Genomic DNA, 116,771 nt, shown 5'->3' on the forward strand with positions numbered 1-116,771 from the left:
ACAGAAGTTAAACTAACTGGTCTGTAGTTTCCTGGGTTGTTTTTATTTCCCTTTTTATAAATGGGCACTATATTTGCCCTTTTCCAGTCTTCTGGAATCTCTCCTGTCTCCCATGATTTTCCAAAGATAATAGCTAGAGGCTCAGATACCGCCTCTATTAGCTCCTTGAGTATTCTAGGATGCAGTTCATCAGGCCCTGGTGACTTGCAGGCATCTAACTTTTCTAAGTGATTTTTAACTTGTTTTTTTTTATTTTATCTGCTAAACCTACACCCTTCTCATTAGCATTCACTCTGTTAGGCATTCCTTCAGACTTCTCAGTGAAGACCGAAACAAAGAAGTCCTTAAGCATCTCTGCCATTTTCAAGTTTCCTGTTACTGTTTCTCCCTCTTCACTAAGCAGTGGGCCTACCCTGTCTTTGGTCTTCCTCTTGCTTCTAATGTATTGATAAAAAGTCGTCTTGTTTCCCTTTATTCCTGTAGCTAGTTTGAGCTCATTTTGTGCCTTTGCCTTTCTAATCTTGCCCCTGCATTCCTGTTTGCCTATATTCATCCTTTGTAATCTGTCCTAGTTTCCATTTTTTATATGACTCCTTTTTATTTTTTAGATCATGCAAGATCTCGTGGTTAAGCCAAGGTGGTTTTTTGCCACATTTTCTATCTTTCCTAACCAGTGGAATAGCTTGCTTTTGGGCCCTTAATAGTGTCCCTTTGAAAAACTGCCAACTCTCCTCAGTTGTTTTTCCTCTCAGTCTTGATTCCCATGGGACCTTACCTATCAGCTCTCTGAGCTTACCAAAATCCGCCTTCCTGAAATCCATTGTCTCTATTTTGCTGTTCTCCCTTCTACCCTTCCTTAGAATTTCAAACTCTATGATTTCATGATCACTTTCACCCAAGCTGCCTTCTACTTTCAAATTCTTAACGAGTTCCTCCTTATTTGTTAAAATCAAGTCTAGAACAGCTTCCCCCTTAGTAGCTTTTTCAACCTTCTGAAATAAAAAGTTGTCTGCAATGCAGTCCAAGAATTTGTTGGATAGTCTGTGCCCCGCTGTGTTATTTTCCCAACATATATCCGGATAGTTGAAGTCCCCCATCACCACCAAATCTTGGGCTTTGGATGATTTTGTTAGTTGTTTAAAAAATGCCTCATCCACCTCTTCCACCTGGTTAGGTGGCCTGTAGTAGACTCCTAGCATGACATCACCCTTGTTTTTTACCCCTTTTAGCCTAACCCAGAGACTCTCAACACTTCCGTCTCCTATGTCCATCTCTACCTCAGTCCAAGTGTGTACATTTTTAATATATAAGGCAACACCTCCTCCCTTTTTCCCCTGTCTATCCTTCCTGAGCAAGCTGTACCCATCCATACCAACATTCCAATCATGTGTATTATCCCACCAAGTTTCAGTGATGCCAACAATGTCATAGTTGTATTTATTTATTAGCACTTCCAGTTCTTCCTGCTTATTACCCATACTTCTTGCATTTGTATATAGGCATCTAAGATACTGGTTTGATCTTTCCTCCCAGTTTTGTCCTGACCCTCCTTTCTCTCTGCCAATATAGCCTTCACTCCCTCTCGTTTCTGACCCATCTCCCAGGTCTCCATGTTCCCCACTTACCTGTGGGCTTTGCTCACTTGTCCCTGTCGAACCTAGTTTAAAGCCCTCCTCACTAGGTTAGCCAGTCTGTGTCCAAATAGGGTCTTTCCCCTCCTCGAAAGGTGAACACCATCTCTGCCTATCAGTCCTTCCTCGAATAGCATCCCGTGGTCTAGGAAGCCAAAGCCCTCCTGGCGACACCATCTTCGCAGCCAGGCATTCACCTCCATGATGCATTTGTCTCTGCCTGGGCCCCGACCTTTGACAAGAAGAATCGAAGAGAATACCACCTGCGCTCCAAACTCCTTCACCCGTACTCCCAGAGCCCTGTAGTCACTCTTGATCCGCTTAGTGTCACACCGTGCAGTATCATTTGTGCCCACCTGGATGAGTAGCATGGGGTAGTAGTCAGAGGGCTGGATAATCCTCGACAATTCCTCTGTAACATTTCAGATACGGGCTCCCGGCAGGCAGCATACCTCCCGAGATGAAATGTCAGGGCGACAGATGGGCGCCTCCATCCCCCTCAGCAGAGAGTCTCCGACCACCACTACCCTACGTAAGTTGCCGCAGTTCTTTATAAATGAAGTTACTACTGTATCATTTTGATTTTAGCAAACACCAAATATAACTGCTGTTATCTCCCGGGTCATAATGTGTTGCAGTATATAGTATATATAAGGGGCAAAGGGCCTGACTACTGCCATGCTAGCCAAACATGTTTATGGGATCAGAGTTTGCTGGATGCTACCACAACGTCTGGAATCTAGCAAGGACTCCAGTAGATACAGTAGTTCTCTGTGCCTGCTTCTCCCTCATCCATCCCGTCTAACACATGTGCACAACACAGGGCAGAATCTTAGGACACGGCTACACTAGAGAGTTTACAACAGCACAGCTGCACTGCTGTAAGCTCTGTAATGTAGCTGCTCTAAGCCAACAGGAGAGAGCTCTCCCATCAGTTTAACTACTCCAGTCCCCGCGAACGACAGAAGCTATGTCGGCCGGAGAAGCTCTCTCACCAACATAATGCTGCCACACCAGCGCTGAGGTCGGTATAACTTATGTGATTTATTCACCCCCCTGAGCGACATAAGTTATGTCGACATAACCTGTAGTGTAACACAGCCTTAGCCCTGGTCTACACTGGGTGGGGGGATCGATCTAAGTTACGCAATTTCAGCTACGTGAATAACGTAGCTGAAGTCGACGTACTTAGATCAAATTACCGTGGTGCCTTCACCGCAGTGAGTCAACTGCTACCGCTCCCCCGTCAACTCTGCTTGGGCCTCTTGCTGAGCTGGAGTACAGGAGTCGACGGGAGAGCGCTCAGGGGTCAATTTATCACGTCTAGACTAGATGCAATAAATTGATCCCCGCTGCATCGATCGCTGCTTGCCTATCCGGCGGGTAGTGAAGACATACCCTTAGCCTACCTGTCTTAGCTGTTCCAACACAGGCATCAATAAATGCCAAGCTACAATTCCATACTAAGTCACTAGGTGGCAATGACTGAGAGTTGTAGGGAAATTAAAACAGGGAAGAAGGAGTGAGTGCAGTAGAAAAGTCTGAAATGGCTTCATTACAATAAAGAACTGCTGACGTAGCCCATTGCCATCTGTCTCTCTTTTGCTAGCCAAGTGGTTGGAAAGCACAGCTTAGACCAACAGGCAAACTGTAGGATGATTGTCTAGTGTGGTTTTCCTTTCAAAGGCAAGTTGTGATTGTTTTTTAAGACTAACTCTTTTAAGTTTCCCTTTCAGTGCCACTGTTCAGTGACCAGGAGAACTTGCCAAAAGTTGTGATTCAGGGACAGGAGCATTTATGCAGCAAGGGAAGAAGAAAAGCAAGAGGAGAGATGAAATAGAAGGAGTGAGAGGATGAGAAGAGAGGTGTCGTAGGCAGGATTGGGGGCGATTGCATAAAAAGTGATCCAAGATCCAGTTCTCCCCATAGAATTTTTCCTAGTCCAACACGCTTCCAGCCCTCAGTTTTTCCATGTATTTTACTATATCAGGAAACAATCAAACCACAGTAGGCAATTCCTCCAATCTCATGTCTAGAATATGTGAAAAGCATTAGGTAGTAGGTTAGTACTGCTTTTTAAAAAGCTATAACTCATTACAATAGTTGTACTATCCTGTGCTTGAATTTAATATGTTATTGGAACAGATGGTTGGGTTCTAGTTTAAACCAATAAGCCAATCAAAATAAATGAGTTTGCCAGTGATTCTTTACTATAATTGGGGCCACTACACTTCCAAGGCCTTTCTTGGCCATTTTCTGTAGCTTTTTGACTGATTCTATGGCACTGTTTATTTTTACAGTTGACCAAGTCATGCTTGGCCCCTTAAAGAACAGATAGGCGGCACTATCCCTGTCCCCAGAGAACTTTCAGTCTAATTTTAGACATGACATAATGCATGAGGGTAGTAAATGAACAAAATAGGGAAAGGGGTGACAAAGTGGGGCTTAAAAAACATGGGCAATCTGGGATGTGCTGGTACACGCATTCTGCTAAACGTGTGTGTGTAATAGTTGAGATTTTCAAAGCTGAATTGGCCACATAACTGTCACTGTGTTAATGGGAGCTGTATGGCTAAATCCCCTAGTGAGCTGTAGAAATATCTAATTCTACGTGGGTTGTGAATTAACTCACGTTGTAGGTTCGTGGATTCATAGACTATAAGGCCAGAAAGGACCATTGTGATCATCTAGTGTGTCCTCCTGAATAGGTCTGCATTAATTCCTGTTTGAACGCAAACACATATTTTAGAAAAATATCCCATCTTGATTTAAAGATTTCCAGCAATGGGAAAGCCACCACAACCCTTGGTAAATTGTTCCAATGGTTAATTTCTCTCTCTCAAAACTTCACACCTTTGTCTCACTTCAACTTCCTGACATTGGATCTTGTTATATCTTTGCTAGATTGAAGAGCCATTTATTATAAAATTTATTTCCCTCAGGTAGGTGTTATAGACCGTGATCAAGTCACTCCTTACCCGCCTCTTGGTTACGCTAAACAGACTCAGCTGCTTGAGTCCTTCACTGTAAGGCAGTGATTTTTCCAATCTTTTATTCATTCCCGTAGCTCTCTGTGAATCCTCTCCAGTTATCAACATCCTTCTTGAATAGTGGACCCCAGAACTGGCCACAGTATTCAAGTAGTGGTTGCACCAGTGCCAAATACAGAGGTAAAATACCTCCCTACTCCTATTCCGTATTCCTCTTATTATACATCCAAAGATCACATTAGCCCTTTTGGCCACAGTATCACAGTGGGAGCTCATGTTCAGCTGATTACTCACCCCGACAGCCCCTCTCCCCCAGTCCTTTTCAGTTTCTGCTTCCCAGGGCAGACTCCCCCATCCTGTAAGTATGGTGTCATGGTCCGGTCAGGGTTTGGGGGTGCAGTCCAAATTGGTGATGGGTTGTACCACTGCCTGCCCTGTAACCCTGGGTGTCTCACAATGCTTTGCTGCTGTAGCTCCCAACATGGGCTTCTCACAACCAGCCTACCAGCACGCAGGTCACACCCGGCGCATCTGTGTAAAGCTGCAGCCCTAGCCCAGCAGCTGTGTCTCCAGCAGCCTGCTTGCAACAAACCAGTCACACTTTGGCTTTAGCCTTGGTTACAACCAGCAACTTGACCACAACACACACCCAGTCCCAAATTTCCTCCAAACCATGTGCCCTGAAGTGTCCAGCCCTCTCCTGGACAACTCGGAGACATACTAAGGTTTGTTGCTCCTGTAAAGAGACAAAACTGCATCACAGCTTAATTGGGGGTAAATATACCCTTCCCTTTAAACACACCACAGAGTTGGTTTATGGTAAAAATGAAATAAATGTATTAACCAAATATACATAGGTTTAAAGTATAAGGAGCGAAGATAGAAAGTTACAAGTAAAACAAAACAAAATATACTTAGTCTAAAACAATCTAGCATGATGCAGGCCTTGTTCAAGATGGTTTCTCTTACCAGTCATTCTCCCCAGTCCTGGCTGACTTTCCCTTACTCAGGACCTTCCACAGAAGTACAAGGTCCTGGCCTCCATTTTCGTCATAGGTTAAAGATCTTTGCCTAAGCAGGTTTCTCACCAATATTCAACCCTGCTTGGTTGAAGGACCCATCTTTCTCAGTTTGCAACAGCTCTGGCCTCCTGTGTCTGTCTAATGATGGATGCCAAAGATGGCTTCAGTCCTTGCTTGTATTTCCCAAATTTCGGTGACTTTGCTTCAGGAGGCAGGAAGTCCTCCTGGTGTGCTCAGCTTGCTGTGTCCACCAGGAAGCTGGGCTCATGCAGTTCTTCCCTTCCTGTGGGCTTCCCATCCCCCTGTATGTAAATGGAGCTTCCATTGGTTTGATTCCACCATGCTTAATTCACATAAGAGACAGGTAAATAGCTGTCCCCACTCCTCCTGTCCAGGTAGGAACTGGTCCTTCCTTTGTTTGGCCCCATGCTTTAAAATGTAATATCAATGAGTATTCATAATTCCTCCTCTCGTGTTCATACATTTCACAGTGATAGTAATCACCAGTATGTCACTAGCTTTGAAGAAAGACCTCATTCCATAAGTTTTGAATACAATGTTACTGTGTTATAAATCAGCTGATTCAGTTGCTTATAACTTGAACTTCAGCCCCGTCTTTAGAGACCAGTCAACCTTTGAAATGGCTTCTTCTGTAAAGTAAAACCCAGACTAAGCTTCTCTCTCCTGCTGGGTGTAGACTCTGTGCTGTCTTCAGGGCCATCCCTAGGGGGTGCAAGGCACGGGACATAGGCACCCAATTTCTAATCTGCCAGGGGGTGCTGCCAGCCCCAACCCCACTCCACCCCTTCCCCCAAGGCCCCACCCCTACCCCACCTCTTCCCTGGCCAGTTCCGCCTCCTGCCTCGAGTGCTCTGCACCCTGGCCCCTCTCCCCTCCCCACCTCCTGATGCCACTAAACATCTGAGCTGTGGTAGGCAGTGAGAGGGAGGCGCTGATCAGTGGGGCCCACTGGCAGGCAGGAAGCACTGTGGGGAGGAGAGGGGGAGGTTCTCATAGGGGGGCTTCTCCCCCCTCCACGTGCCACTCACCTCCCCATTTGCCTCCTCACCCTGCTCGCTCACCTGCCTCCCACCTCACTCCCTGCTCGTGGGGCCCCACAAAGTGGGGGGCCTGGGATGGTAGTCCCAATTCACCATACCCAAGGGATGGCTCTGGCTGTCTTCTCCCCCACTTGTTAGTGTGACATTTGCCTCCACTCCCTTGTTAGCTTGATGTCTGTTTACAGCTTGTATGTAAATAGAGGTAAACACACATTCCTTTGTTTAGGATAGACCCTGTTTCACAATTCCCCTGACATACCCGGTTTACACACACTTTAGTTCATAACCTTAATACCCATTATGTATATACACAGGGCCGGCTCCAGGCAGCAGTCAACCAAGCACATGCTTGGGGTGGCCAATCTTGGGGTGGCAGGGGACGGCGCGGCATTCCGCGAGGGGGAGGGGGCGCTCCAGCGGTGCGGCGCTCGGCAGGGGGGGCAGCGCGGGGCGCGGCGCTTGGGGGGTGGGGGGGTTCCAGCGGCGCGGCGCTCGGCGGGGCGGCGCTTTTTTTTGCTGCTTGGGGTAGCAAAAAAGTTAGAGCTGGACCTGTACATACATCACACACAAATATTAATAATCAGCGAGTTATTTATTTTCAAATGATACATACAAGGCATATTTTGTTCAAAGATTATTACAGTAGTGTATAGGGTGTGACTACAGTGTCACATGGTCTGCTGTCTTTGTTACTAAATGTATAACTTTACAGTTGGCCATATTGTTTGCTTGCACCCAGTTTACCAAGCAATCCAGATTGTTCTGTGTCAGTGACTTGTCCTCTTCATTATTTACCACTCCCCCTAATCTTTGGGTCATATGCAAACTTTATCAGTGATGATTTTATATTTTCTTCCAAATCATTGATAAAAATGTAAAATAGTGTAGGGTCAAGAACCCTGCTAGAAATACCACCACCCCCAAGAGTGATTGCTTGTTTGCAATTACATTTTGATACCTGTCAGCCAGTTTTTAATCCATTCAATGGGTGCCATGTTGATTTTGTATCCATCTAGTTTCTTAATCAAAATGTTGGGCAGTACTAAGACAGATGTCTTAATACAGAAGTCTATTTTGGCAATATATTACTTTTATCAACCAAATGTGTAATCTAATTTTAAAAAATCAAGTTAGTTTGACAGGATCTGTTTCCATAAATCCATGTTTACTGTGAAACACTAAGAGCAAATGTAAGAAGGAAGCGCATGGTGGCTTAGTGATTACAGGTCTTCCATGGGATAGCCAGGAAGAAGGCATGGAGGTGACAGTAGGAGAAGGAATAAAATAGGGTGTCAAGGCTAGCATTACTGGGAGAGTGAAGGGAGGGAGTACTGAAGGAGACAAGGTCAGAGATGTGGGAATCCCAGATATAGTGAAGCCAGAAACAATTATACAGCCATAAAATTATGGATTGCCACAGGCCCTGAATATAATAATTACTGGTCGTTCTTTGTGATACTGAAATGCTTTAGAATGAATTAGAACTCCAGAAAGTGTTTCTTTTACTAATAAACAGTTCATAATAGCAGAATTCTATCTACAGGAGCCAAGGTACTAAGCACCCAAACTCCACTTGGGCCTGATCCCTATAAGGTTTTAGAGCCAGGTCTTAGCCCTTCTACAGGCAAAACTCAGAGAGGGTGAGGCTGGGTAGGCCAGTGGACCTGGATGTGTTCAATTCCTGGCTCCATTACAGCCTTCCAGAGAGACGTTGGGTGAGTTACTTACTCTCCGTGCCCCAGCTGTAAAACAGCAATAGTAATCTTTCCTTTTTCCCACCCTTTGTCTTGTCTATTAAAACTGTAAAGGCTTTGGGGCTGGGCTTTGTTGTGTTTCTACAATTCCTAATATAATGGGGCCCCAATCTCTGCTTGGGTCTCTCTGTACTACTGTAATACAAAGAATGAGAGGTTTTGCCTGAGTGAGGTCTGCAGGATTTGCCCATATACAATGCCCATTAAATGAGCACATCGCCCATGGATAGTGCTATGGGATGTGTGTGTCTCTAAATTTATTAAATAGATCAATTTGATAGAATACTTCCAATTTTCCATTGAACCTGATCATTGTGCACATAAGCCTGCTTTAATACACACACATTTACTGGTCTGTGTTGGTTCAAATATTTATTTTAGAAGCAGAGCTTTTTTAATATATTCTATTCTTTGGGCCCAAAATTCCTATTGATTTCAATAGGGGAGTGATAAGAACCCCGTATGTCTGCATTCGCTGACTGCCAGCATCATATTGCTGTTGGTCTGGTACAACCTGGGAGCAGGAGGAGGCTACGGAGCAAGGGCACATGAGAGCGGCACAAAAGATTGCTGAATAAAACCCTGTAACAAACAAAAAAATAACCGAGTGGGAAGACTGTACAGCATAAGGATTTGAAATGAATTTTAGCCAACATATACTGTGTGCGTCGCATTACAATTAAAAAAACACACATACAGCTGAGTGGAAAGCCCACTAATTATTTTATATACTGCGCCAGAATTGTGTGTGGCCCTTTATGAACAAATAACATTAATGCTTCCTGCCCTGAGAAACTTACAACGCCGAAAGATGTATGATAAAAGGAAAAGGCGTTATTTAATAAGTCTGATGTGCAGCATTGCCTACAGTGCCTGTTTTTGCACTGTAGCCTGTTTAAACAAATTCCTAACAGGAGAAAAAATATTAAACATACTTGATCGTGTTCATTTAAATTGGAGTGGGGCAAAGATATCGTGGAAAGCATTTGTCTGTATTTTAATAGGTTCCTTTAAGCCTCCTTTACAAGGATGACTTAAGTGATCTCGTTGTCATGTCATTATCACATTTTGAAGTTAAACAGCTACATGATCTATGAACTCTCATCGCACACTTAATTACTCCTGCGTTTTTCCCCTGTTCTTGAAATACATTATATTTCTTTGGCAGTCCGCCGGGAGCAATGACTGCTTTTGTGACAGCGACATTGCCAGTGGTGTAAAAATCTATGCATCTGTCAGGTTTCCCCATGTGAAACATAATTGCTTAATTTCCATTTGAAAGTACATCCCTGACATTAGAACAACGTAGACGCACCAAGGATAACAATGATTTCCTGACACCTACAATGGGGCATAATGTGGTAATAAATATGTGTGCAAAATGAATGCTCTGTGCACAGAGGGAGCAGGTCTGAATTTACAGCTGCAGATGAAGTGTTCCTCAGGAAAAAAAAATAATAAAAAGAACGAAACCAACAGATTAGCATCAATGTGAGTCTATGTCAGCCAGATGGCTTGCTGTGGAAAAAGAGCTTCCCTGCTTTATTCCAGTAACCCTGCCTAACAGGCTGAATGTCTGAGATGAGAGGGGGAAAATGAGCTCATTCAGCTGGTTTTTTTGTTTTGTTTTTTTGCCTATGTACAGCTTAAGCTGAAGCGAAGGAGGCAGCTTGAAACGAATACAGAAGTTGTACCTGAACAATGATGTGTCAGACTATATTTATAATTCAGTGGCAAGGGCCAGGAGAACTCAAAGTCAGGCATTCGAACATTCAGACAGCATAACATAAAAGCAGTGACAGTAAAGGTGGTGAAAACTCCTGTGCTACTCCTGAAAGTGCTAAGCCAACATTGTGCTGCAGGATTTAATGTTGTAGTCCAAACCTTGGGGAGATTGGAGTGTTTAGAAATCTATATTACTAGAGGGGAAGATATTGAGGAAATTTGTGTCCAAAAATAAGCCCATGTTTTCAAAACTGGTTGCCAAATGTTAGGCTTCTAAATTCATAGCGGCAAAGAATGTTGGTCTTGTAATTACAGTCTTGCCTGAGATTCAGGTAGTCTGAGTTCAATGGCTGACCTCCACAGACATCCTGTATGCATTTGGGCAAGCCACTGAACACCTATCTGCCTCAAATCCTCACCTATAAATAACACTGATCTACAATTTTTGAGAAGTCGTCTGCTTCAGAGATAAAATGGGCTATTTATTATGTATTTTGATGTGCTGAATTCAAATATGACAATTAAAACAACTGATTGGCTACTGTTTCTAAGATATTTAAGTTTTTACATTTTATGTCTATGTATATTGTGTAGCTAGTAGAGTTTTAATCATAAATTGTAAACCTAGGTCTTTTCATGTGTTTATGGTTGCTTTACATGATAATATTTCACCTCTCCTGTTTATGTAACACTTTAAAAATCAGCAAAAGGGTTATATAAATAAAATTTATTATGAAACAAAAGGCAAAAAACTATTATGTACATAGTTTAGTCCTATTCAATGTCTACTCGGCACTTCTTGGCTTGTCTCTTGTATTCATTAAATGGAGCATCTCTTGTCACTGTCCAGCAATAGTCTGCAAGCATTGATGGGCTCCATTTGCCCTGATAGCGTTTCTCCATTGTTGCAATGTCCTGGTGAAATGGCTCGCCATTCTCGTCGCTCACTGCTCCGCAGTTCAGTGGAAAAAAATCTAGATAAGAGTGCAAAAAATGTATCTTTAGTGACATGTTGCAACCATGCCTTGTATGCCTTGAAGAGGTTTTCCACCAACAACCTGTAGTTGTCTGCCTTGTTGTTTCCGAGAAAATTTATTGCCACTAACTGGAAGGCTTTCCATGCCGTCTTTTCCTTGCCACGCAGTGCATGGTCAAATGCATCATCTGGAAGACGTTCACGAATCTGAGGAGCAACAAAGACACCTTCCTTTATCTTAGCTTCACTTAAGCTTGGAAATTTTCCACGGAGGTACTTGAAAGCTGCTTGTGTTTTGTCAATGGCCTTGACAAAGTTCTTCATCAGACCCAGCTTGATGTGTAAGGGTGGTAACAAAATCTTCCTTGATTCAACAAGTGGTGGATGCTGAACACTTTTCCTTCCAGGCTCCAATGACTGTCGGAGTGGCCAATCTTTCTTGATGTAGTGGGAATCTCTTGCACAACTATCCCATTCGCAGAGAAAACAGCAGTACTTTGTGTATCCAGTCTGCAGACCAAGCAAGAGAGCAGCAACCTTCAAATCGCCACAAAGCTGCCACTGATGTTGGTCATAGTTTATGCACCTCAAAAGTTGTTTCATGTTGTCATAGGTTTCCTTCATATGGACTGCATGACCAACTGGAATTGATGGCAAAACATTGCCATTATGGAGTAAAACAGCTTTAAGTCTTGTCTTCGATGAATCAATGAACAGTCTCCACTCATCTGGATCGTGACCGATGGTGAGGGCTGCCATCACACCATCGATGTTGTTGCAGGCTACAAGATCACCTTCCATGAAGAAGAATGGGACAAGATCCTTTGGACGGTCACGGAACATGGAAACCCTAACATCACCTGCCAGGAGATTCCACTGCTGTAGTCTGGAGCCCAACAGCTCTGCCTTACTCTTGGGTAGTTCCAAATCCCTGACAAGGTCATTCAGTTCACCTTGTGTTATGAGGTGTGGTTCAGAGGAGGAGGATGGGAGAAAATGTGGGTCCTGTGACATTGATGGTTCAGGACCAGAAGTTTCATCCTCTTCCTCTTCCTCGTCTGACTCAAGTGAGAATGATTCTGGTGCATCAGGAACCGGCAGTCCTTCTCCGTGGGGTACTGGGCGTATAGCTGATGGAATGTTTGGATAATGCACAGTCCACGTTTTCTTCTTTGACACACCTTTCCCAACTGGAGGCACCATGCAGAAGTATCAATTGCTGGTATGATTTGTTGGCTCTCTCCATATCATTGGCACTGCAAAAGGCATAGATTTCCTTTTCCTCTTCAACCACTGGCGAAGATTTGTTGCACAAGTGTTGCAGCATATGTGTGGGGCCCTCCTCTTGTCCTGATCTCCAATTTTGCAGCCAAAATAAAGGGGATAGGCTTTCTTAACCATAGTGGTTATACTGCGCTTTTGTGATGCAAAAGTCACTTCACCACAAACATAGCAGAAGTTATCTGCACTGTTCACACAAGTACGAGGCATCTCTGCTCACTTTGGCTAAACAGAAATGTGTCCCTTTGCAAAATCAAACACTGACCAATAAGAGAGCTGTATGATTTCTAGAGCTGATATAGGGCAATTTGTTCAGCAGAGTGATGTAAGCTTCGTTATGATTGCATCATCCATGACTTCTAGGAATAACATGATGCAATTCATATCATGTCTGACACAATACCAGCTTCAGATTGTATCATTCATTGTTTTGCCTAAAAAGCAAGTACTGTCCAAACTCAGTTATAGATTTATTCATAGATCCAGTCAAAGACGTATTTTAGTCATTTCTGGTTTAAATTGAGATCCCTTCCCTTTATAACTCACTTATCCTCCGCCATTCCCAAGTCAAGGGTCGTATATACTGACCCAATAGCATATCTTGAAAATTAGAGCCAATCAACAATTTTAAGCATCATTTTCGTTCTCAGTGACCCAGAATTAGTAAAGTTTGACTACATTTATTTCAGAAGCATTTTGGCTGTAGAGCAGTGTAATAATTTCTTCCCACCTTTCTCGATCTTGTCTATTTAGACCATATGCTCTTCGGAGCAGGGACAGACTCTTACTGTATCTTTGTATAGCACCTAGAACAATGGGGCCTTGGGCTCTGTTGGCGCCATAACGTGCTACTGTCATACAAATAATAACTTATTGACAAGTTAATAAAATTAGCCTGATTTCAAAGGTGCTTGTTGCCTGCTCCCATTGATTGCAGAGAGATCTGAGGGACAGTTTATAATGAGGTGAGTAAAGGTATGCACCCATTTTTTAAAAGCATGGTCATAGTGTCCAGCTCTCTAAAGAGAGGTGAGAACAGAATACTGTATTTACAGGAACACCTTGCTAGTCAAGTATCATTTCAATACATTTCTGATAAGGCAGTTACTTAACCAAACAGCTGCTTTGGCCAATGTGCTTTGCATAACAGGGATGAAGGCCTAGAATTTCTGGATTCCAGTGGGAACGAAGCACACCTTGGGAGCTGTGGCGAGCACTCTCCTGAAGAAAGGCTGCAGAAGTAATCAGAGTGACTGCTACACACACTCTGGCTGTTAGATACACTGAGTAGGAGAGAGTCTTTTTGTTCTCAGTAAGAGAGTGGGTCAAGGCCTCTATCTAGGATAGAGCTTGGTGCAGTTGGCAAGAGTTGGGTGGTTGTTTATTCTGCACCCAATGAGGATTCCTTGGAGCATGAAGGGGCAGATGAGGACCCCTAGTTGCTTGGATGTTTACCTTAGATTTGGTTTTATGTAGATGCTAATGTTAAATGTGCTTAGAGTATCCACCCCTTCATTCTCTGCCTGTCTTTGGCAGTGAGTGAATGTCTGTCATATGAATGTCTACAAAAAATTACCGTTTTAATGACCTGTTTGCTTCAATTAAGGCTGAGCTATTATCTTTCCAAAGGGGAGAGGGAGGAGCAGATCAGCAGGACGTGTGAGCAGAGCATTTAAGGGGCCAGCTGAAATGCCATGTGTGTGGATTTGGAAAGGCTGTGTGATGAATCTGTGACATGGCAATATTTCAGTCATCACATTTCTGACTTTGGTTCATGCATCATTTGCTATGAAAGTTTTGAGATTTTAATCAGTGTTTGAAGAGTAAATTGATATAGTCTAATCATTTTGAATCTCTGGCAAACTACCAAAGTGTATTATGTTAAGTGTATGTTATGTATTATACAAGCTGCTTGCTGAAAATTAATTGAGTATTCCCGTGCTAGATAATGTTTCTACGTTCCCTGGAGCTCATCCCTTTGCATGTGAGTGTTTTCCCAAATGCAATGCAGATGTCAGAGAAAAGGTGAATCTATAACATATGTAAAAGACTGGCTTTGTCACACACAATATAGTATCAAGCTTTCTATCCCTGTTTACTGGTTTGTGTGGTTGTTGATTTGTCTACATAATGCGTAATAGAAAAACTGCTGGACACAAAATGAAATGTATCTTCAAAAGCAGCAAAGTAAAGGCAAGCCTGTGCCACAAGACTATTAAATAAAATCCCAGATGTGTTCGCATTCCCTCCTATGAATTATATGGCTTGGCATGTGGATTACACCATATAAATGACAGATTTAAGTCCTCAGTCAATATAGTAGGACATTTGCTATTGTATGGTGTCTTAAAGAGCCAGTTGATTACCTATGTAATGTTCATCTTCCCTCTTCTGCCTGAAGTGCACTTGAGACAACTCTCTGGTCAAATGTGTAGAAACATGTTCATTCTCAAGCCTAAGCATAGAGGGAGAAAGTCATTCATTTCCCATGAAGAGAGAACAATTCATGTAATTTGTGTCATTTCCCCCTTTGATTAAAAATATGAGAGGCTTTTACTGACTTGGGAGAGGGGGTCAGTTCATCCCTCTTGACCCCAGATAAGGTGAAGCCCAAAGATGACTGTGGGTAGAAATGGGATTTGAAAGGCCCTTGTCCCTTCACAAAAGGGCCATGACAATGTTCAATGGATTTAGTATGCTCACTGGCTTAGAGGATTTGATATACAGTAACTCCTCACTTAACGTTGTAGTTATGTTCCTGAAAAATGCGACTTTAAGCAAAACGATGTTAAGCGAATCCAATTTCCCCATAAAAATTAATGTAAATGGGGGGGGGTGTTAGGTTCCAGGGAATTTTTTTTCACCAGACAAAAGACTATATATAAAAATTTCACCAGACAAGTGAAAACTTGTATATAATGGAAGTATGTGTGTATATATACACACACACACACACACAGTGTAAGTTTTAAACAATACTGTACACAGCAATGATGATTGTGAAGCTTGGTTGAGGTGGTGAAGTCAGAGGGTGGGATATTTTCCAGGGAATGCCTTACTGCTAAATGAACTAGCAAGGGTTAACTCGTTATTAATGTAGCCTCACACTCTACAATGCAGCATGGGGAGACAGCATGGCAGACAGAAACACACACCCTGTGTGTGTGAGAGAGAGATGCGCATTTCCCCTTTAAGTACGCTGACCCCACTCTTAAGTACACTGCCTTGTTAAGTTAATCAGCAAGCTGAGGTGCAGCTGCTGCCAGGAAGCTCCCTCCATCCTGAGCCGTGTTGTGTGTCCCCCCTGCTCTATGGAGGTGGGGTAAGTGGGGAGCAGGAGGGAGGGGGACACCCTGACATTAGCCCCCTTCTCCCCCCCACACAGCAAGCAGGAGGCTTGGGGAGCAGCTCCAAGGCAGAGGGCAGGCGCAGCACATGGCAGTTGGGGGAGGGACAGCTGAACTGCCGGCAAGTGGTAGCCTGCTGGGTGACTGCAGCACAGGGAACTTAGGGAAGCGGGGAGCTGATAGGGGGGCTGCCGGTCCACCCTGGTTCAAGCCCCACCAGCTAGCTGCAACGGGCTGCTCTTCCTGCAAGCAGTAGACAAAGCAGGCGGCTGCCAAATGATGTTATAAGGGAGCATTGCACAACTTTAAACGAGCATGTTCCCTAATTGATCAGCAACGTAACAATGAAACAAGGTTAACCGGGACGACTTTAAGTGCGGAGTTACTGTAATAAGAAAAGGGATTCTTTACAGTGCAGCTTTCATCCCAGCTCTTTTATATGTGGCAGCAGTAATATGTTGCAAGACAACTTCTAATCATTTGACACTTTTCATTAGTATGTTGAGTATAAACAATAGAAAATTTAAATACTCTTGAGCTTCCCTGCCAATGCGGGTCTTCAAGCCCCCTCATCTAGGGCAATGGTTCCCAAACTTTTCACGGTCAAGCCTCCCCTTACCCTGTTTGTGCCCCGCCACCTGGAGCCGGGCTGGGAATGGGGCCAGGGCTCAGGTGTGGGGGCATGGACGGAGGTAAGGGGCTGAGGCTGGGGCCACAGCTGGGGTGGGCCTGGGGCCAGGAAGGGACCTGCGGCTAGGGGCTGAGGCTGGGGGCAGGGCTGGGAGCAGAAGCCACGGGTGAGCCGCAGTGGGGGAGACCAAAGCTGGGGACGGGGTTTGGTCCAGGGGTGGGGGTGGGCCGGGGCAGAGCGGGGCTGGGTGGCACTCCCTCCCTACACCTGTGGAGGCTGGCCCGGGACCTTTTGGGGGACCTCTGCTCTAGGGGTAAGAAGGTAGTTCAATCTGTGTGCCCATCAAATGTTTGTACTCTCTGGTGGTGGTATTGGGACCTGGAATGAGACTGCCAACTCCTTTCACCTGGGCCATAGTACAGCCTTTAGAACTTAACTGGAATCACTTATCTAGTGGTGAATGCTTGTGTTTCATGAACATTTCCCAGAGCCAGAACTGGGGGAAGGGAGCTTAGAGACAAGGGGGACTTCCATTTTAGACTGACATGCCAGAATAGGGAATTCTGGGAGCTCGGAGACCCAGCTCTCCCACTCACTTATTTACTGTGTGGCCTTAGGTGAATCATTTCACCTTTCTACCCCTGTTTCCCCTTATGTTAATTAGAGATAATTATCTGCGTTGGGAGATCTCACCATGAAAGATGCTGTATTATGTCACTGTGCAACCAACTCACCACAGGCTGTTCATGGGGACAGAACCTGGGAACACCAGCAGCAAAAGCACAAGCAACCAATGCTCAGCTAAAGGGGTTAACTCTGTTAGCCCACAATAGCAATCTCAGGCTCTTACCTCATGAACTTACCATGTTATCATCAAGTGGGGATAGAACCCATGATCCTCAGTCCCTGTTATTTGAGCTAAGGGGGTGGGGGAAGCCTATAGAAGTAGGTAGCAACTTTTTAGTTGCTATATATATGCCACCCACTAGAGGGAGACATGAGCACAGCTACTTAGCCAGCACCTTACATGCACCAATTATTACTGGGTCTCAGAATCACTGAGCTTCAGTTTTAATGTAATTTCAGTGCTGGAACCCAAGAAGTCTGGGTCAGTATTACCTCTCTGCCTTCAGGATAATGCAAAGGATTTGATTTGTGTAAGTATTCAGGTAGGTTATAAATTCTGTCAAATTATGTGGTACTTGTTAATAGCACAAAATACTATTTTACTATATTAGCTACTCAGTCTTATTGACAAGCTAAGCAACTGGAGCTCTGTCTTCATTTAAGGTGCAGTTGCTGTGTCCTAGCTAATATCACATTTGTATATTAAGAGCCAAGTGGAGAGGACACATACAGTATTAGATTACTTTTTAATAAGGAACAAAAGCTCATCTGTTTCCCTTGAAAGCAAAAGCACTGAATTTACCTTTCTTATTACAGTATTGGATTGCTTAACATCAGGAATGAAACTTTATTATCTTTCATTACAGTGCTTGATAACAAATGTTCTGAATTTTATTGTTCCTTGTTTTCCTTTTATTACAACAAAACACAAAAGCTAGAATGTGCATTGCCGTCGCTAAAGTGCTGTGTCCTCGTTTGATCTGAAAGCTGCTGTTCCACATCACCCTTTGTACGCTCTCCATTACACAGCCTGGCTTCAGCCTCTGACAGAACAAGTGAGAACAAAAAGAGGTGTGAAAAAAAAAATAAATGAAATCGCCAAGGAGTCCCCCGCTGTGAACAGAGCCAGCTTTTTAGCCATCCCAGGAGGAAACACTGACAAAATTGCTGATGCCCTTTCTTAGACGCTGGCTTTGTCCCATGGGAGCAGATATTCTCATAGGCAAAGCTGATGCATTCAGTTCTGCTTTATCTGACAGAGCGGCTATTTTGTTTCTAAACGTCTATTGTCACTTGACATGTATCGAGTTCTGTACTTCTGTGTAACAAAAGCAACAACAAGAGCTAAAACCTCTAAGTGAAAGTGTGCTAGAAACCTGCTCAACTAACTGGTGGAGAGATGGGGAAAAGACAAGAGAAATGGAATATACCCGGAGTCAGAGAATGAGCATGAGGTGGCTAGCAGGAGAGCACAGGATAAAAGGGAGCTGGAGGAGGGTAAAGTCCCTAAGACATGCATTGTACCACTCAACACCCACCCTTCCAGTGGTTTAAAAGCAGTGATTCTGGCCTAGAAAGTTATGTTCTAGGATCATGGTGGCTGCTAGTCAATCAGTCTATCCTAAGGTTTTATACTGCAGACTGCCATCATAACATGGGAGCACCTTCCACATAACTCTAATAATAGCAGTGGAGTCCTTAGTAGAGGCCTTCATGGCTCAGAAAGAGAATTGGAGGGTTGAAGTGAGGAGAAAACAGATTCATAGAGCTCCATCGGGGAGGAAGAATTCTCTTGCTTTTCAAAGTGAGGATGCTGAAATGCAAATGGCTATGAAGGTAGTGGCTGCAAGATAAATTTGTATGGCATCACTAAAAGCTGTACTGCTGATTAGTTACATTCCCTGTAACGTGACAGCGGAAGGCTCTGTCTGCACAAAGTACAGTAACGTGACTGCTTTCACAGCTGGACTAGCATCATCAGGGTACAAATAAAGCTGTAGATAAAACTGATTATAACAGTGTTTGGCCAGGCATAGTGTATGAGGCCAAATCAGGTTCTTGAAGCTGCTTTAACTTGGGTTGAGATTGGAATAGAACATGCTTTAACACAGTTCAATACTGCTCAAACCCTGTGATGATCTGGGTTAGGTACAATAATAGTGTTTAATCCTTGCATAAGCTGTAAATCCTGATTGTTTGCCTTGTGTAGGCCAGTCAATGACCCAACTACATTTATGCCTGGATTTTGAAAGGCCTTGTTTACAACAGTGATTTGCCCAGGGTACAACACTGGTGAACAGCCACTGTGCAGGTACAAACCCTAGTGTAGACAAGCAAAGCCCTGTGAGCTACAAGCTGCACTGGTGCAATTTACTTCAGTTGCAAGCAGGGGTAAGTCCCTAGGGGTTTTCAATGGTGTAGCCGCCTCAATGTAAAAGGCTGAAATCCCCAGTGTGGACATGGTCTAAGTCACTAATCACCATGGTGAGCAGAGGAGACATGACAGCAGACTGTTCTGGATCATCTTTCCCTCTCCTTATGTGAAATAAAGTAGTAGAAGTATTTTGAAATAAATCCTTGATGTACTCACCATATGCAAGGCTGCTGCTGGTGAGCAGCTGCTGGCTGTCAGCGTGCTTCATAACAGCAATAGTCTTGCTGGCTAGATTTCCCAGATCATCTGCCTCTACAAGAAGGGGGAGGAAAGAGACCACACATGTGACAATGTGCACTGTCTATATTAGGCATTTATAGGAAGAGAAACTTTGAAACAAAGGCCTGAAAGTGCGACGAGGAGAAGGGAAGACTTTCTGGGCTACATTTTTGAAAACTGGAAACTTACCTGCACTCACAAGAACAGTATGTGCAACGGTCTGTCTGCATTTGTGTGTGCAGTTACCACAGTGACATGTGCAAATCAGGCACTCAAGTGAGTATGTTCCTTAACTTCCCTCCATTTTCTATGCTTTGACCCTAACTATATCCCCAGATGTCAAGTATCAGAGGGGTAGCCGTGTTAGTCTGAATCTGTAAAAAGCAACAGAGGGTCCTGTGGCACCTTTGAGACTAACAGAAGTACTGGGAGCATAAGCTTTCGTGGGTAAGAACCTCACTTCTTCACTTGCATCTGAAGAAGTGAGGTTCTTACCCACGAAAGCTTATGCTCCCAGTACTTCTGTTAGTCTCAAAGGTGCCACAGGACCCTCTGGTGCTATATCCCCAGAATGCATAGCATGTGTAGCCTCTGTTGTTTACCATGTTCTGACTAATGATTGCACACATCTAGGAGGACGCCATAAATCTGTGATGGTTTTCAAGTTCCTGAAGTTCAAAACAATTAGCTCTTGCCAGAAACAGTCTATCTTTTCACCTAGTTAGATGTGAAGTGAGATCACATTGATTCACTTTTTGGTCACTGACATTCCCCATCTGTCAATATTTCACTAGCTAAATAAGACAGAGGCCTAAAGCTGCATCAGGTGATATGTGAGCAAATGAATGTGCAAAGAGTTTTGCATCTGGACCAAAGTAGGGTGCCTACTTTCATAGTATCTTCATTGTGTTTTGTTTTTCATGGTTTCCGCAGCACAGAAACAACTATTCAACTGCTGGGCTTTGCAAAGACAAACAGACAAGCTTATTTTGCAGCTAACTCCACTCCCTTTGATGGTTGAGCTGTGTTAGTCATGGACTCTCTTTGGCTCCCACTTGCAGGAGCCAGGGCAGCGGACGGTAGAATGGGAACAATGCATGGCTCTGTTGAGAAATGTCCTCTGCTCAAACGAACGCTGCAGTGTGAGACATGGGACTGCTCCCGTTCTATGTCCCAGGCTGGAGCGTTTGCTCAGGAAAAGGGACTCTTCCCAAGAGGCAGTGGTGCCATTTTGGTGATAATTGGGGAGAGGAGATGGCAATTTGAATCTACTGCATAAGTCATGTTTCAAAACATTTTTGGGTCCTTTTTATTTGTCTGTTTGCTCCCTCCCCTGTCCCCAATCCTCTGCTGTAGCTTCAGACTCTGTAATCCCTGTTCCTCTCTTTGCCTTGTCTCTATGCTCCCCATTTCCCTTTCACACCCTCCCCTTCCTTCGTTCTCTTGTTCCTCTGCACCTATTAACTCTCCCCTCTGCCCTCACACTACACCCTTCTATATTCACTTAAAAAACCCCAAGAACTTGTAACATTTGCCAGTCATCACCTTAATCACTCTGCTTATAGGTTACACCTTTATCCCCAAGTCTGTTGTCTGTCTTGTCTATTTAGGTTGCAAACTCTTCAGGGCAGGGACTGTGTTTCCATTTATAACTTCTCAGTCTTCTAGAGCTAAGGCCTAGATCTAGGTCCATCTCTAACCTCTAGGTATTTTTGCCATCTGTAACTTCTCTATTTCTATTATTATTCTTTGCTGCTTGTTTCATGATGAAATTAACTCTTTGGTCCCGTCACTATTATAGAATCTAAACGTTATTTTTTAAAAGTCACCCTATTATCTCACTTCCAAGTGGCAAGAACCTGAAATCTGAAGTCCTCATTAGCAGCCACACACACACGGAAAAAAAAAAAAAAAGATACTTGGCCATAATGATGTAAATGATTGAATTTTTTTAGGGTTTTTTAATGGGCTTCTAATGAATAAAATTTGGATTATTTGTTTCTTAGTTGAATTGAGCAGGTTATAATATAATTTTCAAGACTATAAAGACAACGTCCATTACATTTGGTTACAAATAATTGTATTTTAGTCATATATATATTGTCAGTTTAAAGTTACTCCCTAGAAAATGTAGTTTGTGCTGACCTTAGGCCTGATTGTCAGAGATATTAAGCACCAAAACTGTCATTTAAATCAGTGGAACTGCAAGTACCCAGCACCTCTGAAAATCAGGCCCTCTGGGATTAAATGATGGTTTGAGATGCTGTATTAAACGTTAGTTTGAGGGAATAGATTTCAAACCTAAGGCAAGGATATAAGTATGCGATGTAGGTGTAATGTAGGAGGCAAAGGTGTTCTCTATGAAGTATGAGCTTTATGTTAATAAAGAGAGAAATATCATTTTGCATCCTATATATGGATTAAGACGTTTCTCTTAGCTCACCCTTCTGATCCGTGTGACTGGAGTGCTGCTTTTCTGCTCTCCCCATGATTTCATTCTCAGTTGCATATAGATTCTGCCTCAGAATATAGGTGGTCATTTTTCCTTTGCCTTTCACCTCAATTTCTCCCCTTTCAACTATTTCGAAGCCTTGATTTTGTAGAGCTCTGCACAATGGAAGATATGGGACAACCATTAGGACAAAGAAGTCTAGGTTGGGATTTGGAGCGAGAAGGATGAAGGATAAATTTTGCAGAGCAATATTTGTAGGGTTGGATGAATTTTTTTAGCGTTGTTTTTGTAAACAGAACAACACTATCAAAGGAAAAGTTTATTTTTCTAATTAGGGTTGGTCTAGAGGCTAAGCTTCTGACCTGCAATCACTTTTGCACATGCTTAGCTTTACACAGGTGACTAGTCTCATTGACGTCACAATGAGCAGATATTTATCATGTGAACAGCCTCTCTTATATTTTGTACTTTCCCCTGGCCTTTACACAGGAGCATCAAGCTTAGACACCTGTCCTGCAAATACTTACGCACATACTTAACTTTATACACATGAGTATTCACAATGAGAGCCTAACTTAGAAGCTCTTCTGTAAAGGCTGTTTATGCTGGGAAAGTACAGAACAGAAGAGGCACTGTTTAAATGTTACGTGGTTGTTCAAACATACTCAAGACATTTCTCCAAACAGGAAGGTACTCAAGCCCCAATCCTGCAATGTGTAGTGCCTGGGCAGCCTGCTGCATCCCAGAAAACCTCACTGAATTTAATGGGTAGAACCCCACCTGACTTCCGCCCAGGGGCAGCAGCCTGTCCAGCCACTGCATGTCACAGGATTGGGACCTAACCAACCTGTCTTCAGTTGCATCTTTGGCCATGGTGGGCAAAGTTCCCTGTTAACATAATGTGCAGTTAAACACAGAAAAGTGACCCTGTGAAAATAATGTGAGGTTCCATATTTGTGGCTCGAAATCAACTGTGCTCACTTCACAAGTAAATATTTTTACTCAATGCAAGTCCTGCAAACTCAGCCTCTGCCCTTCTGGCTCATGCATCATCACCAGTAATAAAGATTTGGCAGCTGAAATGTAACAAACCTGTTGATGATGCATGAGTCAGAAAGGAATCCAGCTCCCTCTACCAAAACTGTTTAGCTCTCCAGTGCTAAAAGGAATAGAATATATTTGGTCAATAAAGTTAGCAAGTAAGCGCCTGAAGATGTACTTTATACAGAGCAGTTCTGTTTAGTTAAGACAGTGTCATTTGTATAAAGTTACATTTCAGATTATAACTGTTCTTTACAGTAATTATTGACAGGGTGGAATGTTTTGAGTCTTTACAATTTAGAATGTTCATCATGAGAGTTTCCAAAGTTCCATATTTAATTAGAAGCCACACGTGAATTTGTATCAGGAATGCAGAATTAAACATCCCCTAGTTGTTTAGCTTATTTAATAGCATCTCTCCTGTGTTACATTAAAACAAGCAAATATCTTCATCCCACAAATTGCCTGTTGTTGGTTTCTGGCAGGAAAATCTTGGATTGAATGCATAAAGATACTGATGGGCATTTGAGTAATGCGAGTGGATTGGGACTTCAGGTATTTATTTGATTGTGAACCTCTTTGGGTTTCATGCATAGAAGAGAGTAGACTGGTTTATGATTATGGCCATAACATCACATTTATGTTGACTGTCAATCCAATCCTTCAGCTCTTACTCAGGCAAAGCTGTCATTAAATACCACAGGAATTTTGCTGGGGATAGCAATGCAATGTAAGACTATTTATTTATTATTTTTGGGCAGGAAGTGTTGCCATGTTAAGAAACTATTTTTGTAAGTTACTTACTGCTCTGAGAGGCAGCATGGCTGAAAAGAAGCTCCTAGTTGGGGACTGCACCTTCTTCACCCTGTCATTGCAGAGCTGTGACTGTATGCCATTGTAGCGAAGTGAGACTCACCAGCACAGCGCCTCCTGCTGGTCATCTGGGAATTAGCTCTTTTTCAGGACATGGAGCACCTTCTGCAGGCCGCTGTCTTGCCTGCTGCTGGCCCCATGTCCCTTCCAGACCCCAGTGCCCTTTACCTCAGGGTTCTGCCCCAGCAGTACCCCCACTCTCTGGGTCTCCCCTCCCAGGGGAACCCCCAACCCTCTATCCCCACATTGCCTCAGTGGCTACTGCCAGTCATCATCTAGCCCCCCACTCACTGGGGCAGACTGCAGTCTGTAAACTATTCATCACTGGCAAGGGGGGTTTGGACCTGCTGCCTTTGCCTAACCCCAGGCTACACCTCTGTAGCCGCAGTACCTCTAGGCCTTGCACAAGGTCTGCAGCCTGGGGAGTTAACAGGCTGGAGCTCCCCCACTCTTCTTGCCTTTTCCCAGCACTACTCAGGATCCTTCTCTCCCAGACAGCCTGGTCCTTCTCTCTCTACATCTAGAGAAAGACTGACTTAGCACCTGGCTCACAACCCTTTTATAGGGCAGGCTGTGGCCTGATTGGGGCGTGGCCCCAGCTGTGGCTGCTTTCCCAATCAGCCTAGCCTTCTCTCTCCAGAGCAGGGTAACTGTCCTGCTACAGCCATCAAACCTTGTATGTGCAAAGTGCTTGTAAATAGGCACTTTGTGTGGGTGTTGCTTGAGCAACGGGTACCGTTGCGTCATAGTTTAGGGACTCAGATTTAAACTGTATCCCTCAGTGAATTGTTTTGAGATTATTAGTAAGTGTGAAAATGAAACTTTATCATGTGTGTTTCCAGATTGAAAAGTACTGTGAGCTAAATGGAGTTGTTGCTCTGTGCCTACATTGGCTCTCATCCAAGAGAGAAACTGTTTGTGTTATTAATGCTATAAACAGAAGAGAAGGAGGAAAAGAATTCTGGATTGTTTTGGGTCTCATTATTTAACCTTTTGACACTACCTGAATGCTGTTGGGCTGAGATGGATTTTGTTAGGAAGTCCATGACTTTCCATCCGAGAAGCTGTGTTGACAGTGTCTCCAAACAAGCAATACCTGGGCATCTTCTCACCAACCACTCCAGCCAAAACTGGTCCTGTGTGGATCCCAACTCTGATCTGTCAGTATAAACCCAACATGATATTTTGAAAATCATATTGGCTCTTCATTGATGTCAGCAGCCCATCCCCATCCACCTCCCCATTGTATAGTACTGAGCGGTCTCTTCCCCTGTTCTGGGAACTAAATAGCGGTGCTAGAAAGACCATCAAAGACAACATATGTAGTATAGTTTGGAAACTCTGCTTTTAAGGTATAGCAAGTCTAAAAAATTGTCTTACAGGTTTCCAGAAAAAGGAGCTGATATTACAATTCAGCAAACAATGAAATGGAAGGAGGACTGGCTGCATCTTCTGGCGTTCTCTGTATATCACGCTTCTATTTCTGGCACTGCCAGACTGGGTGGATAGCGGGGCAAGTTCCATTCAGGCGTACAGTGGGCACAACTCCCATTGATCTTAGTGGGAAATTGGCACCTGTTCACACCAGGACTGAACTTTATTTTGCATCTTACTAGGTAAAGCCTGAACCTGCCATGTAGCAATTAAACTGGTACAACTCCCATCAGTATCATCATATTGATAATATACCCAAAGGGATTTAACCATTGACCAATGTAAAAGGTGTTGCTCAGGGATCGGCGACCTTTGGCATGCGGGCTGTCAGGGAAATCCGCTGGCAGGCCAGGATGGTTTGTTTACCTGCAGAGTCCGTAGGTTCGGCTGATCGCAGCTCCCACTGGCCACGGTTCACCGCTACAGGCCAATGGGGGCTGTGGGAAGTGGTGGGGGCTGAGGGATGTGCTGGCCGCCGCTTCCCGCAGCCTGCAACGGCGAACCGCAGCCAGTGGGAGCCGTGATCAGCCAAACCTGCAGACGCTGCAAGTAAACAAACCGTCCCGGCCCACCAGCGGATTTCCCTGACGGGCCACGTGCCAAAAGTTGCCGATCCCTGGTGTTGCTTTTTCCCAGCATTTGTGGTCCGTAAGACTTGAAACAAGAAAACAAACCAGAGCAATCTTGCACCAGAGAACAGATGCACACAGCTCAACTAGGGTGAAATTCATCTCATGCAAAGGGCTAAATTTCACCTAAGGACAGTAGCCTATTGCCTAATGGAAGTTGCATCAATGTCTCAGAATAAACCTTACCTCTATGCATACGACATACATCATTCAATCTACCCACACTTAGCTTTGTCCTCTGTAAGCTGGCTGTTATCTCACTGCTTTGCTGTAAATTATTGTCAAAGAAAATACTAATAAAAATTGGTTATAGAAAAGCCCTGCACTGTTCTTTCTACAGCCCTATTCCCTCCTCTGGATTAGGCAGTGGTCCTTTCTGGTAATAGTTCACACTGCATTTGTATAGTTGTGCAGTAATGATTTGTAAAATGGCTTATACTTTCTCAGCTAACAGGAAAAAAAGCCACCGCCCTGCTCTGTGTTAAGCAGCTCAGACAAAGGAGAGGCAAGGTTGGAATAAATCAGGGTCAACTACTTTTGTTCTTGTTCGGGAGCCATTAACTGACTTGCTAATTATGTACAGACACAGATGCCAATAAAGATACAGCAGATCCCAATGGACTTGCTCCTGCAAGCTGATGAACATGTGCCTAAGTGCTTTGCTAGATTCCCGATAAGTGCTCGGCACCAGGCAGGATTGAGGCCTAAGGCCCAAATTCAGCAAAGTACATAAATGCATTATTATTTGTATTACTGTAGCACCTCAGAACGCTTGCTTAAAGCTACTCACCCACTTAGGCTGTGATTCAGCAAAGCACTTAAGTGCAGTACTTTGTATCAAACTGAGTTCACCTGTTTTATACCTGAATAGGCTCTCCAGTGATGGGGTTCATCACCTCTCTGGCAGCAGTTCTCATACCCAGTGCAAAATTGGCCACTCTTTTGGCATGACTGGCAATAGGCACGGGGACTCCTCCAACTACCATGTATGCATCGCCTATTGTTTCAACCTGACAGACAAGGGGGAAAATGCAGTAGTCAGACAGGGCCTGATTCAAAGCCCATTGAAGTCAATGGAAAGGCTCCTGTTGACTTCACTGGAAAGCAAAACACCCAGTCGTGTAAGGTGCTGAGTGCCTTGCTCTCCCATTGAAGTAACTGGGGATTGGATTCGTTCATCATGTCACAGGTCTGGGGATGAATCTAGGGTGTAGCTGTATATGAAATCTTTTTTCATTATACTTTATATACTTTATAAACTCTCCAGTGACAAACTCTTAGTTCCTGAATCTTCATGTTGGGGAGAATAGGGAGGTGGGATGGTCCCCCAAATTTTCATCTCAAAAGTTTGAAAATAAGTCAAACTGTGTGTTGTGGTGATAGCCATTCTTCTACATTTTAGCCTCTCTTTAGAATTTCAAATATGGGAAACAAAAGTGCAGTAAAGAATAGCACAGAACACAAGTAACAAACACTTACTTTATACACGTTGTGAACACTGGTTAATCGATCAAACTTTGAATACATGGAATTCAGCATGTTCACAATTTGGATAGGCTCACAGGCTGAGCAGATATTTGTGAATGTCACTATATCACTGAAGAGAATCGTGCAGGAATTAAATTCCCCTGAGGGAGAAATCAGATATGAGATGCATATTTCTTTATAAAAGCATCCACTGTTATTTGACTACGTCAATAATAAAAGTTGACAATAGATTTCTGTAATCTGCCAAACAAAATCCTATTGACTAGTTTGAGCCAAAGCACACAGAACTCAATGGAAAGACGCCCATTAACTTCAATTGGTATCAGATCAGGCCTAAAACTAAGAACCTAAAATGCCCAAATTGTATTGATGGGCTCCACCTAAACCAAAACGGAACCAGATTGCTGGCGCTTAAAATTAAAAAGGTCATAGAACAGTTTTTAAACTAAGGGCTAGGGGAAAGCCAACAAGTGCGGAAGAGCATGTGGTTCGGACAGAGACATCCCGTAGGGGAGGATCTATAAATGGAGATTCCCTATGTCCTAATAAGGAGGAGAGGATGGAAAATGATGAAATACAGGGAGGATCTGATGAGAAACAGTCAAATGAGAAAAAGTCCCATTCAATTATGTCATGCACTAGGGGACAACCAAAAAATGACAAGTTTTTAAAATGCTTATATACCAATGCTAGGAGTCTCAATAATAAGATGGGGGAACTAGAGTGCCTAGTATTAAATGAGGATATATTGGAAATGGAAAAGGTTCAGAAAAGGGCAACAAAAATGATTAGGGGTAGAGAGCGGCTTCCGTATGAGGAGAGATTAATAAGACTGGGACTTTTCAGCTTGGAAAAGAGGCGACTAAGGGGGGATATGATAGAGGTCTATAAAATCATGAATGGTATAGAGAAAGTAAATAAGGAAGTGTTATTTACTCCTTCTCAAAACAAGGGGCCACCAAATGAAATTAATAGGTAGCAGGTTTAAAACAAACACAACAAAGTATTTTTTCATGCAATGCACTGTCAACCTCTGGATCTCCTTGCCAGAGGATATTACGAAGGCCAATACTATAACGGGGTTCAAAAGGGAGCTAGATAGATTCATGGAAGATAGGTCCATCAATAGCTATTAGCCAGGATGGGCAGGAATGGTGTCCCTAGCCTCTGTTTACCAAAAGCTGGGATTGGGTGACAGGGCATGGATCACTTGATGATAACCTGTCTGTTCATTCCCTTTGGGGCACCTGCCATTGGCCACTGTCAGAGGACAGGATACTGGGCTTGATGGACCTTTGGTCTGACCCAGTATGGCCATTCTTATGTTCTTATGAATTTCCATGAGATGTGGGCACCTGACTTTGGTAGGCTCCACTGAAATCCCAGCCTGAATATTTTAATATTTAAAGCTATACTGTCATAGCTGGCCACAGTTCAGCTGTATCTTTTATCTGTTTGCAACATTCTTCTAATCTGTTAGATGGGTTTTAAAAAAATACGGTTCCTATAATGGACTTATATAAAGTTATGCAAATACCCCAGTGACTATGAACAAACCTCTCCTGTTAAGACTGCTGGACTGGACCCAGAATGTTTTTTACAGCTTGTTTTGAAAAATATCAATTTTTCAGCGAAGAGTTTAATAGTAACTCTAAATTCAAGTTCACAGTTTTGTGCAGTCAAGTTCTGAAGCTCAGCTTTAAAGGCACAGACTAAATTTGTGCATGTAAATTGGGTAGATGCCAGAAGTTAAGGGCAGTGTTAGATGGCTATTTGATTTGCATGGGCAAATGTGTTTTGTTCACACAACTGCAAATGTTTGACCACCTGCCAATTTAAACACCTACTTACGTGTTTTGCTGCATGGGGCTTATGAAATCAACCTTTCTTGTTTTAGTAGTTACCAGGTTAAAATCAAAAGAACATATAATCCATATGTGCACATCTTACCCTCACATGAAACCAGCCCTGCTCTTGATTGGTGATAGAGTATTCACCCTTTCAGAACTGCACAATTTTGCCTTTGGGGTTAGATAAGGGTAGTGGTGGTATCACATGCATTTTCTTATTCAGTGACTGCGGAAGGGAATGCCCATGGAATATTCAGTCATAAAGGCAACTGACAAGTTTTTAAGGCCAGCCACACTAGTTGAACCTGAAGAGTGTGAGTGATAATGAAAGTCCAGTACCTGCTTCCACCTTTTTGCCCTCCTTGAGCAGATTGGCTACATGTTTCGGCAGCATGGCATACAGCAAGGTTTCTGTTTTCTTCTTTTCAGCCTCTAAGTTCTTTGAGAGGATCCTGAGCTCTTCCTTCTTTCGCTCCAGCTGGTTGGACAGCTCTATCTCTGCCAGACGCTGCTGGTTCAGGAGAATGAGGTCCCTTGTTGTGTCATGTTGCGCAATGTCGGAGATGTGCATCTTTTGTTCCTCCAGCTCCTCTAAACTGCGGAGCTTTGGCGAACACAGGTACATCATGCATTGTATGGACTCCATCCAGATCATTTGTCCTTTAAATAGAAAGGCATGTAGCAGTTCCAACACATTTTGATTTACTCCCCTACATATTCCCTGCCTGAAAACTTTCCCAACCTGTACATGAGTCACTGGCAAGTCAGCTACGGTTAATTTTTCAGATACTTGCAGTATTACTTTCCCCAACACACTGAACAGGGCCGGCTCTACCATTTTTGACGGGCCCCAAGCAAAAAGAAAGAAAGAAAAGAAAAAAAAGCCGTTCAGACTGCCTCCTGAACTCCTAAAGCAAAAAACAGCGCCCGAACTGACGAAGCAAAAAAGCCTCCCAGACTGTGCCACCCCAAGAATGGACAGAATGCTGCCCCTTAGCATGTGCCGCCCCAGGCATGTGCTTCCTCTGCTGGTGCCTGGAGCCGGCCCTGACACTGAGATACTTTGGGGGAAATCCTGAAATACTTGACATTTTTATAAACTAACTTAGAGTCTGCATGCACAAGCCAGGGTAAGTATGTGACTGTGGAATATACAATGGTTGGGCATGATGCAAAAAGAAACAAAAGGATATACCTAAAAAATTGCTCTCATTGTGACCTCTAGCTGAGGGGCTCATGAGCTGTGGACTGCGGAACACTAGTGGCCAGCACAGCACTTGCTGGTGATGCATGGAGAGCAGGCTGGTCAAATGATATTGGCTCTTCTTCCTTTTTTTGCCAGGAATTTTTGCAAGCATCCAGGGTCTTCATGGAAATATGAACCTGGATGCCAGTAAAAACTGCTGGAAACAAAAAGAAGCCACCCTAGCTATAAAAAGCATTAGGGCCGGGATTTTCAAAAAAAACACTTAATCTCTATGGTAAAACTTCTATGGGAGCAGAGTTAGGCTAGGGCTCAGTGCTTGTGAAAATCCCAGCCTTGCATATTGTCTTAGAAATGTCACACAGTTGTGACTGGGAGTTTGATTGGGACAGGAAGGGCCTACAAGATAAACTCTCCCGAAGGTTTGCTCCACACTATGACCGATTGGATAAACCATGCTCTAGCCATTAGTTGAAGGACACGTAGCCAAATTTTCCCAAAGTAAAAGTATAGTTAAGAAAATTCAACCTCCAGGCTTTTCCGCTACTCCTCTCTGCCTGGGTATCCCCCCAACACACACTGGGCAGCAGTAAAAAGCAACTGTAAGTTAGTACCTCGGAGCTTCAGCATGGGTTGGTTTCTCTGTGAGTCAGGCAACATTTCTCTGTGTGCTCTGAGGACAAATTGACTGTTGATAAATTTCCTTATGCTGAAAATGGTGAAGGTAACTTGTGGATGGACGACAGTAAAGTATTTATCTACTCTGCTCCCTGGTCGCCGTAGTCCTGGCACAAACTTTTGAATGTTCACACCTGCCTGCTTGATCCTTAGCTAAGAACAGGAAGAAAAATCATAAACCTGGGTCAAAATTAAAAACTCTTTCAAAAACAAAGGAATGTCATGCCACAATTTACCTGTTTGAGGATGTGGAGGAAAGAGGATAATTTAAAACCTGTTTAATTTTGGATTGAGTAAATATGTGTCCAGTCCCTCACTAGTCTGAGACCAAGGGCTACCGCTTTGGTATCTCAAGAAAGACTGCTCAAGGTAGCATCCGGGGGTCATACATTCAGAGTCCAAGCTTCTAGCCTGTGTCTGTATGAGCCCACTTCCCACCCCTGCCCAATAGAAACTAAGGCTAGGTCTACACTACCCGCCTGAATCGGCGGGTAGAAATCGACCTCTCGGGGATCGATTTATTGCATCCCGTCGGGACTCGACAATCGATCCCCGAATCGACGCTCTTACTCCACCAGCGGAGGTGGGAGTAGCGCCGTCGACAGGAAGCCGCAGAGGTCGATTTTGCCACCGTCCCTACAGCGGGGTAAGTCGGCTGCGATACGTCGAATTCAGCTACGCTATTCACGTAAGGCTACATCTACTCTACAGGGGGGGTCGATTTAAGATACGCAAATTCAGCTACGTGAATAGCGTAGCTGAATTCGACGTATTGCAGCCGACTTACCCCGCTGTAGGGACGGCGGCAAAATCGACCTCTGCGGCTTCCTGTCGACGGCGCTTACTCCCACCTCCGCTGGTGGAGTAAGAGCGTCGATTCGGGGATCGATTGTCGCATCCCAATGGGACGCGATAAATCAATCCCCGAGAGGTTGATTTCTACCCGCCGATTCAGGCGGGTAGTGTAGACCTAGCCTTAGAGAGTTCAAGGAGGGGATAGAGACCTAGGCTAGGGTTGGCAGGACTCAAGGTGAGGTGACAGGAGCTCAAGAAATGCACAGCCCTAGCATTGAATCTGGGCATACAGATGAGTTCAGATCTGCTCCCAATGACACCTGTGAAACCCCACTGATTTCAATGGGGTAAAATGATGTAACTTCAGCAGTATTTAGCCCAGTTTAAGTAGTTCTTCTTGCACAGCTACATGGGAGGCAGGCAGCAACGGCGCTGCAGAGCCCAACACAGAGATTCATGATGGTTAACCATTAGAGTGCCAGACACACAGTCCTGAAGTACCATTGGCCAGTAGGAACGCTGACTAAGATGGCGGGTGTTTGTCAATTCTCATTTTAATTATGCACACGCAGATATCAAGACAAAATGTGATGTTCCTTCATTTCCAACATAAGGTGAGAGAGAGAACAATTAAGGCCAGATCCTCCGCTGCTGTAAATCAGTATAACTCCAGCTTCCATGAAGTACATAGCGGCTGAGGATCCAGGCCTTAGATTGTTTTCTCTGCCATAACATCTTTAGCTACAAGCTCCCGACCAGGGAGGATGTCTTACTTCTTCATCAAACACAATGTGGAAAGGAAAAGCGTTGCAGAATGTTCTCTCTTCCACCCAAAGCCTCTCTGGATAAACTGGGTCAAAAGTATGTGACAGGTTCCCTGCAAAAAACAAACATGAGGAATAAGGAGGAGACTTTCAAAGGCATCTGGGCACCAAACTTCCATGGAATGTCAACAGGAGTTGGGAGCATAAATGCCCTTTCTGCCTTTGGAAATCTCCCCTTCAGTCAGTGCTTAATTTGCTACTTTTTTACATTCATAACTGATGCAGAAAGCCTAGAGGTGTCCGAGCTCAGCCCTGGCACAAATTAAGCACTGCCCTCAGTCCATCATACTCTGCTGTACAGTTGGTCAAAGATGCACCTTTATTTTCTGTGAAAAGCCTTGATAAAAATATTTTTATTTTTCAGCAACGTTTATTGTGGATTTTTTTTTTTGGTCAAAAAAAACCAAAAATATTTATGTTGTCAGACTTTCAACAACCCTGAAAGATTTCAACAAACATGGACATTTTTTCACAATTTTTTTGATCAAAAAGTGATTTTTCATCAAAAAATGTCATCCAAGATCTTTTGACCAGCTCTAATCTATTTTTACATGGAGAGGAGCGCAGTCTAATGATGAGGTTTTTAATATCACCTGAAACAGCCTGAACTTTGTTACTTAGTCCCTGTGACAATAAGCAGAAACTTTACCTTGTCCCTTGCAAATGCAGAGATCCTGGCAACAGGCTTACACAGGTGCTCCAGGTGTGACAGATTTTTGTTACTAATCTGCCTGAGGCCACAGGATTGTTTGGGGAGGAGATGACGAAACACTCCAAGTGTCTAAATTTTAAAGCTTTATTAATAAAATAATAAAATAACAGTGGTGAGTGTGGGGACTGCTCCCACGTCACTTAAAGGAAGCAAGAAAGCGTTAGTACCCCAGCCCTAACCCACTTTCATACTCACACATGCATGACACATGGCTGGCCAAGCCTGGGTGTAACGTAAGAAGAAGAGGGGGAGGGGTGGACGGGAGTTCTTGCCCCGTGCATTGGTCATCCAGGGTCTGCTGCAATCTCCGTCTTGCTTTGGCTCTCGGGAGGGTTTTAAGTTCTGGGTTCCTTTGGGGGTGTTTTCATCCAGGGCCCTCTGTTTCTGGTGCTCTTTGTACCAGTTCAAACCAGCTCACTATGGCCTCCTCGGCTTCCCAAAACACCCCGGCTCCAGAGACTTTGTTTTTCCCCCTGTTGGCCTTCACCATCTCATTTGCTCTTATTGTTTTTACTGCCATCTCTGCAGCCTTGCTCAACTTTGTTCTCCTCTTCTCATGGCTGGGCAGCTGCAGATTTTTCGTCGCGCCCATGACCTTGGACCAGGGCCACCGTCTTATGTGCACACGGAACTAGCTGAAGTATCAAGTTAACCTGTTCTTTGCTCTTTTCCTCCTTTCCCCTCTTGGCCTCTTGCTCCCTGCAAGAAAATCTTCCATTCCACACTTACACCTTTGACCTTCCCACCCCCCTTCCCCAAATGCCTTGTGATGCTTACAACCATGTTAGCACCATACAATGCTGAACTGCCTCCCCATGGGACCCCCTGAGGGAGGGAGTCCTTGGGCCTGTGACACAGGCACAAACCAAAAAAGCATCTGATTGAAGAGGAAGTCAGAGACTGCCTGAGAGAAAGCAGGTTGTTGCATCTAGGCAACAAGGCCCATATCCTCAAAGGTATTTAGGCTCTCAATGTCCATTGATATCAGTGGAAATTAGGAACCGAAATACCTTTGAGAATGTGGACCAAACTGTCTGTTGTGCTCTGTTTTCCTTGACCAAAACATAAGCCCTCACTCTCTGGAACAGGAGAGCTGAAAGACTGTCTAAGTGTGTTGCTTGAGCTTCTTCGCTGTCTCACAGTCACTTATAAATGAACACTGGCCAAATGGATTTTAATTTCCCAAACTAAAGGAAAAAAGTAGCTATCAAACTGAAAACTCGCCTCAGAGGCCAAGTTTCTGCCCACAACAGTGTTTTATGAGCAATATATTAAACCCCTGAAATAGAGTTTGTGAAGAAAATAGCTGACAAAGCGCTTGCCCACAGTAATATAAATACCCCTACCGTTGCTATACAAAGCTGCACTGTGTAATGCTGAAGGCTACTTCAGTCATTTTTGATACGACATTTTTTTCATAACAAAACCTTTTGGATAGCACAGAGAAACATTGTCAACAATGCATTTGGCCAGCTAGTAGCAGCAGTAACTGAATGGGGTGCTTAGAATCCTGCAGATGACGGAGTGTGACTAATGGCCTGTTTTTCTAGTTGTCAGTGGAAGAGCTCAAACTGGAACCACACAGCTTCTCCCAAACACATATAACCGCCACACAGCTGGGAATGGAGTGTGTGTGTATGGAGGTGGGGGGAGCAGGTTAGCATATTAGCCTTTCACCTCTTCAAATCCTGACTTAAAGGTGAACAAGATGGGCAGTTTCATCCTAGTTACCAGCAATGAACATTTTAAAAATTGCTGCACAATTAGCTGGCTTGACTTATGAGAGTACCTAGACTGGAGTATCAATGTGTTACAGGCCAGAAGAGTGGTGTGCTGGCAGAGCAGTATATGGAGAGCGTGCATAGCCCTTGTCCCTACTGTGCCTGGCTAAAGTAGTATTACTGTCTCACTGCCATGATAATTAAATTCATTCACAATACTTTCAGTGCATATGAATTTGGACATGCTGTAAGGTGCCATATTCACAGTCCTTGAGAATGAAGTCCTCTATCTATCCATGGAATGGATACAGCATGGGCAGCAGTAAAATAATTGACCCAACAGTACCTCAGAGCTGGCCTGGGTGGGACCCCACTAAGGTAGGAAGATAGTTAATTCTTCCTGTTTGTTCCAGTCCTTGTCTTCTCTTCAGAGTCTGCCTGCAAGGTTGTGCTGGCGGTTGTTGTGGTGTGGCCACTTCATGCCAGGAAAGTAGACTGGGATCAAGTCTCTTCACGTTGGCCACAAAACACCCCTATAAGTGAAAGCCTTTCCATGCTTCTATTAGTCTCCTGAGTGCAGGGGTGCTCAAAAATTTTGTGGGGTGCTCAGAACCATTAAACCAAACTGTAAAGCCTGTCTATAATGGAAACCACTTCAAGCCAGGGGGTGCAGTAGCACCCCCAGTACCCCTATTTCCAGCCCCTATGGCTGAGTGGCCAGTCCCATTGCACTATAGTATTTTTAAAATAATCTAAACAGGAAAAAAACATCATAAAAGTCCCACAATGAGTATAGAGACCCAGGCATCAAGCGACATCAATGAACATGAAGAAAAGGGTCTGGGGCAAATAAAGTAATTGCAAATTATGGTCTGATCATATTTAAGCAAGAAAACCTCTCACCAAGTCCAAACTCTACTATCCGTACATAAATCAATGATATCATCTGGACTGTTTTACGGCCTCCAGTATTTATATCCAACAGGCTGCCATCCTCGTGGGAATGTGTCCATTTGTCTGCACAGCTGAGCCCCATATCTCATTATGATCACTGTAACGGAGGTTAGTACACTCACCTTTCCCAAATTTCACAACACTTCTCACAATATCCCAGTGGGATTTCTTTTCTGGGCAGCAGGAGAGAGCAGAATAGTTCTCCATTTTCTGAAAAGCTACGTCTAGTGCCTGCTGGAGAGCAGCAGCCAAAGAGAGAAAAATGTTTGTGTGTGAATGATTCATACAGATGGTCCATTTTAACACGCTACAGTAAGACAACATTAAGGCTGAATTGTTAAGCACTTAAAAGACAGGAAATGCTAAAGCTAAGGTTGCACATATAACCTTCACTTTGCTTCATTGTGCATAGGCAGGATAATGCCGTCTTTAATTACATGATCATGTGCTCTTTCTCAAATTTAGTATATCACATCGTTTTTAATTATTATTTCTTTAATTGATTATTCAGTCTCAGATGTGAACTCTAACCTATGACTTATCCACAGCTTTAGAGGACTATTGCCCCCACTGCCTTGCAGCTTGTGTAGACCTTACACCTCTGTGAGATGCATCCACTTTGCCCTCATTCTACCTAGGAGCAAGGTAGAATCAGACTCACCATCCTCAATCCAGCTCTAAATTTAAAGGGAGAATGCGTGGATTGTTTGCCTTAAAATATTTCTTGTAGATTAAGAGAAACCAGACAGGCACAGAAAACTGTCAGTAAACCTCCCTCATTTCCATAGATGATTTACTGCACCTCTTTATCTTTGTGGGAATCTACGCTTTCTGGATTTGTTGTCTTTTTGGTTTTTCTCTTTGGCCTTTTAGCCTTCTGCAGAACAAGAAATATAACATGCTCCTTTTCCCCAGTGCGCTCCTTTTCTTCACTCTGAGTAAGAATTTCCATTGTCACTTCACTGTTGAAGAAGTCTCTGGCAACAGACTCTATGATACCTGAATCAGAAGAAATAACAGATTTATATGGTGACCTATTCGTGTTAGCAAAACTTCTTAGGCTCTGTATCTCTTTTCTTCCTTGCCTAAGCTGTACCTCTCAGCAATCTCCACAATTATATCATTTATACTCTAATCTATTGGTATGAAAGATGCCATACGAAGTAACATTATAACCTGATTCTACACTGATTTTCACTGCTGCAAACCCACTGACATCAGTGATTCTGAAGACCATCTTCTTAATTCTGTTATATCAGCATAAATCCTAAGGAACTTCAGTGAAGGCAGAATTCCTCCAAATTCACACTAGTGGAAGAAATTTGGCCTGGAGTCAAAAATGTTCATAAAGTGCACCTTGTAGGGGGCAGTTGTCCTTTCTGTAACTTTTATTATTCTGTTTCTAGAAGGCAAAAGCAAAACAGGTGTCCTACCCCAATGTAAATCAAAGAGCATAATGTTCAGCCGACATGTTAGATCTATTCAGATTTCTCTCTGTCTGTCTGTGGTGTTTATAGAGTACCCATCCTAGTAATAACTGGGCACCAGATGTGTGACCCCCAACAATTTGGATTTTATCAAGTTAACAAAGCCACACACACAAACTTGTAATCATATGGGTCCATTTTGATTCTCACATGTGGAAACAATGCTGCCCTTTAAAAACCCACTATCTCATTACTACTGTCTCTTTAAAAGTGGGTGGGACATGGTACTTAGACACTTCACAAGATCCTGTACCTCAGGTCTGACCTAAGCACAGAAATTGCAGTGGTTAAACTAAAGAGACGTTTTTAAATGTATCAATGCAGGCTAAACCAGTTATAAACCAGGTTTAAATCAAATTAAGTGTGTCCACGCAGGGGTTTGCACTGGTTTAACTAAATCAGTTTAAAAACATGCTTTTAGTTAAACCAGAGCAACTTTTCACATAGACTAAGCCTAAAGTCCTGCACACACTCCATGGCCCCCACCGATTTCCTTCCATGAGAGGAAGAGAGCCCCACAGCTGCTCTGAAAGGATCTCCTGACAGGAATCTCAGGGAATGCTCCAGCTCATAAAATTGTCACCCTTCAAGCATTTGTGCTTTTCTTTTCTATGTGGAGAAACAGCTTAAGGCTCTGTTGTCCATTTTCTACCAAGCACCTAATCAAAGTTCAGAGGCATGGGGATGTGCCAGTTGGGGGCAGAAACTGATGATGGAGTCTGGTATTTTCTTTGATGCAAACTTGCTTATTTACAAGCAACGGACAAGGTCCTGCGCTTCCAAATGCAGGATGAACCAGAAACAAAAGAATAGTTTCTTAGCTTACAGCTCCAAGCCTCTCTAGCCAACACCAGCTCTAAAAAACTCATCTCTAGCTTTTTCCAGGGTCATACACCATGCTTTCAGGCTGTTGCTTTCGTGCTTTTTGCTGCATAGTCTGTCTCTGATCTGTGTCTGTATCCCAGCTTGTCTATTTCACATACTCATCTGATCAGAACTATTATCCAGTGGAACCTTCCACCTAGTGCTTAATTTGTGCCAGGGCTGTGCCCTGGTACCTCTAGGCTTGGCAGTTCATAGCCCCAGCACCTCTGGGCTTGCTGCATCAGTTTTGAATGTAAAAAATTGCTTGAGCCCCAGCACCTAATTGCTTGAGCCCCAGCACCTCTTTCATTACAAATTAAGCACTGCTTCCACCCAGCTGGGGCTAGTTTCTGGACAGACTCTATTAGGCTTTGTTTTAGGTGTCCCCACCCCACCTGCCTTAATTGTCTCTTATTACTGTCTCAAGTGAAGGGTGCATTCACACATCAGTTTTAACTCAACCTGGAACAAGGTTTAACCCAACTCATAACAGTATATAAAAACCTTAGAGGGTCCAAATATTGTCTTTGAAGGGCACCAGATAAGCCAAGAAGGGTGGTCTCAGGGATAAAGCATAGGACTGGAGTCAGACAGGCTGGGTGGGGCTCCAGGCCACCTCAGAGCCTCATGGGAGTTGTAGTTTGGATGCATCATGGTCCTATTCTCCTCTATCGGATGGACATCTCCCATGATGCACTTAGGTGACAGCAAGAGGAGGGACGATGGTGCATCATGGGAAATGTAGTCCAGCCAGGGAGTCTGGCCCATAGAAGAAACTAGGGGCATAAGAAACCATGTCAGCATTTCTATGGGAGAAAACCTATTTTCTGACCATCTCCACTCTCACATTAGAAATGATCCCAGACCAAAATACTCAGTCTGAGCCCCTAGAGACTAGGGAAATTTGGAGATGGATTCACAGCTGAATTTGTATCTCAGGCCCACCTCAGTCACACATTAGTCTCCTCCCTCCCATATTAAGCACCCAAATATGGATCCACCAACTTGCACTGGAGATGATCTGCTAAAGCAGCAGGCTGGAAAGGAAGCTGCTTCGTCTGAATTCAGAAGCTGAGGCTCAGCAGTGAAATGTTTTCTTATTATTATTTATAGAGCACTGTCATTAGATATGCTGGCCCTTTAAGGGAGCCTACGGACTAAGTAAGGCCCTGGTTCTGGTTCAGCCCATAATTAAGATAATTCATTCATTTGTTGGCCAGGAACCATGTGACAATTCCCCCCCCCCAAATACCCCCCTTTGTTTTGGACTTTTGTTATCTTCTTGTAGAAGACCTTGTAGTTTGGCCAGCAGGCTAAACCCCATTAACTACCCAGTTGCTGAGGGGAAACTGAGGCACAGCTGTCTCTGATGCTGGACCAGGTAATTAAGCAATTGCACAACATGCCCCAACAGCATAAGGCACTTTATAAACAAGATGACCAGTCCCTGCTCCAAACACCTTACAGTCTAGACAGACAATGTACTGCTGAAGCAGCCTGGAAAGCAAAATGACTGGTGGCATTCAACACGTGTCCTGTTGTTCCCACCATTTTTGTTTCACTCCCTTTTAAACTAAATATTCCAGCATCCTTTTGTTAATGCTTCATTGTAGGGAGTATTAAGAGTCATAGGCCTTTTGGAAGAAGTGTGTCTTAAGGAAGGGCGAAGGAGGAGAAGAGGGAAGTGGAGAGGGAGAAAAGCATGAGGGGACTAACTTTTCAGAAAGAGAAAAGAGAGAGGAGCAGAGAGGTGCAGGAACTAAGCTGAACATGGCCTTGAAGGTGAGGACTCAAAGTGCTAAGGTCCCAGGGAGCCCCGGGTGACAGGTATCTGAGAGCACACTATGGCCTAGTATGAGATAATATTAGTTTTACCTGGGACAATATGACACAGGCCTTTCCTGTCAGAATAGTAGTGAAGTAGCATTGCCCCGTCTGTCCTCTTTTCCACACGAAATGATGGTGCATTCATTTCCTAAGTAAGGAGATGAGAGAACCCAGTACACCTGCATAGTCACCTGTCCGAGAGATGTCATTGAGCTATGCTGATTTACACCAGTTGAGGGTCTGGCCCACTATTTCATCAATTACTTCAAAGACATAAAGACTTATCAGCAAACTGAAAACTGGCATGAAAAAAAAAATCTAATCTGATGGACTATGGCGTTGTCTCTTGGTTGCTAGAGGGATTTTTGGTTTTGCACTCTGGGTATTTGTTCATGGGATTCTGGGGTAGCTTTGGCACGTTCCATCATTGCAATGCCGTTTTAGTGAACGCAAGAACCAGAAGTGGCCACAGGATATTTTGAACTCTCTCACTTGTACCTGCAAATCTGCTGTTAGGCATTTAGGGACAAATCCTTCTGACACATAGAAACACACTCCTTTGGCAGAGGAACCACTGCAGTGCTGTTGCAAAGGGGAGAGGTAAGCCTTGGGAAAGCAACATAGAGAGGGGTGTACAGCTCCCTTGTGACTTCCGGGATGGCTATCTCCAGGGGACTTGGGATGGACCATAGTGGACACGAGAAAGGCAAAGCTGGAGGATCCGGCAGTGCCTCCAGTGTTCCTCCCCATGTGGAGATGGGTTTGTAAAACTCTTTAGGGTGGAATAGCTTCAGATTTCCAATTCCACTGCCAGCACGTGGGCTGATGTGGAGGATTCCCCATCTTCTTACAGGAGCAGGATGGCAGGGAGAAGATTTCCTCCATAAAGCACAGAACTAGAAAAATTGCCAGGGAGTGGAGCCTCTTTAATTTACATTCACAGAAAGGAGACAGTACCTGGTAGGACAATGCAAGGTAACTATGAAGGGCATCTAGATTCTCGATAAATTCAGTTAGATTCCCTCCCAGAGTTTGTAGCATTCGATCATAGCCCGACATCTTACAGAAAGTAAAGAAATATTCTCCAAAAAGTTTCAGCATTGCGTCTTCTGACACATCTGTGTAAAAGATATTCGGATTTACAGCTGTGCAATGCTATCTAAACCCTGTGACCTGACCTAACCTTTAAGGTCTGAAACGGACACAGGCAAATGGCCTAGGCCCCACAGGTGTCCTATTACAAAAATTGTTGTGATCTGGTGGGTAGAGCTGGGAGAAAATGTTTTTGGCAACTAGCAAATAAACTACAAATGCCGTTTTGACCAACCCAAAGATATTTGCGAACTTGTCTTGAGTTTGCCAAATCGTTTAGCTGTAACCAAAAATTGAAAAAATGTTTCTAAGTGGAGTCACAAAACAGATGGAGGAACAAGTGGTTGGCTTTTCCTTAGAAGCTATGGCCCAGAGCTTAGGGCACTCTCCTGGGATGTAGCTTCAATTCCTTCCTTTGCCTGATATGAAGAAGAGATTTGAACTTGGATCTCCCACATTGAAAGAGAGTACCCTAGGCGATGGGGTACACTGTTATGGGTTTCCCTGTCTCTCCTGTTCCACTTTTTGTAAATAATCATCAGAGCAGGGACTGCAGCTTGGTTGTTCCAAATCCTAGGTGACTATCCTAACCACCAAGCTATAGAGTCATTCTCTTTCCCTGGCCCAATGACTATTCTTGAATAAATTTGAATTGCCACTGTGAATGACAATGAATAGTCATTGGGCCAGGAAAAGAGAATGACTCTATAGCTTGATGGTTAGGGCGCTACTCCTGCAATGCGGGAGACCCAACTACAAATCCCTTCTCCACATTAGTCAGAGGGGGCATTGAAGCCAGGTTCCCCACATCCCAGGAAAGTGCCTTTACTCCTGGGCTAAAGCTTATAAGGGGACCACTGCCTCCTCTCCCACTAGTTTGTGAATCTAATCCGCCTTTGCTTTTGTTAAAATACCTGAAATTGAAACAAAAAATGTTGAATTGGGCTTTTGAAATTTTTTCCAACATTTCAATTCATCACAAATTTTCAAAATTCTCATATTTGGTTCCACATACACTGAGATGCAAGTGAACCAAAAGATCCGTTATGGCACCCAGATCTACTGGTGGGGACAGTTTTCAGCGTTACATCTATTTTTGACTTTAAATACACCAGACCTTAATGAAGCTAGCAAAGAGCCCTTATGGCAGCACCTACAGTGGAAAATGTTGGCTGTGGTGTATGTTGGTGGAATCCATTACCTTCAGTGGGCTTAATCCTGGTTTACACCAGAATAAATGAGTTTGAAATCAGGCCCTAGAATCTAGTTCATTTCATTTATGCTGCTTGCGCTCCACTTTATCAGGCCACTGTTTCCTTAAGATCCCGGTGTTTGTTGCAATGTTGATTAAGCCATACTGTCAAGGCTGGTACTAAACAGAACTGTGGATTCCCTAATTCCCAATAGTAAAACAGCTCTTTTGTGGATAAGAAAAACAGATAAGAGGTATCAGGCTGAAGTAATTTAAGACCACGTTGACTCCCGGGGTTAGTACCATGCTACAAATCCTACATCCCAATACAGCTGCCTGCAACAGCCATGCTTTAGACCAGGGATCGCAGTGAATTTTTCTATATTTAAAAAGAGAGAGAGAGAGATGACTCTCTTTTGGGACTGTAGTGTTCAGTAACCCACCAGCTAGGCCCACCCTGTTCTATAGCACCTCTTATCCAAACGCCAAGAGAATAATGTACCATATGATCCGTGTCTCATGACAACAAAGCTTGCAAAACTTGGATGTGTGAAAGACTCACATCTCACCTCAAATTCACATGGTGAGAATCTTGGGGGCGCTGCTCTCATGAAGGTTTGGGCTGATGGGGGTAAAGTTTTGTGCTTAGAACTGAGAAACCAGTCACCCTCTTTCCCCCAGTCATCTTCTCTCCCCTCCATCCCCAACAATGGCCTCTCTCTGGAGAAGCTACAGGGACATCTCCAAAGCCCTCTAATGTAAGCAGGAGGGTTGTACTGGGGTATCCTCTGCAGGAGGCTGGGGATGACGGGATCAGCTCTGGGGATTCCTGGAGTTCACTGATCTCCAGCCTCCAAGTGCATTTATGGGGACTAGGTCACTTCCCACTTCCACAAACAAATAGCAAGGTTCAGTTTGGGAAGCCCTTTGTAAACAAACCTCTGCAGATCTCTCTCAGCCCCAGTGCAATGGAAAAGCTCCACAGGTCTGGCAGCTCCCTGACTGGCTCCTAATACAGCTGCTCCGGGGAGCGCCCAGCGCTCTGAGACAATCAACTCCAAAGCGCAGGCAAATGCAGCAATGTGCGGCAGGCAGGCTCAGTGCAAAGGCTACCAGACTTGTGGGGCTCCTACCACCCCCAGCCAGGCACTCCAAAGGGAGGGGCTGGGCCATGGACCAGAGCTAGCTGGGCAAGGAGGGAGCACCCGCTGCCTCATCCTTCTGGATCACACACCTTGCACACTCTTCATGCTACGCAGCCCCCAGGAGATGTTACATGAGCCCTACCAGAGCTTCCCCTTGAATAGCGCAGCTCCACGGCACATCTAGTGGGGGGCGCATTGTGTTACTGCCATGAGCTGGCCTCTTGGCCAGCCAGGGACAGTGTCAGTGTGAAGAGCACTGAGTAAGCGGTCAGTGCTCAATAAGCCAGCAATTAGGTAATGAACAGTCCTTACCCAGTATTTTGCAGGCTTCTTGGATCAGCTTCAGGGTAATAGCATCATCATACACAGTGTAAGTCATGAAGGTGTCTTGGACCTCTGCCTGTGTTCTGACAAACACAGAAAATTAAGATTTATGATGACACAGAAGTGTACGGGGAGATTTTGGCAAACCAGTAAAGTGCCTGAACCTACTATGGCTAAAAGCAGCCAAGTCAGCAGGCCGTAAAGTGGCCATGTAACAAGCTCAGCTTGACCAAGGCAGGAGGGGAGGGGGTTTTGGGTGCCATAGAAAAGGCAGCTTGACCCCGCTTCCTTCCTGATAAGAATTGGGTTGAAGTTGCTGATACATGCATTTTAGAAGAGCAGGATGTGCTCCTGGAATGTCTATTGGGGTCTCAAGGCTGCAAACTCTGGAAAAACCCACTCCTGGTTAATCGATAATGAGAAGGAGCCTCTTGCTTGACCATTGGAACTGCTTGCTTAACAAGTTTTCTTTAAGGGACATGTCATTCTATTACTAATATATAAATAAGGGGGAAAAGTTTGAGGTAGTGGGACTCTTCAGGACTGGACTCTCCCTCTAGATGCACCTTGTGTTCCCCACTGGCAGATGGGCTGCTGCTGTGCCACTCAAGAGTCACACTCAGCTTCGGTAATTATTGAGGGTTGGGGGTGTTCTACTAGGGTTACCATATTAAAACATTTAAAAAAGAGGACACTCCACAGGGCCCCGGCCCCACCCCTTCCCCGCCCCCACCCCAACTCCGCCCCTTCCCCGCCCCGGCCCCGCCCCAACTCCGCCCCCATTTCAACCCCTTCCCCAAAGTCCCCGCCCCAACTCCGCCGCCTCCCCTGAGCGCCCCGCATTCCCCCTCCTCCTCCTTCCTCCCAGCCACGCGAAACAGCTAACATCACTCCCCTCCATAAATCAGCCAGTAGCAGTAGGCACTGGGAGTACCTTTCCAGGCCCTGAAGAAGAGCTCTGTGCAGTTTGAAAGCTTGTCTCTCTCTCTCAGAAGTTGGTCAGTAAAAGCTATTATCTCACCCGCCTTGTCTTTCTAGTCATGGTATCAGGCTGATTTGTGTGACATGCGCAGTACATTCAATGTTCTTCCCAACCCAGCCACCAAGGGTTGGTTTAATTTGCGTTCCTGACTTTTACTGTTGGTTTAGTGAGCACCATACATTTGCTCAGCTCTATGCAAACAATAGAGAAAGAAACAGTCCCTGTCCTAATGGTCTTTCAGGCTTCTCCAGTGCTTTATTTGGGATCACGGATTAGTGTTTGCACTTGTTCCTCCCTTTCTGCTCATTCTCCAGAGTGTTAAGCATGTCTCCTGTCCTCTATTCTGTCAACTGCTATACAGTAATCCACTACACTGGGAGATCTTTAGAGTATTGTATCACTTCACAGGATGCATTAGCATTATTGTATATGAGTCCTGTGTGGCGAACATTTAAAGCAAAACCATTTTAGTAGCTAATAGTGGAAAATTGGAGAACAGTCCGAATGACTTGGGTATTTCTGGCAGGCCTGGAGGCACAGCGCAAGTAAATTCTGAATGATAAAACTATTATCAGCTCAACATAAGAGGAGTTGCCAGATTTAGACAATGATGTATGTGAGACCCAACATAAGCATGTGTGTGTGCTGAAGAGAGCCAAAAAAACTCTGTAAATGTCACAGTACACTCTGCTTCGCTAGAGCAGACATGATAGGCCAAGAAGCTGATTCTTGGATCTTTGTGCAAATTGTGATAGTTCAAACTTGCATCAAGAGCCCTGTCTATTATTTCAAATCAACTTCTGCTCCCAGTTACACCAGTGTACATAACTCCAAATTTACACCCATGTAACTAAGTTAATTTGGCTGTGTGTCTCATCTTCATATTAGGTCAAGCAGCACTTCAGGTCGATGTAAATGTTTTTCAAGGGAATGGAAGTGCATGCCATGCAAACCACCTAATAAACAACCACCTGATCTATCATTGCAGAAACTACAAGTGTGAGAATTCACTATTAATTTTTCCACTAGTATAGGCATTTCTATGGTGCTCATTGCTGTGGTGTTTTATAATTTAGTACTCTTAATGAACAAGACCACTTCCAAAGACAAGGTAATGAGCTCTCTTAGTAATACACTGTAAAGAGTATGAGTGTTTCTCCCTTATTATATATTTATTCTTTGTGATCTCTTAGCACGACTATTCCTCCTAGCTATGAAATAGGACTGTAGGGAGGTAACCTGCATGAGATTTCTGTTATGGAGGCTTTCCCATTCATTCCATTGGGGAAGATGTGATCACCACTCCCTAGTCACGAATAGCCCAGCATCTGCTTAGACCTTGGGAGATCTGCTAGAGGCCTAGCACAGGATCGTTTGCATGGAAACCCTGTGTCTCTGCACTGGCTCCAAGTCCTGGTTCCTCACTTTCTACCCCATGGCCACACAACTCTAGTGGCACAGTGCTATGAGGGTTGCCCCTGTCCACCACTGCCTCTGGTGCTCCTCCTCCACACAAAAGAGGAAAGGCTGTGGAAAGTCAATAAAACAACCCGAAAAGTGGCTCGCTATAAGCTATTTAAGGGGGGAGATGATAGAGGATTATAAAATCCTGACTAGTGTGGAGAAAGTAAATAAGGAAGTGTTATTTACTCCTTCTCATAACACAAGAACTAGGGGTCACCAAATGAAATGAATAGGCAGCAGGTTTAAAACAAACAAAAGGAAGTATTTTTTCACACAACGCACAGTCAATCTGTGGAACTCTTTGCTAGAGGATGTTGTGAAGGCCAAAACTATAACAGGGTTCAAAAAAGAACTAAATAAGTTCATGGAGGATAGGTCCATCAATGGATATTAGCCAGGATGGGCAGGGTGGTGTGCCAAGCCTCTGTGTGCCAGAAGCTGGGAATGGGCGACAGGGGATGGATCACTTGATGATTACCTGTTCTGTTCATTCCCTCTGGGGAACCTGGCATTGGCCACTGCTAAAGACACTGGGCTAGATGGACCTTTGGTCTGATCCAGTATGGCCGTTCTTATGTTCTTATTTACTGTTGCCTAATCCAGTGGGTAAAAAAACCAAGTCTCGGTCTTTCATTGAAATTACGTGGGGCTAGTTTTACAATATGCGATAAATGACATTATGATACACTAGAAATGAATTACCCGAGGGAGAAGGTTAAGGTGGCAGAAGGTAAGGGCATTATGCATCTCAGGGACAAATCACTCTCTGGTGTAACTCCACTGGCGTTAGTAAATAACATTTTGGATGAATTTGCCTCTCATGGGCTCCGTTCTGATTTATGCTGAACACCACTCCCTCGGCTGCAGCAGGGATGTAACTCAGCCCAGAATTTGGCACACTCGGCTCATAATTAATTGTAGCAGTGAAACATAGAGCTGTGTGGGCCTGAATTGTATTTATAATGGTCAACAGGACACAGTCAAATTTTAATCCTCTTTGGCGCCCAGGATGGAAGCCCCAAGTCACCAGTACTGTGCTTTTTAAAGGATCAAATACTTACTTGAGTTTTTCCCATGTCTCTTCCCCAAATTTCTCTATAACTAGAGATTTCAGGCAGGTGTTGATAAATCCGTACTGTGGGAGAGAAGACATTAGCATTATGCCTAATGGAACATGGGAAAAGAGCCCTTAATGGGCTGGTTAAGTAAAATGAAATGACAACCCCTTTGGGGAAACAATTATGTCTTTTCCCCATTTCTTGTTAAGTTTGTTTATTTAATAGCACTGTTCATTCCTGCCTTCATGCAAAACGCCCCAAGACTTGTTCTCTACACAGCAGTAGTTCTGGTTTCTATAGAGAAAACATATTAACTAAGCTTTAAAGCCAGCATGCAATTAAGGATGGTTACAGAACGTTGTTTTCAGTTACTCTGAATTCTTTTGGCTCATGCAGCACTGATATGGTTAAAAGATAGGTTAAAGCGGGAAATTAATGGCGCCTATGTCAGCCTGAAGACTCGATTGAAAGACAAATATATTTTAGTAGTAAAACACAGTATAGTTAGTGTTTAAATCTGATTTGAGAAACTAGGTATTGAACATAAAAAAGAAGAGTAATGCTGAAAGACGCTTACCATGGTGCTGCTGTCTGCTCGCCGATTGTGCAGGGCAGGTGCTCTAGGTTGTGCTGGAGTGAGTGAGTTGTTTCATCACACCAGCCGTGCGAGTCTGGTTTTTTTTAACATATCAACTTGGACTGTGTAGAGCCCATCGCACACAAAACAGAAAGATCCACAGGGAAATCAGAAACTAATCATTTACCCGGCCATGTATCTCTCCAAGCAGAGCTTAGCATTACAGCGCAGAAAGTCCAGCACTGAGATTATCAGAGGAAAAGTGGGGTTTAGGCTGAGGTGGAAATGACTATTTTAATGTAAAATTCTGAAGCTGGTCAGCTGGCTCAGCCTCTCACGCAATGTGCTTGAACTACAGATTCAGGGAGTTTGTTGATTATTTGTTTAAGCCCTGTCCATATAGGGATCAGTGCTATCTGTTTGTATCTGTCTTAGGTGCCTTAGAAATGCCTGTCACCCTAGTATCCAAGTGCCATGCAATAACCAAAGATAGCAGTGAGTGTGTGCCTGTAAGGACAGTATTTTCAATCTCCCCTTACCCTGGTCCACGCTGGGTCTATTTGTTCCTTCAACTCTGTCTAGTCTCACCATATCAATGGAATGACTCCAGACTTACATTGGCGTAACAGAGATCAAACTCTGGGCCCTTAAATCGTACTTGGATGTGTAATAATAAGTTTGAAATCTTACCCGAGGAAAGAGATGAGTGATGAGATCTATCACAAGAAAATGTCCATCAAAAATGCCGTGCTGCCATGTACAGGCAGCCCCTGTCAGATACTACAGTTTATGAATGATGAACAGATGTAGCCAGAGGTACTTTGGAGAATGTCACAGCAGCAGCATTTCTAATATTGGCGTGTCATTCCAAGAAGTGTTGCTTACCCTGAGGTGTCCCTATGGGAGCATCAGTAAGAAATAGCTTCCCTACAGGGATGGGGTGATGAGCAGGAAACTTGTGCCAAGGGAGTAGAAATCTTACAACGCTGCAGGATAGGCTGTTGTTAGTATTATGTTGCTCACACAACTTGCATTTGCAATCTTGACAATTGAAGCTATGGCCTGAATCAAACCTGTTGTCAGTGAGTCTAATCCCATGGATATAAATGCAATTGCATCTGCCTCCACTAGCTCTGGATTTGGTCTTACAGGTCAGCTTTTCAAAGGTATTTAGATAGCTAAAGCTGCAGATAGACCTCTAACCTGCTTACTCACTTTTGGAAAATCCAACTGGCCACCTAAATCTCTTTGAAAATCTGGCCCTAAATGTGTAACTTCAATGCACTGAATGGCTGAAACTATTGGCTAAATTCTGCTCTTGCTGGATGTATTCCATTTTTTCCATTCCCTTGACACAATTAAATTACTCCAGATTTAGCCCACTGGAACTGAGGACAAAAACTGGCCCTGTGTCTTTGAAACTGCATTAAAAGTGATGCATCAGTTAGGTATATAGACTGATTCACCATATTTTTACTTTAATATGATGGATCAGTCTAAATACCTAGCCGGAAGCTTAAGCTACAGCTGACTTGAAAATAAAACAGGATATTTTATTAGCCATCAATCCCCTTCTCCTTTTGTGATTCCCCATGGCACAAGATTTGCAGACAATGATCATTTTTTTGTTTTTTAATCAGGACATAATTCTTCATACATTAAATTAGAAGGAAGCCCAGACTGAAACCCTGGATTTGAACAGTCCCAAAACTTTTTGGAAGTTTGGCTCTTCACCTGACTGGGCCTCTCCCGTATTAAAATAACTGTCTCAGTTAAAACTCTGGCTCTGGACTTCGAGGAACTGCAGAGCCAGGGCTGAACCTTGTGGTTGAGGCTCATCTCGATATTAAACTCTGAGGATTTGAATCCTTGGTTCCCTATTTTTAATTCAACTTCCCTGTGAACCCAAAAGCACTTTTTAAAACGCCTTTACTAATGTCCAATGCACTTCCCTGGCAAAGTGAGAGGTGAGGTGCCTGATCAGCAGCTCAGACAGGATTTGCTGATGTCTCCAGTTTATCCTGTGGTGTCGCAGTCATTCATTTCGAAGGGAAATCTCCTTGGAAGAATGAGGAAACTCACTTAAAGAACTAAAGTAAATTGGAAACTGCCAAATAGAATCATAGAATCATAGAATACCAGGGTTGGAAGGGACCTCAAGAGGTCATCTAGTCCAACCCCCTGCTCAAAGCAGGGCCAATCCCCAACTAAATCATCCTAGCCAGGGCTTTGTCAAGCCTGACCTTAAAAACCTCCAAGGAAGGAGAATCCACCATCTCCCTAGGTAACCCATTCCAGTGCTTCACCACCCTCCTAGTGAAAAAGTTTTTTCCTAATATCCAACCTAAACCTTCCCCACTGCAACTTGAGACCATTACTTCTTGTTCTGTCATCTGGTACCACTGAGAACAGTCTAGATCCATCCTCTTCGGAACCCCCTTTCAGGTAGTTGAAAGCAGCTATCAAATCCCCCCCTTATTCTTCTCTTCTGCAGACTAAACAATCCCAGTTCCCTCAGCCTCTCCTCATAAGTCATGTGCTCCAGCCCCTAATCATTTGTGTTGCCCTCTGCTGGACTCTTTCCAATTTTTCCACATCCTTGTTGTAGTGTGGGGCCCAAAGCTGGACATAGTACTCCAGATGAGGCCTCACCAATGTTGAATAGAGGGGAATGATCACGTTCCTCGATCTGCTGGCAATGCCCCTACTTATACAGCCCAAAATGCCATTAGCCTTCTTGGCAACAAGGGCACACTATTGACTCATATCCAGCTTCTCATCCACTGTAACCCCTAGGTCCTTTTCTGCAGAACTGCTGCCTAGCCATTCGGTCCCTAGTCTGTAGCAGTGCATGGGATTCTTCCGTCCTAAGTGCAGGACTCTGCACTTGTTTTTGTTGAACCTCATCAGATTTCTTTTGGCCCAATCCTCTAATTTGTCTAGGTCCCTCTGTATCCTATCCCTACCCTCTATGTATCTACCACTCCTCCCAGTTTTGTGTCATCTGCAAACTTGCTGAGGGTGCAGTCCGTGCCATCCTCCAGATCGTTAATGAAGATATTGAACAAAACCGGCCCCAGGACCGACCCTTGGGGCACTCCGCTTGATACCGGCTACCAACTAGACATGGAGCGATTGATCACTACCTGTTGAGTCCAACGATTTATCCAGCTTTCTATCCACCTTATAGTCCATTCATCCAGCCCATACTTCTTTAACTTGACGGCAAGAATACTGTGGGAGACCGTACCAAAAGCTTTGCTAAAGCATAAATGTTTATGAATTAAGAACATTAAAAATTAGTAGTGTGTTTGTTTATACATCTATACACACACACACACACACACACACACACAGAGAGAATGTCTGTTGATTAAGTAGGACAAAACACTTCAATTTCCCTTTTCTTTTGCTGATCACAGAAATATGACGACTGCAGAATTGCTAGGAATGAAGTGCCACCATGTGGCCGAGGGACAGTTCAAGCTGCATTTCTAGAAATCTCCCCCTCAAGAGCTGCTATGAGATCATGTCTAGTGGGTGCTGTCAGCTAATAGCACTGGCTATTAAAGCTCATTCACGCATTTCATTCTATCTGTTCTTGCTGTGCAGTGAGTCACTTTCAATGAGTGCAGGCTTTTAGGAAGGTCCGTCAATCTCACTTTAAAGAAAACAATATAATTTAAAATTTTGATTCCATAGACTCCGTTTGGTTTTAAGGCATCCCAAATGGATCCTCTTGTCTATTGCCCTGTTTCAGGATCTAATAACTATTCCTAAGTCATCCCTAAAGGATGTTTCTCTATTCTAGCCTTGAAACATGCCACATTTTTATTATAAAAGTAATGATGAACTGTAGTTACTGTATTCAAACTACTTATCAGTGAAAGAGTGTAAGATGGAGCTACCTGTAAATAGACCACCACAAAGAAACCAGTGCTAATCTGGTAATAGACCTTATCTGCTGTGTCACACCAATCTGAAAGAATCAAGCAACATGGGCAATATCTTTTGTGCTGCCCATTGTTCAAGCAGATATTGTTAATATTATATTCAGTAAAAATGTGGATCAACCCCACATCTTGAGAGCTTGTAGACTGTGAAAAATGCACATCTGTGAAGCAAGGAATTCACAACACAACAGAGCTTGTAAATTGGACACATCAGTTAGTGAGAGATTTTATTTATGGTGTCAGAGTTCTCCCCTGGTTTTTTTGGGGTTTTTTTTTGCATTCACACACACACGCCCACACGCACGCGCACACACACACCTAGGAAATTAAATGTAAAGAAACTAACCCTAATGCAACCTTAAGGGTTCAGGATCAAGTGCCACAAAGGAAATCCCTAAAGTGAAAGTTACTTTGGCAGCTAACTCAGCGACATGGAGTATTTTTCATTCCTCTTTCTCTTGTTATACATAAATGTTTGTCCCTCACGCCTCTTTATTAACATAGGCTTAAAAAGACGATGCACTGTGCAGCTGCATTAATGTTACTGGAACAACTTTCACTCCTGAACTTTTGTCTGAGTGTTTGTCTTCTCATGTTGCCAGCTTCTCGCTTTTCACCTGCTCTTGCTCTTTCTTCCAACTCCCTCGTCTCTCCTACCGCTATATGGCAGGCTCTGAAGTAGTGGCTCTGGGAATGACCTGTGCCCTCGCTCTGTGGGCTGCATTCACTGAGCTGTGTGTAGTATCCTGAGTTTTTCAGAGGTGCTGAGTACAGCTGGGTGAATAGTCAATTATTTTATTGTTTGGTTTGGCAGTTCCAAGACCTCGGGGACAGAAATCAGCTTGTCCTGAACTGAAACTGAAAATTCTGCCTCATTTCATTTAGGGGCACTCTTTAAAATAAAAGTACAGGAAATAAAGGGCTACAGTCACAAGACAGATGGAGGAGGTAGTGCCAACCTTATAACTGTCCATGCACTCATCTAGGACCAATTTCCCCTCGGCCTGATGTGAAGCAAAGATTTGAACTGAGGTGTCCTTAGAATCATAGAATCATAGAATATCAGGGTTGGAAGGGACCTCAGGAGGTCATCTAGTCCAACCCCCTGCTCAAAGCAGGACTAATTCCCAACTAAATCATCCCTGCCAGGGCTTTGTCAAGCCTGACCTTAAAAACCTCTAAGGAAGGAGATTCCACCACCTCCCTAGGTAACCCATTCCAGTGCTTCAACACCCTCCTAGTGAAAAAGTTTTTCCTAATATCCAACCTAAACCTCCCCCACTGCAACGTGAGACCATTACTCCTTGTTCTGTCATCTGGTACCACTGAGAACAGTCTAGATCCATCCTCTTCGGAACCCCCTTTCAGGTAGTTGAAAGCAGCTATCAAATCCTCCCTCATTCTTCTCTTCTGCAGACTAAACAATCCCAGTTTCCTCAGCCTCTCCTCATAAGTCATGTGCTCCAGACCCCTAATCATTTTTATTGCCCTCCACTGGACTCTTTCCAATTTTTCCACATCCTTGTTGTAGTGTGGGGCCCAAAACTGTACACTGTACTCCAGATGAGGCCTCACCAATGTCGAATAGAGGGGAACGATCACGTCCCTCGATCTGCTGGCAATGCCACTACTTATACAGCCCCAAATGCCGTTAGCCTTCTTGGCAACAAGGGCACGTTGTTGACTCATATCCAGCTTCTCGTCCACTGTAACCCCTAGGTCCTCTGTAGACTTAATTGCAGGAGAGTTCCCTACCCACTGGGATATGGGATATTTTGGTATGGGGGAGCTCTCCCAGCCTCTCTCATGGAAGCTGTTCTATCGTGTATGAAATAATTTAATCATTTAGAAAATGATACAGTTACATTCATGTACCTCCTCCCCTTCTGGGGGGAGGCAGTTGTCCTGGTACAAAATTTATTTCTATAAACATATAAAGTTGCTAAAGCAGTAAACTAATAATGTATTTCCTTGTGCACTGCCTAGGACTTTTCTGAGACGTGCCTTTACAATGGCTGTGCTGACACCTTCTGTCTTAACTGTAACTGTACAGCACTGAAATATTCAAATTGGAGTGGACATCTTGTCCAGCTGCCAATTTTCCATTACACACCCACCATCTGAACTTCTTCTGCGTCTGCCAATGATTTATGCAGAATGATGATATAAACAAAGTGGCTTCACGTCCCACAGGCTTGATTTCTTCAGAAGACTTCTTCCCTCTGAAGTTACTTGATTTTTAGTGTATTATTTCTTTCATTTCACACAAGCAACAAAGGAGTGCGTGTGAGAGAGAGAAATTAATAGACAGAATCTCTGTGATACTATGGCTCAACAGTGTCAAGAGTGCTAGTCTCTCGCAGTGCCCTCGGGGATATTGGGACTTTGAAACAACAAAAGAAGAGACTCTCGCCTGAGAATCTGTCCCAGGTTTTACTGAGCCTGATGCATGCTGGGACAGGGCTTTGGGAGATCACTGTTGTGTGAATACTCATATAGTGCAGATATGATCAATAAAGCTCCTAGTTTATGTACCTCGCTATCAGGTCTCACTAGTTTGATTGAAGGAGCGCACCTAGGGTGACCAGTTGTCCCGATTTTATAGGGACAGTCCCAATTTGGGGGTCTTTTTCTTATATAGGCTCCTATAACCCCCCACCCCCATCCTGATTTTTCACATTTGCTGTCTGGGCACCCTAAGCACACCAGTAAACTCTTCTGGGGCTCTGGCACTCAGCAGTGCTCTGGCACTTCCGGGGCTCTGGCACTCAGGAGCTCTTTCGCATGTGCACAATTCTTCCATGATATTAGCAATGGGCATTAAAAATCTGATCTTGCACCTACTAAAGTCAGTGCTAAGACACCCATTGAAGTCAATGGGTGCAAGAGCAAACCCTAATGCTGTATGTTGTGTGCATGACGAAGCTCATGCTAACAGCACTGGTACTGACGGGCACTTGCCCCAAAGAAAAGTTTTGGGAGTGGAAGTATTAAAGGCAGCACCATGCAATCAGGTTAATGAAGTGAGCCATTAAATATGGAAATGAGGCACTCAGACCTTATCTTAAACTTTGAAAAGGGCTTAATTAGAAAAGCTGCTTTTTTGTTTAGTTTAAATTTCCCTAAGTTTAATGAAGGGGAGATTTAAAATAAAGGCTAAAAAAAGGAATCCAAAGAATTGTTAGGATGCCTTTTTGTTCTCTTATTCATAGAATAGAATCATAGAATATCAGGGTTGGAAGGGACCTCAGGAGGTCATCTAGTCCAACCCCTGCTCAAAGCAGGACCAATCCCCAACTAAATCATCAAACTAAAGCCCATAAATCCATAAAAGGACTGCGTGCTGCACAGCAGTGAGAGCACCTCCACAGTACAGTGGCAACAAAATGACACTGTAGCCTTACAAGGAGAGAAAAGATGGTATGAGTGGGAAGTGTCCAACTGGTCTGGTTTTGTCCGCCCATGTACATCTTTCAAATAAAAGCAAAATGACCAGTATATGAGTAAAATCTCTGAAATTGTCACTGAAGTCAATAGAGAGGAGTTGAATACTGTTTAAAAGCCTTTTTATAATCCATGTTAACAATGTGTGTGTGTCTCATAATGTACTTTAATTACTGTTCTTCAGAAAGATTATGGGTTGGCTTTTCCATCATGATCTGCCTCCTAAACACACACTAGCAGCTTGAGGTGGTCAGAAACACAGTGGAAATGGCCCCCAGGGACTATCCTCCTGTAGGAGGTTCCTGGGATGGCACAGAGCTGCCAAAGTGGCTCTATGCTACCCTCCCAAACCCCCAGCATAAGGGCTATGTCTTGGAAGGGAGAGTGTATGGCAGAAGCATCCTGTGCTCCAGCTCTTCTTGATTGCTGAATGGTGCCTAGGAAACCATTGTAACTGAGCTGATGTTAGAGCTGCCCTGAAGCAGTTTTACCCTTCTCTGCAGAGTGGGCAGGGCCAGAATATGGGAAGTGCCAAGGTGGTGGGGTCGGTAAGTAGCAGTGATCTCATAGAAGAACTGGCTGTAGAGGACAACCTTCATTTGAGTGATCATGTGTTAATTTGGTTTAAACTAAATGGAAGGATAAACAAAAACAGATCTGCACTAGGGTCCTTGATTTCAAAAATGCAAACTTTAAAGCAATTAAGGGAATGAGTTAGGGAAGTGGACTGGACTGAAAACCTCAAGGATCTGAATACGGAGGAGGTTTGGAATTACTTTAAGTCAAAGTTGCAGAAACTACCTACATCCCAAGCAAGGGGAAAAATTCGTAGGGAAGTGTTGCAGACCAAACTGGATGAACAAGCATCTCAAATAAGTTATTAAGAAAAAGCAGCAAGCTTAAAAGGAATGGTAGAAGGGATGGATCAGCAAGGAAAGCTACCTCTTGGAAGTCAGGAAGTGTAGGGAAAAGATAAGAACTTCTAAAAGCTGAGCAGAGTTGGACCTTGCAAAGGAAATTAAAACCAATATATAAATATAAGGAAATAAGAAGTGGGACCACTAAACACTGAGGATGGGGTGGAGATCAAAGATCATCTAGGCATGACCCTACACCTAAATGAATGCTTTGGCTCAGTTTTTAATGAGGATAATGAGGAGCTTTGGGGGCAGTGCCAGGGTGGCTAATCGGAAATAAAAATTACCACATCCCAGGCTGAACCCAAATTCAAACTGCTTAATGGGACCAAACTGGGGATCCTGGATAATCTCCATCCAAGAATATTAAAGGAACTGGCACATGACATTGCAAGTCCAATAGCAAGGATTTTTTAATGACTCCGTAACCCTGGAGGTCGTATCCTGTGACTGGAGAATTCCAAATCTAGTATCTATATTTTTAAAATGAAAAAAAAAGTGATCTGGGAAACTACAAGCCTGTTAGTTTAGCTTCAGTTATATTAGAACAAATTTTGAAAGAGAAAGTCGTTAAAGACACAGAGGTTAACAGTAATTGGGATTAAATACAACATGGTTTTACAAAAGGTAGATCGTGCCAGACCAACCTGATCTCTTTCTTTGAGAAGATAACTGATTTTCTAGACAAAGGAAATGCAGTAGGGCTAATCCGCCTGAATTTCAGTAAAGTATTTGATACAGTTCCACATGGGAAATTATCAAATTGTAGAAGATGGAGATTAATATGAGAATTAAAAGGTGAATAAAGGAGACACTGCAATGGGTCATGCTGAAAGGTGAACTTTCAGTCTGGAGGGGGGTTACTAGATGAGTTCCTCAAGTATCAGTATTGGAACCATTCTTATTTAACATTTTTATTACGGACCTTGGCACAAAAAGTGGGAGTGTGCTAATAAAATTTACAGATGACACAAAGTTGAGAGGTATTGCCAATATGGAGGATGACTGGAATATCATACAAGAAGATTCGGATGACCTTTAAAACTGGAGTAAAAGAAATGGGATGAAATTTAATTCTGCAAAGTGCAAGGTCATATACGTAGGGACTAACAACTAGAATTTTTGTTATAAACTGGGGAGGGGTCAGTTGGAAATGACAGAGGAGGAGAAAGACCTGTGCGTATTGTTGATTACAGGATGATTAGGAGCCACCAATGTGATGTGGCCATGAAAAAGGCTAATGCAATCCTAGGATGCATCAGGTGAAGTATTTTGAACAGGGATAGAGAAGTGTTATTGCCATTATATAAGGCACTGGTGAGACATCATCTGGAATACTATGTGCAATTCTGGTATCCCATGTTTAAGGAAGATTAATTCAAACTGGAATAGGAGCAGAGAAGGGCTACTAGAATGATTAGAGGAATTGAGAATTCCTACCTTTTGAGAAGAGATATAAGGAGCTTGGCTTGTTTTGCCTAACAAAATGAAAGATGAGGGGAATTATGATTTCTCTCTATAAATACATCAGAGGGATAAACACAAGGGAGCGAGAGGAGTTATTTAAAGGCTAATGTTGGCACAGAAACAAATGGATATAAATTAGCCATCAATTAAGTTTATGTTTGAAATTAGATGAAGGTTTTTGACCATCAGAGGAGTGAAGTTTTGGAACAGCCTTCCAAAGGAAACAGTGAGGGCAAAAAACCTAGCTGGCTTCCATATGTTCAAGACTGAGCTTGATAAGTTTATGGAGGGGATGGTATGATGAGACTGCCTACAATGGCATGTAGCCAATCTGTGACTGCTATTAGCAAATATCTCCAATGGCTGAAGATGGGCCACTATATGGAGATGGCTCTGAGTTACAAGAGAGAATTCTTTTCCAGGTGTCTGCCTGGTAGATTGCCCACATGCTCAGGGTCTAACTGATCGCCATATTTGGGGTCAGGAAGGAATTTTTCCCCAGGTCAGACTGGCAGAAACCCTGGAGGTTTTTTCATCTTCCTCTGCAACTTGGGGCATGGGTCACTTGCTGGTTTGACCTAGAGTAAATGCTGGATTCTCTGTAACTTGAAGTCTTTAAATCAAGAGCTGAGACTTCACTAACTCAGCCAGAGGTTCTGGGCCTATTACAGGAGTAGATGGGTGAGGTTCTGTGACCTGCGATATGCAGGAGGGTTCCTTCTGCCATTAAAGTCTATGAGCAACAGGAACAGAAGAGCAACATTTATACCCCAATTTATTGCTTTAACATGGCATCAGACTTTCTGGATGATGTTGGCAGAATTTATGTTGCTGGATTGGGCAGGACTACAGGCTAAACTGAATGTGGAGGAAGAACATGTAGAATTGAAGTGTAACAGAAGCAAACCCAGTTCATGAATATCATTAGAAAGAAAAACAAAGGATGTTATTCGATCAGCAGGTGTCAGCAGCGAACAGCTGATTCCTTGGCCCTCTCCTATCAGGTGAAGAATAGCATCCTAACTCAATAAGACCTGCAGTATGTTTAGCCATTGGCAGGAATTCTGGTCAAGTAAGTCTGTCAAGAAGCAATAGAAATGCAGATCTACAATGCTTGCTGTCTAGTAAATATTACAGTACAGCGTGCATGATGCTTATGACTAATTCAGCAGTCCCTGCCTCTGGATCTTTACCCAAGTCCCTTGTATAGTAAAAATGCTGAACATAGAAATGGCAGGAAGTTGTGCAAAGTACCTTCCCAATTCACAAGGGACAGTGTGACGGGGTGGACTACATCTGGAGTGCCCGCTGCTGGAGGCCTGAGGCCCTGCCACACCCAACCCCAGAAAAGGGCAGTAGAGAGATCCTTCAAGCTGCCTAGAGCGGCTGTGTCAGAAGCAGCCAATCAGGAACCAGAAGGCTAATATAAGAAGAGCTGCAGGGCTAGAGTGAGTTTAGTTCCTTGCTAGAGCTGGAGGAGTGTGGCTGGTGTGCCTGGCTGGCTGAGGGAGCTACAGGCCCTTGGACAGAGTAATGCTGGCAGAAGGTGGGGGGAACGTGAAGGAGCTCTGGGCTGGCTGCTGGGATTCCACCGGGACAGGGCCCTGAGGTAAGGGTGCAGAATGTACTGGAGCCATGGGGAAGTGGCCCAGGCAATTAGAGCAGCAGTGTGGCTTAGATAAAGGGACATGGCACAGCTGCTATCCATAGGGTCCCTGGGCTGGAACCACCCTCCACCCCCACCAGCCACTGGGAAAGTGGCCTGGACCTTGGTACACCCCAGAAGGGCAACTGAACTGCAGCAGCCCAGAAAGGACCTGAGAGGGCGAAGACATTGCCTCCACGGAAGGAGCCCTGGGGCACCGCTCTCTACCAGAGCAGGGACAACTTGAGAGAGATGTTACCGAGGGCACTGAGAGAGGCCTCTGTTGGACTTATATCCCAGAAAGGATTTGCTGTGCTTTTACTCAGACAGAGTGTGTGTGTGTGTGAGAGAGAGGGAGAGGGAGAGAGAGAGAAAGAGATACTTGGCTGGAGGAATGAGTCAGCAAAGACCCACCACAAAGAGAGAGCGAGAGAGTGCAGGCACATGCATTTGGCCAATGGGTGATCATGAGAGGTGAGTGCACCCCATTGCAGACACAGTTAAAATGGTATATTTCATGCCCAATAAGCCATGCACCAAGGATCAGTACTGATTGGAGGCCAATAGAAAGAAAAGACATTGGAGCAAAACAGACTCTCTCTAACTTGCTTTTCTTTCAGATTCTGAAGAAAGTCAACTTTAACCTGGATAAGGTTCAGACAAAAACTAGGGACTCATAATGACAATGCCTGGTCCAACCAGCCAGTGCAACATGGTGGGAATGCTTCAGCATAGTCCCTGAGGTTTTACTTTGCTATTTGTTAGAGAAATAGGCATACTGTATATCACAAATTCGAAATGGTTTATGTAGCATGGCTAAGGTAAAAGCATCTTCTTAGGAGCACCTCTGTAGTATGGGTTTTTTTCAGTGTTCACTGGAGGTCTCAATGAACACAGATGTCCATGTAATGGGTGTAACCTGGTGCTGATGTGCTAGGATTTATGTTCAGAATTTCCCCCCTGGATTAGAGCGTAGTCCATGTCCTGTTTGTTCACAAATGCTGCTGTGCAAAGATATTACACACCTATAGGAGCGAGTGTAAATGTTTTAAATTCCCATCACCTAGGTAAGGTTTGATCAGCATCCGGCTATTCAAATAAATGGTTGAGGAATTTTTATTTTTATTTTTCTTGTAACCTATGAAAAGAATTGCACAAATCTCCACCTGCAAGGAGCCCTTTATGCTGTCTCCCACAACCAAAAAAAGTTTCCATAAGAGAGCAGAGTACAGGATCGGCTTGACTTTTCTAGCACACAGTGGGAGAGTTGTCTCACAACACAACCTGCTCATGCTGATGCTCTTATTGCTGCTGTTTCTAAGGCCCTTTCAAGGCTGTCTTCTCCACATCCTCTCGTTGGTGCCACGCCATGCTCTCGGGTCACGGGACTGATGATGGCACGCACTAAATTCTCTGATGCAAAGATGAGGGAAGTCCATTTTGCTGCCCTGAAATTGGAACTCTTGGTGCAAAATTTACCAAAGATGAATAGAACTGCTTTGTAGCACTAGAGCCAGGAGAGAAATTATTGCTGGAATCATTGCTTCCATTAACAACACTGGAAAACACTTGCCAAGTTGGAGCTTCCTTCCCACCCAGTGATAAAGCAGGGTTGTTAGGCACCGTGAACTCAATGAGCTACGTTCCAATGTCACTGCAAACCTGGAATAGTCATGGCTCACAATACAAACAGCATAAAGAACCTTCAGTTAACATGCACTGTTATGTACCTGCTGCAGTGTTGGGTGGGCCAGAGCTTATCAAGAGAAGTAAATGCTACACATTCTATCTTTTCATATAGCTATCTTCCAGCTGGGGCTAGTCCTTCTTACATGATTTTGGTTTAAATTTTAAAGTGCTGAATGCCCCTTCCACAGCTTTGGGTAAATAAATTGGATATCTTTCCAATCTCTTTCTGGAGCCAGTTGTTCTTCTCTGGCTGTTTCTTTTAGACTGGCTTGCTGCCTCTGCTATTTGCAAGGCATCTTGGGAGTGCCTCTGAGGGGCACGGAGAATCCAGTTTGAATGTAAACTGTGCTCACGAGTGCTGGTAGCAACTGAAAGAGAGAAGATAGTTCTAGTTAATAACAGCTTCCCAATGAATATTGATGTTCAGCTAGTCATTGACAAAGGAGGATGTTAATTAGGTCCTTTCTAGAAGTAATGCTGAGTAACACAGTGAAGGTTCCATAATGGCTTCTACTTCAGGAATTTCTGAATTTAACTTTCTGACTAACATTTTCTGTACTTTATCTCTAGCTTATAGGTAGAGCTGGCAAGATCTTTCAACCAAAACTTTTTTTAGTGAAAAATGCAGATTTGGGTTGACTGAAACGTTTTGTGAATTTGTGTCAATTTCAGCCAATGGTTGTAATGGGGGAGGAGGGTGGAACCTCTCAAATTTCCCCAAAAGTCCATGTTTCACTTCAACCTCTTCGAAACAAAATATTTAGCTTGATTCCAAATGAATTTTGGTTTCAAAATTGCCTTTAGCTTTATTTTTAAAAACTGGAGAGGCGGGAGGGAGAAGCTTGAAATCTAAACAAAGCATTTTATGTCAGAGTAAACAAGATGTTTCATTCAATCAAAAACTACTTGTTTTCTGAGTTTTCAATTAATCAGATTTTTTTAAATCATTTTTGGATCAACCTGAAACAATTTTATTGATTGAATTGTCAGTGATGCAAAATAAATAAATCCATTATTTGCACTGTATTTTTTTAATATATGGAGATATCCTATCTCCTAGAACTGGAAGGGACCCTGAGAGGTCATTGAGTTTAGCCCTCTGCCTTCACTAGCAGGACTAAGTACTGATTTTGTCCCAGATCCCTAAGTGGCCTGTTCAAGGATTGAACGCACAACCCTGAGTTTAGCAAGCCAATGCTCAAACCACTGAGCTAGCCCTCCCCCTCAATGTCTATAGGTGAGTTTTTGGTTTATAAACTTGACCAAAATCAGCCAACCTTTTCTGAATGAGGAAAGAGATCAATCTATATAGAAAGCTATATTTCAGTCATCGATAGATAGATAATGGGAAAATTATATAAGGACTATTCTGCTGATATTTTTAACAGCTCTATAAACAAGACTACCCATTGTAGAAATTGGAAAATATGTGGATCATAAAAATGTCACCCTCCACCTCTCTTCCCTTAGTAAGTGTATTTTAGATGCTCTATATAGACTTCACCATCAAAGTCAACATCCACGTTTGGGAGATCTGTCACAGGAACTTTCTGCCATCTCTCTGCATCCAGATCTGCAATCACAGAGTCCAAGAAAGCTATTGCCTCTCTTACATCTGAATTGGACTGTGGGACTCTTTTCTCCATTGATATCTGTTGAACAGATGCGTAAGAAATAAGTACATTGAGAATAATATAGAACTACTTTTTAATAAAAGAACTGTGCAAAGTGGAGTTGCATCTGGATCCAAACAGCGCAAAATTTGATAATTTTATTTGGGCCCATCTCTAGTCCATAGTTCATACCACGCTAAGAAAATGGTCCAAAAATAATACCTAGTGCTTATATTGCTCTTTTCACCAGTAGATCTCACAGCGCTTAGACAGGAAGTCAGTATCATTATCCCCAATTTACAGATGGGGAACTGAGTCTCAGAGAAGGAAAGTGACTTGCCCAAGACCCAGCAGGCCGGTGATAGAGCCAGCAATAGAACCCATATCTCCTGAATGCCAGGCCTGGGCACTACCCATTAGGAGTCTCTGCTTCCCAAACAGGTTGAACCTCTTAGAAATAATGGGCCAGATTTTCAAATGCTCATCGCCTGCCCCCCACCCCAACAGCTGGGGCCAGATTTTCAAAAATGCTTGTCAGCCAACATCTCCTGTCCTGTCCTGACCCTCAGGGGTAGAGTTTCAAACAGCGCTCGGCACTCAACATGTTGAGCTCTTCTGAAAATCTGCCCACTATGTGGGAACTGAGGTCTTTGTGCATAAAGTCTATTTAAGGAGGCTTGTGTGCCACTAAAAGGGAGGCAATTTGATAGTGTGGTGATAACCCCAAAGGAAAACCAGTAGGGTTTAAAAATAAAAACTCTCTTCAATAAACAGCTCTCTGTGTAAAAACTGAAACAGTTATGACAATGTGGTAACACTTTTTGGAGTTTCTATGTACTGCTCTGTCTGTATAGGCAAAACTCCCATTGACTCTCCTGGGAGTTCTGCCCAAGTAAGAACTGCCTATGTTCTCACTTGGTTTAAGGCCAGACTGTGCTATTGAGAGCAGTGTGTCCCAACCACACTATCTCCCTGACTCTCCCAGATATCTTTGAAGGATGCAGCCTTCTTTGAAGGAGCAGCTCTCTGCTCTGTGGGCTGGTGAGGGGATGAATAAAGTTTGACTTTGCTTCTTTGCTCCCTAACCCCTTTGGGGTGATTTGCATGGATAGGAGTGCTAAGAGAAAGCAGCCACTTCACGCTTACTGACTGTAGTGACTGCTATTACATCTGGCCTTTAGTGGTTAGAAGACAGTTTAAATAAAACTTCTTGTCAATATCATCCGAGACACAAATTATTTTTCCTTCATGACGAGCCCAAGGGTCAAAGTTTGAGCCTGAATCCAGACCCAAAGGTCAGATACCATTCAGTACCCAGGCTTTGGTTCAGCCTATTATATAGACAGACATTCGGATCCAGATCCAAGCCTGCGCAGTGTTTGGTGAGTGCATGTCTACTAATTCTTCATCACGCAGAGAAAGAGAAATGAATTTTCACTGAAGATAATGTTAATGCAAGCAGATAGTGACGTACAAAACAATACATCCCTGAGGTTAAAAAGAAACTTGTGATCACTAAATAAAAGTACCATTTAGAAAGCAGCCAAATAACCCGTGTTATTCTGGATTACTTCTTTAGTCCTTCAGAACCCCTTTCTTCAAAGCCAGTGTTATGGTGCAGTGACCGACCCTCTTGTGTTGGGAGACTGACTCACTGTGCAGCGTATCCTGCTGATATCATACATTATCTGTTTCTGAGCAGGAGGCTGGTAGAGTTAACACTCCAGCAGGAATCAAGTCTGGTCACACATGAGAGCTAGTCAGCTATAATCAGATGACATAATACTCCAGACATCTATTTGTTTGTTAAACCAGAGTTCCTTTTCTTTAAAGAGGAATTTTCAATTGTACATAGCACTATAACAACACTCAGGAAAGGTAAGGAGTCTATGTAGACCTTCTGTCTGTAAGGTCTGTTCCACAGTGCCTACTGTAGTCAGTGTTTTGCATCCTTTACCACTGTTTTCTTTCCACTGTGTTGACTTGGCCAAATTCTGCTCTCAGTTACACCAGGGTAGATCCAGAATTCCACCACTGATGGCAATGGAGTTAGTGACCCCAGTGACTGTCAATCTCCCATGAACCAAAAGGAAACCAACCCCAACTAATTATAGGCAGGGTGTGTCATAAACTCCTAGGCTACACTCCTCCTAGATCTCAGTGTATCTATTTTGGATCTTTCTCTCTCCTTGATTCTTCATCTTTTTACAAATGTCTCTGTCTCCCCTTGCCAATACATCTTAAATCTTCTTCCCCTCCGTTATTTACTGAGCATCAGTGTACTGAATACGATACAGATGTAGGTCCTGATCCAAAGCGCACTGAAGTTATGTGAAAGCTGCCATTGATCTGAGTGGGCATTGGATCACGCCCATAGAGCATTAGAAAATATGGTCTCTAGTGCCAGAAATGTTTGGGCTTCATTCAGCCCCCACTGGCACAATTTGCACCCCCACGCACTAGCAGAAGCTACTATATCCAAAGGTGAATTTGTCCTTGTGGGAGGGTAAGCAGCGTTTGCACCACTGTTCTCCTTCAGGGCTTCTGCCATGGGAGGTTGACTTCAAAGTGTGGTCAATGCCCTCCTGATAGAGAGTCTCAGGGGATGCAATGAGTCAGCCCTATGTCCCCTCCCCGCACCATCTACCCCACTAGCACCCACTGTGGGCCCTGCACAGGCCAGCTGTGGCTCTGCTGTCAAAGGAGGGATTGTGGCCACTTTGCATGAGCACAATACTCCGGCAGGCAGCCTTTCCACTGCTGGAAGCTCAGTATCTTAGGTGAATCGAGCCAGGCTAAATCAGCCTAAATTCTGAGCAGATGCAAACGAAACAGTTCAGATACGTGAGATACAAAACTGCAACTGAAATGAAAGGCTGCATTCAATTTTGCAACTGTATGATTCTTTACTCTGTAAAGTGGTTGGAGATAGCCTGTATGAAAGGTGCTGCTTCAAAGTTCTGAGCGTAATGACAGTGAAGTGAGAAATTTTGTTTTCTGTTTCTAAAACAGCTGCCAGTGTATTAGTTAGCAGCAGCTTTCTAGTGAATGGAGCATTGAGAACTAATATTTGCCATGTCCCCATGGCTGGCAGTGGAACTGGTAGTGATGACAAAACTACTGCTGCTGATGACATTGTACCTGGCTGCTCAGTGAAAATCATGGTTGTTCAATATAAGAATGTACTCTGTAAATAATTTCAAAGTGCAAAGCCAATAGAAAGCCTCCTACTTATCTCAATGGATTACTGAGCTCTGCAGTCAGTACCAGCTATAAACAACCAAGGTGGAGAACCATGAGGTGCCATCTGATGTGATAGCCTCAAACACAATTATCTTTTTATGGATGCATTTTCCAGACTTCATACACACCCACCTCTTTCTTGCTCTCATGCACATTTCCCCCAAAACATTCAGAAGAATCTTGACTCATGAACACTCCACATCACTCCAAAAGTGTGTTTACAGGCCCTATGTATTCTCATCTCCCCCCACTCCAGGATTCTCTACCTATTGAGGTACTTTTATGCCCCTATCACTGTACTGTCTGAGTGCCTTCTAAGTATTTATGGTTTATTGTCCTCACAACTCTCCTGTGCAGAAGGGAAGTATTATTATCCCCCTTTTACACATGGGGAATGGAGGCACAATGAAGTTACTTGCCTAAGATCACACAGAAGGTCTGTGGCAGAGTTGGGAAGAAACAGAATTGCATCTGTCATCACTTTAATCTATTAAAGCATCCCAGCTGTCCTCCAAAAAAAGGCTGTGGTCCAATCCTACCTCTAAAAGTGATTGAATATAACCACATCCCCCCCCTTCTTCCTTGCTCTTGGTGGAGGGCTATAATTGGTGGCACTTAATAATAACACAAATGATAACTTCAGACTAAGAAAAACCCACCTGATTGGTCTGATAAACCACCAGGATCCTAGAGGCAGCAGAAGTCAGCTGCTCCTTTACAGAATGTTGTTATCAGGTCAAATCCAGATCCTAAAGGATCCCGCACAATCATCAAATTATGGTTGATACCTGTTCAACCTTAATTCTTATGTTTGCATCCGGGATGCACAGAGAATCAAATTTAATTCAGCAAGTACTACCCAACCTTTATTCACTCTTTATTCACTATTGTATGACTGCAAGTACACATTAAATTATTCTCTATTTCAAATGGTGGCACAATAAGAGGGACTTGATCTTGAATAAAGACCATTGACACAGAAAACCAACAGAGGTTATGCAACTACATGTTACGCAGTTAAGGCAAATGGTAGGTAACCACATGGCAAGAATATTTTCTTGTGCTTAGATACAATAGCCCTTACCCTAGAGTTAAGATACAATAGCCCTTACCTTAGAGTGCCTGGTAGGAAGTGGGTGTAGTGGCTTTTTCCCTGTTTTGGAGAATTTTGTTGACACCGGAGAAATTTCTGATGTCATGTTCATGGATTTTAAGTCATTGATGCTGTCAAGGTATTTTTTTCTCAAAGCTAATAGATCCTGTAAGTACTGTAAGCAATGTTGAGTCTTGGAGTACATCCAGGCCCTGTCTTCCTCTTTCTGCTGGAAGTATGCACAAGATTCTATACTGGTGGTACTTCTGCATTTTTTCAAGGATTCATTGAGTCTCTGCTGCTCACCTCCCAGAGTGAACATAGAGGTGCTGCGGATCAGCCTTACAGCAGAGCCTGTGCCATCATAGCAAGGGATATCATCAGCCAGACTTCTCCTCTGGGAGTTGGGGTGAAAGATTGAATGGATCTTTCTGAACATAATGTGCCACTTTCTTCACCCTGTACCTTGTCTCCTTCAGCCTCTTGATTTTAAGGCAAAATTAGCTAGTCAGTACCCAAGTCTCTTGTTGTTAGCTGAAAGGCAGATTTGCCAGATGCTCACTGGAACCAGGCTAAAAGTTTATGGCTGCTTCAGCTGTTTCCAATATATTTTTTTGTTAAAGATCACAGCAAAATGTTTTCGGTTACATCTGCATCACTTAAACAGCTTTGCTTTTCTCTCTGATTAAAGCGTAGTACAGTAGGTCAAATGCCTTCCTCTGATCTTTCCTCTAGAGTCTCCCCATACAAATCATCAGTGTCAGACAAGACATTTTCCTCTCCATCGTTTCTTTCTTTTGTTTCCATGAGTGTCACATCCTTGAGCCGTTAGCTGTCTACTTCACCTTATAGTTGCATAGATTTGAGATGTCTTTGTGCTGACCATGGTACTGAACTACTTCTAAGGTCCAAAAAATATCCTCTTGGTTAAGAAATAATGAGACATGGCTTAGCAGACCATTAATGGGTGTTTTGTGAAGAAACCATTCAAATAAGCATAGACCAAGAGGGACTGACTGATCAGGAAGGGAGCACCTGTATTGTCTAGATCATTGCACCTCCAGGCAGGAGTTCAGCTGCTCTGAGAAGGGATGTTGTGTTCTGTGCTATGGCAACAGGGGAATGGTTACAGGTATTTGATAGCACATCATTGTTAGGAATAAAGTGGACTCAGGTACCCAGATCCATTACACCCCATTCAAAAGCTTCACTGTGTGAGAAATGCTGTAAAATAAAGCTGTTCTAAAATACTCCTTTATCTCAAAATAATAGCAGAGATTTTAGTGCACAGAGAAACCAGTACATCTGTGGGTTTTGAATGTTTGTTCAAAAAAAAAAACGATGTGCAAACATTTGAATATTGTGTTTATGGCTGCAGAATTTAGCCTGAAAAATACTGTTAATATTATTAGTATATTAATACTATTCTATGATTTGCCTAGTGTCCACGTTGTGAATGTGCTTTAAGGGAAATAATTGGACAGCAGCCAGTTCTCATTGTCAGAATGATCTAGCTTTTATCTAAAGTCTGCAAGAATGTTTAGGGCTTAAATTTTCACAGTTGAGTTTGTAACTCATTCTGCTCAGGACTTGTGTGTTTGAGAAAGCTATTTTATTTTCAGAAATCATGGGTATGATCTTACAGTTTTCACTCAGGCAAAACTCCCATTGAACTCACTGGAAGTGTTGCATAAGGATTTAGGCACCATAACAGTTGTGCAATTGGCTATGGCGATATTGGATGATAATATAAATGTGTGTGTTTAATTTCATGCATTCCTCCATAAACTCAGATTCACTGGGCGATGATTTCATACTATAATTTTGGAGAATATTTACATATAGGCCCTGACTTCTGGACAGGGCTGAGCTGTGTTTGGCATAGGATGTAAGGCAGACTCAAGATAGCTTTATGCCACTTTTGTAGCTCTCTAATTCTGGGGCTGGTTTAGCTCCCATTATAAGCAAGAGTAGCCTTGGGATTGCTCTAAACTGCACCCAGCAGACTATAATCTAGTGGCTGGCAGGAGCTGGACCATAGAGATAAGTTTATATTACCTAATACTTCCAGAGGTGCTCTGCATGTGTTCCCCCATCCAGGTAATTGGTAAAACCAATTTTATGGCCCCTTTGAGCCCCAGAGCTGTGCAAAGAGATTGTCACCTATGTGAGAATCTGTCCCAGTGCCTTGAGGTCTAAGGCAGAGAGTCCTTCTGGTTCATAAAAGTAGTATAGTAAAAAAGCATTGTGGGTTCTCTTTTCTAGTACATATTTTCTTTTACAAAGTATAAGGCTGCAAGGAATCCCTAGTTTGGAGCTTTGTATCTGCCTCACTAGTGTTGCAAAGTGCAGTTACTGTCCCAAACTGAAAGAAGTGAGATCAGTCCAGAATATCCCTTTAAAGTAGATTTGATTTGCTGTATCTTCAGGTTTTAGTTGCAGTGAAAGTAATGAGCACCTGTGTTTGCACTCTTGGTCTGCTCCTGTAGCCATCTTGCCCATGGGACTTCCATTGATTTCAGTGACTTGATTTGTATGTGTATGGGAGCTCCAGGAAGGATTGGAGTCCAGTGATTTGCTGATGGCAATGGGAGTTCCCTAGAGACAAGCTCTGGGATCAAGCACTGCCTTTCCATAGCAGATTGATCTCATTTGGATTTACTAGTAGTTCCACTGCAAGGTAAATCAAACTTTAAACAAAAACCAGGACTGCATTTAATGATAAGAGTACATTAGATGTTATATACCCTGATTAGCAAAGCACTTAAGTATCTGTTTAACTTTAAGCACAAGGAAAATTATTCTTCAGTAAAGTACTTTAAGCATGTGCTTAAGTCCTATTGACTTCAGTCCCTGCAGTGGGTCTTAAGCATATATATCTCTACCCCGATATAATGCTGTCCTCGGGAGCCAAAACATCTTACCGCATTATAGGTGAAACTGTGTTATATCGAACTTGCTTTGATCCGCCGGAGCAAGCAGCCTCCCCACCCCTCCTCCCGGACAGCTGATTTACCGCGTTATATCCAAATTCGTGTTATATCGGGTCACGTTATACCGGGGCAGAGGTGTACTTAATTTTAATCACCTGCTTTAGTGCTTTGCTGACCCCAAAATCGTCCCCTTCCCCCATTTTAAAAAATACTGGGCCAGGTTCATTTTGTGCCCCCAGAAACCAGGTTCCTATTGCTTCAAGAATGAATTTTAACAAGCAGGGACTAATAAAAGTCATGCATGACTCAATACTGTAGCTATGCTATGTAGGGAACATGAATATTTTTTTTTTGTCTAGAGTCACATCTGTGTCTGAAATAGCTCTTATGCTTCTAAGATTAAAAGACAAGACTTTGGCTCTCTTTAAAGGCGATGAATAGATCTTGTGTGTTTAGTGGGGATGAGGGCAGGCAGTGCTTAGTTTGTAATGAAAGAGGTGCCAGAGCTCAAGCAACTAGGTGCTGGGGCTCAAGCAAATTTTTTACTTTCATAACTGACATGGTAAGCCCGGAGGTGCCAGGGCTCAGCCCTGACACGCCCCAGCACAAATTAAGCACTGAGGGCAGGGTCCTGAGCCCCCAGCTCCCACCACAAGGGCATGGAATCAGGCATTCACAGCTGCAGGTGGTTTTCTAAGTAGGCCTCTATTTATTCAAAGCCAAATTACATTCCCCTTCTGTATGGAAGCCGTCCCATTTGAAGTAAATAGGACTGCTCCCAGGAGCAAAGTAATGGCAATTGCACTCAGACAGCATGCTCCTCTTCCCCAGCCTTGCTGATAAGAACTGAATATACCTGCCATATCTAATCCTGTTGATAATTAAACACCCAAGCTCTTATTCCAGAATTGTTTCTTTGCTTCAAACTTGTTTGGGATATTTAGCCGTTAATTCAGAGTGCCAAGTTTGCAGGAATCTATTAAACTTCCCAAGCAGGAGCTAGAGAGAAATAGATCATTCTAAAATATTTAATGGCATCTAGGATTACTAGCTTTGACAATGCAGCTCTCCTTTCATGTTCGTTCATTTGGCCGTTTGACTTTAACTTGGCTGAGTGAAGGCATTTTATTATTAAAATGCTTTTTTGCTATATGATTTTCTTCACTGTTTCTGGTTTGTGGGGAGGACTAAGGGAGGCAGGTTCTATGGACCACCAGGAGGTGGCTTTTAAAGTTCTCTCTGTTATCTGCCCCAGGGTTCTTGCAGTTGTAGAGCCTGATGTCTGGTTAAGAAATATCAATCTACATGGGCTTCCAATGGTATATAATTTATAACTAAACAAAAATCATAAAATCAAAGACATAAATCAAATGAAGACAAAGTGGGTTAATATCAAATCAGTCTAATTATTGGGATGATTAAAACATATCAAATGAACCAACAATTCCTTATTAGCTATATCTAATAATGTAGGAGGAGTCAAACCTTGTTTAGCTATCAGCCTCAAAATGACAGGGCATTATCAATTCCAATGCCAACTGATATTTATATTGCAGCCAAATGGCTGATACAAAGGAGCATCTAATCACTCTTGGGTTGAACTACAGCTCTGATGCTAATTAAGGCAGACTACCCACATTATAGACACATGATAATAACCAATCTTTTTCTCCCCCAACACAGTTACATGAGACATTACAACGCAGTCGAGAATAGCTCAGCTTATTACATTTTACCAACAAAAAATGGAGGTGAAAATAACAATTTCTCAGGATTTAAACACGTCTCCCAACTCATGAATTGCATGCACAGACAGCAAGGTCATTTAACCCGGTGTTGTTTTAGATGACTGAGGGTATGTCTACACTACGAAATTAGGTTAATTTTATAGAAGTCGATTTTTAGAAATCAATTTTATACAGTCGATAGCATATGTCCACACTAAGCGCATTAAGTCGGCGGAGTGCATCCTCACTACCAGGGCTAGCATCGACTTACGGAGCGGTGCATTGTGGGTAGCTATCCCACAGTTCCCGCAGTCTCCGCCACCCATTGGAATTCTGGGTTAAGCTCCCAATGCCTGATGGGGCAAAAACATTGTCGTGGGTGGTTTTGGGTACATGTTGTCAGTTGCCCCTCCCTCCATGAAAGCAACAGCAGACAATCATTTTGTGCCTTTTTTCCTGGGTTACCCATGCAGATGCCATACCATGGCAAGCATGGAGCCCGCTCAGCTCACTGTTACCGCTGCTGTTGTGAGCATTGTAAACACCTCGTGCATTATCCTGGAGTATATGCAGAACCAGGCTAAGAGACACCAGCATGAGGAGGATTTTGATGAGGATATGGACACAGATGTTCCTGAAAGCACGGGCTGTGGAAATTGGGATATCATGGCAGCACTGGGGCTGGTTGATACAGTGGAACGCCGATTCTGGGCCAGGCAAACAAGCACAGACTGGTGGGACCACATAGTGTTGCAGGTATGGGATGATTCACAGTGGATGCGAAACGTTCGCATGCGTAAGTCCACTTTCCTGGAACTCTGAGTTGCTTTCCCCCACCCTGAAGCGCAGCAATACCAAGATGAGAGCTGCCCTGACAGTTGAGAAGCGAGTGGCAATAGCCATCTGGAAGCTTGCATCGCCTGACTGCTACCGGTCAGTTGGGAATCAGTTTGGAGCAGGCAAGTCTACTGTGGGGGTTGCTGTGATCCAAGTAGCCAATGCAATCACTGACGTTCTGTTATCAAGGGTAGTGACTCTGGGAAATGTGCAGGTCATACTGGATGGCTTTGCTGTAATGGGGTTCCCTAACTGTGGTGGGGCGATAGATGGAACGCATATCCCTATCTTGGCACCGGACCACCTTGCCAGCTAGTACATAAACCGCAAGGGGTACTTCTCAATGGTGCTGCAAGCACTGGTGGATCACAAGGGACGTTTCCCCGACATCAATGTGGGATGGCCGGGAAAGGTGCATGACGCTCACATATTTAGGAACTCCGGGCTGTTCAAGCAGCTGCAAGAAGGGACTTACTTCCTAGACCAGAAAATTACCATTGGGGATGTTGAAATGCCAATAGTTATCTTCGGGGACCCAGCCTACCCCTTGCTCCTATGGCTCATGAAGCCTTACACAGGCAGCTTGGACAGTAGTAAGGAGCAGTTCAACTATAGGCTGAGCAAGTGCAGAATGGTGGTAGAATGTGCCTTTGGATGTTTAAAAGCTCGCTGGTGCTGTTGCCTGAGTAGGTCAGACCTCAGCATAAACAACATTCCCATTGTTATTGCTGCTTGCTGTGTGCTCCATTAATATCTGTGAGAGTAAGGGGAAGACACTTATGGTGGGGTGGGAGGTTGAGACAAATCGCCTGGCATCCGATTTTGAGCAGCCAGACACCAGGGCGATTAGAAGAGCACACCAGGAAGCGCTGCGCATTAGAGAGGCTTTGAAAACCAGTTTCATGACTGGCCAGGCTGCGGTGTGACAGTTGTGTGTGTTTCTCCTTGATGCAAACCCGCCCCCTTTTAATTCCCTGTAAGCCAACCACCCTCCCCCCCTTGAAATAAAGTAACTATTATTTTGAAACCATACATTCTTTCTTTATTAATTTTTTTAAAAATGAGATAACGGACCAGGTAGCCCAGGTGGGGCGGGGGAAGGAGGGAAGGACAAGGCCACATTGTTTATTGTAGCCACACTAAAAATCAAACTGTTTGAATGACAACCTTCTATTGCTTGGGCCAGAATCTGGAGTGGAGTGGCTGGGTGCCCAGAGCCTCCCTGCCCCCATGTTCTTGGGCATCTGGGTGAGGCGGATATGGAACTTGGGGAGGAGGGCATGCGGTTATACAGTGGATGCAGTGGAGGTCTGTGCTCTTGTTGGCTTTCCTGCAGCTCCAACAGACGCTTCATCATGTCCGTTTGCTCCCCCAACAGACATTTCATCATGTCCATTTGCTTCCCCATTAGCCTCAGCATTGCGTCCTGCCTCCGCTCTTCGCGCTCACTTAATTGTTTCCTGGCCTCTGCATTAAGCTGTTCCCTATCAATGCGGGAGAACTGCATGAGCTCAGAAAACATGTCATTGCAAGTGCGTTTTTTTCACCTTCTAATCTCCGATAACCTCAGGGATGGAGATGATAGGGGCAGCGTAGAAACATTTGCACCTGGGGGGGAGATAAAAAAGGAGAGTAAAATTTAAGATGATACATTTCTGAGAACAAAAGGGAGACTCTTTCACAGTGAATCAAGCAATTCACAGCAGACAGCACATGTGCTTTAAGTACAAGGTCGCATTTTGCCTTTTATATTGAGCGCCTGCCGGTATGATGACACATCACACATGGCTGGGCAACAGAATTCGGTTTCCAGGCAGCCATGGTAAGCCAAAGAGTACGCGGGTTTGGCTTCTAACACCTTCATAACATGTGGGAATGTTTTCAAACTGCAGTGCCCTCCTTTCCCAGAGCAAGCAATGCGTTGGGTTTCACATTTAAAAGGAGGGGCTGTGGTTTTCGGGGGGATGTGCAGCACACACCTACCCCCAACCCACCGCATGGCTATTCTCTGGGATGATCCCTTCTCTCCTCCCCCCACCACGTGGCGATTCTCCGGGAGGATCCCTTCCCCCCCCCCCCCCCCCCCCCCCCCCCCGCTGCATGGCTATTCTCTGGGATGATCCCTTTTAGCCAAGCACAAACAGCCCAGCATTAACGGGGTCCTTTTACTGTTCCCTTACAAAAATTCCCCTATTTCAACCAGGTGACCATGAACAATATCACTCTACTGAGGTTAACACAGAAAGATATAGACCAAATGTTGCTTGAATGTGACCAAAACCTGGGACCATTCGCTGCCATGCTTTGTGCTGCAATGATTCCAGAATACTTGCTATTGGCTTGGCATGGTAAAGTGTCCTACCGTGGAGGAGGAAATAAGGCAGTCCTCCCAGAAACCTTCTGCAAAGGCTTTCAGAGTACCTCCAAGAGAGCTTCATGGAGATGTCCCTGGAGGATTCCCGCTCCATCCCCAGACATGTGAACAGGCCTTTCCAGTAGCTGTACTGGCCATGAATGCATCCCAGTTCTTCAGGGCAAATCAAACATTAAACTCTATTACTTTTAAACCCTTTACTGTAGTTACAAATGTGCACTAACCAGAGGTGCCTTCTCCAGCTTCAGGGTCAGGGATCCCGCCTTGGGAGGGTATTGGCTCCAGGGTGATGAAAAGGTCCTGGCTGCCGGGGAAAACGGATTCACCACTTGCCTGCTGCACATTCTCCTCCTCCTTCTCTTCCTCATCCACAAAATCCTCCTCCTTGTTGCAAGAGATTTCCCTCTTGCAAGTGTCCATGGACAGTGGTGGGATAGTGGTAGGGTCCAGGCAGCTGATCATAGAAGCAGCATGTATGGGGCTCTGACACGGAGCGACCATTTGCCTCCTTTGTCTTTTGGTAGGCTTGCCTGAGCTCCTTAACTTTCACGCGGCACTGCTGTGTGTCCTTGTTGTAGCCTCTGTCCAACATGCCCTGTGAGATTTTGGCAAATATATTTGCATTTCTTCTTTTTGATAAGAGTTTGGCCTCCACAGATGCTTCTCCCCATACAGCAATCAGATCCAGTGTCTCCCTTTCGGTCCATGCTGGAGCTCGTTTGCGATTCTGGGGGGACTGCATGGTCACCAGTACTGCCGCCACGCTGACCAAACAGGAAATGAAATTCAAAAGTTCCTGGGGCTTTTCCTGTGTACCTGGCTAGTGCATTGGAATTGAAAGTGCGGTCACAATGGAGCACTCTGGGATAGCTCCCGGAGGCCAATACCGTCGATTTGCGTCCCCACTACCCCAAATTTGACCCAGCAAGGTCAATTTTAGTGCTACTCCCCTCACCAGGAAGGAGTACAGAAATCAATTTTAAGAGCCCATTGGGTTGACAGAACGGGGTTGGTTGTGTGGACACAGTCATTTTTAAATCGACCTAATGCAGCTAAATTTGACCTAACTCCTTAGTGTAGACCAGGCCTGAGAGATTATCCTGTAGGTTCCCTTCTCAGACAGATTCTATGGGTTCAATACACATACACACACATACACAACCAGTCACCCACTCCCTGGAATTAAACAAAACAGAACAATTTCTACAAGGCATCACTTTATTAATAAAATTTGGTAAAACAACTCCCAAACGTTTGCGATTTAGGCAAGAGAGTTGTCATGACTTTTGTTGTTTCATTCAGCTGGGGTGCCATTTGAGTAGAGTGTGTGTGTATGTGGGGGGGAGGGGGATTTGCCTCCCCCCCATGCTTCAGACCATGTGTTAAATTTAAGAACAATACATATATCTAAAAATGTATAGTTTGTATTCCTGCTCTTGTATTTTACAGTTAGGGTGACCAGACAGCAAGTGTGAAAAATTGGGACAGGCAGTGGGGGGTAATAGGTGCCTATATAAGACAAAGGCACAAATATAGGGATTCTCCCTATAAAATCAGGACATCTGGTCACCCTATTTACGATTTTCCCAGCCTGTGCCTACTAATTTCACTTCCGCCTATTAGTGGCAGGAAACAGGCTTGAATGCTGTAGTCTACAAAGCATTCCCTCAGGACAATACTAATGACAAACAACTCACAGTTGCTGGCAATTGTTTTTCCATCACCCTCATCCTGGTAAGTCAAAAATGTAACTTTTTAAAACTGTATCATTGGCAAATAATTTTATTCTGGTGAAGCTTTGGTGATGAAATCGGTCACAGATGTTTAGCCAATATATTAATAAATGATTCACAGATAGTTTATCAGTCTTTGTGGCTGGTTATGATTCCTAATGTATCACATTCAGTAAAGAAGTTCATCTTTGGTTTTCAGTCAGTTGCAGATGGAAATTAAGTTGACTTAGTTGCTTGGCAAAAAATAAAAGAACACTTTTTACTGATTATACTAGTGGCAGCTCAGCATGTGAAGTAAGTGAGGCTCTCTTCATTCACTTAGAATTTTCATGTCACAGACTTCCCTAATTAAAACGCTTTGACCAACTATTTTGCATTGTGTTTTATTCGTAATGTGCTCTGAGTGTAGTAAAGCACTAATTTAATTGTTTCTAACATTTAAATCACCAATTAATATTTCTGCATAAGGAAACATTTAGTGCATTCAAATAAAAGCACCGCTTATGCCAGAAGGACACATCACTATGGTAAAGATATCTTTGAGTTTCATACAGGAGGTGTGCAAGCTCCCAGGTAAAGCTCTTAACTTCAGCACAGCATTAGTGTGAAATGTATCAGAGTAGCAGCCGTGTTAGTCTGTATCCGCAAAAAGAACAGGAGTACTTGTGGCACCTTAGAGACTAACAAATTTATTAGAGCATAAGCTTTCGTGGACTGCATCCGAAGAAGTGGGCTGTAGTCCACGAAAGCTTATGCTCTAATAAATTTGTTAGTCTCTAAGGTGCCACAAGTACTCCTGTTCTTAGTGTGAAATGTAAGTTCTGCAGAGGAGAGGTGCCCCTGGGGCAAGGAGTCAGTATTTTGTTTACAAACAGAGGCAGGGTGATTAAGATAAGAAAGGGCTGGTGATTAAATTAAGGATATGGAAGAGGAGTCTCTCTGTGGAGGGTGGGAAGGAGGGGTTGTTTTAGAGAGAACAAGGGACTCCGAAAAAATACAGCAAAGCACTGAGCTTAGGTTACATTCAGAAAAGGGGGAGATTTGGGGGCATAGGTGAAAAGAAGGGGTCAAACCCAGGGAAGGGCTAGCAGGGTATAGAGAAATTCCCACTCTACCTGTGCTACTTATGTGGCCCCATCACCATAGTATCTGAGGCTGTGCCGCACAATGTCTAACCTATTTCTCCTCCCAGCCCCTCAGTGAGGTAGAGCAATGCTGTTATCCCTATTATACAGATGGGGCACTGAGGCAAACACAGACTAAAGGCCAGATTTTCAAAAGTATTTAGACACCTACTGAGATTTTCAAATGCACTTAGAAGGTTTGGTGCTTTATAAACCTCACTAGATATCTAGCTGCATTTTGGGGTGCCTAAAAACCTTTGAAATTCTGTCCTTATAGCACTGGCTTGGGGTCAGACAGGAAGTCCTGGGGGAGAGTAGAACCCCAGTCTTTCAGGGCTAGCTCCCTATCCAGCAGACCAGCCTCTCATTTGTTACTGCATGCTGCAAAAAAAGAGAACTTTGATAGATGGGAGTAAAACCAAGTTCTCTGAGACTCCAGCAAATGGTCCCAGGATGGATGTCCTGGTTGACAGCATGAAAAGCAGTACAGAGGTTTGGCAGGCTGGAGAATGAGAATCAGATGAGAGGAGATCACTTAACTCCCAAAGAGTGAGTGGCAGGTTCTGCGCCATGCTGGGTTGTACAGCAATGCTGTGTGTGATTTTACATGTTAACTGAAAACCATTTTGTTCAGTCATTTTTTGTTCTGAGTTTGAGAAAAGGAAGGAATGAGAAAGTGTCATGTAAGTATCAGATGTGATTATACATCAAATTCTTAGGGTTTCAGCTGTATTCAGGCCAATTCCAGAACAAAGAACAGAAACTGCATTCACGGAATCCATAAAGTTGGTGATCATTGTCATGATTTGCATAATTCACTGGGCACCATCTGTGTGCTCAGCACTATTCAGAATATGCCAGAAAATCCAATCCCTGCGCCAATGCATATAAGATATGTAACTCTAGATAAGATGGCTCAGATATTTAAGTATGAAGTGTATAGTTATTGACCACACATGTTATCACATGTTCACTGTGATGTTTATGTCTGAGTGGAGGCACTGATGGCAATAGAAGTTTTAGTTGATTAAGGACTAGAAGATTTGACCCTCCAACTTTCTTTCTAAAAGAAGAGCTGCCCAGAGCTTCTGTTCCTGTCTATTTTTTTTTTCCTGCCTGAAGCGGCCCTGATATACCTTGGAAGTCTGTTTTTTTCTCAACTTTAAAATATAGAATTTTTTTGGTGTTTGGTTTTAAATATACTCTTGTGAGAACTGCAACTCAATTGCTGTAGTGTTGTGTTTAAGAGCCTTCTGGAAAATAACTAGCCTTTAAACAGAAGTAAAAGCAGTGTTGCCAACTCTCATGATTTTGTCATGAGTCTCATGATAACTGTTTTCCTTAAAGCTCCAGCTCCTGGAGTCAAGTGGATACATGATGATTTCAGCCTTCATTCTTAAAGCAAAATGAGTTTCTAGTCTTTGTGGCTGTGGAGAAAGCTTCAAAATGTGACCCCAGTGCACCGTAAAGGCTCAAAAAGCAGAAGGCAAATAAAAAGAACCCCAAATCTGTTATTTTTACATAATCTCATGATATTAAAGCCAATCTCATGATTTTTGGTGAGCCTGATTCATGTTTTTTTGAACATTTGGGATTGGCAATACTGTGAAAGTGACTTGAAAGTGTCAGTTTCACTCCTGTTTAAAGTTAGTTTCTTGTCTATTATTTGTAGTAAGGTGACACCTTTAGAGCCCCAGGCAGGTAAAGTATAAACTCATAGGGCCTTGCCCTAATAGGATGTTTCCAAAGTTAAATGATAGTGAACTGCAAAAAAGTGATAAAAAGTCATCTAGATTTTTCTACAATTGTTTCAATTGTTGTATTCAAGAGTTAATAACAAAGAATATACATTAAAATGTAACCAGTGTTAATTAAGTGACTTGACACAAGATGTGAGAATATGTTAGTATTAGAGCTGAGTGGGTCTAATATTTATTAAATCCTCTTTTTTATATATATAGGAATTAGATACAGTGCTCCTATCAGCTAATTTCTAAGTTATCTGCAAAAGCCCTGGGATTTTGAGGTTCCTAAGTAGCTCTTGGAATCACGGTTAAAGTTGGCCCCCCTCTACCAAAATCTGAAATAGTGCCCCTTTTGCTTAATCTTGGGCAAGCAGCAAATTGCCTACAGGCTCTGGTGTGATGAGGATTTGTGGATCGTGAGGCTGATTGAAAGTTGGACATTGGGTGGAGAATGGTATTGGTCAGTTGAGAGTGATATTATTTGGTTTAGAAATAAGTGGTGCAAAACTTCCACTTGAGGAAATTCTTTGTACATCTAATTTGAATGGTATTTGCAATCTAATGAAAAACAAAAATAAATACTGTATCAGGTCCTGTCTTAGGAGAAAATTTTAAACCAGGCAACAAACATGCTCTATAATAATAATGTATGTTGTCTGATTTGTAGGGTTTTGGGTACATATTATGCTCATATTAATTTTATTCTTTGCAGCATACCGTGAAGCTTGTACCACCATTGAAAAATATTTTATCGTTTTTTAAACAAAAGGGCCCTGCAAATGAAAACTGTGAAAGCTGAAGAGTTCCTTGAAAAGGAATTGTGGAAAAGCTTCTGCAAGTAACAGTGTCCTGCCATCAACACTGAAAACATAGTGGATGATGATCTTAGTGGCAATACATCATCAATGGCCACCATGTGCATACCTCAAGAAGCCCTGTGTGCCCTGATATCACCAGAAGGCTGTTGTAGGCACGTTTGTTACCTGCTCATGATGGGAATAATGACAGCTGTAGATATTTCATTGTGCAAAGGTGATCAACCGATACAGACTAAATAGAATTTATATCCTCTTACAAATGGTCTATGTTTCAGCTAATGTTGGTTTTCATTGTACCTGTTCATTGACTACTCAGCCGTAATGGCTTTTGTTGGGGTTTGGTTTGTTTGTTTTCCATGTTGTCACTTTGCTACTCAAAGCACAGTTAGACCAGGAGAACAGATTGGCAACTGAACATTCATTGAGCGTGGGTTTAAGAAATGGGAAGATTGTCAAAGTTTGTTAAAACAACATGTACTTAGTTCCAGGCATAAACCAGCATCCCCTGCATGGCAAGAGTACAAGAAAACTTGAAACTAATTGTTTGGCATGTGTTGTACACATGCTCATTTCCAGTCGTTGTACTGCCATGGCTGAAAATCAACAGCATGTTGAAATACTTTTAATGGTATCCATACTCTGTACAAGACATTGCTGTTGGGGAGCCTGATGAAACATAGAACTCCAGCAATAAAGGAAATTACATTGAAATTCTGGAGCTGGTTGTTTCTACTCAACCAGCCATTTCAATCGAGTGAGAAGTGAGTAGCTTTGGACGTTATACATCTCATGAATACCAGATTGATGTAATACATTCTGCTGCAGAAGTCCTGAGGGAAAGCATTGCTGAAGAGGTCAAACAAGCCAAGTATTTCTCTGTCCTTGTTGACTAAACTAAAGATGCATTAAAAAAAAAAAAAGAAAGAACAGCTGTATCCCCTAGTGCGCTACCATCGAAAATGAATCATTTAGGAAAGAGCTCCGGGGTGCTTCCACATGGAAAACTTAACTGCTGAATCTGTTTCTAGCCTGATTATTCAAGAACTACAGTGTTTGAAGCTTGATCTCAGTTACATGGTTGCCCCATGCTATGAGGCAGCTTTTGTGCTGAGTGGGCATTTACAAGGAGTCCAAGACTGAATTTGAGAAAAATTACACATTTCATTTATGTGCACATCATGCTTACAGGCTTAATCCCGTTACTGCAGGCACAAGTTCTAGCATTACCCAGTGTCAGGAAGACTTTACCTTTGATCAGGAGCTCTACATCTTCCTCAGAAGTAGTTACAAGTGCCATGAACTGTTAAAGCTTAGCAAGAACTTGACCAGAAGGTACTTGAGCTTGGCGAATTATGTGAAACTCATTGGTCTTGCCAGTATGATTCCCTAGGAAAATTGCATGCAAGATATGCACTGTAGTGCAAACACTGGAAGCTAATTCAATTCAGACAGCTGATAGAGCATCAGCTAGCACTGCAAATGGCCTCTTTAGGAGATTGCAGAGCTATTCCTGTTTGCTGAGGCTCTTCATCTTGGAAAAAGTATGCGAGATTTTGAATTGTGCTTCAGAAGTCCTGCAAAAATGAAAATCTGACTTTATCCTGTGCCCTAGAACTAGTAGCAAGCAGTATTGCTGCTCTCCAAGAAATGAGATCATCTGGAAGCAAATGGAAGCAGCTATGTAATGAAGCTGAAAATATGACCAAGGAACTTGAAATTGCCATTCCCAGTCAGACAGTAGCAAAGGTTGACCTAAGCAATGCAAACACAGCAAGATCACAAAGAACAAACAAAATATCCTCTAGCTAGCACAGTTCTTTGTTTCTGGCTCACTGAGTCAGTCATAGGCACATCCTGTTCCCAAAAGCAGCCAAGAATATATAAAAACTGATTTTTTACTATCCTTGCTGAGCTTGACGGACAAGTCACCTCCAAGTCTAGTTTGCTTTCCGCACTAAGTGCCTGTAATCCAAACAGTGACAGTTTTCTTGATTATAACAAATTAAAGATAATTGCAGATCACTATGCATCAACAGACACCCATTTTCACAATCTTGATGTAGAAATTGAAGCTTCCAAAATGCACTTTGCACCACAAAACTTGACATCAAATTCTAGAATGTCCTGAACAAATTATCAAGGGGCTATCAGTCTGTGTTGCCAATTGTCAACATTTGTCTTGAGTCTCCCAGTTACTCCAGCATCAAATGAGAGGTACTTTTCTGTGCTACAGAGAGTTAAAGACTGCTTAAGATCCACAATGGCAGAAGGGCACTTAAGCAATTTGGTGCTCTGAGCCTCTGAGTGTGAAGCTGCACAACTGGATGTCAACAAGGCCATTGATTACTTAGCCAAGATGTTATCCCCTACTATAGCTGATATCAGAAGTTTCTTGCTTCTATGTACTTTTATATTTTTCCCCTTCAAGCAGTATCGCACTTAGTTGTTTCCTGTAGAAAAATATTCCAGCTCCAACATAGTTAATATTTTAAATTAGAATGAGGAAAGTCATGAAACCACCTGGAATTATTTTTGGACTTGAAGCATCCAGGGATCACACTGCAGCCTGCAGTAAATGTTTATGCCTCATAATGGGGGATTATGGGTAATGGGTGGGACGGGGTCCCCGAGGTGCGACCTGGATTATGGGACCATTAAGCCCTCCCTCCCACTAACCTGTGTTGTCTCTCACACTGTGGTGCTGATGTCAAGCTACAAACAAGTACTGCACTTACACAGACATCCACAGCTGTGTTCCATGAATGATCTCAGAGCCACTCATGAACCATCAATAGGGAGGCTCCAGCCAATTCCCACCCTGCTCCCCAGCCTTACACCCCAGGACTGTACTGATCAAGTCCCCCTTGGGCAGTGCAAATTCATTAAGTAGTTCGCAACTCCCAGTTTGGAGAGGACACACACTAGCCTTTGTAAACTGAGCTAAGATTTCCCGAGCACTTCAACCAAAAGACACTGTTTTAGGTAAAATATCAAACAAGTTTATTAACTATAGAAAGATAGATTTTAAGTGATTACAAGTGGTAGGCATAAAGGTCAGAGATAGTTACCTTAAGAAAATAAAAACTAAACATGCTTTCTAAATCCTAAACTTTTAGTCTAAGCAAGAGTTGAACCAAACAGCTTTTCTCACCCTGACAGATGGTACAAGCAGGATCAAAACACAGGCTGGGACTGCCCTCCAGCCTGGGACCACCCTCCCCAGTTCAAAATCTTTGTCCTCCAGACATTCTTCCAGGTGTTGAGTTGGGGGAGGAGAGCGTGGGGCCAAGTGATGATGTCACTTCCCCTCTTTTATATTTTCTTCCAGTTTGCTGGAAAGGTCTTTGCTGTGATGTGGGGCTCAGGCAGCCCCCATTGGTCAAGCAGTCTCCATTGCATATGTGCTCTCTTTGAGAAGTTTCTGGGATGGCCATTGGGAGAGTGGATACCCTTTAATGGGACATCAGCACATGTCTGGCTGGTCCTTTCTTGCAATTGAAAGGTTGGCTATGGGCGTCTAACAACATATTTCAGTAACACATATAGCAATACGTCATAACTGCACATATAATGACAGCACATACAATCCAACAGATATTAATGTTTAACAGATCAAGACTTTTAAAATGATACCTCACAAGTACAAAAAATATCATACTTATACAACAGTGGTGAATATGGGGTTCCAGGGTGCTACTTTGAATTACAGAGTGTCACGGGGGAAGGTGGAAGGTAGATTTTGTAAAAATAGTAGCAATGTATCATGCAGTGTGACTGCACTGCTACTTGTGTAAAGGCTAAAAAATTGATACATCAAGGCTGTAGGGTCAATAATATTTTATTGGATTTGTCTCCTGTGTGATCTGAACTCTGTTTTTATAAGCTTAAAAATTTAGTAAGGCTGTAAATTAATCGCAATTAACTCATGCGATTAACTCAAAAAAATTAATCGCACTGTTAAACAGTAGAATACCAACTGAAATGTATTAAATATTTTTGGACATTTTTCTACATTTTCAAATATATTGATTTATATTGCAACCACAGAATACAAAGTGTACAGTGCTCACTTTATATTATTATTGTTATTACAAATATTTGCACTAAAAAAATGATAAACAAAAGAAATTGGATTTTTCAATTAATCTCATACAAGTACTGTTGTGCAATCTCTTTATCCTGAAAGTGTAACTTACAAATGCAGATTTTTTTTTGTTACATAACTGCTCTCAAAAACAAAACAATGTAAAACTTTAGAGTCCACTCAGTTAGGCAACAAGTCCTACTTCTTGTTCAGCCAATTGCTAAACAAACAAGTTTGTTTACATTTACAGGTGATACTGCTGCCTGCTTCTTATTTACAATGTCACCTGAAAGTGCGAACAGGCGTTTGCATGGCACTTTTGTAGCCGGCGTTGCAGGGTATTTACATGCTAGATATGCTAAAAATTCGTATGCCCCTTCGTGCTTCAGCCACCATTCCAGAGGACAAGCATCACCAGCATGGAAGCATGTTAAAAAATAATGTGTTAATTAAATTTGTGATTGAACTCCTTGGGGGAGAACTGTATGTCTTTGGCTCTGTTTTACCCGCATTCTGCCATATATTTCATGTTATAGCAGTCTCGGATGATGACCCAGCACATGTTCATTTTAAGAACACTTTCGCTGCAGATTTGACAAAATGCAAAGAAGATACCAGGGTGAGATTTCTAAAAATAGCTACAGCACTCAACCCAAGTGTAGTAGTTCCGGGGTGGGGCTCGTCCCTTCCTGGGGCGCCTGAAAGCCAGGTCGCCCCGCTACAAAGCGAATAACAGTTAGGGCCCCGACCTTTGGGTAGGGGCTAAGCACACAATTGATAGTTCAGGGCTCAGGCCCCTATGCAGGGACTGAGCGCACAATTAACAGTTCTGGGCACAGGCCCCGATGCAGGGGCTGAGCAGACAATTAACAGTTCTGAGCCCAGGCCCTTATGCAGGGACTGAGCACACAATTAACAGCTCCAGCCCTGGGTCAGGGCAGGGCAGCCAACGGATAGTCTGTCAGGGGCCCAGGCCCCTTGGACAAGGAGGAGGAGAGACTGCCACCCGGCGCGGGGTGGCAGGGGGGAACACAGGCCCACCCACTCCACTGTGTTCCAGCCCGGGGCCCTATCCGCAGCAGTCCGTCTGCCGCGCAGTCAGTGGGGATCCTGACCGCAACACACTGACATGGGTTCGGGGTCTGCTATGCCCGGGCCACTTCCCATCTCCTCCTCCATGGGTACCTGCTCCTCCTGAGTTCCGTCTGCTGGGTCACAGATCATGGGCTCCTCCGGGCCCCGAGCACCAGGTAGGTCTGTCGCTCCCTCTGGGCCCTCGGCGGGGGGAAGCTCAAACCGCTCCTCAGGATACCGGGCTCTCGGCAGGCTCGGCCAGTCCTCCTCAGTGTACCGGGCTCTCGGCAGGCTCGGCCAGTCCTCCTCAGGGTACCGGGCTCTCGGCAGGCTCGGCCAGTCCTCCTCGGGATACCGGGCTCTCGGCAGGCTCAGGTCCGCGGGAGCTCGGGCACCAGCGTCTGTCCTCTCCTGCTGCCGGCCAGCTACTGAGGGCTGGGGCCTGGCCTTTATACTTCCTGTCCCGCCCCTTGACTTCCGGGGGACGGGGACAGGCCGCGGTGGCTCCACCCACTCTGGCGGCTTTTCTGGCTCATCGCTTCCTGGGGCGCCTGGAAGCCAGGCCGCCCCGCTACACCAAGGTATAAGAATCTGAAGTGCCATCCAAAATCTGAATGGGATGAGGTGTGGCGCATGCTTTCAGAAGTCTTAAAAGAGCAACACTCAGATGCGGACACTACAGAACTTGAACCACCAAAAGAGAAAATCAACCTTCTGCTGGTGGCATCTGACTCAGATGATGAAAATGAACATGCGTCGATCTGCTCTGCTTTGGATCATTATCAAGCAGAACCCATCATCAGCATGGACGCATGTCCTATGGAACAGTGGTTGAAATATGAAGGAACATATGAATCTTTGCGCATTTGGCACGTAAATACCTTGTAACGCTGGCTACAACAGTGCCATGCAAACGCCTGTTCTCGCTTTCAGGTGAAATTGTAAACAAGAAGCGGGTAGCATTATCTCCTGTAAATTGTAATCAAATTTGATAGTCTGAGCAATTGGCTGAAGTAGGACTGAGTGGACTTGTGGGCTCTAAAGTTTTACATTGTTTTATTTTTCAATACAGTTATTTTTTGTACATAATTCTACATTTGTAAGTTCAACTTTCATGATAAAGAGATTACACTACAGTTCTTGTATTAGGTGAATTGAAAAATACTATTTCTTTTGTTTTTTACAGTGCAAATATTTGTAATCAAAAATAAATATTAAGTGAGCACTGTATACTTTGTATTCTGTGTTGTAATTGAAATCAATATATTTGAAAATGTAGAAAACATCCAAAAATATTTAAATAAATGGTATTCCGTTATTGTTTAACAACACAATTAATCATGATTAATTTTTTTAATCGCTTGACAGCCCTAAAATTTAGGTTTCAGTTTGTAGTGGGTCTGCATGTCACAGGTGCCGAGTGCTTGCCAGTCTGTCTTGTGTTGGTAATTTTGTTGTAGTAAACCAATACAAATTATTTAAAATATAGGAAATAACCAAAACAAAGGCTCCCAAAATGGATTTTTTTGAAGGATAAAATGTAAAAATCAGTCTAAGAGCTTCCAGGGGCCTGAGCTGCCCCTGCACTCCCACTGAAAGTTGCCTGCCCCATTGAAATCTGAAATGTCTCCCCTGTATTCAGCTCCAGGAAGCTGGTATGTGGATGAAAAGATCAGCCAGTGGTTTTCTCAGCTCAGTTCTTTAACAGTGTCAGATTTGCAGACGGGCAAAGGATGTCAAATATTAGATGCTGGGCCTTGCTGGATTCTAACCCCTCAGTGACCAGCTAGGATAATGGAGGAAGCATAGGCCTTCTTGTCAAACATGGTGTTATCACATGGTCAGAGGAAAGAAGGCAGACCAATCAGATTTCTTCTTTTCCTTAAGGGTATGAAGGTGATAGCCTGGCTGATTCCTCCCCATCAGAACTGCTTGCAGGAGTTTCTTAGCAAGTCAGAATGGGGCATTCCCCATTGGTGTCATAGAGTGGCATTTGATAATGTTGTTTTAGGCAAAGATCCCTGCCTTTTCAGCCTGCAAAATCCTCATAGTTGTTTGAGATGCGGTCATCCTGAGACCACGCATTTGGAATAGTTGCCATCCGTTTCTCCTGGCCTTGAAGACTGCCTATTTGCAGGAAACAATTTAAAAATTCCAAAAATAATTAACAAAAAATAAGAAACTAGTACAAGCCTAGAAGTGAGATCATAGTGTAAGCAGGGGAATGGTCCTGCAATTGTGGGGAACTTTCCTGGCTTATACACTATCCCAGTGAAATGGGCTAGCGAAAGGATCTGAGTCCTCGCTCCCACTTTCTTTACCCAGAGGCCTGCCTGACCTCAAGGGCTCCGCCTTCCACTCTCCCATGTTGTAGAGTCCTCGTAACCCCAACAAGGCTGGGCCCAGGATACCTGGGGGGCTCGACCCCCAATCTTGTTGTGGTCACTTAGGGCAGGGGCTAGGGTGTCCCCACTCCGGGGTGCTCTCTCTGCACTAGATGCTTCCCTGCCCCACTGATCATTACATAAAATTCAAAGCAAATACAATTTATTAAACAGCAATCAATTAAAAAAAATAAGGAAAAAATGGGAAAGGTTAAAAGAAAACATGTCACCCTGCTCTGTGGCATGGGGACATCACAACCAGCATCTCTGGGATGTAAGGGAAGTTCAGTTTGTTCCTCACAAGTCCCAGGCCTCCTGCCCAGGCCCTGGCTGTGCTGCAGAGATGCAACGGGTTGGACACTTGCTCTGGTGGTGGCCACAAGCTCTCAGGCTCTAGGTGGCAGGACCCTTCTTCCCAGCATCACCCCCACCCTGTCAGGGTTACAATCCCCCTCCAAGTCTGGCCTGCCAGGCATCTTAGCTGGGGGTGTCTGGGCCCACTGGCCAGAGTCCCCCTCACTCTCCCCAGCTGCTCACCGCATCCGGCTCTGGACTGCTCCATTCTGCCTCAGCTCCTGCTCCACTCTGCCTCAGCACTGCTGCTGCTCTGCCTCTAGCTCCCTGGGCTGCTTCTCTGGCCCCTCTGGCTCTGGTTGCTACAGCTCTTCCCCCTGCGCAGGTCGTCTCTGTGGGCTGCTTCTGTGACTCAGTTCCCAGCTTGGGCCCCTGCTCTCTCCTTAGTCCAGCCCCACTCTGTCTGACCCAGGCAATTCCAGCTCACGTGGAGGACAGGACCCCTGGCCTCCTGACTCCCTGATTAGCCTGCCCGCCCTGTCAGTCAGGCTGACCTGGTGCACTGGCCTCTCCCCATTGTTCCTGGGGACTGTCAGTCTCAGGGTCCTGATTTCCCCTCGACCCCTCCCCTTACTTTTGGTACTGGGAGCTAGCCAACCCCCGAAAAAACCCACTGAGTTTTAGTAAGGGGCCAACAGTCCCCTTACAATAGGAAAGCCATCCCTTCCACTTGCCCAGCTATATACACAAAAGAAAGTCCCTCACTTTCCCAGGTTAAGCAGCTGTCCTATTTTTTAGGCAGATGTTTAACTTCCTTATTTTTATTTTGGTGCTAAGAGACTATCAGCAGTTCAACTTGAACAAGATTTTTAACATAATAATAATAGTAATTAATAATTCTGAGTGAAAAGTTACCTTTTTAACTCTATCAGAGTAATCAGTTTTTTACTGTTCAAATCATGATGTGAGATAAATTGGCCTGCATATAAAATTAAATCTTACATGTCAAATGTGGGAATAATCTGCTGCTGTGCAGGCTAAAAAATATTATAGAATTCCATGTTTTCTAAAACTCTTCTACTTTAAGGCTCTGATCATACAAGGTGCTCACAGACTATTGTAAGATTCTGCATGCTCTGTACTTATTGCATTTCAAGTGGGCAGCACTCATCAGGATCAAGTCCTTATTGGAAAATATGATTGCAAATGTGGAGGCTTCTTGTGTGTAAAGATGGTAGGATTGGACCTGTGATTCCCAAATAAAAATAAAACCCAATTTCTTAGTCTCCAGGTATAATAATGCAGATATTCCATAGCCAATAAGGGGGTTTTGACATGCAACTCCCCTTAAAAGCTATGTGTCTAAATCCTCTTGTTGGCTTTGAAATAGCAACCTAAATGCAGACAAAATTAAGATGGCAGTGAATTCATGGGAGCTGTGGCAGCTCAGAACTTAAAACATGTAATTTGGCTCTCCAAACCACAAAGTTCAGATCCAGGTAAAAATATCTGCAACGTTTGGGGATGTTAGGTCTGTACCAAAATACCAGATCCAATCTTCCTTGCAATATAGTGACACTCCTACATATTATGGTGTGTATGATATTTGGTGGCTGCTTTTTTTTTCTCTGAGGACACACCACGTGCTCAGTCCAGCTCCCATCCTCACTGAGCACCCATTGGCTTCAACATTGGCCCCATTAAAATAAGGAAAGGAATAGTAAAAGCTTTAAAAGCACTGCAGCTCTTATACTTTACATCCCTTCCTTCCTTCTTCTCCTCAACTGATACTGTTAGCTAGATGGCTGTTTGAGCCAGTATAATCTAGCTTAAACTTCAGGAGAGCTGCCTTGTTGAATTATAAGGCCTATTCACTCACCTGCACTTTTTGGTGGTGATCTTGTCAGACCTTGCAAACTAAATATGACCAGAACTGGTCTAGTCTAGGATGGGAAACTTTCAATGAAAGCTCAGTGTTGCCGGGAGTGGTACTGATATGTCTGAATTCTTCCATCTGAGTCTATACACTACACCATATAGTTCTGCTATAGGGCACTGTGATTGTTGGAAGTGCCCTTCTACTTTTTATTCCATTCAGGTTCACGCTTTACATGACATGATTAACAAGTGTCACTTGTGATTAGTTTTCTCTCTCAGCCTCTCCCAGGGGAGAATTGAGTTTGTGTGGTGGGGTGTTTTGCTTTGAAAGGAATTTTGAAAGGAAAGGCCCTGACCACTTCTGCCCATTACAGAGCCAATAGAACTTTTCATAAAAATGGATGTGTTAACTCTTCTGTCTTGGCCAAATTCCAATAGGAGTAGATACATTTGGCTTAAGTCTTGCACATTTCCCCTACAGTTTGACTGGAGATGACATTTTCATCTTTATTTGTGGTATAGTGTTGGTGCTCATTGTGAAAGCACATCTGTGTCCCATCTCAGAGATGATTTCATTTCAGTGGAGGATGGGATAAATACAAACCACGTAGTTTATCTGCAGGAAAATGCTTTGGAAGGAGCTATATAAATTTTATTATTCAACATCATTTATTTAAATGCTCCTAGTCTCTGGGTTTAACAGGCGTTACACTACATATCAATAACAACAGCTATAGTGATGCTCAAAATACATGTCTTTGTGACTATTGCTGGCAGCACTTCTCAGAGGGTAGCATGGGGCGAAGGGTTATCACATTTATCCATGCAGTACCTAGCCTTTCCTCCCCATTGTTTCCTAAAATAACTCCACTGCCCTTGTCAGCTTCATCTGTCTGACAAGTCTGACAAGCAAACTTTGTCTTGCCCTCAGTAAATCACAAAGGGTTGAGGGACAAACCTTACTTTCTTCATTGGAGGAATTTGTGTCCTCTTGCTAGAAACATTCATAAAACCTTTTAAGGCTTTATTGGTCTCTCTGGGGTTACTCTTTTCCCTCTTGGGTCTTTTGTTCCAAAGATGGCTGTAGAATTATTGTGAGGTCTGGCTAGCAGCCTGCCTCATCCATCAACCCATTGATAAAGTCTCCGGTGGCAGAGGCAATAAATATTTGAGATTCCTTCGTGATAGCTAAATAAAGAATGGATTTCTCTAGCAGCAGTTCTTCAAATTAATGCATAAGAGGCAAATATGTCACTGACTTATCTGTCCTGATCTTTACCCAGAATATCTATTTCTAGTTCCAACTAAACTCTGATACACTATTTTTCCCTCCTGCGAAGGATGCCTGCTGTAGCAACTGCCAGAGCAGCCCCTGTCCTCCAAGGAGAGAGAGTTTGGCAGGAGCCACATCAACACTTGGGGCAGGGATCAGCCATGAGGGCTTCTTGGAACCTGGCCAGACTGGCCTTCTCCTACCCCCACAGAGGAGGAGAATAGCAGCAGCTGTACCAGTCCCACTCTGGACAGGGACCTGTAAATGTGAGCCGTGTAAACACTTTTCACTAACACAGGTACCCTCTGATTGGCCATCCCTCTATTCCCTCCCGCCAAAAAATCTATGTTGTGGAATGGCCAGGGGGGAAGCCGGGCACACTGGGAAGCAAAGGAAGAGCAGGTTAGCTAAGGCATGTGAACAATAAGGATTGAGCAGAACTGAAATGTTTTGTGGGTGCTGGAGAGGGTCGGGTGGAAACCAAACATATACCTTAAATAGGGTGACCATACGTCCCGTTTTGGCCAGGAGAGTCCCTTTTTTGAGCCCTGTCCTGGCCATCCTGACTTTTTTGGCAAAAGTGGGCATTTGTGCCACTTGCTCTTGCCAATTGATGCTGTTTTTGCCAAAAAAGTGGGGTGCGCAGCCCTAGCAGGGCACAGAGGAATGTGCGGGGGGCAAGCGGCGATGCTTGCCCTGCAGGGGCAGACAGGGTTTGGGCCAGCAACGATGCCAATCCCACTTGGGAAGAGGAGCAGCAGAGCTTGGGCTTGGCGCAGTGCCAGCCCGTGCAGGAGAGCCCTGTGCATGAGGGAGGCAGATCTCGGGCCATGACTTGGGTCATCTCCGTGCAGGGGCAGGAGGGGGGCAGGGCATGGGCCATGTGCAGGGGAGGGGAGGGGAAGGAAGGAGGGGCACGGAATGGGCCAGCCCCATGCACAGGAGAGCGGTGGGGGCAGGAGAGGTAGGGCTCAGGCTAACAGCTCGGCCAGACCCGTGCTGTGTCCCATTTTCCTTTGGGAAATATGGTCACCCTAACCTTGAGCACTTTGATAATGTTTGTTTATCTTATCTATTTAGATTGTAAGAACTTTGGGGAAGGGACTCCATCTTCCTATGAGTATGTATAATGCCTAGCACAACGGGTCTTGGTCCTAATTGGGGAATGTGGATGCTACCACAATACAACTAACAAATAAAAATAATTCTCTTTCATATAAATTCCTTGAGCATGCCATCTAGTGTATCCCATTAAGCATCTACAGAAGTGGTTACCAGCTGGGGCTATTTACTATATCAAAGTAAGAACTAGATTGTGCCAGGCACTACCCAATGCTTCCCATTCACTTTTGCCTAGGGTGACCAGATGTCCCATTTTTAAAGGGCTAGTCCCATTTTTGGGGACTTTTTCTTACATAAGCGCCTATTACTCCCGACCCCCTGTCCCGTTTTTTCACATTTGCTAGTTGGTAACCCTACCTTTGCATGCTCTTCTCCATAACAGAACTTTAGCTACTCCAAACCCAGGTTCACAATCTTGACTGGGATTGAGTTTTTCAATAGCATTGTTGCCTGGAGTGCACACAACTGAAAGGAATCAATATGGTGAAAATCTTCAATGTGTCTAACTGAATGAATGTTCCCAGCACTCAGTACATTGTTTGCATGGAAAGCATTTCTATGAGGAAAGAGAGCGACTATTTAACAGGGTCAGCCAAAATATTTGGGAGTTTTTAAGTTTGCCCAACTGCAGTCCTAACAATACAAAGTAAATCCCCTCTGCATTTTTTTAAAAAAGGACAAGGAAAGACAGAAAGGAATAAAAAAAAATCTACACCACTGCTATGGGAAATATTCTCCTCTTCTATGGTGACTATACAGCAACAGCACCCTTTACAACCAGGAATTGAGCAATTTTCACTTACAACGTGTCCAGCATCCTCCTGTGACATCTCACACAACTGACGACAGCTTCCAGGAGGCCCACCATGTAGGATCTCATTATCGAGCAACTTCGGCAAAAAATATTTCATTCTAAAGTCTGCCGCAGTAGCTACATAGAACTGCAGTCAGGTTTTTTTCCTCACCAGCAAATAGCCTCATGGATACAAGATTGGACTGTGCTAGCCTACCAGAGGAAATGGGGGAGCATCTAGACTCAAAGAAACTGTTCAAGATTCTGCATCTACATATCTGAAGACACTGAATCAGGCCTCACTGAGGTGGTGGAGGGGAAGCACTGAATGGAAGTTTCATGGATTGATTTTATATATATATATTTTAATTCTACGGTGGCTGAGCCTTCAAGAGCCGCTATGTCTCTCAGAGGCAGCCAAGTCAGCCAGATTCAAGCCTTCATGATTGTCAAGCACCTACGTAAGTCACAGAGTTACATGGATGAGATACTGGGCAGGTGAAAAAGCAGGAAACAGATTTAGGTGCGAGCAGACAGACTGGGCAAAATGTTTGCAATGAATCACAAAGCCACATGACACTTGCCTGGTTTAGTTACCATGTTACTAAAATCTGCAAATCTTTCAAGTGAACCTGGGTTGGGTTTAAGGGCACACAAAGCTTTATACGTTCACACTGAAACCACACAGAACTTATCATTTCAACCCGAAATTGGGTGAAACAGAGGTTCAAATATGTTTTGTTTTGAAAGTTTTCAGCAAAACACAGGGAGTGTGAAACTTGCTTAACTGAAACTGAAGCAAATGTTTTCATGACTCCAGTGAACCGAAACAGCTGACTCTCACAGATACTCTGGGCACCAGCACAAACCCACAGAGCCCAGAAAAAATGGAAACGCTTGAGGGAATCAGTGCTCCCTTTGTGACCTTTTCTAGAACTGTTACTAATAAAACCATCTCCAGGAGAGCATGATGATATCTGAAAGTGAGTAGGCAAAGGCGGCAGACAAAATTATAGTCAGAATCAGCAGCATGTAAAGATTGCAAAAGATCTGATTCAAAGCCTACATCAAGGAGCCTTTACCACTTATCTCTATAGCTAAGTGGGTACTGCAAAAATGTCCATAAATATTTATTCTAGTAAGCCAATGGAGCTGCCTCACTGTACTTGAAAGTTGAATATGGCCTATCATCCATAATCTTTCTTGTATGCAAAGAATTCCAATTACCTGAAAGTACCAGGTTTACTAGGTGTTGACTAATTTTATACTTTCTCTTTAATCCAGATCAGTCCACTTTATTGATTTTGATATTTCGCATGACAGCTCTGGCAACTATCATTTAAAGCAAGCATTGTTGTTCTCCATTTTTTTGCATAGTGAACATGGTTTCAGTAAAGCAAATATTAAGACTTCCAGTACAATGTGCCTTTACAACATTCTTTTCGATAAAGATCATGAAATTGCCTGGCTCTGAATCCACGTGCTTAAAGTACTTTTTTCATACTAAGAAGTAAAAACTGTTTCTGCAAGGTAATAAACCCTCCTTGTTTACAGAGTTCACTGCATGTTACACAGCCTATAATTAGCATGTAACAGGCATTACTGTTTCCAGGAAAGTCTCCATTTGGTGCATCACTTCTGCACTTCCTTCAAGAAGAGATTAACCAGATTACATTTCTAAGCCACGTGAGAGATAAGAGATGCTCAAGGGCTTTTGACAGAATGATCTTGACCAGGAAAATCATTGTACTCATCACCATCAGTGACGAGGGCAGCTTTCAGTGATTAAGTTTAAAAACTTAGATCAATTCATCTAGATCCTTTTCTTTTTTTATACCCACCCATGTCTTACACAGCGTGTCACATTTTATAGTTTATTTAGTACAGTTGATTACCACCACCTGATTAAAATTTCATGCCTGATCTTAATAAATAGAAAAAATAATGCCCTACCATACACAGTATTCCCTTTTCTCTTGACCTCTGTGGTCTCGTCTCCTTCCCTTTCCCAACCTTGGAATTCTTTTTAGGCTGGTTTGTTTTTGTAGTCTCTCCTCCTACTACTCTCCCTCTCTTCTCCCCAACCCACTGAATTATGTAACAGCAACCTAACTCGTAGGAAGCCTTCCAGATCAACCTCCCTTCCTACTCTCTGAGGTAGCAAGCCACTCTTTCTGATATTATGGGGTGGGGGGAGGCATATCAGCAGGGTCGACGAGGGGGGGGGAAGCTGGTACAAATTACTGGGGCCGGCAGTCCGGAAGGGGGCCCGGAGCCTGGCTTCCCCCCCTCTTGTCGGCCCTGTTTAGCTGGTGCGCCCTTGCTGGGGAGCCCGAAAAAAAATTTTCCCCGGGGCCCGAACCCGCTCTCGGCGGCCCTGCATACCAGTACCTGGTTAGATAGCTATGCTAGTAACAGAAACCTGTCACTCTGTTTCTTCTACACCAAACCTTCACTGGCATCCTGAGTCAGAAAAGCAAAGCATCCCTATTCAGGATAGCCCTTAAGCACATGTTTAATTTGAAAGCATGTGGTGAAGGTCCACTGACCTTAACGCATGCTTAAGTTCTTTCCCAATTGGGTGCCTACCAGCAGCAGCACTGACAGCACAGCCCTAAAGGGCTTGAAGCGTATGTCTACACATTGAGCTGGGATATAATTCCCAGCTCAGGGAGACATACCCCAGCTAGGTCCGAGCAAACAAGTGTACTAAAAATAGAGTGTAGCTACAGCGGCAGTGAAAGGGGTTAGCTATCCTGAGAACATACTCATCTAAGACTCTCTCTTCCTTGCCCTTGGAAGATGATGCACTATATATGACTATTTACAAGAGTTTCAGCCATTCGAATTCCAGCTAGTAGCTACCTTTGCACCTTTACATTTCACCACTAGATGGGAGCCTTGACCTCCAGAGTTACTGCATGAGACTTCTAATAATTTAAGATTACATAGATGTTTCTTGGAGAATGGGTGGACTGTATCTAATCAGACATTAATATAGGCATTGGTTGTACTAGGACATTCATTGTTGCCCTCCAATTCTTACAAAGCATTGCACTTTCCAACCTTCAAGATACATTCCCAAATTACAGGTTTCAGAGTAGCAGCCGTGTTAGTCTGTATCCTCAAAAAGAACAGGAGTACTTGTGGCACCTTAGAGACTAACAAATTTTGTTAGTCTCTAAGGTGTCACAAGTACTCCTATTCCCAAATTAATTATAGTAAAGTTACAAATATGTACTATAAATTAGGGCTGTCAAGTTGTTAAAAATATTAATCATGATTAATCATGCGATTAATCGCACTGTTAAACAATTTATTTAAAATTTTGTGGATGTTTTCTACATTTTCAAATATATTGATTTCAATTACAACACAGAATACAAAGTATACAGTGCTCACTTTATATTTACTTTTGATTATAAGTATTTGCACTGTAAAAAAACAAAAGAAATAGTATTTTTCAATTCACCTAACACAAATCCTATACTGCAATCTCTTTATCATGAAAGTTGAACTTACAAATGTAGAATTATGTACAAAAAAACCTGCATTCAAAAATAAAACAATGTAAAATTTTAGCACCTACAAGTTCACTCAGTCCTACTTCTTGTTCAGGCAATCGCTCAGACAACCAAGTTTGTTTACTTATGCAGGAGATAATGCCACCCTCTTCTTGTTTACGTCACCCAAAAGTGAGAACAGGCGTTCTCATGGCACTGTTGTAGCCGGCGTTGAAAGATATTTATGTGCCAGATGCACTAAAAATTCATATGTTCCTTCATGCTTCAACCATCATTCCAGGGGACATGTGTCCATGCTGATGACAGGTTCTGCTTGATAAAAATCCAAAGCAGTGCAGAACAACGCATGTTCATTTTCATTAGCTGAGTCAGATGCCACCAGCAGAAGGTTGATTTTCTTTTTTTGGTAGTTTGGGTTCTGTAGTTTCCGCATTGGAGTATTGCTCTTTTAAGACTTCTGAAAGCATGCTCCACATCTCATCTCTCTCAGATTTTGGAAAAAGAACAGGAGTACTTGTGGCACCTTAGAGACTAACAAATTTATTTGAGCATAAGCTTTCGTGGGCTACAGCCTACTTCATCGGAAGGCACTTCTGATTCTTAAACCTTGGATTGAGTGCTGTAGCTATCTTTAGAAATCTCACATTGGTACCTTCTTTGCATTTTGTCAAATCCGCAGTGAAAGTGTTCTTAAAATGAACAACACATGCTGGGTTATCATCCAAGACTGCTGTAACATGAAATATATGGCAGAATGCGGGTAAAACAGAGCAGGGAACGTACAATTCACCCCCAAGGAGTTCAGTCACAAATTTAATTAACGCATTTTTTTTTAACAAACATCATCAGCATGGAAGCATGTCCTCTGGAATGGTGGCCAAAGTATGAAGGGGCATACGAATGTTTAGCATATCTGACATATAAATACCTGCAATGCTGGCTACAAATGTGCCACACAAACGTCTGTTCTTTCAGGTGATAGTATAAATAAGAAGCAGGCAGCAGCATCTCCTGTAAATGTAAACAAACTTGTTTGTCTTAGCAATTGACTGAACAAGAAGTAGGACTGAGTGAACTTGTAGACTCTGAAGTTTTACTTTGTTTTGGTTTTGAGTACAGTTATTAACAAAAAAATCTACATTTGTATGTTGCGCTTTCACGATAAAGAGATTGCACTACAGTACTTGTATGAGGTGAACTGAAAAATATTCTTTCTTTTGTTTATCATTTTTACAGTGCAAATATTCATAATCAAAAATAATATACACTTTGATTTCAATTACAACACAAAATACAATATATATGAAAATGTAGAAAAACATCCACAATATGTAATAATTTCAATTGGTATTCTATTGTTTAACACTGCGATTAAAACTGTGATTAATTTTTTTAATTGCAATTAATTTTTTGAGTTAATCATGTGAGTTAACTGCGATTAATCGACAGCCCTACTACAAATATAGAGCTAGACTGGGCATGGTCCTGCATAGATGGAGGGGAGAGGATGCAAGGAACAGGAACGCCCCCATTCCTGTGTCCCAGCACAGGGATCAGCACGGTGATCATACTTTACACTCAGGGATCACAAAGACTATGCCAGACTGCTGCCCTTAGCAGCATTAAACTCTCCAAAGGAAGCAGCATGGAGCTCACCTCATGACCTATCCAATGTGGCACAATAGCTGTGCTGTCTGGATCGCCTGACATTTTTCTGATCATGAACTGATAGTGTTTTCCTACTATGTATTCATTATTAGAAATTATTCACCCATCACTTCCTGTCAATAATTCTTCATAGCTTGTTTGTGAGCAATTAACTGCATGTGTTAAATATTCAAAATGCAAGCTGTTTTGATTGAACACATAGGTCACATAGTACAAAACCAAGTCTAAGAGTTACTCACCCAGTCAGGGGGTACACTGATAGGGTGTACCCCTGACTGGGTGAGTAACTCTTAGACTTGGGTTTCTGCTATGAACACTTATGATTATGAATTTGGAATTTTTTTTCTGTGAATACCAGCTTTGGTTTGATCCTGTTTTATTCAAGTCAGTGGCAGCTTTGTCTTTCCATGGGTGCTGGATGAGACCCTTCAAATCTCATGGTTTTGGCAAGCTGTATATTCATTTGTTAGAATTTTCACAAAATCGAAACCAGAACTGCAGATAACACAGTCAAAACAAATTAGTTTCAAAATTCAAAGAACTATTCACTGAAAATATTTTGCAATGTTCATCTGTCCTTAGTCCTTACACATATAAGGCTAAAAGAAAGAGAATGTTTGTTGCCTGTTTGAGAGGTAATGTATGGATTAGAAACTCAGTTGTTTAATATAATCTCACTCTTTATTGCTGTTATTTTTCTCACATCCAACACTACAGCTATTATCTATATAGTGCCACTAATCTGCAGAGTTTTGTACAATAGACAATGTGTGTGTGCCAAACAAAGGATGGAATCTCAGAGTGCACGAAGTACAGAACAATGGGACAGGTCCTCAGCTGGTGTGAATCCATTAAATCAATGGAGCTCTGCCATTTTACACTGAGGATGAGGATTTGGTCCAATATAGTACAGAACAATACAAGTTAGTGAAAGAAGAATTTGTTCCATGTATCTGTTCTTACCTTATCTTATCTTTATCTTAGGGTTATACTGCCACCCATCACTGTAGTATTTGAGTGCCTTGCATGTAAAATGGAGAACAATAATGAAGTTTTATGGACTTCATGAAGTCTGTGGCATTTCTCCCTTTTTGGGACAAAAACTCTGCTTGGGATAGGTTTTTTAATTTATATATTGATATTTTAGATTTTATTTTATTTTACTTTTGTGTGTTTAGGTTGTTTGTTTCAGGTGTTTTTTTGTTGTCATTCAGCAGGAGGGAAAGTACTAGGTTAAAGCACACTAGGGAACATTACAAAGAGATTACTCATTAGAGTAAACACTACTGGAATGAGTAATGTGTACAATATACATTATTCGTTACAGTATATACAGAGAGAAAGACATCGACATAAAACTCAAAAATTGCTAAAAATAACCCCCCAAAATGAAAATAAATCCTGAGAAACAGAAGCCCTAATTATGAGCCAAATTGTAAAGCCTTCACTCCTGCTGAGGAGCAAGTAGTTGCACAAAGAGTCCCATGGACTTCAGTGCGAACAGCTCACCAATGTGGGAGTAAGAGATTCACAATCTGCCCGCAAACAGATATTACAGACGGATACAAAGTGCCCACAGCAGACATGCAGTGTTGTACCCGTACAAGGTGAGTGAGGTAATATCTTTTCCTGGCCAACTTCTGTTGGTGTGTAAGATCAAAAACTTGTCTCTTTCACCAACAGAAATTAGTCCAATAAAAGATATGACCTCACTCATCTGGTTTCTACAACAGACATGCAAGTCCCATTTTTAATGTAGTCTGACCAGCCTGTGTTGTTCACGGTGGCTCTGATAGCTTTGTAGTGGTTACAGTGTCCTACACAATTAGGTTAACAGAATGAAGCCAGTGGGGTGTGCAGAGGCAGGCAGACTTCCTTTTGCCAGGAGTCACAACTGTAATGACGTTTGCTCTTGTCAAAGAGAACAAAATTGCCAATGACATCGATGGCTACAAGGGTCTTTCCAGAAATAAAAACTGTCAGTCTTGCATTGCAGTCTCATGCCCTCGGGCAATTGTCCTTCAAATTCCTCCTAGTTTCTCAGTAGTTCCATGGACTTTTCTGAGTGCTGACAGAGACATTTTCACAGCAAGTGAACTAGTAGTCCTAATGCAAAAGGTGAAATGCTGTGCTCCATAGGCCTGATTCTCTTCTCACTCATGCTGGTGACTTACCAGGAGGAATTTCAAAGAAGTCAACAGAGTTATGTGAAAGTATGGGAGATCAGAATCAGACCTCATTTCTGCTGGTTGCAATAGCTCAGATTGCCCGTACTTCTTTGGAAAGATCCTTTCTACATTAAAGAGCTCATGGCACTTTCCCTAAGTGTGGGCGTTTTCTCCAATGTCCTTGGCCAGAAGTTTCCCCTGCCTCCACTTTTGTGCAGATTATTATCCACTGGCTGGGTACCAGCCTCTGACCCCAGAGGTGGCTGCGTTTCAGTTGAACTGTGCTTTGGGATCCTTTGGAATGAAAGGCACTATATCTTTGACTCTTGTTCTGGCCATATCACAGCCTCCCTCTTTGACTCAATGAGTTTCTTGCTCTCAACTTCAGAGTCCTATACACCTCTGTTCTTCTCTACTTATCCGATCTTGTCTCTAATCAAGTTCTCTCTTTCTGCTCCCCATTATTAGAGCCCTACAGTTCTGCATGTATCTGCTTTAAATCTGCAGATATCCACAGACCATGTTTGTGGATCGTGGATCGGATTTGGATACAAATTATGTATCCACGCAGGACTCTACCAATTACCTCCATTCTGCCAATGATGCCAACCGTGAGAACCCATTTGTCTACTCCCACAAATGTCTTCTTTTGGCAATCTCTGGGGTGAGCCATGTGACACTCCCAGGCAGTGATGTCCTCCCAAAATCCTAATTACTGGTTCCCTACTGGGTCCTCGGCGGCACTTTGGCAGCGGGGGGGTCTTCACGCGCTCTGGGTTTTTGGCGGCACTTCGATGGCGGGTCCTTCAGACCCAGAGCGAGTGAAGGACCTGCCGCCGAAGTGCCACTGAAGACCCAGTAGGGAACCGCTCGGTGAGTACAAGCCCCATGTGCCTGTCCCCCCATCTGACCCCCACCCACGTCCTGCCCCCGACTGCCCCCCTCAGAACCCGCAACCCATCAACACCCCCCCGCGCCTTGTCCCCTGACCACCCCCTCCTGAGACCCCCCACCTCTAACTGCCCTCCAGGACCCCATCCCCTACCCAGCTTGCTCCACTCCCTGTCCGCTGACTGCCCCGAGCCCATCCACCACCACCCCGATAGACCCCTGGGACTCCCATGCCTACCCAACCGCCCTGTTCCCCATCCCCTGACCACCCCCCCGAACCTCCACCCCCTCCCTGCCCCTCATCCAACCCCTCCTCCCAGCCCCAGCCTGGCCCCCTTACCATGCTGCTCAGGGCAGCGTGTATGGATGCCGCGCGCTCCGCTGGAGCTTGCAGCCCCACCCCCACTCCCTTACCATGCCGCTCAAAGCGGCAGGAGGCACGCTAAGGCTCTGCAAGAGGAGGGGAGGTGGGGGAGGGGCCAGGGGAGCCTCCCCAGCCTGGAGCTCAGGCAGGCCGGACAGGACGGTCCCGCGGGCCACATAGTTTGCTCACCCCTTTAACAACCGGTTCGCATGAACCAGTGCAAACCAGCTCCAGCTCACCACTGCTCCCAGGAGTGCCAGGTCTGAGGTGGGTTTGCTTGTGGATTTGGGGAGTGCTGCTAATTAGGAAGCAAGAGGCTTCATTTTATTTGGGTAGTTGAATTGCAGCTACTGATAGACTGTTCCTGGCTTTTTTTTCTTTCCACACATACACACACACACACACACAAAAAAAAGACTTGCAGATCTGACCTAGTTCCTCCTTAGCAAGGAAAGGTGTGAGATTGGGAGGGTTTGAAAGACACAGCGTAGATAAGGCAGGACACTCCTATTAATAAGTTGGCTCTTCCCTGTGCTGAAAGTGGCAGACTCTGCTCTTTCCCTACCTCCCATTTTGGGCTAAATTCTCCAGTGAGCTAATGCTACATTGTGTTGCATTAGTCCATTAACATGTCAGCAGCACAAAGTGGCCTGAAAACAGCCAGACATGCTGGCGGAGAATTCGCCTGGTGATAGGGACTTGTCACCTCCTACACCAGTCCCAGCACAAAGGGTCATGGCTGCGGGGGGGTTGAGCTGAGCTCCTGATCCTCATTTGGCACAAAGACTGAATTTACATCGGTGACAGAGCTTAACGTAGGCCTGCTCCTGCTCTTCATGAAGCCGCCTCCCTCCTCTATGTCTGAGCAGCTTGAGAGTCATGCAGAATTGGAACTGTCATTTTTAGCATCTGAAGGGATGCCTTCTTACAAAAGAAATCTTAAATTACCAGGAATTTTTAATCCAAGCTACCAGGGATTGGACTAGTATCAGAGGGGTAGCCGTGTTAGTCTGGATCTGTAAAAAGCGACAAAGAGTCGTGTGGCACCTTACAGACTAACAGACGTATTGGAGCATAAGCTTTCGTGGGTGAATACCCACTTCGTCAGACGCATGTGTTGGAAATTTCCAGAGGCAGGTATAAATATGCAGGCAAGAATCAGTCTAGAGATAATAACACCAGGGACTGGACTGTGTCTTGAGTCCTAGCAATTCTGAGATACACGCCTCCTAGAATGGTTTTTGTGGTTAAATGGAAGTTCAGACAATAAGACAAAGATAAACAGCAACGGCATCTCTTCATGTAGGTGATTTTCTATAGCTTTACCTCTCAATCTGCTTTTTCATACATCTCAGTATTTGTTTCCACTGATAATCATTGAAAAAACAGATGTTACAAAGAGGCTAAGTGGGAGGTGGTACAAAGCCTGTGAAATAAGAGTTATGTGAGTGTGAGCTCAAATTCTGCGTTGGCTTGCGGCTCCTGTATCTACGATGACAGATCTGGTTGATGACCTCAGTAGAATAATGCATAGTAATATTGCAGACATTCCTAAATCAGCTTTCCACTGAACACTTGATTCTCTCATCATTGTGGATTATTTTATTTATCCTTGTGAGAAAACGAGGGGCATAACCTGCCTTGTCCTCTGCGAGCAGCACATGTGCCCTACGCGTGAGTGGCTGTAGGATGAGCGTGTTCCTGTTACACAGGAGACCACAGAGAGCCCTTGCAGAGGGGTAGATACTGCAGAGCTCAGCTCCATAGGATCTCCATCTGCAGCAGTGCAGAGAAGTACTTTGGGGGCAGATTGAGTGAGGGGGAGGGCATATGCCTGCTATGGGAGCCCCTGCACAAAGGCTATTTACTAGAACTTTGTGCAGAGGAGAGGATTGGGGCCCCTAGTACATTTCTCAGATGCAACAAAGCAGAAACTACCGAACTGTTCTGTCCAAAAATTAGTTCAGAAATAATGCAGAACATAAAACCAGAACTGCATGAGAATGAAAAGGCTAAATATCAGTATCTCTGACTAAATAAATACACTGTTACTGACAATTGAGAATAGAGAGAATTCCTGATCTCTTTATTTACTAGATTAACAGCAGGATTAATAGTTCTTCAAATGTACTAAGAATATATAACTATAATAATAAACTTAGCAGTTAAACACCACTTGGTATCTTCAAAACACTCTGTAAATGTTAGGTAGTTAATATCAGAGTCCTTGCTGTACAGAACAGCAAAGCTCTTTGCGTATGACTCCTCTTTATCCTAAAGAGACAAATTCTCAGGGTGATAGAATAGCTTACTTTATATACCTTTGCCTGCCTCTCAAGTCAGACTACTAAATGTGGTGGTATTTGGGAGATGTGATCATCTATAGTTTTAACTTTAATGGAGATATCTCCTAGAGCTGGAAAGGACCTTGAAAGGTCATCAAGTCCAGCCCCCTGCCTTCACTAGCAGGACCAAGTACTGATTTTTGCCCCAGATCCCTAAGTGCCCCTCTTAAGGATTGAGCTCATAACCCTGAGTTTTGCAGGTCAATGCTCAAACCACTGAGCTATCCCTCTGTTCACCACAATGAAAACTCCAATTCATGGCACATGAGCCACTGTCCAGATTCTGGACTTTTAAATCATAGCTGACCTTTGGAGGCTAGATTGAACCAACCACATAGAGGTGGAAGGATCCCCAGCCCTTTTCCAGTCCTCTGAGCCATCTAATACCCTTCTTGAAGCTATTACTGTTGCAAAACTATCCTGTAAACCTCCAACATTACCGTGCTTCAGCATTCTTGTATACATAGCAAATGTTTAAACATATGGTGTTATATTATGCTGCACTTTTTTTTAGCTACATTGTGGGTGGGGAAAGTGAGTGAGGGTTCCTTGTTCCATGTACTTCTCTCAGTGCCCAAAGCTTTGCCAAAAGGGAAGAGTGGAAGCAATCACTCCAACAATAAACATTTTCGTAGCAGTCTTCATGGGGGTGATCTCACAATACACCAACCGCAGTAACTAAAACAGTTACTTAAAATAACTATTTCACCATGGAGAAATGTTTTATCCCACAAGAAATATTAATCTAGGATTGATAAGTTAAAGTAGTCATATTAACTACAATAAGTTAGCAGCTATTCAGAAGATTCTTCCAGGGCTAGGAATTTGAGGGAGCTTGTCTGGAGAGGGGAGCAGTTCAGTTTAGGAGCTGTAGCTGTTTGGGGTAGCTCCTTCGGTGTCAAATAAAGTTGTGTATACCCCTTTTTCCATTGAACTCACCCCATTTTCATGCATCATACAACCTTCCTTTTATCCTTCAAATTAGCCTTTAAAACCCTTCTCTTCCTTGAAACTTTTCAGTGAGCACTTCAAGAGTTCTCTACTACTGCAGGCTTGTATTGCAACCTGGCATATGACCTGGCTGAATTGTTCTGCCTGTATCTACACTTAAACTGTAAGCTCCGTGGGGCAGGAACTGTGGCTTTACAGCATCAACCACAGTCACTCAAACAGTACATAGAAGCAGCTCTGTTATAAACAGATTATAGAGTCTTGAATTAGATGCAGAAGATTATTATTATTATTTATAAGCTGCGGTGCCCATGATGTGCTGAGTGCTCTCCAAATGTTAGCTCACCGCTGAATGTCAGGCAGGTAGAAAGAAGTCAAGGAGAAAGAACAACAACAGGCAATTTATACACAGGTCACTTTGATTCACTGCAAGCAGCATGGCCAGGGCCGGCTCCAGGCACCAGCCTAGCAAGCAGGTGCCTGGGGCGGCCTATGAAGAGGGGGGCGGCACGTCCCGCCGTTTGGTGGCAATTCGGCGGTGGAGCCGTCACTCCCTCTTGGAGCGTAGGACCTGCTGCCGATCACGATCGCAGCCTGTGTGTGTGCGCGCGCGCTTGGGGCGGCAAAAACGCTAGAGCCGGCACTGAGCATGGCAGAGTCTTTAAGTGGAACCCGTGCTTAATTTGTGCCAGGGCTTGCCAGTACTGAGCCCCAGCATCTCTAGGCTTGGCAGTTCATAGCCCCCTAGCACCTCTGGGCTTGCTGCATCAGTTATGAATGTAAAAAAATTGCTTGAGCCCCGGCACCTAATTGCTTGAGTCCCCTCACCTCATTCATTACAAATTAAGCACTGAGTGCAACATAAATGTATACAGGGTAGGGGTCTGGCAGAAGAGCTGAGGGAGGTCAGACCATGATAGTCTTAAAACTGTCAGCTCTAAAAAGTCGTCCGTGGGAGTCGAGGGAGAAAGAAGAGGCAAACTGACTCTGTGAAAGTGAAAGCAAAACAGATGCTGAAACCAGAGATGCAGTTTGACACTAGCTTGTGGAGCTGATAAATTGCAGTGAGTATCCTACATATCTATATATCAATCAATCCACTTTTCTTGGTTTTATTTTTGAAGATTTTATTATTCTTACAGCCAATATTTTCAAAACTGGATGCTGACAGTTAAGCTTCTAAATTCATAGTTAGGCAGTAAAAGGCAGTGCCCGTTCTCAGCAGTGGGATTTGCTCAGCACCTCTGAAAACACTGCTCTACAGCCAAAATGTTTCTGAAATAAATGTAGTCAAACTTTACTAATTCTGGGTCACTGAGAACGAAAATGATGCTTAAAATTGTTGATTGGCTCTAGTTTTCAAGATATGCTATTGGGTCAGTATATACGACCCTTGACTTGGGAATGGCAGAGGATAAGTGATTTATAAAGGGAAGGGATCTCAATTTAAACCAGAAATGACTAAAATACATCTTTGACTGGATCTATGAATAAATCTATGACTGGGTTTGGACAGTACTTGCTTTTTAGGCAAAACAATGAATGATGCAATCTGAAGCTGGTATTGCGTCATACATGATATGAATTACATCATGTTCTTCCTAGAAGTCATGGATGATGCAATCATAATGAAGCTTACATCACTCTGCTGAACAAATTGCCCTATATCAGCTCTAAAAATCATACAGTGTTGTGCTCTCTTATTTGTCAGTGTTTGATTTTGCAAAGGGACACATTTCTGTTTAGCCAAAGTGAGCAGAGATGCCTCGTATTTGTGTGAACAGTGCAGATAACTTCTGCTATGTTTGTGGTGAAGTGACTTTTGCATCACAAAAGTGCAGTATAAGCACTATGGTTAAGAAAGCCTATCACCTTTATTTTGGCTGCAAAATTGGAGATTAGGACAAGAGGTGGGCCCCACACATATGCTGCAACACTTGTGCAAGAAATCTTCACCAGTGGTTGAACAGGAAAAGGAAATCTATACCTTTTGCAGTGCCAATGATTTGGAGAGAGCCAACAGATCATACCAGCAATTGTTACTTCTGCATGGTGCCTCCAGTTGGGAAAGGTGTGTCAAAGAAGAAAACGTGGACTGTGCATTATCCAAACATTCCATCAGCTATACGCCCAGGACCCCACGGAGAAGGACTGCCGGTTCCTGATGCACCAGAATCATTCTCACTTGAGTCAGACGAGGAAGAGGAAGAGGATGAAACTTCTGGTCCTGAACCATCAATGTCACAGGACCCACATTTTCTCCCATCCTCCTCCTCTGAACCACACCTCATAACACAAGGAGAACTGAATGACCTTGTCAGGGATTTGGAACTACCCAAGAGTAAGGCAGAGCTGTTGAGCTCCAGACTATAGCTGTGGAATCTCCTGGCAGGTGATGTTAGGGTTTCCATGTTCCGTGACCATCAAAAGGATCTTGTCCCATTCTTCTTCATGGAAGGTGATCTTGTAGCCTGCAACAACATCGATGGTGTGATGGCAGCCCTCAACATCGTTCACGATCCAGATGAGTGGAGACTGTTCATTGATTCATCAAAGACGAGTCTTAAAGCTGTTTTACTGCATAATGGCAATGTTTTGCCATCAATTCCAGTTGGTCATGCAGTCCATATGAAGGAAACCTATGACAACATGAAACAACTTTTGAGGTGCATAAACTATGACCAACATCAGTAGCAGCTTTGTGGCGATTTGAAGGTTGTTGCTCTCTTGCTTGGTCTGCAGACTGGATACACAAAGTACTGCTGTTTTCTCTGTGAATGGGATAGTCGTGCAAGAGATTCCCACTACATCAAGAAAGATTGGCCACTCCGACAGTCATTGGAGCCTGGGAGGAAAAGTGTTCAGCATCCACCACTTGTTGAATCAAGGAAGATTTTGTTACCACCCTTACACATCAAGCTGGGTCTGATGAAGAACTTTGTCAAGGCCATTGACAAAACACAAGTAGCTTTCAAGTACCTCCATGGAAAATTTCCAAGGTTAAGTGAAGCTAAGATAAAGGAAGGTGTCTTTGTTGGTCCTCAGATTCGTGAACTTCTTCCAGATGATGCATTTGACCATGCACTGCGTGGCAAGGAAAAGACGGCATGGAAAGCCTTCCAGTTAGTGGCAATAAATTTTCTCGGAAACAACAAGGCAGACAACTACAGGTTGTTGGTGGAAAACCTCCTCAAGGCATACAAAAGCCTTGGTTGCAACATGTCACTAAAGATACATTTTTTGCACTCTCATCTAGATTTTTTTCCACCGAACTGCAGAGCAGTGAGCGACGAGCACAGCGAGCGATTTCACCAGGACATTGCAACAATGGAGAAACGCTATCAGGGCAAATGGAGCCCATCAATGCTTGCAGACTATTGCTGGACAGTGACAAGAGATGCTCCATTTAATGAATACAAGAGACAAGCCAAGAAGTGCCGAGTAGACACTCAATAGGACTAAACTATGTACATAATAATTTTTTGCCTTTCGTTTCATAATACATTTTATTTATTTAACCCTTTTGCTGATTTTTAAAGTGTTACATAAACAGGACAGGTGAAATATTATCATGTAAAGCAACCATAAACACATGAAAAGACCTAGGTTTACAATTTATGATTAAAACTCTACTATCTACACAATATACATAGACATAAAATGTAAAAACTTAAATATCTTAGAAACAGTAGCCAATCAATTGTTTTAATTGTCACATTTGAATTCAGCACATCAAAATACATAATAAATAGAACATTTTATCTCTGAAGTAGACGACTTCTCAAAAATTGTAGACCAGTGAAATCAAGCCACTTTTATTTGAGAGTCTAAATTTTGAAAATTTTGGTCTAATCATACAGCAAGGTTTATTTGATAAATCTTAGCTGAATAACTTTGATTCTCACCTAATCTCCTCATATACAGAACAAGCTGAAACAGAATGGGGGCCAAATTCTGATTATGTTTGAGTCTCTTTAGTTGACAATAAGTACTTTATCCTGAAGGCTGGTAATACTTTGCGTCTTCTTTTGGTAACTTTGTGTTATAAGTTTGGTGAGTTTTTACACAGTTTGTATTTTGCTTTGCTTTTCAGTTTTGCTCTTCTTTCTGTGTAGCTTTTATAGCTGTACTAGTAACAGGAAAAAATGTTGAAATGTAACAACTTATTGGAAAGTCCTCCAAACCCTTATTAGTGTGAGCAGCCCATACATACCAATGCAAGCAGTCTCAGTAATGTAAATGGGACCACATAACTGACTAAGGATCTAGTCCTCCATTACAATAAATAAATACATTTGAATCAAAAAGTACATTTTAAAAGCCTCGGTACACAATAATAAATATTACATCTTCAGATTAGCCATAAATTGTTAATGAGCCCTATTATTTAATTGTCTGCATGCTCGTATTTCTGTTCTGCCCTGGAAACGTGTGTAACTCCCATTTCATGAAAGTCACACACTTGCATTGAACATAAATAGCATCTTTCAGTTCCTGAAGAGAAAAACAAGGACGTGAAGATCCCATTTCTTGAATTTCTAAGTACAGAATGGCTGCTGAATTCATTTCTCATGCTCCCTCATGATATGTGTTGTTTTTGTACGTGCTGTCATGGTAGGATGATCACTTCATGGTGTGTAGCAGCCCTATTCTAATACTGCTTGATCCCTTTATAAATTAAGAGACAAGAAGCTGTAGCCTATCATGTAATTCGATTACTGGGATTTGGATTAAGAGCATCCTGTACGTGTTGTTGTCTTTCTTTTTAGCTGCTACATATTAGATGCTTTAAGTGTAGCTTTTGCAATCCTTTTTCTCAAGACATCCTTTCACTGCCTGTCTCTGTGTTCTTGAAGGTCTGTCAGGGACATACTACTTGTGGGCTAGATGCGCCAAGGCCTGGGGAAGGATCCAACAGTCAACGAAGTGCAGTCAGTTGATTTTTCATAAATTAGTTCCATTTTCGTTTCAATTTGTCTCATGAAAATTGTGAATGGCGGATAACATAGACTTGAATTAATTCTTCTATTTGAATTGTAATTGCTAGAACATCAGACAGACATCCCTTACCCATTATTTTGTGGCAGTGACTATCTTCCCAGTGGATCTGTGATAGTCGCTGTCATGGTTACAGGGCTAACTGTAGTCCTGCAAGCTGGATTCTTGCACCTGCATAGGGGTCTGTGTGGATGTAAAGCCCAGTCCAGCTGGCTCATTTTACAGGATTGGGGCCTAAATGCACACTGGATTTTTTAAAAGTACACAGTGCTGAGTTATCTCAGATTTCCAAGCATGAATAGCATATTTCATTGCCTAACCTAGTAAGACTCTAACTTTACACATTGAAAGATAGGGGTTCAATCGTCTTCCCCTTTAAATCCATGACAAAACTCCCATTGACTTCAGTGGTACAGGATCAGAATCTAAATACTCAAGATTTTATAACAGCTGTTATTGACTGCTAGATTTTCTCAATAACATTTTAATCTACTATAATTTAAATACTACAAGTCATTTGCTTATAAACATATATATCTAATGCAGTACACCATTCACTGTGTGTGGATGTGGGTATGCTGGGATTTTCAAAGAAGCCTAAGGACAATGGGAGTTGGGAACCAAACTCCCTTAAACTCCATAGTAAATCCCAGCCTTAATACACTGAATGAACAACTTTTTATTGTACACATATTTGTTAACAAATATTATAAGAGGTTGGGTGCATGGCTTGAGATTCACCACCAATGAAATGTGACCTCATCTTAACCCTTTAAAAAAGCCCACTCTTTGTGAGAAACTGCCACAACTATTTTGGCAATATTCACCTGTATGAAATCCATCATTTTAGGGCTGATCTAGCATGAAGATTGAACGGTATGCCAAACTGTAACCCACCTCTGGCTTCCAAAAATGCAACTATCCTGGATTTTGGATACAAAATCCAACATGCATGTCCTGAGTTTGGTACTGCACTTTAACAGGGCCTTATCCTGCTGACTTCATCAACACCCATTGAAAAAACCAGCATCTTGAGAACAAAGCAACTAGCAAAAGGGATTTGCATGAAAAGCTGATGTTAATTTCCTGTATTAAGTGCTAGCTGGACTTATTTTGTACAAAACCACTCAATAAGAATAGTTTATTTTTCAGGGTTCTTGCAAGATTGCCTCTCATATTGGTGCTTTGTCTCTGATGGTTTTTATAAGCATTGTTGTTACACAATGGGAGGGTTAGAAAGTTGGGAAATTTACGCAGGAATAGTTGCACTAACATTAGTCTAATCTTTATAAGTACCAACATGATCTTCCAAATATAGGGAAAAAAATTTTATTAACTTTCCTTTGCAACATACCACAAAAGAGTTCATGTGAGGTACCAGTAACAGTAAATAAGAAACAGCTAAGTGAAAAAGATGGCTTAGCACCTCATTCACTAGAATCTCTGACATGCTTGGAATTTATTACAGGGTAGAGTTCTTTTCATCCTAATTACCTAAAAGACCAGAATTAAACAGGGTTAAATGAGGCAAATATATAAATAAAGAGAGCTTCTAGTTTGTGGTAACTTTACTTACTACCTTAATATTATATATTTCCTTTAAGCTTGTGGGGGTTTTCCCCTGGGATAGATGGAGCAAACTAATCTTAAATGCAGCATAAAATCTATTCCAGATTCTCTCAAATGCCAATGCTTATACATTACTAATTAGAATAGTAAAAGTCAGAGATGGAAACAATCTATTAGTTGCTCATCTAAAAGTCTACTTAAAGAAATTACACCAATTTAACTACATCTGTTTTTAAATTCGTTTAGTAAAAGCAGTACAATTCCTTTGTGCAGACCCCCTTAAATGAGTTTTAGCCACTCTTAAACTGATTTAGTTCAAATTTGGTTTGAAATCAAACTTGTAACCAATTTAAAGTGAACTGATTTAAATGCAGTTGCACTGATGTAATTAAATTAATTTATAAATCGATTTAGTTAACTAGGTATGATTTCTGTGTATAGACTGGATCAGAGAGAGGCAGCGAGGACTAGTGACTTGAACACCAGAGTCCTTGTCCTACAAAATGCTGAATACTTACTAAGGGCTGGTCCACACTAACCCCACACTTCGAACTAAGATACGCAATTTTTGCTGAAGTCGAACTATCTTAGTTCGAATTTACCGCGGGTCCACACGCGGCAGGCAGGCTCCCCCGTCGACTCCGCGTACTCCTCTTGCCGAGCAGGAGTACCGGCGTCGATGGCAAGCACTTCCGGGATTGATCCAGGATCGATATATCACGTCTAGACAAGACGCAATAAATCGATCCCAGAAGATCGATTGCTTACCGCCAGACCTGGAGGTAAGTATAGACGTACCCTGAGAGAGGCTCAATGCCCTCAACTGATATTGACATCACTGGGAGTTATACATTCAATGCCTCACAGTACTGGGGCTCAGGTTAGGAGCCAAGAAATGAATTCTGATCATGGTTTTGCCACTAACTCATTCTGTAACCTTGGGCAAATCACTTAATCACATCAACTGTAACATGGGATAATACTGTGACGCTCTGTACTTCGGGGGAACACCCAGCACTCCCAGGTTCATCCTTGTAAAATGATTGTGTGGTATCCAATGCAAAGTTTGTCATGTCGGGTGTCTTCGGAAGGCTCATGATGCACTGAGCATTGTTGTTCTAGTGATGTTACAGTAATTGTTGTTATAGTAATGTTATAGGTTATAATTTCATGTATATAGTTATGAGGCTGAAAATGTATCCTCATGGCTTAAAGCAAGCCCAGGCAAAAACTCTCCAAAAGCAGAGGGGTAGTTCATACCTCATCAGGGCATATATGGGACAAACCCAGCCCAGCCTCACAGGAACAAAGGACACTGACCGAGGCAACAACAAAGGATCTGTTGGACTATCGAGTGAGTCACCCCCCTTCCTTTGGTCCATTTGGGACTGTGATGAGGTAATGCTCACCTGACTCTGAAGGAAGGGGGGGCAAAGCCAAGGGGGAAGAAAGAACATGATAAAAGGGAGAGACGTTTGCCATGCTCTTCCTCTCTCTTCCACCTACATCTACAGACACCACACCAAGCGAATGAAGCGCTGATCAAAGGGGAGAGCCTGGCTGAAGAGCAACCAGCCAGCCTGTGGTTAGAAGCATCTAAGTTTGTAAGGGCATTGAAAGTATTAAGATCAGCTTAGAATGTGTTTTGCTTTTATTTCATTTGACCAAATCTGATTTGTTATGCTTTGACTTATAATCACTTAAAATCTATCGTTGTAGTTAATAAATCTGTTTGTTTATTCTACCTGAAGCAGTGCGTTTGGTTTGAAGCGTGTCAGAGACTCCCCTTGGGATAACAAGCCTGGTACATATCAATTTCTTTGTTAAATTGATGAACTCCTATAAGCTTGCAACGTCCAGCAGGCATAACTGGACACTGCAAGACGGAGGTTCCTAGGGTTGTGTCTGGGACCAGAGATATTGGCTAGTGTTGTTCAGTTGCACAATCCAAGGAGCAGCTTACATGCCAGAGGCTGTGCGTGAACATCCCAGGAATGGGGGTTCTCACAGCACAGCAGGGTAAGGCTGGCTCCCAGAGTCAAGGACTGGAGTAACCTAGCAGATCACCGATCCAGATAACACCAGAGGAGAAGGTCACAAATACCTCTTATCTCACAGGGTGTTTTGAGGATTAACTGGTTTAGGACCAGATTCTGCCACCATTGTTCACGCTGCCTAGTAGAGTTCTCTGTCTCCAGTCCTTTAAACGTAACTTTGCACATGTAACTAACCCTATTGATTTCAGTTGTGTTATTCTACAGGAGTAAGGGGGAGGGTGGGCAGAATCTGTCCCTTAATATTTTAATGTATAAAGGTCTATATATGTGACATCCCCCTGATAGTGCAGGATTGTTCCTTATAGGACTAGTTTTTACTAACTCATGGGAGAGAGGGGGAGGGATAAGACTTTAGTGAACAGAGCTTATACAGTATATAAGCCATACTTTTTTATTTGAATAATAGGAAAGCTCTTGTATACCAGGGAAAAAAGGGCTATTTTAAACCAATATTAACATATATTAAAATTCATGAAAATATTCAAAACTGCTACAGCCTACAATCCTTATATACCAATGATATTTGGGGGTAATGGATCTGTATGATTCATAGACACATTGGCCACATGCCTAGACCATCTCTGTACTACCATACAGAACCACAGGGGAATAGTGCCCTGGGGCTGAGGAGTCTCCACCCCTCCCATGGCCCCTCTGCACACTGATGTACCTCATACAGTGAAACTGGAGTACTCTCATTGTTTTTAGGGCAGCGGTCCCCAAACTTTTGAGGGTTGTGTTCCCCCTCACCCCTGTCAATGCCTCCCTGTCCTCCTGGAGCTGGGGATGGGAGCAGGGATGCGGCTCGGGAGGGGGGAACACAGACAGGGGTAAGGGAGCCGAGGCTGGGGCCATAGTTAGGGTGGGTCTGGGGCCGGGAGTGGAGCCACACCAAGGCTGGGGATGGGATCAGAGCAGAGCTGGGGACATGGAGGGGCTGGGGGGCACTCCCTTCCCACCTCCCATGGGGGCAGGCCTGGGACCCGCCGTGCCCCCACGGACATTCCTCCATGTCCCCCTTGTTTTCTGCACAATCTCTAGGGCATTTTTTTAAAACAAAACCCTAGGGGGCCATGCCCCAGAGTTTGGGGACCTTTGGTTTAGGGTCTTTAGGAATCATCCACTGTTGCACTACTTCTAAACAAGTTCCACTTCCAGGAACAGATATGGTGCAAACAGACCACAAGGCATTTTTTTTTAATATGGTGCCACCTACGTGTGTCTACAACAGACTTGCTTAGAACAGGTCTAGACAGCAGGATGTCAACCTATGCCTTGCCTGTACTTACTCTACAGTAAGTGCCAACACTGCTGCCACCAGTGAAGGTGAACTGGTTATGGTACAATCAAGGGAAATTTCCCAAAATCTATGGCAAAGTAGACACAGCTATGGAAATCAGAGATGGAAAATACATATGGTATTAAAGCATCTAGTCCAATATAGGCTTGTTTCCCACCGTATATTAGTTAATGTCTTGTCCAATCTTGTTTTAAATGTCACAAATGCTGAGACTTTCACCACTTTCTTTGGTCATAGTGGGGTAATAATATGGATTGTAAGAAATGAGAATTATTTGTATGGTTCTTTTGAGTCAGTAGGAATTGTGTGCTGATTGTCTGCAGAATGGGATGATATAATTTAAAAAGTAATTGTATTTAACTTTGTTGGAGTTTCAAGCACAAGTTGAAACTGGGTGAGAAGGAAGAAAGCTCCATAGTTCTTCATAGAGAACTAGAGAGAGGAAGGAAGGGGGGTAGCTCAGTGGTTTGAGCATTGGCCTGCTAAATCCAGAGTTGTGCGTGCAATCCTTGAGGGGGCCATTTAAGGAACTGGGGTACAAATCTGTCTGGGGATTGGGCCTGCTTTGAGCAGCAGGTTGGACTAGATGACCTCTTGAAGTCCTTTCCAACCCCAATATTGAGTGAGGTAATATGTGGAAGGTTGAACTTTTGAGCTACACACAGGGCCGGCTCTGGCTTTTTTGCCGCCCCAGGCAAAAAAGCCTCCCGCCGCCCCCCGGCGGGGAGGGCGGCGAGCCCGGCTGGGGCCCCACTCTCCCTGACCAGGAGGAGGGTGGAGAGCCCAGCTGCAGGCCCGCTCTCCCCGACCGGCTGGAGCGCCGGGAGGAGGGCAGCGAGCCTGGCTGGGGCCCCGCTCTCCCCAGCCGGCCGGAGCGCCGGGGGAGGGCGGGGAGCCCAGTCGCGGCCCCGCTCTCGGGCTGGAGCTCCGCAGGGCACCCCAACAGCCCCAGTATGTTTAAAAAAAAAAAAACAACTCTGAGTGCCGCGCCCCTTCAAGTGCCGCCCCAAGCACATGCTTGGTAGGTTGGTGCCTGGAGCCGGCCCTGGCTACACAGATCTCTTCAGGTCTGGGGAAGGAAATCAGAGTGTGACTTTCAACGGGTGTTGGGCATGCACCTCTCTTCAGCCTGGTCTACTAGAAAAGGTTTATGTTGGTTAATAGTTGATTTTTTTTAACCAAAATCATTATACAGGTATACACCAGAAACTGTATGCAGTTATAAAGGGGCATAAGGCGCCTTATTCACACATAATTTATTTCATTCCCTGAACCAGAATCAACTCTAACAGCCAATATAAGCACCTTTACAGC

The 116,771-nt window shown here is 43.5% G+C and overlaps 2 protein-coding genes across 2 annotated transcripts; both read right to left on the bottom strand.

Annotated features, from left to right (window-relative positions):
- Nucleotides 1-17,635: 17,635 nt before the first annotated feature.
- On the bottom strand, nt 17,636-47,889 carry LOC117881073 (guanylate cyclase soluble subunit beta-2-like). Its single transcript, XM_034777963.1, has 15 exons — nt 47,792-47,889; nt 44,273-44,367; nt 41,489-41,649; nt 40,580-40,679; nt 37,156-37,352; nt 36,476-36,584; nt 32,916-33,019; nt 31,284-31,500; nt 29,805-30,125; nt 27,607-27,755; nt 26,991-27,137; nt 25,068-25,222; nt 22,142-22,305; nt 19,636-19,731; nt 17,636-18,088 (listed from the first exon to the last, which is right to left on the bottom strand). The coding sequence occupies exons 1-15, from the start codon at nt 47,887-47,889 to the stop codon at nt 17,961-17,963; spliced, it is 2,241 nt and encodes a 746-aa protein (XP_034633854.1). The 3' UTR covers nt 17,636-17,960.
- Nucleotides 47,890-61,609: 13,720 nt separating this feature from the next.
- On the bottom strand, nt 61,610-67,868 carry C1H13orf42 (chromosome 1 C13orf42 homolog). Its single transcript, XM_034759687.1, has 3 exons — nt 67,449-67,868; nt 62,985-63,132; nt 61,610-61,848 (listed from the first exon to the last, which is right to left on the bottom strand). Exons 1-3 carry the CDS (start codon nt 67,866-67,868, stop codon nt 61,610-61,612), a joined length of 807 nt encoding a protein of 268 aa, XP_034615578.1.
- Nucleotides 67,869-116,771: the final 48,903 nt, after the last annotated feature.

This window comes from Trachemys scripta, chromosome 1, assembly GCF_013100865.1.
Source record: "Trachemys scripta elegans isolate TJP31775 chromosome 1, CAS_Tse_1.0, whole genome shotgun sequence".
NCBI lineage: Eukaryota > Metazoa > Chordata > Testudines > Emydidae > Trachemys > Trachemys scripta.

Excerpts from the sequence above, each read along its gene's own strand:
- LOC117881073 (XM_034777963.1), bottom strand. The coding sequence starts at position 47,889 with ATGCTAATGTCTTCTCTCCCACAGTACGGATTTATCAACACCTGCCTG. Across the intron at positions 30,126-31,283 it reads ACCCATGCTGAAGCTCCGAG|GACAAATGATCTGGATGGAG; the intron begins GTACTAACTTAC and ends TTCTATTTAAAG. Across the intron at positions 22,306-25,067 it reads CTCAGCCCAACAGCATTCAG|AGCTCTACAAAATCAAGGCT; the intron begins GTAGTGTCAAAA and ends TCCATTGTGCAG.
- C1H13orf42 (XM_034759687.1), bottom strand. The coding sequence starts at position 67,868 with ATGTTCAGAAAGATCCATTCAATCTTTCACCCCAACTCCCAGAGGAGA. Across the intron at positions 63,133-67,448 it reads TTCCTACCAGGCACTCTAAG|ATATCAATGGAGAAAAGAGT; the intron begins GTAAGGGCTATT and ends TCTGTTCAACAG. Across the intron at positions 61,849-62,984 it reads CGTGGATGTTGACTTTGATG|TTGCTACCAGCACTCGTGAG; the intron begins GTGAAGTCTATA and ends TCTCTCTTTCAG.